This window comes from Dreissena polymorpha, chromosome 2, assembly GCF_020536995.1.
Source record: "Dreissena polymorpha isolate Duluth1 chromosome 2, UMN_Dpol_1.0, whole genome shotgun sequence".
In the NCBI taxonomy this organism is placed as follows: domain Eukaryota; kingdom Metazoa; phylum Mollusca; class Bivalvia; order Myida; family Dreissenidae; genus Dreissena; species Dreissena polymorpha.
This window is the reverse complement of record NC_068356.1, coordinates 47711263-47855441: the sequence shown is the minus strand read 5'-3', so window position 1 is coordinate 47855441 and position 144179 is coordinate 47711263. Positions and strand designations below refer to the sequence as shown.

At 36.5% G+C, this 144179-nt stretch overlaps 4 protein-coding genes and 3 long non-coding RNA genes across 8 annotated transcripts; 3 read left to right on the top strand and 4 right to left on the bottom strand.

Moving 5' to 3' along the window:
* Window positions 1-13878: 13878 nt before the first annotated feature.
* On the bottom strand, window positions 13879-24269 carry LOC127866951 (uncharacterized). Its single transcript, XM_052407820.1, has 5 exons — window positions 24115-24269; window positions 23199-23422; window positions 18714-18879; window positions 18227-18412; window positions 13879-15891 (listed from the first exon to the last, which is right to left on the bottom strand). Exons 1-4 carry the CDS (start codon window positions 24202-24204, stop codon window positions 18275-18277), a joined length of 618 nt encoding a protein of 205 aa, XP_052263780.1. The 5' UTR covers window positions 24205-24269; the 3' UTR covers window positions 13879-15891; window positions 18227-18274.
* Window positions 24270-33603: 9334 nt separating this feature from the next.
* Window positions 33604-38007, top strand: LOC127866957 (uncharacterized). The gene is made up of 4 exons (XR_008043180.1): window positions 33604-33744; window positions 35788-35913; window positions 36982-37117; window positions 37612-38007. It is a non-coding gene; the product is annotated as an uncharacterized LOC127866957 (long non-coding RNA).
* Window positions 38008-65110: 27103 nt separating this feature from the next.
* LOC127866958 (uncharacterized) lies at window positions 65111-65905 on the bottom strand. The gene is made up of 2 exons (XR_008043182.1): window positions 65763-65905; window positions 65111-65556 (listed from the first exon to the last, which is right to left on the bottom strand). It is a non-coding gene; the product is annotated as an uncharacterized LOC127866958 (long non-coding RNA).
* Window positions 65906-78403: 12498 nt separating this feature from the next.
* LOC127866956 (uncharacterized) lies at window positions 78404-81712 on the top strand. The gene is made up of 3 exons (XR_008043179.1): window positions 78404-78532; window positions 80440-80620; window positions 81341-81712. It is a non-coding gene; the product is annotated as an uncharacterized LOC127866956 (long non-coding RNA).
* Window positions 81713-87922: 6210 nt separating this feature from the next.
* On the bottom strand, window positions 87923-103704 carry LOC127869713 (dynein axonemal light chain 1-like). The gene is made up of 9 exons (XM_052412369.1): window positions 103667-103704; window positions 102754-102758; window positions 101755-101831; window positions 100636-100725; window positions 98988-99041; window positions 98587-98704; window positions 91659-91783; window positions 89609-89738; window positions 87923-87948 (listed from the first exon to the last, which is right to left on the bottom strand). Exons 1-9 carry the CDS (start codon window positions 103702-103704, stop codon window positions 87923-87925), a joined length of 663 nt encoding a protein of 220 aa, XP_052268329.1.
* A 5141-nt stretch (window positions 103705-108845) lies between these two features.
* On the bottom strand, window positions 108846-128629 carry LOC127866949 (dynein axonemal light chain 1-like). Of its 2 annotated transcripts, none has more exons than XM_052407817.1 (9): window positions 128504-128629; window positions 128165-128203; window positions 126512-126621; window positions 126199-126254; window positions 124970-125025; window positions 119823-119912; window positions 111296-111349; window positions 110837-110966; window positions 108846-109839 (listed from the first exon to the last, which is right to left on the bottom strand). In XM_052407817.1, the coding sequence occupies exons 1-9, from the start codon at window positions 128558-128560 to the stop codon at window positions 109796-109798; spliced, it is 636 nt and encodes a 211-aa protein (XP_052263777.1). In that variant the 5' UTR covers window positions 128561-128629; the 3' UTR covers window positions 108846-109795. The 2 variants fall into 2 exon arrangements, with proteins under 2 accessions (XP_052263777.1, XP_052263778.1); XM_052407818.1 differs by lacking the exon at window positions 128504-128629 and adding an exon at window positions 128312-128346.
* On the top strand, window positions 128507-141662 carry LOC127866950 (28S ribosomal protein S10, mitochondrial-like). The gene is made up of 6 exons (XM_052407819.1): window positions 128507-128642; window positions 131494-131567; window positions 134298-134355; window positions 135626-135777; window positions 140668-140776; window positions 141549-141662. The coding sequence occupies exons 1-6, from the start codon at window positions 128517-128519 to the stop codon at window positions 141645-141647; spliced, it is 618 nt and encodes a 205-aa protein (XP_052263779.1). The 5' UTR covers window positions 128507-128516; the 3' UTR covers window positions 141648-141662.
* Window positions 141663-144179: the final 2517 nt, after the last annotated feature.

Below are 144179 nucleotides of genomic sequence, written 5' to 3'. Positions count from 1 at the left end.
TCTACTAGCACTAGCCTGTGCCTGGGACAAGGAGCTACATTTTACAATAACGCAACAATGGAAGGACATCAGTGGCTACCTACTTCTTGGTACATTCTATGTGCTGGTGTATTTATCTACTAGCACTAGCATGTGTCTGGGACAATGAGGTACATTCTACAATACAGAAAAAAATGGAAGGATATCAGTGGCTACCTACTTCTTGGTACATTCTATGTGCTGGTGGATTTCTCTACTAGCACTAGTCTGTGCTTGGGACAAGGAGATATATTCTACAATCAAGAAACTATGGAATGACATCAGTAGCTATATACTTTTTGGTACAATCTATGTGCTGGTGTATTCCGCTACTAGCAATAGCATGTGCCTGGGACAAGGAGCTGCATTCTACAATACAGAAACAATGGATGGACATCAGTGGCTACCTACTTCTTGGTACATTCTATTTGCTGTCCAATTTCTCTACTAGCACTAGTCTGTACTTGGGACAAGGAGATATATTCTACAATCCAGAAACTATGGAAGGACATCAGTAGCTATATACTTTTTGGTACAATCTATGTGCTGGTGTATTCCGCTACTAGCAATAGCATGTGCCTGGGACTGCATTCTACAATACAGAAACTATGGAACGACATCAGTAGCTACCTACTTCTTGGTACATTTTATGTGCTGGTGTATTTCTCTACTAGCACTAGCCTGTGCCTGTGAAAAGGAACTATATTCTACAATACAGAAGAAATGGATGGACATCAGTAGCTACCTACTTCTTGGTACATTCTATGTGCGTGTGTATTGCTCTACAAGCACTAGTCTGTACTTGGGACAAGGAGCTATATTCTACAATTCAGAAACTATGGACAGACATCAGTAGCTACATACTATTTGGTACAATCTAAGTGCTAGTGTATTTCTATACTAGCAATAGCCTGTGCCTGGGAGAAGGATCTGCATTCTACAATACAGAAACTGTGGAAGGACATCAGTAGCTACCTGCTTTTCGGTTCATTCTATGTGCTGGTGTATTTCTGTACTAGCACTAGCCTGTGCCTGGGACAATTAGCAACATTCTACAATACAGGAGCAATGGCAGGACATAAGGAGATTCCTACTTCTTGGTACATCATATGTGCTGGTGTTATCCTGTACAAGCAATAGGTAGCCTGTTCCTGGGACAATGACCTACATTCAAAAATACAGAAACTAGCAATTGTCATCAGTACTGGTATTCATGGAAATCGGTATGAATGGAGATAAGGCTACTTGTATCAATGGAGATAAGACTACCGTTATCCATGGAGATACGACTACTCGTATCAATAAATATGTGACTAACGGTATTCATGGAGATAAGACTAGCGGTATCCATGGAAAAAAGACTACTGGTATCCATTGTTATAAGGTTATATTACACTAATTCCGATTCCCATAGTGTCCTATCTTAAAACTGACAACTTTCAACGCATTTTTCTTGCCTTTCCGACGTATCAATTTTTCCGAACCTGGTATCATTTTTAAGATGGATTTGTTCTCTTCCAATAATTGCAATCAAAAACATACCGTCTCGCAACTTCTAAGAAAGTAAATCGCTGTCGACTGTAGAAAAACGTAATTCGGAATTCGTGCCAAATGTCGCGAGTTTAGTCAGATCATTACGTAGGAGTGCTGAGACATCCTCCGGGTAACCACAAAATGCAGTCTCAGCCGCGGAAGGACCTCGTAAACTTTGAAATACACGCACTCACACACTGGAGCAGATGTACCAGGAACACGACAAGTGGAAATCATTTTTCATGCAATCTGTAATCTGCGAACAGAGAATAATCACAATTATTCAACTTAACATTAAGAACGAAGACGTTAAAAATATTCTTTATTAAATGGCTTAAGTGACATTTAAAGCGACTCGTTCACACGTTGCCATAACGACAATGTTCAAAACATAGCATAGATTCGTGCTTACAATATATTGTAAAAAATATGACCTAGACAAATGATTCAAATATCGGTACGTTCATGGTTAGTTATTATGAATCGAAATCGCAAAATTAATAAAGCGTCTGAAACTCTTTTAATCGATAATTTAGAAAAAAAAACGTTTATTGCGTAGATAGCGGTTCAACTTCATACGTATAATCAACAGCTTACGTTGTATAGTGGTAAAGAATTATCTTTTGCATCGAAATGTCCCGGTTTTGAGCCCGTTGAATTACGTTTTTCCTTTGTTAATTTATTTACGTCAAATCCTTCCAAATATTAACTTTGTTAGCAAATTCTTGACATTACATTTTTCAAAAATACGAAAAAAAGTGAGCAGTTGCCAGATTATTATATTTTTGCTGATATACAATTGCGAATTGTTTTAAGTTATAATGAACATACTTATGTTTTTACTCAGTTTACCGATATATATCATTAAAATCGCAACATTTTTTTTCACTTACAACATCGATTTATTTATCAGTGGCTTTTACATCCCTAGACACAGGTAAATGCACTTAGAATATTTAAAATGTAAATGTTCATATAAACAGAACATTTATGTCAACAAAAAGATGCTCAAACTATGACAAGTTTAATAGAATATGTATGTTTACACCCCTTACACTGGTCTTTTGTATTCCTTTTACCATTCGTTAAATTATTTTATGAACTAATTACAAGAAACACATACCCTTTATTGATTTGTAAGTGTAACGTGTAACGAATAAATTGGTTTTAATGAGTCAACATTGCCCCCTCTCACCCCCCCCCCCCCAAAAAAAAGAGAAAAACAGATCTCACAACAAAATAAAACAAGAATGAATATACACACACACACGAAAAAAAAAACCACAAGAATATGCGTTAAATTTAATTATATTTACCCACAATTATACAATTTTTTTTCTACGGGTTTTTTGTTTCGGTAAATTTTTTTTCGGGGGGGGGGGGCTTTTCATTTGTTTTTTTGTTTCCATTTAAATGTCATTAGTCAATCAAAAACTCATTTCATTAATTAAAAAACATGATTAAAATAATATACTATAATATAATTTCATTAACAAATATCAAGTATACAAGATTGAAATAGTGATAAGGATCTTTCTTTAGATACTCCGTTCGAGCATAATGAAAAGTCGTCCCAAACGAAATGTGTTAACACTCCGTCATATCGAACATCAGGCTTTATGCCAGGCTGATATTATAATGCTCAGTTTTCAACAGAACGAAAAAAAGAGAAAGTCGTGTTAATTACAATTATTTCATGAGCATCTTTTAGGTCACAAAGCAAAAATATCAATTTTCAAAAACTCTTAAAACGAACACAACATTTTTTTTAATATGTCAAAATGATTGAAACATTAAGGGTTATGGTTTTCAAGCTTATTTTTCACACCTTCAGAATATGAGTAAATTAGGTCTGAATATGAGTAAATGAGGGCATACAAAATTTCACACCTTCGGGCGTTCTTGTCAGTGTTAACTTTTGTGAAATTGACATATGAAATAGGTATATAATTCGAAGATAAATTACTTAATCCACAGTTGCTACTTGATAAAAAAATAAATATTACGATTAAGACAAAATAATTTGTTACAATTAAATATCGCAAAAGTGTAGTACCATGTTCCAGAGTATATCAACACCAGAACAAGCTTGTGTCTGGGAACACATTCTACAATAGGGCAATATGGAAGGACATCAGTGGCTATCTACTTCTTGGTACATTCTATGTGCTGGTGTATTTCTCTACTAGCACTAGCTTGTGCCTGGGACAAGGAGCTACAATCTACAATATAGAAACAGTGGAAGGACATCAGAAGCTACCTACTTCTTGGTACATTTTATGTGCTGGTGTATTTCTCTACTAGCACTAGCCTGTGCCTGGGACAAGGAGCTACATTTTACAATAACGCAACAATGGAAGGACATCAGTGGCTACCTACTTCTTGGTACATTCTATGTGCTGGTGTATTTATCTACTAGCACTAGCATGTGTCTTGGACAAGGAGGTACATTCTACAATACAGAAAAAAATGGAAGGATATCAGTGGCTATCTACTTCTTGGTACATTATATGTGCTGGTGTATTTCTCTACTAGCACTAGCCTGTGACTGGGTCAAGGAGCTACACTCTACAATATAGAAACAATGGAAGGACATCGATGGCTATCTACTTCTTGGTACATTCTATGTGCTGGTGTATTTTTCTTCTAGCAATAGTCTGTTCCTGAGACAAGGAGCTATATTCTACAATACAAACACAATGGAAGGACATAAGTGGCTACCTACTTCTTGGTACGTTCTCTGTGCTGGTGTATTTTTCTACTAGCACTAGCCTGTGCCTGGGTCAAGGAGCTACACTCTAAAATATATAAACCATGGATGGACATCAGCAGCTACCTACTTCTTGGTACATTCTATGTGCTGGTGTATTTCTCTACTAGCACTAGCCTGTGCCTGGGTCAAGGATCTACAATCTACAATATAGAAACAGTGGAAGGACATCAGTAGCTACCTACTTCTTGGTACATTCTATGTGCTGGTGTATTTCTCTACTAGCACTAGCCTGTGCCGGGGACAAGGAGCTATATTCTACAATACAGCAAGCATTGAAGGATATCAGTGGATACCTACTTCTTGGTACATTCTATGTGCTGGTGTATTTATCTACTAGCACTAGCCTGTGCCTGGGACAATGAGCTACATTATACAATACAGAAACAATGGAAGGACATCAGTGGCTACCTACTTATTGGTACATTCTATGTGCTGGTGTATTTCTCTACTAGCACTAGCCTGTGCCTGGGACAATGACCTACATTAAACAATACAGAAACAATGGATGGACATCTGTGATTACCTACTTCTTGGTACATTCTATGTGCTGGTGTATTTCTCTACTAGCACTAGCCTGTGCCTGGGTCAAGGAGCTACAATATAGAAAAAATGGAAGGACCTCGACGGCTATCTACTTCTTAGTACATTCTATGTGCTTGTGTATTTCTCTACTAGCACTAGCCTGTGACTTGGTCAAGGAGCTACAATCTACAATATAGAAACAATGGAAGGACATCGATGGCTATCTACTTCTTGGTACATTATTTGTGCTGATGTATTTCTCTACTAGCACTAGCCTGTGACTGGGTCAAGGAGATACACTCTACAATATAGAAACAATGTAAGGACATCGATGGATATCTACTTGTTGGTACATTATATGTGCTGGTGTATTTCTTTACTAGCACTAGCCTGTGCCTGGGTCAAGGAGCTACAATCTACAATACAGCAAGTATGTAAGGACATCAATGGCTACCTACTTCTTGGTACATTCTATGTGCTGGTGAATTTATCTATTAGCACTAGCCTGTGCCTGGGTCAAGGAGCTACACTCTACAATATAGAATCAATGGAAGGACATCAATGGCTATTTATTTCTTGGTACATTCTATGTGCTCGTGTATTTCTCTACAAGCACTAGCCTGTGCCTGGGACAATAAGCTATATTCTACAATACAGAAACAATGGAAGGCCATCAGTGGCTATCTACTTCTTGGTACATTCTATGTGCTGGTGTATTTTTCTACTAGCACTAGCCTGTTCCTGGGACAAGGAGCTACATTCTACAATACAGAAACAATGGAAGGACATCAGTGGATACCTACTTCTTGGTACATACTATGTGCTGGTGTATTTCTCTACTAGCACTAGCCTGCGCCTGGGACAAGGAGCTACATTCAACAATACAGAAACAATCAATGGACATCAGTGGCTACCTACTTCTTGGTACATACTATGTGCTGATGTATTTCTGTACTAGCACTAGCCTGTGCCTGGGACAAGGAGCTATAATCTACAATACAGAAACAATGGAAGGACATCAGTGGCTACCTACTTCTTGGTTCATTCTCTGTGCTAGTGTATTTTTCTACTAGCACAAGCCTGTGCCTGGGACAATGAGCTACATTCAACAGTACAGAAAGTATGGATGGACATCAGTGGCTATCTACTTCTTGGTACATTCTATGTGCTGGTGTATTTCTCTACTAGCACTAGCCAGTGCCTGGACAAGGAGCTACATTCAACAATACAATAACAATCAATGGACATCAGTGGCTACCTACTTCTTGGTACATACTATGTGCTGATGTATTTCTGTACTAGCACTAGCCTGTGCCTGGGACAAGGAGCTATATTATACAATATAGAAACAGTGGAAGGACATCAGTAGATGCCTACTTCTTGGTACATTCTAAGTGCTGGTGTATTTCTCTACTAGCACTAGGCTGTGCCTGGGACAAGCAGCTATGTCATACAGTATAGAAACAGTGGAAGAACATCAGTGGCTACCTACTTCTTGGTACATTCTATGCACTGGTGCATTTCTCTACTAGCACTAGCCTGTGCCTGGGACAAGGAGCTACATTCTACAATAAAGAAACTATGGATCGACATAAGTAACTTCCTACTTCTTGGTACATTCTATGTACTGGTGTATTTATCTACTAGCACTAGCCTGTGCCTGGGACAAGGAGCTACATTCTACAAAACAGAAACTATGGATCGACATAAGTAACTACCTACTTCTTGGTACATACTATGTACTGATGTATTTCTCTACTAGCACTAGCCTGTGCCTGGGAGAAGGAGCTATATTATACAATACAGAAACAATCAATGGACATCAGTAGCTACCTACTTCTTGGTACATACTATGTGCTGATGTATTTCTGTACTAGCACTAGCCTCTGCCTGGGACAAGGAGCTATATTATACAATATAGAAACAGTGGAAGGACATCAGTAGATGCCTACTTCTTGGTACATTCTAAGTGCTGGTGTATTTCTCTACTAGCACTAGGCTGTGCCTGGGACAAGCAGCTATGTCATACAGTATAGAAACAGTGGAAGAACATCAGTGGCTACCTACTTCTTGGTACATTCTATGCACTGGTGCATTTCTCTACTAGCACTAGCCTGTGCCTGGGACAAGGAGCTACATTCTACAATAAAGAAACTATGGATCGACATAAGTAACTACCTACTTCTTGGTACATACTATGTACTGATGTATTTCTCTACTAGCACTAGCCTGTGCCTGGGACAAGGAGCTATATTATACAATACAGAAACAATCAATGGACATCAGTAGCTACCTACTTCTTGGTACATTCTATTTGCTGGTGTATTTCTCTACTGGCACTAGTCTATGCCTGGGACAAGCAGCTATATTTTACAATACAGAAACTATGAATAAACATCGGTGACTACCTACTTCTTGGTACATTCTCTGTGCTAGTGTATTTCTCTACTAGCACTAGCCTGTGCCTGGGACAAGGAGCTTCATTACACAATACAGAAACAATCAATGGACATCAGTGGCTACCTACTTCTTGGTACATTCTATGTGCTGGTGTATTTCTCTAATAGCACTAGCCTGTGCCTGGGACAAGGAGCTTTATATTATACAATATAGAAACAGTGGAAGGACATCAGTAGCTACCTACTTCTTTGCACATTCTCTGTGCTGGTGTATTTCTCTACTAGCACTAGCCTGTGCCTTGTACAAGGAGCTACATTCTACAATACAGAAACAATTGAAGGATATCAGTTGCTACCTACTTCTTGGTACATTGTATGTGGTGGTGTATTTCTCTACTAGCACGTGTCGGTGCCTCGGACAAGGAGCTATATTCTACAATACAGAAACAATGGATGGACATCAGTAGCTACCTACTTCTTAGTACATTCTATGTGCTGGTGTATTTCTCTATTAGCACTAGCCTATGCCTGGGACAAGGAGCTACATTCTACAATACAGAAACAATGGAAGGACATCAATGGCTATCTACTTCTTGGTAAATTCTATGTGCTGGTGTATTTCTCTACTAGCACTAGTCTGTGCCTGGGATAAGAAGCTACATTTACAACACAGAAACAATGTATGGACATCAGTGACTACCGTCTTCTTAGTACATTCTATGTGAAGGTGTATTTCTCTACTAGCACTAGCCTGTTCCTGATACAAGAAACTCCCTTCTACAATACAGACACAATGGATTGATAGGAGTTTTTACCTACTTCTTGGTACATACTAAATGCTGGTGTATTTTTATCAGCCCTAGTCTTTGCCTTGGACAGAGGGCTATACTATACAAGAAAGAAAGTTTTGATGGACATCAATGGCTAGCTACTTCTTGGTCAATAATGTGTGCTGGTGTATTTCACTACTACAAGTCTGCTTGGGACAAAGAGCTACATTCTACATTTCAGAAACTATGGATGGAATCACTAGCTTTACAAGCTATAGACCCACAAGTACATTCTTCAAAAAAAGAAACTATTGATCGACATCGGGGGGCTGCCTACTTCTTGGTACATACTACGCTCTGATGTATTTCTATACTAGTTCTAGCCTGCATCATGATGGACAAGGAGCTAAATTGTACAATACGAAAACACTGGATTGACTTTGGTGGCTACCTAATTCTTTGTACATACTATTCCATATGTATTTCTCTACTAGCACTAGCCTGTGCCTGATACAAGGAGCTACATTCTACAGCCCAGAAACTATGAATTGATATCACTCAGAGGTCACCAACTTTTAGGTACATTTAGTGGGTTTGTGTATTACTCTCCAATCACCAGTTAGTTCCAGGGTAGAAATCCTACTTTCTCCAATACAGAAAATATAAATTAAAATCAGTAAGTCACTTTGTCTTGGTATGTGCTCTTCTATCTCTTAACAAGCCGTATCCTACGGTTGATATGGTATCAAACAGTGGCTACCCATTTCTTCAGAATGTACTAGGCGGGGCTTTGCCATTTATATAAATGATCCTTAGCAAATGTTTAACATATGCGACTAAATAACCATTTTTAAATCTTGTTTTTTTTGCCTTTTTTCAAATAACTTTTTTATAGATGTAGATGTCAAATTTTTGCATAATTAATAGAAAGAGTTATGCTGATAAGACTGTTGTGACAAAAAACTATAACACAAATTGCACCCATTTGTTGTAGTTTATTATCAAATAAGGAAACAATGTGTATTATGAAAAAAGTGTTCAAAATGAACACATAAAATATAATGCTTAAGTGCAGAGAGGAAACTCTTTAGATTTTGCTCCCAAAGGTAAACATTTTCATCTTGGGTTATGCAAATATTTTGATTCAACTTTTTTCTTTATATTATATTTATTAATTGTACACACTAGATTAGCCAAAATTGTATAGTTTTGTTATCTAATACTTTTTATGACAATTAAAAAAAAAAATATGCAAATTTGTGAAGAAGTCCAGGTACTGAACATTGACACAGAATGTCCTAAAAATTCCTCAAAATATATTTTAGTTTTGATACCTAGTGGTCAACAGACACATGCCCAGACAAAAACAGTAAAAATATGTAAAATAGTTTGCTATTTATACATCAATTTGTATACATAAATAACGGAACAAATAACACATTCTCAATAACTGAAGGTGAAGATATTTCATTAGCACCAATTAATGAGATAATCAATCACAAACGATATCACTAGTAATCACTTATTATATTAATATAAAAGCAGATCTAAACACATTAATTGATCAACAGTAAATTGTGTCTTTGTTGCATGTGGAGTAAATTGAGTTAAAACAAACAAAGAATATACAAACAATTGGGGCCTACATTAAAATTTAGTTTGTTTCCCCACCTGTGACCCATTAAAAGCACTCTTTTAAAAATGTATAGAGCAAAGAGAAAGTATTTTAATGTATTTGTAATTGGGTATGAGACACAATATCGTCACATTTTGCATATTTGGATGCATAATTTTCAAAATAAACAAAACACAAATCATAATTGAGTCTAAATAAAAAGAAAGTGTAAAAATGACTATGAGGTTATGAACACAGTTATATGAATTTTCCAACAGAGGTAACATTACAAAATAACAAACACATACAAAAAAACAAGCAAATTCCTTTAATTGATATCCCCTGCCAATATGCTTCTGGACACAAAAGTCTTATATTGGACACTCATAAAAGCATTTTTTCAAGATACAAAGGGCCATAACTCCATTATTAACAGATGATGTACAATGCCAGTTGGCGTGCATCATCCTCTTATCCATACATATACTCATACCAAGTTTCAATGAAATCCTCCAAAGCACTTCCAAGATATCGCTCAGGACACACAAAAAGGCATTTTAAAAAATACAAAGGGCCATAACTCCGTTATTAACAAATGGTGTACAATGCCATTTGGCGTGCATCATCCTCTTATCCATATATATACTATTACCAAATTTCAATGAAATGCGCTAAAGATATAGCTCCGGACGGACGAAAAGTCGGAAGGACGGACACTGCCAAAACAATATCCCTCCGCCTATGGCGGGGGATAATAAATGATAATTCCATTGCCTAGCTCATCATTCATCAGCATGGGTCGCAAGAGGGGACACAAACAATATTACAATTTTGGCACTGCTTAAAATATCTTGCTGTAAAGTTATTCATATCAAACATATTATATATTTTATCTATCTAGGACAAATTATATGAATAACTTAAATTTTCTAATTAAATGTAAAACATGATTTTGTGTGAACCACATTTTTTCTTCATAACTATATTTCCTAAGTGCAACAATAATTTACCATAAACTATATAGATCTACACCCCTAACAACAAAATTGATATCACAGACGACATAACTACAGTTCAAACCCATAATTCCACATTACATTCTGTTTTTCATTGTTTTTGGATTGCTTCATGTCCCTTTACACAAATGTTGTTCCTCTCTTGGTGAACCTTTATCACAAGGAGGGACACACAAAATCAACAAGCACTTTACTTTATACTATTCAATACTCATACACATATCTCTGTTTGTTTTACAAATATTATAATTGTTACCAACACGAGCTTTGTCACAGACGTGACGAATACCCCCACATGCCGTATAGACACAGAATATTTTGCATGTTGTCTTCGCAAAAAACACCAGCCACCATGCTCAATGTTTAAAACGCACTAAGTGAGCCTGTGACCTAGTTTTTGACCCGGCATGGCCCATATTTGAACTTGACCTACACATCAACTAGATACAACTTCTGACCAAGTGTGGTGAAGATCGGATGTAAACTACCTGAATTAGAGAGCGGACACCATGCTGAATGTGTAAAACGTACTAAGTGACCCTGTGACCTAGTTTTTGATCTGGCATGGCCCATGTTAAAACCTGGCCTTAAGATCATCTAGATAAAACTTCTGACCAAGTTTGGTGAAGATCGGATGAAAACAACTTGAATTAGAGGACACCATGCTGAATGTTAAAAAACGCACTAAGTGACCCCGTGACCTACTTTTTGACCGGGCATGACCCATATTCGAACTTGACCTAGACATCATCTAGATACAACATCTGACCAAGTTTGGTGAAGATCGGATGAAAACAACTTGAATTAGAGAGCGGACACCATGCTGAATGTGTAAAACGTACTAAGTGACTCCGTGACCTTGTTTTTGATCTTGCATGGCCCATGTTCGAACTTGGCCTTAAGATCATCTTGATAAAACTTCTGACCAAGTTTGGTGAAGATCAGATGGAAACTACTTGAATAAGAGAGCGGACACCATGCCGATTGTTAAAAAACGCACTAAGTGACCCCGTGACCTAGTTTTTGACCCGGCATGACCCATATTTGAACTTGACCTAGACATCATCTAGATACAACATCTGACCAAGTTTGGTGAAGATCGGGTGAAAACAACTTGAATTAGAAAGCGGACACTTAATACGGACCGACAGACAGACAAGCTCACTCCTATATACCCCCCTATACTTCGTTTGTGGGGGTATAAAAAGATGAAAAGCATTATTTGTGAACATAAAATCTGATTTTAAACATAAGTCATATTTACATCTAATTTGCTAAAGAGTACATTTACCAACACAACATAAATGAGTTCTACAAAAAGCATATGTTTAGCAACTCAATATTTATGTCAAGTTTTAAAAAAAGGCCTATATATACCAACAAAACATCAATGAGTTCTGAAACAGACAGCCAACATTTACCAACACAACATAACAGAGTTCTAAAAAGGTAGTCCTAGTGAATAACAATACTACTCTCATATAATTTCACAAAGAAGAATTTAACAAGATCACAACTAGCCCATCTCAATTTTAGACTAAATTACTAACATCATATGTATCTTTGAGCAAGATTTTATTATGGAAACGAATAAACATTTTTATACTTGCAAATGCACAATGTGGAAATAAATAAAAAGCAAGATATTTGTCACATATAACAAACTTTATACAGCCAAATATTCTCCAAACAAACCAGTGGAACAAAGAAGTAAGGTTTCAGAGAAGTAAGGTTTTCTTATTGGACAAGAGAAGTGATGCAACATATACATTATCCTATTCAATAGATTCATACTTCAGAGGCCCAAAATAGCTGTAATTCAAAATAATAACTTTTGGCACACATACTTACTGTGGTAACAAAACTGGTAATAAAACAAAATAAGTACATATTTTCATTACAAACAAACAATTATAACAACTAGCATAAAAACATTTATTGAAATATTGTATTGGTGAAAAATGTCAACACATAATTTCAATCCAGATTTAAACTTAAACAACTTGACACTAAATACTTGACACTAAATATGAAACTTAACACTAAATAATAAAGAAATATCACTGTTTATATACACTTATCACATAATGATCCATAGAAAAATCCAAAATCACAATATAATGGATAAACTGAACCATAAATAGTCCTTTGGCATGGTCCTAGGTAAACACAGATATTATGACAATTAAGGAAGAGGCATTCAGGAATGCGAATATTGCTGCCAATGCACTTATTCATGATGGTGGTTATCTCAAAGTAGCTAATTATAACATTATCAATTTGTTGTTAATTTCATACCCAACAAAAACAAATGAGGTGCAAAAATGGGTCTTAATCAATATGCAGCTAGCGTAGCTCCAAACGAGCCTGCACAAGCGCACAGTCTGGTCAGGAGCCACCCTTTCCTCTAATGAGCCTACTTAACCGTGCTCAACTTCATAGTTTACAGCATAACTCCTGACCTGACTGTGCAGTAGCACAGACTGGTCTGGAGGTATGTTTACCGCATATGGCCCATTTTTGCATGACACAGCTCATAATAACACATTTATCTATCAAAATGGTATCATTTGTTCACAACAAAGTTAACAAATCTAAAGTCATTCTACTACATGTATATAAATAATAAGCAAGTACACATACTTAAAACTTACGTCAAGTATATGAACAGATTTGATTTTTATACTATGCATACTGTTTATAAAACATACAGTATTCAAGACTATACAATTAATCAATCTTACAAAGCAATAGTAAGGCCTAAATTAGAATATTCCTCCAGTTTCTGGGACTCACATACAAAAGCTCAAATAAATCAACTAGAAAAAGTACAAAGACGTGCGGCCAGATTCGTAACAAACAGGTTTAACAACAAAAGCTCAGTAACTAATATGATGGACACCCTAAATGAGCCCCCTCTTGAAACAGGCAGAACAAAATTTTGTCTTATAAAGTTATATAAAATTATTCACCACATAATTGCCATCACTCCTCCAGATAATCTTGTTGTTCCTGCTGACCGCCAATCCAGACTCAGCAGTAACCATTGTTTTAGACACATACAAACTTCAAAAGACTTATAAATTCTCATTCTACCCAAGATCAGTAATACAATGGAATTCACTACCTCCCCTCATACATGAGGCAGCCACAGTAGAAGTTTTCAAAACCCTTACTCCTAATGCCGTCATTGTCCCCCTTATCCACCTGTACACACTTACAATGTAAATAATTTTAAACTAACACCCCACTGAGCACCTTTTGTACAGTTTTCACCCCTTAACCAATAGGTGCTGGCACAAAATCTTCAATTTAGAAGGAGTGCTGTACCAGAAGAAGAATCAAGATGTATCTCACTGAGACCATACATGTCTTGGCTTTCATGTTAGCTAGTATTTTACATAAATGTATGCCCTACTACATACACTCAGTTATTCATACACAAATGAAGAGGTATAGTTCATATTTATAATAATGAGAAAAGAAACAACACAATACAAATTATTACAATTTTTAACATAAGTATAACAAAATAAAACACCAGCACAGTACCAAATACACCGTCCATACATGAAAGTTTGTGTTCACAGAAGGGATTGTATTTTATTTCATTTAGCGTCCCTTAAACAAGAATATCAGTGAAACTGATGGATGCTCCCCGATGATGCGCTTTGTCAATCTATGTGTTGATAACCACCTAAAAAATCTATTATTAGCCTCCGTGACCTTGACCCCAGTGAACTCAAACCTCATAAAAATGTAGAGGTCCATGCAAGGTACCTACATGGCAAATATGAAAGAGATCGGTAAAGAATTGAAGGTGCTATGAGAAACTGTAACAAAAGTGTGACGGAAAAATCTATTATTAGCCTCAGTGACCTTGACCCCAGTGACCACAAACCTCATCAAAAGGTAAAGGTCCATTCAAGGTACCTACATGCCAAATATGAAAGAGATCGGTTAAGTGTTGAAGGTGCTATGAGAAACTGTAACAAAAGTGTGACGGAAAAATCTATTATTAGCCTCTGTGACCTTGACCTTGACCCCAGTGACCTTAAACCTCATCAAAAGGTAGAGGTCCATGCAAGGTACCTACATGCCAAATATGAAAGAGATCGGTAAAGTATTGAAGGTGCAATGAGAAACTGTAACAAAAGTGTGACGGAAATATCTATTATTAGCCTCGGTGACCTTGACCCCAGTGACCTCAAACCTTATCAAAAGGTAGAGGTCCATGCAAGGTTCCTACATGCCAAATATGAAAGAGATCGGTAAAGTATTGAAGGTGCTATGAGAAACTGTAACAAGTGTGACGGAAAAATCTATTATTAGCCTCGGTGACCTTGACCCCAGTGACCTCAAACCTCATCAAAAGGTAGAGGTCCTTAAAAGGTACCTACATGCCAAATATGAAAGAGATCGGTAAAGTATTGAAGGTGCAATGAGAAACTGTTCCAAAAGTGTGACAGAAAATCTATTATTAACCTCGGTGACCTTGACCCCAGTGACCTCAAGCCTCATCAAAAGGTAGAGGTCCATGCAAGGTACCTACATGCCAAATATGAAAGAGATCGGTAAAGTATTGAAGGTGCTATGAGAAACTGTAACAAAAGTGTGACGGAAGGAAGGAAGGAAGTAAGGAAGTAAGGAACTACAAACTGGCAACTATATGCTCCACAAAAATATTTTGGGGAGCATAAAAATGTGGTGGCTTCCTCTGCTGACAATCCTTCTTCAAAGGTGTGTTGAAGGCCAGATTTTTTACTATAAATCTTGTACACAAGGCTGGTATATAAAACCTCCATTCAGTGGTATTCCAGTTATATCGCACATCAACCAAGCTAACCAAAGACCTATCAATATACAATGAATATTGATAGGTCTTTGAGCTAACAAGTTTTACAAACTTAGCACTACTGCTCCAGAGCTATTGCCAAAGGAAATTTTTTACTTAACTTAAATATTCACTATGCCTGTGTGTTTTCTCTCTTGACATTGGTCATATCAAGTCCCAGTGACCACCCTGGCAGCTGACTACTTCCAATTAGTGGAACAATATGGTTCATATTGCAAGAATCAAAACTGAACCTACACCACAAAATGTTGAATTCCTTCGATGGTTCCCTTTTCATATCATTGGCTTTTAGCTTCAAATCCCTGCATGGGTCTGGGTTGCGTCCATCTTCAAAATGTTGCACAATCTCACAACTGATGGCGTTGCTTAATAGGGAAACATGCAGCTGACCTGAAAACACAGACAATCTCAGGCATAAAAGCTGTGTGCACAATGCATTGGGAACTTAATGCATGTAATTTCATATATTAATACATTATGAAATATGAAAGAAAAACAAATTTAATCTTAACCATTTCTTTTCAAACATGAATTTGAATAAAATTTCAAAGACAACACATATTAAAAACTGTGGAATAATAACTAAGTAATAAGATCACTTTTATCTTTAGTACTAAACCTTTTACATAATTTGTTTAAGATAAATGTCTCTTAAGAAAGAGCTCAAAAAGTCTATTGCATTTACGATAAATGTAAAAACAGGTTACATTCCACTAAATAATTGAAAGTAGTTCCTTTTTCTTTTATTTTCTTAAATAAAAGCCATTTAGCAATCTGAGACATGTTTTATGTTTATTTCAAATATCCTGTATGTGTAAATAAAAATTTGATGCCTTTGATTAGAGGATAACTAAAAATATGAACTTTGTGTGAGTGCATGTGTGTGTGTGTGTGTGCATGCGTGCGTGCGTGCGTGTGCATGCATGCTTGTGTTATTTCTGTTGTATGGGGCTTTTGTCAAAATAAGGCTGCCAAAACACTATTTTCTACCTGTGGCCACATCTCAGTGGAGATTTACTTTCTTAGAAATTGCTAGGTGTGTTCTTGTTTTTTGCAGTTATTGGAGGAGGACAGATCCATCTTTAAAATGATACCAGGCTTGAATAATTGATATTTAGGAACAAGAAGAAAAATGCTTTAAAAGTTGGCAGTTTTAAAAAAGGGACTCAATGGGAATTGGAATTAGTGCAATATAACTTACAGAAATATTTTCAAAAAAAATTCATAAATGCCTGGTGAATTATCATGAATAGTGTCTTTTGTTTTGCACACAAAAATAAGTTAATTGTCGCTTTACAATAAAATTCTCGATTTTTGCTTCTTTTAACACAAAAAGGGCATACCTCTGGTGTTTACTTCCAATCAAGCCCAATATTGATCTTCAGTTTTTCAATAATACATGAACTTATGACGTTGAGGCAAGATTGGAAAATAACAAGAGCTGTCAGAGGACAACGTGTTCGACTATTCGAGTGCTTGACAGTATAACGTAAGCCATCATGGAGAGGGGGTGGGGGGGGGTATAATGTGGGTGTGTGATCATTTAATAGATGATCTTTCAAAAAAAAAAATTGGGGGGGGGGGGGTTCTGGGTTGGGGCCAGGGGATGGTTTGGGTGGAGTGCATTGTGGTACTAGTATGTCAGGTAAGTGTTGTTTTGTCAAAGTATGAATCAAATGTGATCATAAATAAATGAGTTATGGCAATGTAAGCAAAATTTATTAGACCTTGAGAGTAAAGGTCATTCAAAGGTCAAGGTAAAATTAAACTTGCCAGGTACAGTACCATCATGATAGTAAGAAAGTATTTGAAGTTTGAAAGCAATAGCTTTGATATTTTAAAAGTATAGTGGATGTAAACACAAAATTAAACAAAATATTCAAAGTTACTAAGACAAAAAAGGGCCATAATTCCGTTAAAAAGCCAACCAGAGTTATGCAACTTGCCCTGTACAGTCCCCTTATGATAGTTATCGAGTTTTCCAAGTCTGAAAGCAATAGCTATGATACTTCAGGAGTAAAATGGACAAAAACACAAAACTTAATCAAATGTTCAATTATCTAAGTATAAAAGGGGCCATAATTCTGTCAAAATGCTTGATACAGTTGTCTGCTCTTGTTTATAGATTGGGATCATGTTGGTAAAGAAGTATAAAAAATATGAAAGCAATATGTCAAAGGACATAGGAAATATTTGGGGTAGTACGCAAACTTTAACATAGATTTATCAATAATATGCCTATCTAAGTATAAAAGGGGCCATAATTCTGTCAAAATGCTTGATACAGTTGTTTGATCTTGGTTATAGATTGGGATCATGTTGGTAAAGAAGTATGCAAAATATAAAAGCAATATGTCAAAGGACATAGGAAATATTTGGGGTAGTACGCAAACTTTAACATTTGCAGGCTAACGCTAATGGGAACGGAAATGCCGACACCAGGGTGAGTAGGATAGCTCCACTATATATATTTCATATATAATAGTCGAGCAAAAAAAGTGCAAAAATGAACAAACAGGTTTTTTTTAATGATTTTTTCCTACAAACAAGGAGTCATAGTTCATTTGTTCATTAAACAAAGTTAGCTCTCTCTGGCTTCAACTGAGACCTAAATAAATAGTCAGACACAAAAGTGCATATTTCAAAACTGACTTTTTTCTCAAGTCTTTTCTTTATTCATAAGACCATGAGTGGGTTGGTTAATAAGGGTCCTGGCTGTGCTTACTGCTGTCTTTGTTTGCCTCACAGGTCTCCATGACAACCTTAAACATCATCACACGCAGCTGGTCCCTCCAGGATGGGCTGGCCTCCCTCTGGTGTTCATCAAGCTCCACTCCATAGCAATTGAACACTTGCTGTAGCCTCGCAGCGATTGCCTCGCCATCACCCCTCTGGCGCGATAGTCCTCAAACTAAAAATAAGATGCCACTTGCAATGAAAACGAATGACCACAGTGTTAGCCATGTCCTTATTGATTCATTGGCCCATTTAAATAAGTCCATGTTCAAAAGTAGGCCAATGTCAAGGTCAAAATGACATCAGGTGATGTGAGGGTACTGCGTTTAGAACTGAAATATCCAAGCTTTTTAATCAGTAGCGCATAAACAAGGATTGAATTTAACAATTTCAGGGAGCATAATAATATAAACTAAACAGAATCTGCATTTAAGACTAGGAATAATTAAGACTAAAATAAGTCCCTGTACATGTACCTCCTGAATGTACAAGCTCATGTTCTCTAAGGTGTATAAGGCACTGCAGAGTCGCAGTTGATGCTGGAGCCTCTCGTCCCCACACAGGTGGATGCTGATGGCCTGATAGAGGCAACAATTGCTGGAACCACTGGTTTGGTACGCCTCATAGCCGACTGGGACACCTCTGGAATACCAGGTTTACACTTAACCACTCACTTGAAAATGATTACACATTTAAAGAAACATTAAGTTACCAAGATGTAACGTTCATAGCCAATGTGAAGTTGAGTTGTAAGTCAAGAAATAAAACCATTAGCATTCATACCGGTACTTATAAGAAATAATCTTGCCTACTTAGGTTTTTACACAGAAAAGAAATCCATCCATTGAAATATAATCTCACATAAAATGCCTTGTTTTCTATGTTATATAACCATTAGAAATATGTTTTTATCTTAAACCTGTGTGATAAAACATTTTTAGCCTTTTTGATGGCAACTTACTGTTTGAATTGACAAATTTCATTACATTATTTTGCTGAAAGGACGTTGAAATGTCAAGTGACGTCACACAATATAAACCATTTTCCAGTTTAATCATACGATTACATTAATATTAATTTCATTTGATACTTAAAAACCATGCGATAAAAATATCCGACACAAGTTGTCATTTCATTTCATGATTTATTTAACTAGTCCAAGAACTTTTGTTAGTAAGCTTACCAAAGGCTTGCTTACTACCAAAATTGCTGAAGAAAATATAGCATGAAAAAACAACTCTTGTCCTGAATAACATAACGCAACACCTAATTAACCATTTAGGGTCATATGAAAAAAAAAAATGTTTGAATCTTGTATACTGCAATGTTATAAATTTGGCTGTAAATAACTATGCTTAGAATACCTACCATTATTTGCAGTAGATGATTTTCCCCAATGTCATAAATAACATTTTATGACTCTAAATATCTGTTATATTATGCAAATGATGATGGGTCAAAAGACTCTATCATGTTAGAGGCTAAATCTGAATGCAGTATCAATCAAATGACAAAGTTATCAGTAACTGTCAACAACATGTTACGGTAATGCAATCATGTGAACTGTGATAAAATAACCAAAATAAAGCCACAGACTTAAGTATGCAATTCAATACAACAAATAGGAACAAATCTTGCACACAGTATGTTGTTACAATATGGTGAACATTAATAGATTTTCTGGAAAGTCATTACAAAATTGTAGGCCATCCACATGCTCTGTATGAGGCACAACATGAACAATGATTTACAAAATAGAGTGGTTCTAAAAGTTGTAACACAGTTACTTCAACCAGAAATAGCTGAACATGCTAATTATAACAAGGGCTGTTTGTAAAACATGCATGCCCCCCAAATGGGCTGTCAGTTGTAGTGGCTTCAGGTCACTGTGACCATGAACTTTGACCTAGAATCCTGACCAATGTCCCCAAATACTTTCCTGATCCTAACCCTAAGCATTCATCCGGAAACCATTTTACTGTTTCAGGTCACTGTGACCTTGACCTTTGACCTAGTGACCTGAAAATCAATAGAGGTCATCGGCCAGTCATGATCAATGTACCTATGAAGTTTCATGATCCTAGGCGTAAGCGTTCTTGAGTTATCATCCGGAAACCATTTTACTGTTTTGAGTCACTGTGACCTTGACCTTTGACCTAGTGACCTGAAAATCTATCAGGGTCATCTGCCAGTCATGATCAATGTACCTATGAAGTTTCATGATCCTACGCGTAAGCATTCTTGAGTTATCATCCGGAAACCATTTTACTATTTTGAGTAACTGTGACCTTGACCTTTGACCTAGTGACCTGAAAATCAATATGGGTCATCTTCCAGTCATGATCAATGTACCTATGAAGTTTCATGATCCTAGGCATAAGCGTTCTTGAGTTATCATCCGGAAATCATTATACTGTTTTGAGTCACAGTGACCTTGACCTTTGACTTGAAAATAAAAAGGGGTCATCTGCCAGTCATGATCAATGTACAGTCATGATCAATGTACCTATGAAGTTTCATGATTCTAGGCGCAAGCGTTCTTGAGTTATCATTCGGAAACCATTATACTGTTTCATTCACTGAGACCTTGACCTTAGACCTAGTGACCTGAAAATCAATAGGGGTCATCTGTCAGTCATGATCAATATACCTATGAAGTTTCAGGATCCTAGGCGTAAGCGTTCTTGAGTTATTATCCAGAAACAATTATACTGTTTCGAGTCACCGTGACCTTGACCTTTGGCCTAGTGACCTGAAAAATCAATTGGGGTCATCTGCCAGTTATGATCAATGTACCTATGAAGTTTCGTGATCCTAGGCTTAAGCGTTCTTGAGTTATCATCCATTTGGTGGACTGACCGACCGCCCGACAGACTGACGGACCGATGTGCAAAACAAAATACCCCCTATTCTTCGAAGGGAGGCATAAATATGCTTATTTAAAAGAATCACAACATACGTAAGATATTGTGCCCTGTTGCAAAAAATTAAAGGTACAAATTTCTCTTGTGGCTACTTATGCAACAATATGTGTGTACGATCATAGGCAGATATTTTTTTCACATTAATTTTTACAAACCAATTTGTTTGATTAATGCCCCATAAGCTATCATTCTTTATGTCGCTAAGCAAGAAACAAGTGTTATATGTCGCACATAATGTGAACAGTTAACACAGCATGTATGTGTCAGCCCTTTAAAACTGTAAAGCAAGCCTCATAGTTGGAGCATACAAAACGCTCTCTTGACATCATAAAAAATGTTGCCAATGCACTATAAAGAAACGTAACAAACAGTCACATGAATATCTACTATCATTATAACAATATAAGGAATAACATATGCACATTACTCCAAGTGCCAACTGTTACCTTGACCTTCAAGCGAGCAAAAGGTTGATATGAAAATAAGCCTATTCACTATACATTTGTTTACTGTATTTTATTAGGAATATGCAAACACTTCTAAGGGTTCAACATAACCTTCAAGAAAGTGAAATGGTTGTTGCACTCTACACATGGTCTTTCTATGAGGATCATTTGTGCCAATCTTTTTTCAAAATCCCATAATGCATCATTTGTGCCAATCTTTTTCAAAATCCCATAATGCATCATTTGTGCCTATCTTTTTAAAAAAATCCCATAATGCATGACAAATGTTACCAGCCAGACATGAACATGCACTTTCACTATATCCACATGCAGAACTAGAGTGCACTATAAGCTTCCACTGTTACCTTGACCTTGACCCAATAATTCATGACAAAGAATTGAACCAGATATGAGAATGTACTTTCACTATATGCCAAATGTAGCGAATATGCCAAACTCTCAATGTCCACTGTGACCTTGACCTTGAAGCAAACAATATGGTCATTTTACGCAACTGTTGTCTTGATAAGAAAATCTTTTGTGCTTATTTATTTGAAAACATATAATGTATAACAATGTTATTAGAAATACAGGAAATGACTCTTAACAAGAGATGTGTTTGTCAGAAACACAATGCCCCCTATTGCGCCACTTTGAAATAAAATTTCAATATATCATTTGGCAGGTTTAGAAATTATCTCCCTTTTAAAGCTTATTACTTCCCTTGGATTGTATTTTTTTACTTTTGACCTTGAAGGATAACCTTGACATTTCACCACTCAAAATGTGCAGCTTCATAAGATACACATGCATGCCAAATATCAAGTTGCTATCTTCGATATTGCAAAAGTTATGGCCAATGTTAAAGTTTTCAGTTCAACTGCTATATGCCACCCTACTTGGGGCATAAAAACAAACATCCATACATATACACAAATCCACACACAATGCATAGGCATATAAACTAGTTAATGACAGTTCATTTGGGTTAAACAACAATCATTAACATAGCTAAATTAATTCTCGAGTCATTTCGGAGCTTAAATCCTTTTAAAACTGTTTAGAAACATTTCAAACACAGTGACCCTATGAAACCCCTAGCCAGGTCTGGATACAAGGTAAATGTGCATAGAGTGAAAATAAAAATCTCAATTTCTTGCACTGACAAAGCAGAAACCACCTTCAGAAAATGTGTCCCTAATAAAAAGTACAAAAACACATATTTTAGGTTTGGAGTTATTTATTATATTGTCACATACAGGAGTATGTTTATCTTTCTGTTCAGTCTTCACTTTTTTCACTTTCAAATAAATCAATATGTATAATCATATGCATCTTCATTCCTTGACCTTTTAGCTAACAATTAAAATAAAAAAATAAAAAATCTACAAAGCCTTCCGCTACAAAAACAATTTTCTCAACCCTTATCTGAGCTGAAAATTTGCAATTCAGATAAAAATATGGCTTATAATTGGGTATGATGGGAGAATTGGGTAAAACACACTTTCATTCTAGGGGCAATAACTCTTTTTTATCATACGTCAGATCATTAGTTCTGAGATTTTGGGTGGACACTTGAATCAACACATACCTGGCTTCCTTAACAGGCACACAAAACCGCAGCAGAGAAGGTGGCTGTGGAAAATTGATCAGATCTTCAAGACAGACTCCCAGATCATTTGCAAAAGATTCAAGACTGCTGTGTATAGCACCATGGTCAACCTTGGCAAGCCAGGACCATGGGGTTTGGCCTGCTTCCTGGAATGCTGTACTCAGAAGCTGGGCCAAACGTGACAAGAGCATCAAGGCTATATCCTGAAACACACAGTACCAATTCTTGAAAATCTTTGAAACATTATTGCATATACATACAATGAATTACTAACAAGTTACAACTGGAGAAAGAAAATTCTGGAAAATGTCTGGAACACGGTGCATTTTATCAATAATTTAAAAACAACATTTCCAGACAATGAGCGTAATCTAAAAACAAGATTTAATGCATGTTTGTTAAGTATCGTCCCAGCCTCTGCAGTCGGGACAGTCTAATCAAGGACGACACTTTCTATTCAATTGAGCCAAAATGAATATATATCTAGAAACACTATGTCCCCCCATATATTTTACCTTTGACCTCGAAGGATCACCTTGACCTTTCACCAATCAAAAAACAAAAAGTGCAGCTCCATGAGATACACATGCATGCCAAATATCAAGTTGCTATCTTCAACATTGCAAAACTGTATATTAAATTAGCTATTTTGACCCATATATTTGACCCTTGACCTTGAAGGATGACCTTGACCTTTCACCACTCAAAATGTGTAGCTTCATGAGATACATATGCATGCCAAATATGAAGTTGCTATCTTCAATATTGAAAAAGTTATGGCAAATGATTAAGTTTGACGCAAACCAACAGACAGGGCAAAAACAATGTGTCCCCCACTAAAGTGGTGGGGGACATAAACATGACATATATTTTCAACAGTTGTCAATGTTCATACCAGCTTGTCAGGGGAATGTGCCGAAATGCCTTCAAATTTCTCGTCAATAGTGTTTGCATTCCCAAGTTCAATATCACATGTGTTGTCCATACTTGCTGCACTCTCAATATCAGAAACATCATCATTTACTTTAAATCTGGCTGATTGAGACTGGGCCTTCAAAGGCTTCATCGCAATTAACCCTAAAATTATACACAGAAAATATATTTTTAATTCCTATCAACTGCATAACTTTATGTACTTAAACTTGTCTAAGATGAGTATATGAACAAGGGCTGTTTGTAAAACATGCATGCCCCCCATATGGGCTCTCCGTTGTAGTGACAGCCATTGTGTGAATATGTTTTTTGTCACTGTGACCTTGACCTTTGACCTAGTGACCTGCAAATCAATGGGGGTCATCTGCCAGTCATGATCAATGTACCTATGAAGTTTCATGATCCTAGCCATAAGCGTTCTTGAGTTATCATCCGGAAACCATTTTACTATTTCGGGTCACCGTGACCTTGACTTTTGACTTAGTGACCTGAAAATCAATAGGGGTCATCAGTGAGGCATGAACAATCTACCTATCAAGTTTCATGATCCTAGGAATAAGCGTTCTTGAGTTATCATTCGGAAACCCTTTTACTATTTCGGGTCACCGTGACCTTGACCTTTGACCTAGTGACCCGAAAATCAATAGGGGTCATCTGCGAGTCATGATCAATGTACATATGAAGTTTCATGATCCTAGGCATAAGAGTTCTTGAGTTATCATCCGGAAACCATTTTACTATTTCAGGTCACCGTGACCTTGACCTTTGACCAAGTGACCTGAAAATCAATAGGGGTCATCTGCCAGCCATTATCAATCTACCTACGAAGTTTCATGATCCTAGTCATAAGCGTTCTTGAGTTATCATCCGGAAACCATTTTACTATTTCGGGTCACTGTGACCTTGACCTTTGACCTAGTGACCTGAAAATCAATAGGGGTCAACTGCGAGTCATGATCAATCTACCTATCAAGTTTCATGATCCTAGGCCTAAGCATTCTTGAGTTATCATCCGGAAACCATTTTACTATTTCGGGTCACCGTGACCTTGACCTTTGACCTAGTGACCTCAAAATCAATAGGGGTCATCTGCGAGTCATGATCAATGTACCTATGAATTTTCATGATCCTAGCCCCAAGCGTTCTTGAGTTATTATCCGGCAACCACCTGGTGGACCGACCGACCGACCGACATACCGACAGACCGACCGACATGTGCAAAGCAATATACCCCCTCTTCTTCGAAGGGGGGCATAATAAAAACAAGAAACATGGAAATGCTATGAAAACTTTTTTTACTTGTGTACCTATTAATTTAATGGAGTCTCAAGTCAATAATCAATAAAACCCTTACCATGATAAAGCCCATTATTTAGGCCGTGAGGACGGCTGTCCTGGAAAAAGAACAAACAAGAGATCCGTTAGTGAAACACCTTTGCCCCTAACTTTGAAGCCACACAGCAGCTATATCTTAATTGAAAATACATGATGAAGTTATACAGTCCATTGATATTTGACAAACTTACTGGCCTTGGACAGTAGATCTGAAAGCGTTTTGAAACAAGTTCCGGAAGTGTTATTTAAAAAAAACTTCCTAAGACCAAGACAAAAAATCAATTGACCGGCACGAAACACAAACTTCATCTATAAGTCATGTAGGATGACTCACACACCATAAATAACCTGAATATCTAAAAGTGTTCCATAACCTCTGGAAACGGTTATTATAGAAAAAAGTCCAAGGTCCATAACTTTGCCAAAAATCTATGGACCAGAAAAATTCATCTGTAGGTCAAGTAGGTAGACTCACATGACAAACATCAGCCAAATATCTGAGCGATTTGAAAAAAAAACAACTCGAAAAACATCATTGATAAAATTTCCATGTTAAATGCCCATAACATTGCCAAAAATCTATGTACTCAAACAATACTGACAGTTCAGCTGTCAGTCATGTAGGTTTACTCACACACCAAAAACCAGCTCAATATCTGTTAGTGTTTTGTAAAAAACCTCCGGAAAACGGTAATTATAGAAAAAAGTCCAACGTCCATAACTTCGCCAAAAATCAATGGACCAGGACAAAACTCACACTTCATCTGTAAGTCATGAAGGTTGATTCTCATACCAAATATCAGCTCAATATCTGAAAGCATTATGTAAAAACCTCCGGAAAACTGTTATAATATCAAAAACATTTAATCCCATGGCCCATAACTTTGCCAAAAAACAATGGACCGGAAACCAATTAACACTCCATCTGAAAGTCATGTAGAAAGACTCACACACCTAAAATCAGCTGAATATCTGAAAGCATTCCATAAAAAACCTCCGGATAATTTTTTTTTCAATGAACACAATAGTTTCAACTTTGTTCTACATTGAGAAATATTTTTATTTAAAATCAATGACAATTGTATTAATGACCAAAGGAATGATTATTCCATCATTTTGCTGTATGCACCATGTTATATTGCATAACAACATACAATTCCATTACATAAAAGGGTACAACATGTTTTGAACATGTGGTATCTTGCCAGTTAACAACTGCAGTTCCAACCTTACAGCTGATTCAGAGAAGATTGACTTACCAATTCAAGAATCAGGTTAAAAATAGGGATGCAACTGTCACCAAAACATTAGCTGGTTAACCTTTTTTGTAACCAGTTAATTAACCTGTTTATTTGAAAAAAAAGCCACATTCTTATAAATGTAAATAATGTAACATTGCATGTACATAAGCTCACTTTAAACACCAAATGAATTTATGACCCCTTATATTGGTAACATAAGCATTGTTGAATGTATGTTAGATCTTGTATTTGTATATAAAAGCATATGCATAAGAAACAAACACATTTAAAAGTTCATTATCATGTTTGTTTGGTGGGGGCGCATACATTTGTGTCGTAACACTTTCAGCAATCTGAAATTAACTACACACAAAGTGTTCACATTGTTGCTTGAGTACTTTAGGGATTAGCTCAAGTTGAATTTCAGTGCGCCCCCCTTAAATTGTTATGCCTTAACCTTTCTTAAATATGTCCCACCTTTTATCCTATTTTCATTTGTCTAGCATGTTCTTTAAAATTTGCACACATCTAAATGTTTTTATTAGATGTGGACAATTTATACTAATATAAGTTTTACTTGACACTAACATATTTTTATTTTTAAAGGCTCTATAAAGGTGACAAATCCAATAATTATGCATATAAACTGGTCAATTTTTTACCGGATTTCAGTTACTCTTGCATAAAAACTGCTGATAACACAGCTTAGGTACAATGTTACCAAGAATTATGGAAGATATACCCGTTTCATAATTGGAAGAAATGTTAACATTTTTGCAACTAACGTGATGTGTAGCCTCAGAGCGGTGACATATGCTAAAAATAGCCGAAAGAAAATTCTATTTCAATTCTATTTTAAACAACTTTTTACCAGCAGAAAGTAACTTATTAGTTCACTACAAACGTTTTAACCATTTAGAAGAGACCTACTTTGTGAGTAATACCGGAAAACGTTAAAAATCATCGATATTTTTTTGGTGACATGAGTCACTTTCACTTTCTCTTTCCTGAGTAAACAGCGATGTAAATTAACGGTTTGATTGTAAACACAATTGACTTGGAGGACACTTTATTTTGAGCTCAAAACAAGTTGTATTGCTTATTTTTTTATTGTAATGTCCAATAGCATATATTTATAGTTTTTTTGATAACCTTTATAAATAAAATATGAAAATAATATTTAAAAATCGGTAAATAATTACGGATCTTCACCTTTATAGAGCCTTTAATAAAGAACATACCTTATGGAAAATATGTTGATTGGACGATTGAATATAAGTTCTTCAGTAGAAACAGCACAAGTAAGACACGTAAACAACACATGCATACACATTTCACCATCCTACAATCTTTGAAATGAAAAATTCACCCTGCTCATTTTAAAGTCCCCACCCCAGAATATTTTTAGTCTGGCTTAATCTCTACATCACACAAAACAAAGTGGTGTCCACACAATACCCCAAAGAGAATGTTGTTTTGTTATTAAATTAGTTTCATTATTCACTGTCTTAATTAAAACTTGTGTCACACAGTTGTGCATGGTGGCCTTGTTTGTGACAAAAATTACAACTTATAATAACAATGTCTGTTAAAAATAATATGCTTAGATGGTCAAGATTTGAAACAAGAAGGCCATGATGGCCCTGTATCGCTCCACTGTTTTTTTATGCGAAAAAAACGTGCAATGCGCATGGGTTGAAATGTACTCAAGCATGTGACTTTCTCTTTCTATCCCTTGTCCCACTGGGCGCTTAAAATTGGAAGGCTGAGCATTTTTATATATGGAAAAAGTTACTACCATGTTAACTAAACAGACTAAAAAGCCTGGGAATTGTTGCACAGGTCCTTTGCTTATAACGTAGGTACATTTATCTCTCCAAAAGATATTGTCGTTCTTTCTATTTCACATATTATAAGATGCTGAAGATCAAATCTACGCATTTGATTTGAAACAGATTCACAAGACCCATATGAATCAAAATGCCTTAACCCTTTACCAAACGACACATTTTGGACATTCCCAATTTGAAAGAGGTTGCAGACGACAATTAAATTGAAATGGAATCTGAAGGAAATGATCAGGTAGGGAAGAAATAATTGTGATAAACGGAGAAATTGCTCATCTTGAGCAATTTCTACTTTTATCACAATTATTTATAAAGTCGTCAGCTACAAATCTGTAAAATCCTGTTAGTGTTTGGTAAAGGGTTAATAATCTCTGGTTCCTTCTTAAGAGCCTTTCACACATTTATAACAAATACAATAGTAGCATCTTTCTTTGTAAAGAATCATCTCAAATTATAACAAGGGCTGTTTGTAATACATGCATGCCCCCCATATGGGCTGTCAGTTGTAGTGGCAGCCATTGTGTGAATACGTTATTTGGCACTGTGACCTTGACCTTTGACCAAGTGACCTAAAAATCAATAGGGGTCATCTGCGAGTCATGATCAGTGTACCTATGAAAGTTCATGATCCTAGGCGTATTAGCTTTCTTCAGTTATCATCCGGAAACCATTTTACTGTGTAAAGTCACCATGACCTTTGACCTAGTGACCTGAACGTCAATAGGTGTCATCTGCGAGTTATGATCAATGTACCTATTTAGTTTTATGATCCTAGGTGTAATCCTTCTTGAGTTATCATCCGGAAACCATTTTTCTAAGTTGAGTCACCGTGACCTTGACTTTTGACCTAGTGACCTGAAAATCAATAGGGGTCATCTGCGAGTCATGCTCAATGTACCTATGAAGTTTCATGATCCTAGGCATAAGCATTCTTGAGTTATCATCCAGAAACCATTTTACTATTTCGGGTCACCGTGACCTTGATCTTTGACTTAGTGACCAAAAAATCAATAGGGGTCATCTGTGAGTCATTATCAATGTACCTATGAAGTTTCATGATCCTAGGCATAAGCGTTCTTGAGTTAACATCCGGAAACCATTTTACAATTTGGGTCACCGTGACCTTGACCTTTGACCTAGTGACCTGAAAATCAATAGGGGTCATCTGCGAGTCATGATCAATCTACCTATCAAGTTTCATGATCAAGCGTTCTTGAGTTATCATCCGGAAACCATTTTACTATTTCTGGTCACCGTGACCTTGACCTTTTACCTAATGACCTGAAAAGCAATAGGGGGTCATCTGCGAGTCATGAACAAATTTGGTAGAGGACTATTAGATATCACTACATACCAAATTTAGTAGCCCTGGGCTCTATAATTATGAACAAGAAGATTTTTTAAGTTTGCACAAAATAGGCCTTATTTAAGCATATGTTCATTTTTGTGACCCCCGGGGCAGGGTCAAATTTGTCCCCAGGGTCATAATTTGAACAAACTAATTAGAGACCTATTAGATGTCACTACGTACCGAATATGGTAGAAATAGGCCCAATAGTTATGGACAAGAAGATTTTTAAAGTTTGCACAAAATGGGCCCAATATAAAGCATATGTTCAATTTTGTGACCCCTGGGGAACGGTCAAATTTGATCCCAGGGGCTTAATTTGAACAAACTTGGTAGAGGACTATAAGATGTCATTACATACCAAATTTGGTAGCCCTATGCCATACAGTTATGGACAAGAAGATTTTCAAAGTTTGCACAAAACAGGCCTTATATAAGCAAATTTTCAATTTTTTGACCCCTGGGGCAGGGTTAAATTTGACCCCAGGGGCATAATTTTAAGAAACTTGGTTGAGAACTATAAGATGTCACTACATACTAAATTTGGTAGCCCTAGGCCCAATGGTTATGGACGAGAAGATTTTTAAAGTTTTCACAAAATAGGCCTTATATAAGCAAATTTTCAACTTTTTGACCCTCCAGGGCAGGGTCAAATTTGACCCAAGGGGCGTAATTTGAAGAAAATTGGTAGAGGACTATAAGATGTCACTACAAACCTAATTTGGTAGCCCTAGGCCCTATGGTTATGGACAAGGAGATTTCTAAAGTTTTCACAAAATAGGCCTTATATAAGCAAATTTTCAATTTTTCGACCCCCCGGGGCAGGGTCAAATTTGACCCCAGGGGCATAATTTGAAGAAACTTGGTAGAAGACTATAAGATGTCACTACATACCAAATTTGGTAGCCCTAGGCCCAATGGTTATGGACAAGAAGATTTTTAAAGTTTTCACAAAATAGGCCTTATATACAAATTTTCAATTTTTTTACCCCCTGGGGCAGGGTCAAATTTGACCCCAGGGGCATTATTTGATGAAGCTTGGTAGAGGACTATAAGATGTCACTACATACCAAATTTGGTAGCCCTAGGCCCAATGGTTATGGACAAGAAGATTTTTAAAGTTTTCACAAAATAGGCCTTGTATAAGCAAATTTTCAATTTTTTGACCCCCGGGGCAGGGTCAAATTTGACCCCAGGGGCATAATTTGAACAAACTTGGTAGAGGACTATAAGATGTCACTACAAACAAAATTTGGTAGCCCTAGGCCCAATGGTTATGGACGAGAAGATTTTTAAAGTTTTCACAAAATAGGCGTTATATAAGCAAATTTTCAATTTTTGACCCCCCCAGGGCAGGGTCAAATTTTACCCCAGGAGCATAATTTGAACAAATTTGGAAGAGGTTCACCCAAGGAACATTCCTGAGAAATTTCATCAGAATTGGACCAGTAGTTAAGGAGAAGAAGATGTTTAAAGAAAAAGTTAACGCACCGACGGACGCACGGACGGACGATGGACACAGGACCATGACAGAAGCCCCGCTGGCCTCTGGCCAGTGGAGCTAAAAAATGAGTTGCTTCTAAGAAAACTAGGCATAATGCATGTGCTTAAAGTGTCGTCCCAGATTAGCCTGTGCAGTCCGCACAGGCTAATCAGGGACGACACTTTCCGCTTTTATTTTGTTTACATGAAGTCCCTTCTTATCAAAAATCCAATTTAGGTGGAAAGTGTTGTCCCTGATTAGCCTGTGCGGACTGCACTTTACACACATGCATTATGCCCAGTTTTCTCAAAACATGACTCAAATATTGATAATATATTTATAATTTATTTTTCAAAACACTTTATTTGGCAAGCTATCAGTAAATCGGTCAACAAAAAATCAAAATCAGCAGACCAAACTTACAATTAATAGATTATTTATTCAGGGTTTAATGTACATGTCTGATGTGCTAGCTTGCAAAAATAAACCTTAGCACTGGCCTTAATGCGTGAATTCATTTGCATATGTTTGTACCCATGGTAATTTGAAGCATTTAAATCTGTTGAAACAATCCTTACTAAGTATACTGTTACGGTCTGTTTAAACAAAACCTGCATAACAAAAACTGAATGCAAATAATGGAAACAATTCTAGCATAGAATTAAAGCTAGTTGAGTTCACAAGAGCCTGAGGTAGGTTAATCAGTTAAAGTGCTGCATCCTTTGTTTCAAAGTATCATTTTTTAATATACAAAGGTATGCAGCATGGTTCCTACAGGAGCTAGGAAAGAATTCAATGAACAACTTATTTTAAAGTTCAATGAACAACTTATTTAAAAGTTTTACCGTTGTGGGGTCTGTTGCTGCAACTGTCATCTCATTAGCCAAAGTTATGTTGGTGGTCCCTTTGTAAGGATAAACAACAGTGTCGATAGTAAAACTGTTGTTACTAATGTTAATTGTTGGACTTCTTCTACAGCAATAAAACACATATTCTTTGACATTGGATAGCCCTGAAGAGCTAGTTTCACTTTTCTATTCTTGATCTGAGAGGAATTGTTTCACTTCAGGACATTGATCCCCATCAAGAGGTTTTCCCCTTCTATTCGTTTTGGAATGTTTGTGCTGTTTATGTGCACACCAACCGAATGGACAACACCATTTTACAAGGGCAACTGCCACTGGAATCAGGATTATATGAATATTACGCAGTTGTTGATTAATAAGCAATAACAAAATGCTTCCTTAAATATAGATATGAACAAATGCTTTCGATAATCTCTTTTTAATCTTTATAAAAAACAACCTGAAGAATTATTTTCGTTAAAATAACCTCTACTATATTTAATATGAACAAAATGTAACAATTACTTGACAAAAGAAATCTGACGCGCATTTAGGCAAATAATTCTATATCGTCACTGTCCTTCTCAAACCTCGTACTAGTCCAAATTTTTGACGCTCTTAAATATTAAGCTACTTTTTATATGGGTAATATTTGGAGTTCCAAAGAATTTATACCATATAAAAAGTATCTCTAAATTCTTTGCGCGTCTTATAAATGAGACTAACCTCGTACCTACAAAATGCCAACTTTTCAGGAGAGAGAAAAAAAACGTCACATTTTTTTTATAACAATGTTTTAGAAAGTGAAATTCTGTAAAAATACCAAACAAATGAAGCTGCAATATATGGTATAACGTCACTATAAGCCGTAGACGCGTAAGTCATACTGATCAGTCATACTGATAGTCGATAGTCAGAAATGGCAGCTACATTATTTCGTCACCACAGTTTTGTCATTTTTATGAGGTACGATAAAAAGTGTGGTGTGCAGCCTTCTAAATTTCTAATATTCTAAATTTCCAGGTATTGTAGTAGTCCAGAATACGGCCATCAGCCAAGGTTATCTCATGGAGCTACACATTTTGAGTGGTGAAAGTTCAAGGTCATCCTTCAAGGTCAAAGGTCGAACAAAATAATCAAAGCGGCGCATTAGGGGACATTGTGTTTCTGACAAACACATCTCTTGTTTTTTGTTAGTGTTTTTGTCCTACCAGTATATGTCACCAATTACAAATTACAGTTTTATTATTTATGATGTATTATGCAGGTTTCATAATACATGTAAATCATTTTAATATATTTTAAACATTTACTCACTTTTGCAGACTTCATAACAATTTATCATTCGAGTTATAGTTTTTTTGTATTTCAGACAAACACAGAATCCAAATGATTGGAAGAAAAAGAAAACTTGTACACCAAGTGCATCTGCTAGCAGGGAGACTGTTGATTCTGAAGGTGCTACAATTCCTGGTGAATTTTGCCAATACACGGTAATAATTGTGTTCATTGTATATCTCATCTCAATAAAATATGAAGTTTTGGTTGTCATGTAAGAATAAGACTGTAATATTTCATGCCCCCAGTAGGGTGGAATATAGCAGTTGAACTGTCAGTCTGTCAGTCTGTGCGTCCGTCCGAAAACTTCAACATTGGCCATAACTTTTTCAATATTGAAAATAGCAATTTGATATTTGGCATGCATGTGTATCTTATGGAGCTGCACATTTTGAGTGGTGAAAGGTCATCGTCATCCTTCAAGGTCAAAGGTAAAAAAAAACAAAATTCAAGGGATGTAACAAGCTTTAAAGGGTTATAATTTCTATACCTGCCAAATGGTAAATAGAAATTTTATTTCAAAGCCGCGCAGTAGGCGTCATTGTGTTTCTGACAAACACATCTCTTGTATAACTCCCAATTATCAAGGCAAAGTAAGATTATAACCTTTTTCTTTTTTTTTTAAACTAAACTATTGTATCGAAGAGAAATGGTGGAGCTTTAATATAACTGGCATACAGATTTTAGCTTACATGGTGAGCTATTGTGACCAGTATTGGTCCGTTGTCTGTCGTCATGTGTCAAATTTTTATGCTTCCGAAGGTGAGAATATAGTGATCGCACTGTCCGTCTGTCCCTTTGTCTGTCTGTCTGTCTGAAATTCCGTCACACTTAAACTTAAAAGTTTTTCGGTTTCGAAAAATTATGAAAAAGGGGGCATATGTTATCCTTTGGTGACAAGCCTTGTTTACTTTAACAACATCTCCTTAACTGCTGGGGTAATCTTAATGCCATGGCAACTGAAAGGAAAAACTTAAACAATCTTTTTCTCTGAAACTGCAAGGCCTAGAGCTCAGATATTTGGCATAAAACATTGTCTGGTGGACCTCTAGCATGATTGTTCAATTTATGCCCACTGGGGTGAAAATTTGCCTCACTCTGTGTTTATAGTGTTTGTATATTTTAGTAAAAACTTCAAAAATCTTCTCCCAAACAATGAAACCGAAAGCATAGAAATTTGGCATGAAACATCCTCTGGTGAACCTATATAAAGAACATTTAAAATTGAGGGCAAATACCGGTATGTTTTCCCTATACAGCTGAAACCTGTTACCTTAAATTTGCTCAAGTCAAATTTCTGGTTTAGTCTAAGTTGTTTCAAATTCCCAACTGTCACTGTTTTTTATTTCATATAAAATATATTCGTATATCTCGAAGTTATAACTCGAATTATCGGATAAGTCAAAGTGAATATAATTCCCTTCCTGTATTATCCCACGTTCAATTGTTTGTTTATCTCGAAGTGTGAACATGTTCTTCGACTCAACCGTGATATTTAAGGTCCCTTTGGAAACAGTAGAGCACATTCACACCTACATGTATTGGCCCTTTGTCTCTCTAAGTTCACCATTCAATTGGTGGGCTTTACGTTCATATTTTTTTTAATGATATAACTAGGAATAGTGTCGTGGTATGGAGCAGTGTAAAGATTCTTCAAAAGACTGAAGTAATTATAAAGAATTGATATATATTGCTTTATTAAACGAGTTTGTGTATAAAAGACTTAGTTAACAATAGTACATATTGTTTATACTGATGATAATGACATATCACGTTTGAATGTTTTACTCAGTATATAAAATTTACAATATAAGAGTTCAGATAAGTAGAAATATGTATATGTCAAAGTCGTTCTGGCATTCCCATTGACTTTGAGTTAACAGGATACAACTGTATGTGTATAGCGAAAACTTAAAACTGCTTTTTATCTGAAAACAAACAACCTTGAGCATAGATATTGGGCATGAAACATAATCTAGAGGACCTTTACCAAGATTGCTTGAATTATATCCCTGATTTCAAAATTTGTCACACCACAGGGGCGAATGTGTCCTTATATCCTATGTACATATTGAAAAGTTTAAAAATCTTATTGTCTGTAACAGCAGGGATTTGAGTTACAGTTTTTGGGTAAAAAACATAAGTCCAGTGAGCAATATAGGGTCATCATGGCTCTTTTGTTGTTATTGTCTTGATAGATTCAGCTCGAGGACGACCTGGCATATCTTCACCTGCTGAAAGCACATAATGCTGTAACACCTTTGGATGAATTCTACCGTGCTTTTGTAATGCAAGATTTCAACTTCACAACAAAGAGCTTAAAGGTGAGTTACCTATCATTGGTTTTACATGTACAGTGGTAACATATGACGCATTATTATTTGTCCACATGTACAGGGATGGAAATTAGTGGTTGCCCATGATCCCTGGGGTAGTAGATTTTTGCCTGGGCAACTCAATTTCAAAAGTTGGTGGTCCGGCCAGGCAACTTTATTTTTTTTTAAGCTTGAAACAATTAAATGCAATAAAATTGAATAAAATGGGTGACTGTGGATCAATAATGGGTAAAATAATATTAATAATTTAGACATAGGAAATGACTCAATTCAGGCTCATAGTAATACATTATGAATTGAAATTGTGTTAAGCCAGCAATGTTATTTAATTATCTATTATTTTATTTAAAGAATCTATTAGATACACATGAGAGGACATACATATTTCTGCGCTCGTTACTCTTTAGCTGGGCAACCAAAATACTGAAGATGGCTTCCCGTGCGGGACACCAATAGTAAAAAGTTTCCATCCCTGATTTATGTAATTTTATTGACATTGAATAGATTTGATTGCTTCATTAGATTATTGATTTATTTCATGAGAAAAAATACATATATTGATCACAGTGTACCCCTGTCTATCTGTGAGTGCATCTGAGCATCCAACGTATTCCGATGTGCATAGCTTGAAAATTACAAGTGACATTGACTTGAAATCTCATATGCTGAACTCATTCAGGGGAAGTGCAAGGAAAAAGAACCATGACTTTACCTTGCACACTCGAGTTATTGCATGAATATGTATGGAGCATGCTTTGAAAATCAGCGGGGCATCTGTTTCCATGTGCTATAGATAGATTTTTAGTTGTTTAATTGCTAGACATCTAATTTTAAAAAAGTTTTTTTAATTAATTTTGTATATTTTCAATCAGGTTAAAAAATGCAAAATGCTTTGGTTTCTTGTTCAAGAAAGATGTTATCACACACGAAAAGTAAGGCAAACTTTAATAGTTTAGTAGTTTAGTCCGACTGCAAAATATACACAACTCGTTACCAGGTGAATGAAACTTATAACAGCCTTTTTGTTAATTATTTATTTTTTTGTTAATTATTTAGGATGAATTTCTCATTATTCGACGTCAAGCGACCAAAGTTCCTGAAGGATACTTGTGGTTGTATGGATGTAGCTGTAATTTGGCACGGCAAACGATGCTTAATTCAGTTTCCTTTTCACTATCAGGACCTGTTGAAGGTATGATTTTGATCATCATTTCACAATGTTTATATTGATTTATGTTGTTTTATGTTTTTAAACTTTGCTTAATCATATTTTTGATCATATACTCCCAGATATGCTTCACGACTATTTTTTTGTCAGCTACAAAATAGGAAAGAAAGTCTGTTTTATGGCATTGACAAATGAAATAAACAAAATGAAGATCAATATGAATTTATCGCCACATTTTTTAAGTTTTTGAGTTTTGAACATTGTTGGACTCAACTGTTACAAACTTTTATTTGAAGAGACGGTTGTTAGTCTCAACTTTGTGAACTACATATTTTTGTAGTAAAATACTCCTTTAACATATTTTACCGTTACGATTGACCACTAATATGTCTTTAAAATTTTAGAATAAATTGTTATTTAAGTACAAATAACCTTTGCATGTCACGAAATTTCAATGCATTTTTTAATATGAGAATATTTTGTACATTATTATAATTTTCCGTGGTTGCAAATTTCAGATTTTGACCATCCTTACAACAAGTGTTACCATATTGAAGCCATGGAAAACATTGCATCTCAGTTTACAGATGTCAACTTGGAAAATGTATTTAATAGACGTAACTTTGGTTTATTACCACTTAAATATGCTTTTCATGCCCCCTTCTTCGAAGAAGAGGGGTTTATTGTTTTTGGTTTGTCATTCTGTCTGTCTGTCTGTCCAAAACTTTAACCTTGTTTAAAGTTTTGTCATAAGTTTTGCAATATTGAACATAGCAACTTAATATTTGGCATGCATGTATATCTCATGGAGCTGCACATTTTAAGTGGTGAAACACCAAGGTCATCCTTCAAGGTCAAAGGTCAAAAAACACATTGCAAGGGAAGTAATAAGCTTTAAAGGGAGATAATGTCTAATCCTGCAAAATGATAAATAGAAATGTTATCTCAAAAAGGCGCATTGAGTTTTGGACAAACACATCTCTTGTTATACATAGTTGGCACAATTCTCTACGCTTTTGTATTGTTATCTGTCGGCTCATTTTGTCATATATCTGTGTTTTGTTTGGCTAGTATTTTACAAACATCTATTATTATTTGCCCTTCACGGGTCTGAGGCCCCACTTCCAACACTTATGAAATATAAATACAAATGTTTGTTAATGTTGCACATTCACAAGTACGTATGTTAAAACCAACGCAATGCAGCAACATAATTTTTGTACCTCCGCACTTTCTGAACATCATTGGTTCCCCTGGTCATACTAGTAGCTCTTCCTGTAATGTATTTACAACATAAAATAAAACAATAATTACTTTAAATGTATAATTCTGATGAACTTCTTTCAAGGATATAGCAATTAGAATACTGCAATAGGGGAAATTTCATGAAAAAAGTATAATATAAAATATCTTTAAGATGTCAGATAAATTATTACAAGAAAATGCACGCACACACGCAGGCATGCAATTTTGTTAATATTTTGCATGTTTTATATGGCAAGAAGGCAGCACATTTTGTGCTCACTTTGCACTGTTGTTATGTCTCAGTGAAGAATTCTACATCAAAGCCTCCGAAAAAGAAATGGGACAGAAATTAGGATTGCATTTTCTTTCCTTTATTAATACCCTTGCAAGTTGATTTCCTGTTAGGATTGTAGTTCCCTTTAAGTAACATTTTTAAACAAGCAAATTCGTAGAATTGATATCCCCCGCAACATATCTTTTGTTTAAGGATGGGTGCAAATCGGACAGATGAACATACTACAAAACAAAGGGCAATAACTCCCGTATTAACAGATGGTGTACAATGCTCCGGACACAAAAGTGCAGGACGGACGGACAGACGGACAGCTGGACGAACAACGCCAAAACAATATCCCTCCGCCTCTGGCGCGGGATAAAAAGCACACATTTAAACTACAGCTATTTGCTACCGCCAAATAATAACATTAACATACCTCTCCACATGCTCTTTTCTGTTATGGCATAATGGTTTTCTCTCCTGTCAATGAATATTGACTGCACACTGTCAATATTCATGGTGCATGCACAGGGTGGGTAAGATACAGTTGTCTTACCGCACTCAACTACATTTAATTGAGATGCTATTGCACCCGCCAGAAACAAGAACACTGATGGACCTAAAAAATGTGTTAAATCTGTTTATTAAATACCTGCTTTATGTTCCCAAAAACTACAAGTTGTATCAATCCGTAAAATACAACTGCACAGAAATAAATCCAGTATTATGCTACTCGCTAGTTTTCCAATTCTGTATTACCATACTTGCCAGACTATTTTTAATGAAGTCACTTTGAACGAAGACAATTATAAAAGCATTCTTGGTAAATTATTGAAGCTTAAACTCATTTTGTTACTTAAATGATTCAAAGTTGTATATAATAAAAGGAATATAAAGCAAGTCAATTTTAACAAGTGATTGTAGCAATTTCGTGGCTTGCGCTATTTCATATCACAGTATAGGCTCCACCTCTAGTGGAATATCACCCTAGAGGCTCCCCTCGTGAGATACGTCATCACATTAGCCACTCGACTGATACAAACACTTAAAACAATTGACTAGTGTAATATTCCGTTTAATGTCAGATTCAAGAGATTTTTTATATAAATTGTAGCAAGAAATCTCATAACAAATGTTACACTTTGTTCACAAGTAAAACTTATGAAACTTATATCAAACCTCTCATTTGTGTAATCAAAATGGATTTGGCCTCATTCAAAAGCACCCCTTCTATTGAATTTTCGTGGCTGGTGTTGTTCAATGCCTTCTTTACATCGTCGACAGTGGTGTTTAGATCCTCGTACTTAAATTATATTCTTAAAACAATGGAAGAAATTCAGCCATAATTAAACATAATTGGCTAATAAAAGTACTATAACATTGAGTCACATTCATTGTTAGAACATGTGAGCAAATCAGATTTTGTTTTCAATCATTGTTCATTTAAATTCAATATAAAGCATTGTTCAAATATGCATGCTTACCGGGTAATTATTATAATGAGTTAACTTGTGTTCTGCATAAGGTGTCAAATTACATGTCATTTTTGTTCAATCACTTACACAGGTTTAACTGTCTGCCAGTAGCCAATTGTATAAAACTATTTATTAGTACATGTAATGTCAAACTATATGTTCACTATATCAATTATAAAATCATAAATAATTAAAAAACAATTTGTACAAAGACTGATTTTGAAATAGTTGCAAACCCCTCACACTTTGTACAGGCTTGGGACTGTCTGACAAAAGTTTAGTTTGTCTATTCAACAGAAAGTTTTAATTTAAAAACTCATAGACAACTTATATTATATTTTATCTTAATGGTACTACATGTTCATTAAAAAAATAAAATTACAAAAAATCACGCACTTGTGAGACATAATGTTTAATGTGACTTAATGCATGATGGAAGACCCGCAGTCGGGCTACATCTGGCAGTTCGTGGACAACTTCCCACAAATCTCTGTGGCCCTTTGCTGGCAGCATATCACGTGGCCCCCTGTAGCATCTACAAGGAGGAAAAGGTCAGAACAAGTTAAAAGGGCAGGTCGACACATGCTTGTTGTCGTGAAGACGCTGAGGTGACCTGTAAATAAACAACGAATACACACACACACAAGTTAAAAGGGAATAATAAAATTAGACTGTGTATAATTTATATAAAAATATTTCAAATGTCGGCAAGTTTAATTAACATGGGCTTTAATCTACATTCAATGTATTTACATCATGTAGAAGAAAAAAATTGAATGCATAAATTAAAGCGACTTTCTTTTTTTTTTTTTTTCAAAAATTAAAGTTGACATTGAAAACAAATACTTCATAGATTGACTACAGGGTTGGCAGTCACTTTGCAGTGGGGCCTCGTCTGCAAGCATCTTCTCCAGCTTTGACATGCTGCCAGCACCGACATTGGTAAAATTGTCATATAGCCAATTTAAAGTGCCAGCGAAGTTCCTCTGAAATGTGTTTAAGTTAAGAGACAAAATAATAATGGCAACAGATTAAAAAAAAACCATTGACAACAAGTAACAAGTCAAAAATTTACATTTTGCAACATCACTTTGTCACTGATGACATAATAACTTTTACAGTTACATGGAAGATGTATTCTTCAAAGAACACTTTTTGAGTGGAGTTTATGAAAGACGATCAAATAAAAATTTATATAAAATATAACAATTCCAATACCTGACTCAAAAAACTTTCCAGATGATCGTCATCCCCTTCATTTTCATTGGCCTTGGATGAAGTGCTACATTCAAAATGCATACAAAATAACCACACAATCTAATCTGCATATCTGTGATTGCTGACTGATAGGATGCTTTATGTTGAGTAGATAAGCAATAAAATATATATGTTTTTACAGTTTTTGAAATAGGTTATGAATTGATAATTCATTAATACCCTATGACATGTCTGTTTCTGTAATAGATCATTTTAACTATCTCAAACAAGAGCTCTACGGACGGAGGCTGATACCTCACAAAACAGGGCCTTAACACCGACCGACTGTCAGACAGACCGACATCCACCAAAACAATATACCTTCTTCAAATCGGGGGGGGGGGGGGGATAGGGTGGGGGCATAAAATATAAATATATCAATGCATAAATTATATTGGACCATTTGTCAAAAAATATGTAATAAACACATAAAATTACCTGTAGGTGTGTTCAACTTTCATTTTTTTACATGGTTGATCCTCTTCCATGGGCTCGAAATCATCCTCTTGCGTTTCCATATCAACTTGTCCGACATACCCCATTGCCTGTTTCAGCAACTATAAAACAGCAGTTCAGTATTGTTTTGCACATTCAGGACAGAATTAGTTAGCTGTGAAATTTTCATGAAGTGCTTTTAAGAATGAAAACCAATGGATTATTTTAACGTAACCTCATGGATGGCAATTATACCGAGGTTAGATTACTACTTAAAATTAATATTACATGTAGGAAGCAGTACATCCACAATTATATACAAATGATCATATTTTTGTCGACACTTGAATTAATTGACATAATGACCCCTGTTAATCAACAAATATTAATGTCCAACAAAAATAAATGGTGTAAGAGTATTAAGAAGCAATAAAAATGTCAGTTCTATAAGAGAGCTTTAAAATCTTCCTTGATACATTCCAGGAACATTCTAATTTTTTTGCATTAAAAAAAAAACATAAGAACTTAAATTTTATAAAGTAAGTCCCATACATCGTATGAAAAAAATCAACATAGTTCATCTGTTTTACTTAGTAAAAGAAAACACCCTTCAGGGCAATAGAACACAGGGTTCACACACATGAAACATAAAGCGTTATGGTGATAATGTAGTAAGCTTAAGTGAAAAAGGGAGAAATAAAAAGCATAGCTATAGTGAATGACAACATCAGTGAATAGTATAATTTATAGCATTTTAAACTTTACACTTGTAAAAGGCAAAAAACATAAGACATATTCAGTAGCAAAAGAATAGACACATTAAACAAAAACTAATTACATAGCATTAGATAGTAAAGCTATAGTCACCAGGGTGTCAATGCTAAGCTAGGTTCATAGTGGGTATAAATACTGGTTAACAACCAAAAGCCACCACACATAACTTACGTACCACCGTCATCATTATTAACTAAATAGTACATAAACAGCACATAAAAAGAACCACTCAGAAGAAAAAATATAATAACCAACAACAGTATGGTGCTGGTAACAATGAAACTTTCTTACAATCACATTCATAGCAAAGCCTTAGAGCAAAACTTAATAAGTCTTAATATGTTTGACTATGGCAAAGGTTATAATAAACATCAACTACCTTTTATCATGTGAAAACGGTTTCGTGTTGCCAAAACAGTTACAATTGGAAAACACTGGCACAAATACCATACACAGTATGTAGTGCATAAAAATGTTCAATTTAGTTATTGAATAGGCTTACATGAGCGAACATTTTAAATTTAAAGAGAATGATGCAGGTTTTAATCACCTTGTGGCCAACTATTTTTAAGATTTTTTCTGCGCATATCTTTTCAAATTCAATATATTCAGCAGATAATTTGAATAATTTCTTACAGTCATATAAGTATAAAAATGATACATTTATGATTATCAATTAACCTTTAAATAAAGAAATTATCAATATCAGTTACAATACCTCTTCTGGACTTGTGTTGGAAATATAATTTATTGGAGTTACACCCCTTGCGATTTTCTGAAAGAATAGCAATTTAAACATAGGTCATGAATAATTTCTAGCTACTTATTTTATTTATGGATGGAAACATTGTACCATATATAGACATTTAACCTATTATTGTGACCTTTACCTTGGAGGTAGCAACACATTGTCTTACGATGGGGAACATTTATAGCAGGTTTAATGAAATTCACTAAATAAATAACAAAGTTATGCTCCGGATACAAAGGCTGCACACTGTCGTGTGATTGGCGAACATTAAATTGTGTACCAATTGATATAAAACTCTCACCATAAGAGACAAAGATATACTCTTGAGTTGAAACACTGTACCATATATAGACATTTGACCTTAAATTGTGAATTCTACTTTAGAGGTAGGGACCTGTTTTTTCAGTGCAACATATCGTCAAGTGATGGAAATCATTTTTGCCAAGTTAAATTAAATTTGCCTAAAAAATAAAGAGTAATGATGTAAAAAAAAAATTATTGTTCCATATATTGAAATTTAACATATAATTTTGACTTGACCTTGGAGGAAGTGACCTTGTTTTTAGTACACCCATCGTCTAATGATGGGAATTTCTTGTAGAAAGTTAAATTTTTATTTTTTAATTAATTACAAATTAATGCTCCAGATACAAACGGGAGGGATAGACGGACAGTCACGACTTCCATATCCCCCTTTGCTCTATTGGGCAGGGGATAACTACAATAAGCAAAGCAGTTGTATAATACACATTTACTTTTCCTTGCAGTTTCATGACATTCCATGGAATAATAACTAAGGACAAATTTGGTAAATATTAAAGTGGGTATATACGATTTTTTATATGTGTTTAATTGTAATATATTGATAAAATATGTTACAATAACACAAAATAGGCAAGAAAAATTATACATTAAAGCCGAATTTCATAAAATGCAGCAAAGACAAATTAGCGCCCCGAGCCGATAGTGACGTACATATTTTCCTACAATAACCGAAGCATTCGTCTTTGTATTAAGATCGGATGTCTTTGTATTAGGATCTGAGATAGTGTTCGTGTGTCCTAGGAATAGATATTGTTGCAGGAATTCAAATAAAACGTTAAACTAAGTTTAGATTCAAATCGTACATGTATGGTATACATGCTGGCAAATTCGGCTGTACAGCCGTTTTCAATTTCAGAATTAAATATCTGGCTTATTTCGCATTTTTCGACACATTTTATTCTTAACTTTTATTTTAATTTATATGGAATCATATATATAATAAGTTTTTTACACAGTTTATATAAATTCATAAATATTTGACAAAATCGTATATACCCGCTTTAAGCAATTAGGGGGGCAGTTATCGAGTCATCGCAGCAAGAAGTACAAATTATTTAATTTTACTCAATGAAGGGTCATCAGCTCTTTACGGACATCCCTAAATTCCAATCAATTAAGGGGGCTTTAATCTGGAATTACCATTACTATCAAAACAGAATTTATAGGTGCACCACTGCAATATGATGATACATATTTGTTTTTAATAACATTACATTCCATACAGTAGTTACTGAGAAAAAGCTTTCGCTCCAATATCCTAGTACGGACAAAAAAACAGCCTGATTTGCAATTGATAATTTTGGAACAATTTTTACCAAAATACAAAATCTCCTATCTTTAAAATATTTACAAAGTTGTTTAACAAAAAGTAGTTGTTATTATGGATTCAGTAAAGAAAAGTACAGATACCTGGAGGCAATCCGCACTAAATGCCTTTAGTACGGTTCGTATGTCTGTACCGCTCAGCAACCTTCCTTTCCCATCATCTAAAGTATTAACTTTTGAATAGTTGTTGTGACAGTGATAAAATAGTATAAATATTTCATAATTAAAACTGCAGTTACAGTTTTTTTAACATAACAGGGGCACTAAACAACAATGAAATATCATATTTAACAAGTAAAGTGGATATGCGACCATGCACTGCATTTTATTCAAATTAGCTGAAAATAAAGAAGATAAACTACTAGTATTATATTTTTAATGAAAAAAGTACCCCTTTTGGCTGAATGGGAGCAGAAGGGAATTCCTTCAGGCCAATATTCCGGCTTCCGCTGGGGGTCATATGACCCACGTTCTCCTCTTCCTTAAACACCATAAAGATAACATGTCCAATAACAACAGCTAAAGGCTCATGCTTGAAGTGTTAAATAACAAAATGTCACTTTGAATCAACGAAGTCATCAAATCAAATGGTTAAGTCAGTTGCCAAATGTTCCATTTCATTGTATGAAAGCTTCATCTTTATAACACAATTAAATACCTACATAAAGTTTCCCTTATAACATAAAACATAGACATTCAACTGAGTTCTTTTAGATTTGACAATTATTTAAATACAAAAAAGAAGAAGAGATGTGTTTGTCAGAAACACAATGCCCCTTAATGCGCCACTTTGATTTTTTTATCTATCTTGGACCTTGAAGGATGACCTTGACCTTTCACAACTCAAAATGTGCAGCTCTGTGAGATGCACATACATAAAAACTTGCCAAGTATTAAGATGCTGTCATCAATAATGCAAAAATTATGAAAAAACTAAAACATAGGTTAAAGTTTTGGGACAGAAAGACAGACACACAGGCCAAAAAAAATATACCTCCTTTTTAAAGGGGACATAAAAAAAACAATTTTTAATGAAATTGAAAAACCAAAAGATTTTTATGAGAAACACTAAATAAAATGTTCTACAGCTTGCCTTTTGTACACAATATTTGTGCATATGCCATCCGACACTTCAAGGCATTGATTGTGTCCCACTCGATTCCAGACACATCTATGCATTTCAGATCAACAACATCTGAAACTTTAAAAATAACTCAGACTAATTTTAAAATCAATAATCAATCTTACATTGTATATCATTAATTTTTAAACATTCAAGGCAATAGCTTTAAAGTTAATGATCGAATGATCAAGCCAATATTGTTAGATACTAGAATGTGTGATAGTTGTTTCATTTTACAGAACTTCAAGCAGATGTTTGCTCAGTAATGTATTTATCATAGTGGAAAACTGCACAGTAAATTACTAAATATATGTATCATGGAATGATGAGGATAAGCAGGAACAACTTATCCCATTTAAACAGACTGACGAACGGACCGCCCGACAAAGGGACTTCTATAGGTGCCTCTGCTAATGAAGTGATGATATAATAAAAAACTACACATATTAAGAGTTGTGTTGAACATAGATAGGTTTATCTTGCTTGGCCTAAACATCTGAAGTGCTAGCTAATGTTTGCACTTTCGGTATCTAAACTTCAAAAGATAATCATCTCTCTATTCAACAATTTCCTAGAAATGCCTATATTTAGATGATAATTTGCACTGTCAAAGTTTTATTATTGATTTATAATGAAAGTTGTCAAATTTATGATAAAAGTGATGAATAAATTAAAAACACAGCTGCAACAAAAAAATTACTTAAACAATCAATTTCAAAAGTCAAACCAGGATTGGATGTGGTCTGGACTGCTGGTTTGACCACTTGTAATAAACCGCCTCCTGCTGAACTTTTAAGTTCATCCAAAAGTTTGGGAGACCCTGTAACAAAAAATATAGATTAACAAGAGATGTGTTTGTCAGTAACACAATACCTCTAATGTGCCGCTTTGATTTTTATTTATTTTTTACCTTTGACCTTGAAGGATGACCTTAACCTGTCACCACTCAAAATGTGCAGCTCCATGAGATACACTTGCATGCCAAATATGAAGTTGCTATCTTCATTATTCCAAAAGTTATGACAAAACTTTAATATTGGTTAAAGTTTTGGACAGACAAACAAAATGACAGACTGACAGACGGACAGGCCAAAAACAATATACCCCTTTTTTTAAAGGGGGCATACAGATACAGATACAAAATGGTAATTAATAAGTAACTAATATTATTTAAAAAATTCCAACATTACATGGTCATAACACAAAAGAATATTCACCAGAAACTTCGATCAGTCCAGCAGCACTGACAGAAATGAATGCCATCAAAGGGGCACCTGGGGCCCTACACAAGCGCTCAACCTGGAATAAACATTCCAGTTTTTTAATAAAAATCTTAAAAAGCTGTGTGTCAATCATTCATACAGCAATGTCTTTGACCTCTAAACAAGAATCAATATGTCTAAACACTTTAAGGACACACACATTTCATATGATAATTTGACATAAATGAAACATCCAGGCCTTTCACTGTGATTGTAATTAAAATCATTGAAGACATTGTAAAATTAAAAATCTACATACAAATACAAAATTTCCGGGAACGACATGACATGTACATCTATAAAGAACACAAAACAATTGTGATTTATAAACCACTCACCTTCCGCATGAGCCGACCAACTTTTTTTTTCATGTTGCGCCCAATTTTGACATTAGGATTCACTGGATTTACCTGATATAGTAGGAAGTTAACAATTAATTTTCATGGAAGAGTCATATCAATTATAATTAAACAATATTTCATCTATAAACATAAATGATTTTTCATAAATTTTTCACATACATTTTGATAGAATTTCTTTCTTAAATTCATAATTGAGTTACATATCATACCTTTATCTTAATATGTCATTAAAATAAATAAAACAATAACATTACAAGTATGAACATTCTGTACTCTTTGACAATATTAAATATAATGAAATTTCTATATAAAGTGATAAGTTCATACATATTTCCTTATTTCAGGAGTCTAAAGAAGTCTATTAATATTGCTCCAAACAATGACTGTTTTCAAGTTATATCATCAAACTAATATAAAGTATTAATTTTTGTATTAATATTAATAATACCCTAGTCTTCCCATAAAGCCTAGTCCGTCGCATTTTCCGCACTGGTGTTGAAATCACTTATAAAAAAACAAACATATAAAGACAAACATTCTAAATATGTACAGAAATATCTATAACTTCATAAATGCAAGTTAACCAACACATGTCTATAAATATTATTAACAAACAAAAAATTTGTCTTAAGGATAAAACACACTCCCAATGGTGTTATTTGATATAGGGACCTGGAATTTAAGCGTGGAACTTATTCTTATTGTGCTTAACATTTCTAGCTAATTGTGGTTATCTCCGTCCGTCCGTCTGTCTGTACGCTCGTCCTGGCCACTAACTCCTCCTACACTTTTAGCACTAGAACCTTGAAACTTACACACATGGTAGCTATGAGCATATGTGCGACCCTTCACTATTTGGAATTTTGAACTGACCCCTGGGTCAAAAGTTGTGGGGGTTGGGGTGGGGCCAGGTCAGAGATTTTCACTCCTTTTTTTTGGCTATTTTAATTTAACTTCTTCAATTTTACGCGGATTCAATTCTAATTGATACTGAACCACTCTTATGACAATACGGTCCATCTCAACCATGCATGGCCCCATTACCAACCCTGGGGCGCCCCGCCCACATAGGCCACACCCACCCAAAATTGACTTTTACTATAATTTCTTCATTTCAACAAGGATTTACTTAAAATTGATACTGAACTTCTCTTATGACAATACAGTCAATCTCAACTATGCATTGCCCCATTACCAACCCTAGGGCTCCACGCCCGCATAGACCACACCCACCCAAAATTGCATTTTACTTATAATTACTTATAATTTCTTCATTTTAACACCAATTGACTTCAAATTTATACTGAACTTCTCTTATGATAATACGGTCAATCTGAACTATGCATGGCCCCATTAATAACCCTGGGGGGCCCTGCCCACATAGGTCACACCCACCCAAAATTGCCTTTTACTATAACTTCTTCATTTCTATACCAATTCACGTCTAATTGATACTGAACTTCTCTTATGACAATACGGTCAATCTCAACTATGCATGGCCCCATTACAAACCCTGGGGCACACCTATTTAAATCAAGATGTGTTTGTGAAACACAATGTCCCCCTATATGATGTTTGACCTTGAAGGATGACCTTGACCTTGACCCTTCACCACTCAAAATGTGCAGCTCCATGAGATACACATGCATTTCAAATATAAAATTGCTAGCTTAAATATTGCAGAAGTGACATTACATGAGCAATTTTGACCCATATATTTGACCTTGAAGGATGACCTTGACCTTTCACCACTCAAAATGTGCAGCTCCATGAGATACACATGCATGCCAAATATCAAGTTGCTATCTTCAATATTGCAAAAGTACTCATAAAATGAGCGATTTTGGTCACATATATTTGACATCTGACCTTGAAGGATGACCTTGACCTTGACCTTTCACCACTCAAAATGTGCAGCTCCATGAGATACACATGCATGCCAAATATCAAGTTGCTATCTTGAATATTGAAATACTGCAAAAGTGTACATTAAATGACCGATTTTGACCCATATATTTGACCTTTGACCTTGAAGGATGACCTTGACCTTTCACCACTCAAAATGTGCAGCTCCATGAGATACACATGCATGCCAAATATCAAGTTGCTATCTTCAATATTGCAAAAGTTATTGCAAATGTTAAAGTTGGTGCAAACCAACCAACCAACCAACCAACCAACCAACCAACCAACAGACCAACAGACAGGGCAAAAACAATATGTCCCCCACTACTATAGTGGGGGACATAAAAATGGCGTGCAGATACGCGTCAGCCTCTACCGTGCCATTTCTAGTTTAAAATACATTCAGAAGTTTATTTATTGTCGACCAATTGATGATGATGATGATTATTAATACTAACTGTAAAAAAATGAACAGGTAAAAAATGTCATTGTCCCAGTATTTTAAAGTTTTGGTAAATATTAGTAGGTAATATTATGTAGTTGTTCACATTGCTAATTTAAAGTGCGATAGTACAATGGCGACAATGAGATAGTCATATTGTACTGTCGCCATCGTATTGTCGCACTGTTGTCATTGTATTTTCGCACTGTTGTCATCGTTTTCTTGCACTCTAGTCATCGTATTCTCGCACTCTTGTCATCGCACTCTCGCATTGTCCCAATCGTACTATCGCACTATCGCCATCGTATTTTCGCACTGTCATCATCGTACTGTTGCCATCGTATTGTCGCCATCGTATTGTTGCACTGTCGCCATCGTACTATCCAGTTCTGGCATTCTAGTCATCGTATTCTCGCCCTTTCGTGCATAAAAAATGAAGTTTAAATATGTTTAGCATGTGTACCCGTGGTATCGGCCCTCTTAATGAATACATCTTAATATTTTAAGTGAAAATATTTAAATACACACCTGTTTTATGTGTCAATCTAAAGTTAAACATGTGTTCTAGGGCATAACAACAAAAAACTGCATTTAAATCAGCAATGTTTTGACAAAATACTGGCTAGACTTAACTCCCTGTAGAAATATGTATCATGGAAACCGAATCTCATCATATCGGCCCTTCTGATCAGTTGTTAAGGTTTGTTTCTATGCTCATGTTCTTGTTCTATAAATAGTTTCCTTATGTAAAAACGAACTCTTGCTCATATTGTTCTGTGACTATTAATACAATTATTTCACAAATAAGCGGATTATAAACTATTTTATAAACCTACTAATAAATCATAAACAAACTACAAAATTATGTCTTAAATAATTTGAAAATTACATCATCACCCAGGATGAAAACATGACATACTTCGAACCCAAACCTGAAATCAAATTAAATGATCGTCTTAATAGTCATTAATATACAGCAAATGAAATATAACTTTTAAAAATTGAAAAACATTGAACGTCCTGCACTTCTTGAGGGTTTTTCCGAATGTACCTATTAAAGTCCCGATGCAATGAGGAGGTCCGATATTATGAGAATAAAGGATAATAAAAACTGGTTATGAAGTAAGAGAATGGCCAATGGCTAACAAATAAATTGAAAAAATGTTTCTGAATTGTAAGTGCATATGTTACAAAATCACGTAAACTCACAATGCTGCATTATTTGCTACGTTTATTTTAACAAAAGCTATGTTTGTCAGAAGCACAATGCCATCTACTGTCAGAGCCTTTTCTTACCTTTATCCTTGAAGGATGACATTCACCTTGACTTTTCACCACTCAAAAAGTGCAGCTCCATGAGATATCCCAGTGTGACCCAAGTTCAACGTTGTAACGGTTACATGAAGCAATATTTAGCAAATAACAAATGAAATAATAAATGTTTAATGGCACAAAATAATAATTTTAAACTCGGCTGTATTACTTTGAAATGATTCCAAGACAAAAATCATCCATTTAATCAATACAAATAGAACATCGTCGAATTTAGGTGTCGTTGAATTTGGGTTACGGTAGGATACACATGCATGCAAAATATGAAGTTGCTATCTTCAATATTCAAAAATTTATGGCCAAACTAAAAGCAAGGTTAAAGCTTCGAGACAGAAACATACAATATTTGACCTTGAAAAGGATGACCTTTACCTTGACTTTTCAACACTCACAATATGCAGCTCCATGAGATACAGATGCATGCCAAATATGAATTTGCTATTTTTAATATTGCAAAGTTATCAAACTTTAGACTTAAACCAAGGTTAAAGTTTAGGGACAAAAAGACAGCAGACAAAATGACAGCAGACAACATGACAGACAGAATGACTGACAGGCAAAAAACAATTAACCTCCTCTTCTTCGAAGAAAGGCGCATAAAAACACCAATGATATAACGCAATATGGAGACGTACAAAAAGTTTTGATTTACCGCGATTTTTTGCCATAGTTGTTGTTGCTGTTGCCATGGTGGAACAAGTTTACAAGAACACCGTTTATAAAGCGTCTAAGCATTGATATGAAGATCTATCACAATAACTGATCCCTCGCGATAAACCACGTGACATAAGGAGATATAGAATACTTTTATTTACGATCTATGCACCGGGATAATCACCGTCCCTAATGCGCATGTGCAAAAGGTTGAAATGCACTGAATTGTTGATGGCTACATCGAACTAAATTTGTATTAATATAATCTGAATTGAAAATACTGATTTAAAATAAATATTTATTCATCTCAACCTGCGTTATATTGTTTTTTGTATGCATGATTACATTTAACAACGATTGTTTATCTTTGTTAATTGTTTTAACAATTTCAATATCTCGTTACATTTGATTACCAATCGTGATACATCGGCTATCTCGGATTCCTCCGTAAGATAGGCCTCGTGGCTAACGGTCGCCATATTGCCTTGTATTACTACTTTACTACCCAAAAGGTTGTCAGTCTATTGTTATGAGGCTGTATACATGCGCGTTGAACTAGCGCCAAACTTTTTACCGAAACTTTGATATTAAGAGCACTATTAACGTTCATTTGTGTTGCATTTTGACCTATTATCCAAGTGGTTTACTTTTCCATTATTATTTAATCACCCTATCATCCAATTTTTAAGATGAAAGTACGGTGTTTACAAAACCAACCAAACCGAAAGTGAAACTCGATGCATTACGTTTCGCGATGTAAACATTAAATATTTGTTCAGTTTGAGGATGCGAATCGATAATAGACGTTGGAATATGTATGCAATACAGACTATCATTGCCGATTGTAGTACTGGCTAAAAAATACCTTTAATGACAGGTCATGTATAGAACGTTAATCAAATAGTGACCATAAATCACTACAAATGTCTGGGTTGTTCATTAACCCATTTATGCCCAGTGGACTCTCCCATCCTTCTAAATTGGATCAATTTATTTCCAAAAGTAGGGCTGTCTGGTATATTTATTTCTATATTTAGAATATTTCTTACAGAAATTTCTTTAAGCAAACAGCGCAGACCCAGATGAGACGCCGCATTATGCGGCGTCTCATCTGGGTCTACGCTGTTTGCAATGTCCTTTTTTCAGGACACTAGGCATGAATGGGTTAATATAATTAATGCACGTTTCTGATCTAATTGCCTGTATCTAGTTGTAATTACCATGATATTGATAAAATTTAAAAGTTTTTTTTCATAAATTAACATTATATGTTTTATTTTATCATTTATGGAATATATAATTGTATCATTATCATCATTAAATATTCTGAAAATGATCTAAATTATCTTGATTACTTTAAAGTAGAATTTTTAAATTTTACTCATTATTTTTAATGAATTTGCACATTTGCTTGATTCAAAATAAAATGTATTAATAAGGGCTTCAGTTGTTAGTTTTAACCCATTTTTAGTTTGATTAAATTTAAAGTACTAACTACGTACATGTATGTGAAATGCTCTTGAGTTCTTTTCCTGGGCCTAGAACCAGTACTTGGGTGTCTCTTGGAGATTTCTTAAGAATGCTCCCACACTGGGGGTCAAACCAGTTTCTTCAAAAGTTTAACATGATTGCTTGGTTAATTTAGAAACAAGATCAATGCATCATAACATAAAATGAAAAAATGTGTAATAGTAAAAATGGCAGCAAAAAGCACTAGATTATCTGCCTTAAATCTGAGACGATATGTTGATGTATTGGAATTTCTCATAAATAATGTGCTCCATAGTTGTATAATTGTATAGTCGCATGCATGAGTGGTGTCAATGTCACAATACCAATTAAAGCCTATAATTTACTAAAACAATTTGAAGTTTGATGTGAGTTTTTTTTCAAGATCTGTTATATATAATTATATATACATGTATGTATATATATTGTTGAAAAGTTAACATGCAATAAGTTTACTGTAATTAAGTGACAAATAGTTTTACTGATTTGGTTGGATGCATATATGCAGATATATCATGGTTTGTGCAGAGGACAGTAGCAAAAACAAGAGCTGTCTCCGTAGGATGACATACGCCCCCGATAAACGCTTTAATAGAAGTTATGAGCATTTTTTCAAAACCTAAAAGCCGACCCTAAGTTCAAGGTCAAAGGGGTACAAATTTGTGTGTGTATGGGAAGGCCTTGTCCATATACACATGCATACCAAATATAAATGTTACATCTGAAGCGACATAGAAGTTATGAGCATTTTTTCGAAACCTAAATGCAAAGTGTGACGGATAGACAGACGGACAGTGCGATCACTATATGCCCTCCTTTGGGGGCATAAAAATGTGTTTCACATTGTTTTGGTAAATTAGTAATGTAGTTAAAAGAACAGAATCATCAATTATAAAGTTATTGATTTGTAGTGCCGGGCACCAGTCGTCTATGTGCAACCTCCATTGAACTACGCGTAGATGTTAGTGGATGTTGGCCGAGCTCCACGAGAAGCGGGTCCGGGATTCTCGTGGATGGGAGAGTGCAGCCAAACAGCCCTTCCTAGACCAGACGCTCACGAGTGAGGACGTGTTGAACTGTTGTGCACATTAAAGAAGCCGGGAAACGTATCGCATCGTAAGTCACCCTTTAGTATTTTCCCTGATTAGTCTACCAGTACGGTCCACGAACACCAAAGCTAACCGGAATAAAACACAACATTGGCGTTGTCGGCAGGATTCAGTGTCTCATGTGTTTTTGTTTCCAGGTTTTGTCTTTTTGGTAAACCACGTGGTGGACCACATGTTGTAGTTTAACAATTTTGTTATTGGTTTGAACCAGCCACGCAACGTAGGAATACTCTGACGCCATACTCCATTTGAAATTTTATTTGAATTTCCCGGCCACGTGTTAACTCGTCCGTGTCGGCCATCTTTGTTGTTGTCACCACGATTGAGGGCTTAAGTTCACGTGGAAGATAGGCACATGATAGGAATTTTATTTTATTATTTTTTTGTTTTGAAAAACGTTTTCATTGTCCTTACCATTGTAGCACAACTTTTCATTTAAGAATTTTTTGATTAAGTAACTTAAAGTCCGTTTTTATTGGTTTTGTTTAAATTTTCTTTATTTACCCTTTAAAGTTCTAAATTAATAATGGATATGGGAAGTTGATATACCCCACCATTTTCACTGGTAGCCCCCAGGAAAGTTCGTGTGAATTTTGACACTCCCACTACATTATGCAATATTCTGGGGGTGGGCAGACAACTGGCACAGGCCATTGTTGTGATACGGGAAAACACGGGAAATTTGGTACCAAATACCTTGGGTACAATTATAGGGCGGCCGCTGACCTTGGGTGACATGACCGAGTTAGATTTTAGCACTAACCCCGCATTATTTAGAGAAACCCTGTGGTATGGGGACGGTGCGGAAAATGCAAGTAGTCCCATGTACCCACACGGAAGGCGAGCAAATATGCCTGTGTTGGAGGATCCGGTAAGTCGCGAGAAAGCCCAACTCATGGCCCAAATTACAGCTCTTGAGGCTGACTTAAATGCTAGTTATGAACGTTTTAAGTCACAAACAACTTCAGTGCTCCAGCTAGGCCTAAATCGAAGGGCGCCGCGCCCTGCCCTCCCGAACCTCCGCCCTGCCCCCCCGAACCTCCGCCCTGCCCCCCTTCCCCCCCGCCCCAAAAAAAAAAAAATTTTTTTTTTTTTTTTTTTTTTTTTTACATATGATTATTCATAAATCTCTTATTACATTGTAATTACTTTAATCCTCATTGTAGACATTATATTTGAATGGTTTAATGATAATGGGAATAATACAATTATTTATAACATATAAATTAACATGCAATAGTAAGCATTCCAGAAACACCTGCGCGCTCGTACGTGCCCTTTTTACAAAATACTGCGCGTCGAAAGTGCCCTTTTGACAAAATACTGCGCGTCGAAAGTGCCCTTTTGACAAAAAAAGCCCCCCTGCCCTTTTCAAATCCTAGCTGGAGCACTGAACTTCATCCCGCTCATTAAACTATGGGCAAGATCCCCAAGAGGCAAAAAACTTGCCCCGGCCAGAGTCCTATGTGACATTGTCCCAGACCCCAAGGATATCTAGGGAATTTAATCTGCCCCCGGGACGACCAGATAGGGAACCTGTGCTAAAGTGGCACAGTCCAGTGACGACGCTCAAGACAGAGACCCGTTCCCCAATAACTCGTCCCCGCCTGCACTTGGGCGTGTTAAGTGACGACAATGAGGCCTTTTTGCATCAACTGTCACTTTTAAACGCTGCACGAGCTCTCCCAAGTCCTCCGGTGACAAGTACTCCAGCCACAATTTATCCCCCTGTGGTGTCTGGCCTAGTTACGAACAACCCTCCAGCTACAAACAACACACCAGCTCCAAACAACCGCCCAACTATAAGTAATCCTCCAGCTCCAAATATCCCTACTGTCCCAGCAGTAATGACAATCCCAAGTAACCCTCCAGCCCCAAATATTCTTACTGTCCCAGCAGTAATACCTGTAACGAATAACGTCCCTACTTCCGTCCCACTTCCGCCTACCATACCACATACTACTTCCGTCTCACTTCCACCTATCACACCAAACCTCCTTACCCCTTTAAAGAGGGATGTACTCACCAAGCTTCCCAAAGCTTTGCAATTTGACGGCCGCAGCAACTGGCCAGTCTTTCGGGGTAAGTTTGAAGGGTACGCCAAGTTGAACAGATGGTCAGACGAGGAAAGCGCAGAGTGCCTAGCCTGGTGTTTAATAGGAAAGGCATCAGATTTTTACGCGGTGTTAACCGAAGGAAATACTCAAGTACAGTACGCTAATCTTATGCAGCGGTTGGAGGAGCGTTTTGGGGCAAAGGAGCTCTCCGCCACGGCTCAGGGTCGTTTTCAGGTTGCCCACCAGGCATCAGGTGAGTCCCTGGAAGATTGGTCAGACCGTGTTCTGACGCTGGCAACTAAAGCCTTTAGGGACTTGCCTTCAAAATATGCTACCGAACAGGCGGTGGCAAAGTTTTGCCAAGGCCTGAGCGATAAGGAGGCAGGCAAACATGTGAGCCTACAAGTACCCACCTCAATGGGAGACGCCATGAACAAAATTAAAATGCATAATTATGTCCTCGCAGCATGTGCTTCTGTTCCCAGGGATGGTGCTAAGGTAAGGCCAGAAGACTCAAAGCGGGTGCACGCCGTAAATATAGAGCCAAACCCAGTTGCAGTGGATGGGTCTACTGTTGGTAGGTTGGTTCAGGCGGTAGAAGCGCCTAGAGGGCGCTATTGGGCATTTGTCCGGGGCCGGGGGAAATTCGGGCGTTGATCCCAGATCCCAACAACTGGGTCAGCCGCCCCGTAATAGAGGTTTGAATAATTCTCCCTATCAAGGGAACGCCCCTAATCGGGGATTTTATGGCCAAAACCAGGGTAGGTACGCCGAGGGTAGGGGTGCCGGCGGTCCACCTAGATACCCGAACCAGTACAACCCCTACAATAATCGCAATGCAATCCCAGTGGGTGCGCAGCGCGGAGGGTATAGTGGTGCTAACAGAGGTAGGTACCCTTACCAGCCTGTAGCGAACAGGAGGGGTCGCCCTGGCTATGCGCCTCCACCAGGACCCGGAAGACGCGGAGGTGGAAGGCAAGATGTGGTATGTTATAGATGTAGGGGTTTAGGTCATTTTCAGCGGGAATGCCCACAGCCCGCCCCTGCCCCTCAACAACCTTTAAACTAGAAAAGGTCGGGCTTCGCGGCCCATGTCCGACCTTGACGTTCGTGGCCAAAAAGGGGAGGGCGCCGCCTGTGGAGGTAATAACAACTGAACAGTCAGGTCAACCGGAAGTGGTTCATGTTAACCAACTCGGATCGGTTTCACAGTTTTGCATGAAGGTTCAGGTAGGCGACATAGTGGTAAACGCGGTGGTTGATTCAGCTGCCGAGGTCAGCATTAATTCGGATAAAATATATAAATCCATGAAACATCCCCCTCCTAAGCTACGTGACGTCAAACTGTTGACTGCAGGCAGGAAATTGTCCATGCATGGTTCTATTGTATGCCCAGTAAAGCTACAAATTGGCAACTGTTGGTATACGGAAAATTTGTATGTTGCCCCAATAGATACAGATATGCTCCTCGGTTTTGATATCCTGGTTAATCGTGGGAAAGCTATTCTTAACATGGCAGAAGCCATTCTAATTTTTGATGGACAGGTTCTGAGCCTAGACATAGGGTCAACAGACGGACATAGGCAGATCGCGGAAGTGCGAGTGGGGAAGAGGCGTGTAGTACCCCCAAATTCAGTTATGAAGGTTAAATGCCAGATGCCTAAATCTGAGACAGATTATGTGGTTGAATCTTTTGGTAACTCGAAGCTACTTGTCCCTAGGGTGGTACTGTCTGCGGGTTCTGATCCCGTATTGTGCCTAGTCAACCCTACGGACCGCTTTCAACTGGTCAAAAAGAATTCTCTTATTGCAAGGGCGTATCCAGTTGCAGAGTACCTATCCAAGGATTCTTTTGCCCCAAATTCAATGGGATGCCGGGTACAAGCTTGCTCTCGTGTGGATCCGGTGATGACGAAAGCATTACCGGAGCACATCCGGGAATTATACGAACGTTCCGGAGAGCATCTAAATGAGTTAGAGCGGAAGCAGTTAGCGGACCTGCTGACCGAGTATCAAGATGTGTTCGCCAGGGATGAGTTTGACCTGGGTAATTTCACAGCTATCTCACACACTATTGATACCGGAAGCGCCCTACCGGTCACAGAGCGTATGCGGCGGACACCCGCCATGTTTGTACAGGAGGAGGAGTCTCATCTCGATAAGATGTTGAGGGCCGGTGTGATTGAGGAATCGACATCGGAGTGGTCCTCAGCCCCAGTGTTGATCCGGAAGCGAGATGGTAGCGTCAGGTGGTGTATTGACTACCGGAAGTTAAATGACGTCACTGTTAAGGATGTATTTCCCTTACCCCTGATCGATGACTGTCTAGACACTCTAGCAGGCAGTGTCTGGTTTTCTAAGCTCGATGCAAACTCGGCTTATTGGCAGGTGAACATTGCGGAGGAGGACCGGAAGAAGACTGCGTTTGTAACGAAGTACGGCCTCTTCCAACATGTAAAAATGGGATTCGGACTCTGCAATGCCCCCGCGACCTATTCCCGGGTAATGAACCTGGTTCTTAGGGGTCTCAATTGGGAGACCATGTTGGCTTTCCTGGATGACGTCATGGTTTTGGGTAGCTCATTTGCTGATCATCTGACAAATCTGCGGGAAGCTTTTTCCAGATTTCGTTTGCATGGTTTGAAGTTAAAGGCCAAAAAGTGTGTTCTTTTTCAGCGACAGGTTGAGTTTCTGGGTCGCAGAGTGAGCAGCAATGAGATTGCCATGACAGACACCGACATTCAGGTTGTTTTAGATTGGCCGATACCTAGGTGTGCCAAGGAGGTTGAGAGGTTCACCGGTTTAGCAAATTATCACCGAGTTTTTATCAAAAATTACTCTGATATAGCGGCGCCATTGTATCAGGTCACGGGCAAGAGTCTCTTCCGGTGGGAATATGAGCAACAAAAAGCGTTCGATGCATTGAAAAGGGCATTGACGTCTCCACCCGTACTAGGGCTCACAAATCAGAATGATGAGTTTATCCTGGATACCGACGCGTCGGATGTTGCCATAGGAGCAGAACTCATCCAGCTTCAAGATGGGGAGGAACGGGTGATAGCGTACGGTAGCTACGCCCTGACCAAAGAACAGAGGCGTTATTGCACTACCCGGAAGGAGCTACTGGCGGTAGTACGGTTTACGCGTCAATTTAGACACTATTTGTTAGGTAGACCTTTCACAATCAGGACTGACCACTCGAGTTTAACGTGGCTGTTGCGCTTTAAGCAACCACAGGGACAGCTGGCTAGATGGATGGAGGAATTATCACAGTTTAATATGGTGCTGCAACACAGGGTTGGCCGAAAGCATGCGAATGCGGATGCTCTTTCCCGTATTCCCGAGGGCTCATGCGATATTCGGTCTGGAGATTTGCCTTGTGGAGGGTGCAAGCACTGCCAGCGTGCGGATCTGTGGGATGCATTCACTGAGGACGTTGATGATGCCGTTCCATTGGTGCTGCCAACAGTGCAATCAGTCGTCCGTGACATTGGGGTGTTCACCGACGAGAGCACTGAAGGAGACAATGGTGAGACTGGCAGCGTCAGTGAGGTTATAGGAGCAGCAACAGGAGACAAGAGTGGCAAGTCGGATCCTGAATTGCAGGAGGAAGACCTCATTTTGAAAAATTTGTTTCAGAATTCATGTCAGGTTGATGTGTTGACAGTTGGTGGCGATTTTTGGGTATGTGCCTGTGTTCCAGAACCGGAACCGGAGGTTCAAGCCGGGCCAGCCGTGTCGGAACCCAGCAGTTGGGGTTTCACATGTGTGGATTTGCTAGAGGCGCAAAGTCAGGATCCGGATTTAAGCTTTGCTCTGCAGTGGCTGAGCAAGGGGATCGAGCCCGGGGAAGCGGAATTGTTTGCAGCCAGTCCAGGTGCTAAGTTTCATTGGTTAAACAAAAGTCAATTGTTATTAATTGATGATGTTTTATATGAAAACAATCCTGTGACTGGAGATAAGCTGTTGGTAATGCCAAAGTCCCTGAGGGAGGATGCAATCCGGTTGAATCATGATATTCCCTCCGCGGGCCATCAGGGCATCAAGAGAACCAAGGAGAAGGTCAAGGAGAAATTCACCTGGTACGGTATGAGCAAAGAGGTGGCCGGATATGTGTCCGTGTGCGAGGCCTGTAACCGGAATAAAAAATCCGATCGGAAGGGAAAAGGTCCCATGACAGAGTATCAGGCTGGAGCTCCCATGGAGAGGGTCCATTTGGATTTTTTAGGTCCATTACCAAAAACACGCGATGGCAATGAGTATATACTCATGATGGTGGACCAGTTCACTAAATGGGTCGAATGTGTACCCCTCCCAACGCAGACGGCCGAGGACACAGCTCGAGCCGCTGTAAATCATTTTTTCTCCAGATTTGGTTTTCCCCTTCAGGTTTTTTCTGATCAGGGACGAAATTTTGAATCCAAGCTCTTCGCAGAGTTATGCAAGGTGCTGGAGATTCATAAGGCTCGTACCACGCCGTACCGTCCTACAGCTAATGGCCAAGTAGAGCGTTACAACCGAACGCTAATGGACGCTGTCCGGTGTTATATTGGCAAACACCAGAACCGGTGGGACCAAAACCTACAGCAAATAGCAGGAGCACTACGTGCTTCTGTCAACCGTAGCACAGGTTTCACGGCAAACAGACTAATGTTGGGTCGGGAAGTAAATACTCCGGCCAATTTAATGTTTCCTTTAAATGGGAAACCTATGGAAGAAGAAAATTATGCTCACCAATTGGTGAATGATCTCCAAACCGCACATGAGTGCGCAAGGAGCAAACTAAGGGCCACCACAAAGCGCATGAAGCGCAATTACGATTTGCGTTTGTTAGAACGTAATTTCGAAGTTGGGGATGCAGTATACCTCCTTGACACCGCCACTATAAAAGGTAAGTGCAAAAAACTATGCCCTCCTTGGAAAGGACCCGGACTGGTGGTAAGAAAACTATCACACCTTCTCTTTCAAATCAAACTAAAGAATGCAGTCCTTGTCATGAACCATGATCGTCTCAAACCATGTAGGGATAGAACCTTGCCAGCCTGGCTAACAAAAGAAAGGGACCAGCCCGAATCTGACCTTGACGAAACGACAGATGGGCAATTATACTGTCTATGTAGGAAACCTTGGCAAGGCCGATTCATGATCCAGTGTGATCATTGCGATGAATGGTACCATGGATCATGTGTGAATGTTACGGCCACTGATGCTTTGGACATTCAAAAGTATCGTTGTCCGAAATGTTAATTTTAATGGTAGAAAACAACAAAACAAACAACCTGTTAACACTGATAATCCTGTGCAATGTGCGCAGGCTGATCAATGTTTACAGGCGTTTTATCATTTGTCTTGCAATGGTCATTTCAGGATCAATGGTGCTCAATGCATGTCTAATTGTATTAAACTGTGAACACTAATTAAACCGTGAACACTAATTAGCCTGTACAGTGTGCGCAGGCTGATCTTTGATAGTGTTTCCAGAATTTGTTTAAAAGAGAGTCTCTGTTATAAGTCGGGGATAAAAGTAAATATATACGCATTAAGCCCTATTCTCCAAAAATCTATTTTTAAAGATTTTAGAATTGGAAAAAACAAACAACACTACAACGACTTGACTTGTGTTTTAATTCTACCCTCATTGTTTTAGGATGGATTCAGATCTAATAACGGTCGAGGAAGTGGAGTCTTCCTTTGATGAGGATTGCTGTTAGAGCCAGAAGGTGAGGGTTCTACACCCAGTAAAAGCTGGGCTGAGCAGATGGATGAGAGGGATAGGGTGTGGACCGCGGCAGCCCAGCGTATCATAGCTGAGCGGTCCGGTAAAGTGCCCACTGCATGCTCACCAGATGTTAAGGTATTAGATGCCAATAACAACATAAGTGCCTCCCCGGTCGCTGGCCATAGTAATGCTGACCATAACCAAGCCGCTCCGTATTCGAACTGTCGCGGTTATGGTAGGCCTTGGTATGGTAGGCGGCCGCGTGGGAGAAGAAGTTTCGATCCCCGCCGTTGGGAAAGATCCCAATCGTTCTTTAATAATAAGGGGAAATATGCACAACCTGTCCCAAAATTTGAAGGGGACAAAAGGGGAAAATACAATTTTGTACAACCTCTCCCACTTCTAGACCCACGAATAATGCCTGTCCGGAGCAATGAAGGGTTTAAGAAGAGGCCTCAGGCCCAGCGGGAAAGATATGGGGGGGGAATGATGGGATTTCTTCCATTAAAAGGCCTAGGGTAGATTCGTGTTGTCCGGTCCGGGGTTGCGGAGAGACCTTTGACTTGAGACACGTTCTTAAATCTCACGTCCCGCAGGTCATGGACCTCAGGGTCCCACTAAGTGAGTCCCTTACACGTAGAAGATTAGCATTTTTGATGGCGCTGGGGGTCAGGGTTGTCCGGGATGGAACGTCTGTAGGGGATTTGGCGTTGTTTGCATATAAGATGGGCTATGTACCCAAGGGGGGTGGGGAAAAACCCTCCCAGGTTGGGGCTGCAGAAGCTATTGCGAGATTAACAGGGGAAGAGGCAAATACCTTCTTTAGTTTATTAGACTGGAGCGTATTGGGCCGACTATGGGCCCTTCTTACTTGTGATGAGCAAAAGTTTTTTCAGGAGACTTATTGCCTGACAGCTGAGGAACAGGAGTCCAGGTGGCAGGTGGCTGTTGACAGCCATTGCCACTTGGATAGATGGTCTATCAAAGTGGGGGTGAGCCTGGATGGCAATATATTGACTCATCTTAAGGACCACTCCCCTTTGGTAGAAATAGAGGTAAACGTGAAGGCTATGGTTACCAATTTTTGTGACCCCCCCACCTACCCTGATGTTTCCCTACTGAAAACACTATCCTCCATGCGGTGTTTTCCCACCATTGGTTTACACCCTAAGGGGGCCTCCAGGTATTCAGACACCGACATAAATCAGTTCGCCAAATTACTTGGCAGGCCCGAGGTAGTGGGGTTTGGGGAGGTGGGTTTGGATCACTCTGTGCCCTATACAGAATGGTTGGGGCAGTCCATTCTACTAAGGCGTGTCCTGGGCTTTCTGGAAGAACGGCATGTTTTGATCCTTCACTGTAGGGGGTCAAAGGGAGATCAGGATGGCAGGGAAGTTAATATGCGCCTCCTATCAATACTTCATGGATTAATTAGTCCCAATCAGCGAATCCACCTGCATTGTTTCCGTGGAGACCTGGAAATGTTCCGGGCCTTCACGGATTCATTCCCAAATACTTATGTTGGGTATACCCACAAAACTAGTGATTTGTCACCAGCAGCGCTACTAGCATTGCGCACAATACCCACAGAGCGATTGCTTGTGGAAACAGATGCTCCTTATTTTGTCAGCCCTACCATTGGTCCTTTTTCTTCACCGAATGTGGTGGGGCTGGCAGCCAGGAATGTGGGAAGGATAAGGGGCGAAAGCACAAGGGATGTGCTCACAGCCACTGTGTCAAACTTTGAAGATTTGTACCGCCTTAAGTTATAAAGTGCGATGTGTATTGCTAGCAACATTTATGTAATGATATTACATCATAATTGCTATTTAAGTAAAAGCAAAATAGAGCACAAAATATGTGCAGACAGTGTTTATAAAATTGTTATTGCGTTTGCGTAAAAATATTACGTTATTGCTTTATCTTTGTTGTTTTAGATGATGGTTCCACCTCTGGTCGCACCTGATTTCTTTTTTCTTCTTTTTTTTTTTGTTTGACTTGTTTTCTAATTTTGGGAGGTCCCCGCTGTTGAGCTACGCCATTTTTTTTATGTAATCCCAAAATTGCTGAAATATCCATTATATAAATTCAAAAACAAATGTTAATGAATAAAACGAATTCATCTTAATAATGTAATATAAAGACTCATACAATTAAAAAATAATGCACAAAGCATGTGCTATCAGACATTGTCTAATTTCCAGAATCCGTACCGCCTAAAGATTTGTCAGTGAGGGTGGGAGTATTGTTATTGCAGAATTTGCACATTTTTAGCAATTGTAAACATTCATATTATCGTAATGTATACACATATATCTAATTCCTCTGGGAAGTAACCACTTTCGCCAAATCATACAAATGTTAAGATTCATACAAAAATTAAGACTCGTACAAATATAGAGACTCGTATAATTTAGAAATATACATATAACACAACACATTAATAGTATATCAAACAGTAAATGGATGAAAACAAAAGTCCATAAATAAATAATAATTTATTAATGTATGTATACCTGTTATTTACCCAAGTTATTAAGTCATTTTTCGGGGCAGGAAAAGTAAATATGCGCCTCATATCAGTACTACATGGATTAATTATCTTTTCTTTCTTTCTGGGAGAACTGCATGTTTTGATCCTTCACTGTACGGGGTCAAAGGGAGATCAGGATGGCAGGGAAGTTAATATGCGCCTCCTATCAGTACTACATGGATTAATTATCTTTTCTTTAATAATAAGGGGAAATATGTACCGCCTGTCCCAAAATTTGTCCCTGACCCGTAGTAGATTAGCATTTTTGATGGCTCTGGGAGTCCGGCTATCGTCCCTCCCAGATTGGAGCTGCGGAAGCTATTGCAAAATTCACGGGGAAAGATGCAAATCCCCCTGTTGTGTCTGGTCAGGCCAAAGATAACCCCTTAGTTACTAATAACCCTCCGGCAATCAGTATTCCTCCTGTCCCAGCAGTGATGACCATCACAAGTAAATAGAAATTCTTCCGTCGCCTTCGACATCGGCCACTTGAACGTATTCCTTTTTGTTATAAATGATGTGCTTTGTAAACAGCTGACTGTACAGATTTACACACTGGTCACAGAATAACCCACACTGTAGAACTCTGTCTCTGTTAAAGAATCATTGCTGAGAGTAATGTATTGTAGAAATAATGTAAACAATAATGTTAATTCTGTATATAAAAAAATGTTAGTGACCCCAGTTAAAATAAAAATAATAAATAAAACATTAATATATATTAAGTATTCATCATTAAATATTTAGATAATAAAGGTCAGGTTATAATATAATACATAGAACTATTCCTCTAGTTACAGAAGGACTACAGCCTTTGGTTTTTCCTTTCTGGGAGAAGCTATTGACCTAGAGTTTGCCCTCTAGTTTCAGAACAAAACAGCTTCTTTGTTTATATTTATTACAGATGCTATGGCTTTATTTCACTGAGACTAAAATCTTCCTGTTTCGCAGGTCGACGTCCAGAGCACAGAAACAGTCTCTACCTCTGTTCTAAACTCTGCTATATAACCGACTGAGTTATTTCCGCGTCTTGAGTTTGAGCGGTATTCCAGATTGAACAAATGGTCGGACGAAGAGAACGCAGAACAGCCTCTGTTTTTCCTTGTGTAGGATCTCCACTAACCTTCTGCCATCTGAGTAAACAACTACAAACTGCAACTTTTTCCAGCAAAACAAATAGGTTTTTCCTTCAGTGCAACGGGCGCATTAATGAGTTTAACTCTTGCTGCAAAATCATTCTCCGCGTACTTTAGGTAATATTCATTTATTGTATGGAGGTAGCATATGTGGAGTTCTTATTAGGTATTTGGGCATAATATATGATATAAAATATATCTCCCAGGAAACAATCATCAATCATTTATTAATGAATTCATTTAATGAACTTTGTCTTCATTCGTCCATTAAAATTTTCAACATTACTCTAGAACTTATTTTCATATCAACTATGCTTTTACTATAACTACAACTATAGTAACTACTACTATAGCAAAACTTTTACTACTACTACTACTACTGTTGCTGCTGCTGCTGCTTTTGGTGTTGCAGCTGGAGTGTACCCTTACTATGGAAACCGTTTTGGTGCGGTGTGATGTTGAGTTATTAGATACCAATAACAACATTACAGAGCAAAAGTCAGTTGACTTATTTACGCAAAGGGGGCCTCCAGGTATACAGACACCGACATAAATGCCTTTCGTCCGATCTCTCTTTCTGCGCGACGTCTGCAGTATACCACACTTAAAATTAATTCATCTCCATTAAATGTCAATAACCCCCTTTTTATAATCATAGAATAATAACCCACAATTGGTTATGCCTTGGTGCAAATAGGCTTGCTTACAAAATGCAAAGACATAATAAACAAAAACAGTTTCAGTGAATGGCTAATTTGCACAACTATGAAACTATACGCTTTAACCATAAAGCCATAATTAAATGAAATCAATGGTCACTGTGACTGCCTTTAATTTGATTATGCATATAAGCCTACAAATTGTGTAAATACAAATCTGCAAAAACAAAATCATTTTCCAAACAAGGTCCTGTAACTCCTGCCCTTTACAGGCTCACAGTTACAGACACACATATACAATACAATACCATATAAAATATACAGGCTCACAATTCCTCACACAATACTCACATTGGGACATAGACATACCCCATTAACTCAATATGCCTCTAAACTAGATTGTATTAATATAAAAATCAATTCAGGTGCCTTATCAAAGCTTTCCCCTAAGTCAGGTATGGCTTTCGTCCGACCTCTCTTTTGGCGCAACGCCTGCCATAGACCACAACTATACCATTGGCCTGTAATATAATTATTAAAACACTACACAAAAACAAATGTTTAATATCCAGCGACAGGTCATCCTGTATATACCCACAATCCAAACAAACCGGCCCGTACCAACAAAAATAGCACACCATCAACTCAAGTGCCCCAACACGCCCCCAAACCCGAGTGTATCAATACAAAAATCAACCCAGGTGCCTTACCAAAGCTTTTCGACCCAATATTCTAAAAAACAAGGTCAGGTTTCTCCTGTCCTTTTCTTGTCTACACAATGAATGGACATGAGCACCCACCTTACAATCCATTTTTTGCTGGTTTACATTGAACTAGCAGAGTCTTGGATGTCGCCAACCTGGTGAGGTCGAGACTGCCAGGACAGGTATTCACTATCACATCAACCCTTTGTTGTAGGTTGCAAATGTCAACTTTTTTACCACCAAGACTGCAATACTGCCAAATTCTGTGGAGTCTGGGAAGACTGCAATACTGTCAAGTTCACTTTCCCTTCTTTGGTATCGCTGTTTGCAGACATTTATAAATGCGTTGCCTTTTACTCTAAATCCAGACTGCTGTTTTTCAAGGCCATTTCCAAACTTTGTCTTCGTAAACGCTTCTAGAACTTTATCTTCCCGGTTTTTTCGTCCTGGCTGTTCAGGCTTTTCCCTGTTCCCTGGCCCCGAGAAACGAGTAAACTATTTTCAATTGAAATATTACTCGAATTTCCTGGCCGGCGAATTAATTGTATACCAGATAAGCAAATTTTTACGGCTTACGGGACATTTTAATTAATTATTGCAAAACACACAAAACAAAATGCGTCAATCAATTTAATTCAGTACAACAATTACATATTGTTGGGTCATTAATAAGCAATAAACAAATATAATAATTATAATCCATTGAGTTATGTCTGTTTCAATAGCTGAACAATTTGGGTCACAAACCACTTCATCTTCATTAAACTATATGGAGTTAAACCCCATTTTCTTGGCACATTGTTTACATTTTTTATCAGCGACGCAGATATTGTAAACATTCAGGTCATCAGGTCATCTGGTGCACTTTAATCCGCACCACTGATCACGCGACCTCGAAAACAGACAATATATATTCACGTCTAGACGGCTCGTAGCGTATAGGACGCCTAGAATAGACTACATAACCTACTATTAGAAGACAATTAAAATTTAATTGCCCAGCAATAATACCATGTGGCCGTTTGTTTGTTATACAAGCAATGAAACTGTTACAAACTGCACCGGACAATCACGTTTTATAACAAATTTTGCGGCGAATGAGAACTTAACTGTAAGAAATATTTCATACGATATCTGTTTTTATACATGTCTAAAAATAGACTGCTCTACCTGAGCAGACGATTAGAATAGGCCACTGAATATTGAAAATGTATTTAAACAACAAACAAGACAAATACTCTGATGTTTCTTTACTGAAAACTCTATCCTATTCGCGGTGTTGATAATGTACATGTATTACGGGGTACGCGGAGTATAAAAGTAAATAGTTATTTTAAAACATTTTGAGAAAATTAAATTAATTGTTTTGAATAGGTATATGTCCTATTGTTTTATTTTTAACTCGGGTTTTTATCACAATATTGTCGGAATTACAAAATTGAAATTAATCAGTAGTGCTCTGCGAAAAGGGGTTTTAATGCATGAGCGTAAGGCATCGTCCCAGATTAGCTGGTGCCGTCCACATTAAACTTCCTGTAATTTTCCATTATATGACAGAGGTTTAAGGTGCTTTTGCACATTCACGGATGTGTTTATTTCCCGTGAAGTGGGTCTTTTTCCACTAAAAGGCCTAGGAAAGATTCCTGCTGTGGCAGATGAGTTTTTTTTTCGGTACAGCGCTTCCTTCTTTTTGAGATGTTCCCGTACATTCACGGATGTTTTTGTATTTTCTTATTAAATCCAGTCTTTTCCTGGTGGTCGTATGTGACAGTGCTTAGCGACCACTGTTACAACGAACCACTGGATGTAGTAACTATTGTTGTGGTCCGCGAACATTCGCCATTGTTTTGGTACGGGAAAATACGGGAAATTTGTACACAAATACTTGGGTGTTTCCTGCAATATACCCATCTTGGCATCTCCGTCATCTTTTATTCTTCCATGTTAAGATTCGTGAATCGATCTTACTTAAATCACTTCGTCATTTCTGTATCATGTCATTTATTTTAGTAACTTCTGTAAATGAATAAATTTACCAACAATATGCTTAAGCAATGTCCTAGAATTTTGTCGCATGAGTTTGTTTCTTATAGGTGACAGTGCTTGACGACCACTGTCACACTCCATACTTAAAAAAAAAAAAAGTAATAAAAAAATAATAAAACAGGGCCGGAAGTGGTATTTCCCGGAGTTTTTCTTTTAAACAATATTTTTCCTGTCTTTTTAAATTTTTATGTTACCGTGCTTGACGGCAACTGTCTGGTAGCTTCACTTTGATTTTTTTTGAATGACCGGAGATGTTACCCGGTGCATGTACACTTTAATTTTGGTTTCATTTGTGTAAAGTACATTATTTCTGAGTGTGATCTCCACATTCTAATACATAAGTGACTGTACTTGTTGGACGAAAGCCAACAAGAATGTTTTTTCTTGAAAAATTAATGTCGGCTATCGTTAATTTTTTATTTTTAATTATCTAATGTGATGGAATTTTAAATATGCAAGAAACATATTGGTCACTAACCGCTAGAATGCAGCGGTCTGTATGTACCCCGCTGGGCAAGGGCACTCCTGTGCCTGCGGGAAGGGGGAAATCATGGTCCCATTTAAGTCTCTGTCTCTGTGTATACCCCGCTGGGCAAGGGCACTCCTGTGCCTGCGGGAAGGGGGAAATCATGGTCCCATTTGAGTCTCTGTCTCTTCTGCCTTGGGTGCGACCGTACGATTACCATGGGGCGGCGGCCCAAGAGGAGAAAAGTGGGAAGAGTGTAGTGCCGGGCACCAGTCGTCTATGTGCAACCTCCATTGAACTACGCGTAGATGTTAGTGGATGTTGGCCGAGCTCCACGAGAAGCGGGTCCGCCCTTCCTAGACCAGACGCTCACGAGTGAGGACGTGTTGAACTGTTGTGCACATTAAAGAAGCCTGGAAACGTATCGCATCGTAAGTCACCCTTTAGTATTTTTCCTGATTAGTCTACCAGTACGGTCCACGAACACCAAAGCTAACCGGAATAAAACACAACAGATTATAAAGTGTTGCTGGCATATTTGATGCATTCATCTAGCTATAAAAAGGTCCCTGTTTTATCCCCACTGGCACCGAGTGAGGGTTCTCAAAATCTTTAAACAATATGAATAACTACATATAGGGTCGAGAGCCTTGTTGATATGGGGGCTAAACACCTGAAATCAAAGCGACCCAGGTTAAAGGCCGAGGCCAAATTAATAAACCAGAGGCCGCATGAGCCTGCTATACTCTGAACAAGTATTGTTTCTTCTCAGAAAACTGGCTTAAGTGTCTTACTAAGCTTTAGACTTTGAGTTTCAGTGCAATCAATCTAAAATAAATTGGTCAAATTAAATAATAATTTGTAAAAAATAAACATTCTGCACAAATTCAATTATTTACTTTACCTGTGTGCATGAATCATTTCAGTCTTGATGGTTAGTGAACTATGTCAAAAGCACCATATCTATGAAACACTTGTTTTTTGAATAGTGCAATGTTCCACAGAAATGCTGCTGATGATTATTCTACACGATGATGAATTATTAGATATATTTCTAAATTCCATTTCCACCAACAATTCGGTTATTCCACTACCAGTTCACATGCTTCATACACAGTTGAAAATAACACTATTTCACTCAACAACCGTGACACATGTACTCAATTTTTCAACTTTTCGCAATTAAAATTGTCTTCTACTGTTATTGTTGTTGTTGTACGTTTGAAAGTAGTTCGAAAGATGGCGACCATTAACCCAGAGATTGATTTATGAAATAAATCATCTGCTGATCCAGAGTGATTTGATTACGTTTTTCGACTGGTTCGCGATATTCCCGAAGCTCATCTTACAACATGCAGACGTGCACAAGATATTGGATTTTTATTAATAGCGCAGATTGTGTAATACGTCATGATCAGTGCTTTGTGTTTATTTCGCGGCTTTATTTAGATTTACAGATGTAATAAAGTCTTAAAAGCGTCAAGAAATGTTCGGAGGAGAAATGTAGGTATTATTGCGTTACATAAGTAATGAACCGCTATGAGTCTGATTTAAACGATTCTGTTTTCAGTTATTGATACTTACTCCTTACTCATCTGTATCTTTTAAATATTCACAACGGCGTACACGGTTAAAAATATGATTAGAGTTGTATAGAACTAATTGAACCCCAACAATCAGTGTCGAGTCAACATATTCATGGTGCTTATTTGCTATTAATATCATCAAATACTTGACGAAATTATAGTTTACTTCGATAATACAATCTTCATATGTTCTTATACGGGTTTCATAGCATTGGAGAACTAATTAGCCCCATTAAATCTGCCTAAAAGGACCCCTATGAATCTGTGCACAATTAATATTTACATGCGCTGATATGGTATTATTTGCATTTTAGAGCTGATAGAACCCGATCAATCTGCGTCGATTGAACACATTTAGTGTGCTTATACGCTATTAACTGCATTTATCAGCTTCTGAACTTCTATTTATCAGCGTCTATACAATCATCCCGTGTAATTATACGGGTTATATATTAATGGGAAAATAATAAGCCCCTATCAATATGCGTCCAGACAACGTTCACGTCCTGTTTATATGGTAACATTTGTGATTTAAAGTGATGGGCCCTTATAAATCTGCGCTCAGTTTGCATTCACATGCGTTTATACGGTCTTAAGTACGATATAGAGCGAATCATCATCATCATCATCATCATCATCATCATCATCATTCCCTTGACTGGTCTGATCGTTGGTGGATGAGGAGGGAATGATGAGGCAGAGACCTTCCGTCAGTAAGGTCTGTTTTTGGCTGCTGGGAGTAGTTTATCCATGGGAAGGGACGTCAACTCTTTCACACTGGCGATCCAGCGTTTATTCTGACGGCTCTGACGGCGACCTCACTATAACGTGCCCTGGAGCACAGTCTTTCACAAAGAGTCTTGCCTGGTGACGTGTTCAAACCAAGCCAGCTTTCGTCGTGTGATGGTCTCCAGAAGGATTTCTTTAGGGCCAACAAGTGCTGATGTCATGTTCCGGAAGTACTCGTTGGTCTTGTGCTCTATGTCGAAGATGCGGAGCAGTCTTCCGTAGACACTTGTGTTCAAAGGCCTGTATCCTGCGTTCTTAGTTGAGTGAAGTGTGCAGGTCTCGCAGCCGTAAGGTAGTATTGAGACTACGAGGGACTTGTAGAGACTGTGGTTCGTTGGGAAGAAGAGGGAGCTGCCTATATTCAAAGGCAATGCCATTCGGACCTCAGCGGTACTGGTACCATCCTTTGACAAGGATGCTCCCTAGTACTTGAAGCTGATCACTTTTTCCAGCCTCTCGCTGTTCATGGTAAAGTCTGCAGTGGTGTTGTTCTTTCATCTTGATCTTCGACTTCTCCTTGCTGACTCTGTGGATGAGGTCTTTTAGGCCACAGCTGGATCAACCCATGAGGGCATTGTAATCAGCGAATCTGAAGTTGAAGATCGGTCTACCACCGATGGAGATGGAGGTGTGTTGGTCTTTGAGGCTCTCCTGCATTTTCTTCTCCAGGAACAGGTTAGCCAAAACAGGGGAAAGCAGAAATCCCTTACGGATAACCACTGATGTCCTGAAGTAGTCACCCATCTGTTCATTGAGAAGAACTGCGCTGTTGATGTTTCTGCAGCGTTCTTGGATGACTTGCACATGCCCTTCGTCAATATTGCATCCTCTCGGAACCTGACATAGTCCATCATACCACAAGCGATGGAATTCTTTCTTCAAGTCGGTGAAATTATAGAAGATCTCACGTTAGTTTTCTAGGGTTACTACATGATGACTGTAGTCGAAGATTGCTCAACTGTGCCGCGTATAGCTCTTAATCCGGTTTGCTTTTCCGCCAGCAGGCCCTCTTAAGTCGGCTGAGGATGATGCGTAGCATGAATTTTATGGAATGGCTGATGAACCTGATGGCGCGTTTGTTATTGAGGTTGTCCCTATTCGGTCGGTGGATAACCAGAGACTGGGCTCACTCCTTGGACCACTTGTTCTCCTCCCAGATCTTTTTGCATAGTGCCGTCATTGCTGCAGTCGTTGCCTCTTCTCAATGCTTAATCAGCTCGAAAGGGACCGGAGATGTTCCTGCCTGCATACTGCGTAGTGCCTCCTCCAACTCTGCCTTTGATATGGACAAATTATCGTCGTCGGCTTCTGATATGGGATCGTTATGAAGGAAACATGAGTCTGGTTGAAGCGGGTAGTTGTAGAGGTCGCTACAGTATTCGGTCACCCTGTTCTAGACTGCGTAACTTTCCGCCATGAGGTTCCCGTCAGCGACTGCTTTAACACTGGCCTCGGGCTGATACATTGCTCCTTAATCCACTCTTCTTGGCCTCTTTCGTATTCTCCCTCACCTCACTGTTAGCTCTATGGTATGCCGTCCTTGAGTTCAGGTTGGTGTGCTTCTTATGCATCAGCTTTCTGTTTTGTCGCATAGGTACAAGATCCTGGTTCTAACCCATGTCTTCTTCTTCCTTCCTTGTTTGCCAGGAGCAAGAATTAATTGATGTTGTTGGTGATGGTGTCGATGTTATTGTCAATGATGTTCAGGGCTGCAAACGTGCAACCTGTCTGTGCTTGAAATGTCTCTGCTATGTAAATACCTTTCAGTTTCTGTATCCAATTTAATGCGAATGTCTTTGGTGATGCGTTTGTTCTTTAGGTTCAACTTGATAGCGTTGAGCACTAAATCATGGTCACTGCCGATGTCTTCGCCAGGAAACGTTCTAGTATTCGCATTGTTGATGCTAGACGACTTCAACCATTGCGGCCAGAACACGTTCACATCGTTCTTATACGGTTATATTTGGGTTTAATACGTGATGGGTTCTTATTAATCTAAGACCACTTAAAATTCACATGCGCGCATAGGGTCTTAACCCTTTGCATGCTGGAAAATTTATCGTCTGCTAAAATGTCGTCTGCTGAATTTCAAAAAGAAGCATTTTCTTTGATTTTTTTCACAGAATACAATCAGATAGCAAACAATTTGGATCCTGATGAGACGCCACATAACGTGGCGTCTCATCTGGATCCAAACTGTTTGCAAATGCCTTTAAAATTCGGCTCCAGCGCTGAAAGGGTTAATATATGGAGAGAAACATGTAGTTATATTTTAATGTGCATATTTTTGTTGTAAAACAATATGAATCCCAGGTGACGCAGTCAAGCAATGTGTTGTCCAATGTCCATTTCTGCAATGGTCATGTCTAGTTAGTGGACTGGCATTTGTAAATCGGTTTTCCGGGACTTTCGTCTGGGCTTGAGGGCCAGTTGTCTGCCGTTTAACCTAATTGACAATTATTTGCAACGAGATATAGTTGTCTGGCAACGAGTTAGTTCTGGCACAGAACATCAGGAGGCCGTTTTATCAACATATCTAAGCGTGATCTTACGTAAGATTCGTAGAATTTTGTCGTACGCTTATCGTAAGTACTGCGAACCGTTTCATCAAAAAAATCGCAGCTAAGATGACGTAAGATTTGTGCTTAAAGCTACGACCTGGTAAGACCACTCTTAGCGTTTGTAAACATGGCGGCCGCACGAGCTTTAGACGTTGGTAAACCAAGAGAGTTGTGAATGTTTCGAGAAGGAAAGGATTTTGCGATCTCCGTGATGGTGAAATATTGATACTATTGGACGTATTTATGTTTGATAACGTTAAATATATTCTCTATATCATTCTCTGCATTAAACCAATTTACCGAAACCTCCACGGCATTTACATATAAATCAATTTACCGAACTTGTCATTTACCGAAACCTCCAGCACCCAAACGTTCAAGGGAAATGAAATTTGTGATGTTGGGATAATTAATTCGTTAAATAGGTAAGTATTTAGTCCTATTTGTTCAATATGTATCAAAACAAATGTTTTATGGTTTCTTTTTAAGTAAAACAGTTCATTTGTCATTATATCTTGAATTTTAAAGGATGAATTATAATTCGGATATTGCAATATTTCGGACGTTGCTATACAAGTTAGTTATAGACGCAATTTACTGATATACCTTTTTTGCATAAAGTTTTGAAGTTTTCGTCTATCTAATAATGCACTGTATGATGTCTGCAATATCTGCCCCACCGATTATAAGTAGTAAACTTTGCAAAACCCAAAATTACCAATGTTCTGTCAAAAATAGATTTATGAATTTTACAGTCAAATATACATATGAACAGCTGAGCAACATCTACCTCACACTGCACGGTTAGATACAGGGTAGCCAAGTTATTGTGATCGAGTTGCGCCCTTGCCCAATGTTATTTTAATGACACTGAATCACACTGTACAATATCAGTCAGAGTCAGTAGTGGCTTAACGGTTTCCAGTCAACTCGTACCTAAGTCAACTCGTACCCTAGTCAACTCGTACCCGATTTGGTCAACTCGTACTTTAGTCATTTTTCAGATTGGTCAACTCGTACCTTTTTAATTTTTGTTCTTTATGGAAACAAATGGCGATGGGTGTTTGCGTGCATTTGATGTTTTTTATGTTTATTGCAGGTACGAGTTGACCAAATAAAGTTATATTTTGGCATAGACTAACATAAATTGTATGTTTTTTTTACCAGGGTACGATATGACTAATTAAAGTAATTACCTAAGTATATGTATATTATTCTTATTAATATGTCCAATATACAAAGATTATATTATCTAAGAAATATATAGAAATAATTTATCTTTCAAAATATATATTTATTAACAACTATCATTATCGATGTTAAAAGAAAAAATCTTACGGTATGAATCAGTAAAATATTTGTTAACTTCTTCCATTGCATGATTTTTATAAATATTACCAAATTGCAAAATAATTATCATCCATGTCGTTACACTTGTGTATAAGTTAATAAATTTTGTTGTTGTTGTTGTTGATATATATGCCTTGAATTATGGTTCGTCTGAAAATTGAGTCCATGATTTAATCAATTAATCAACACCTAAAATACTTATTAACACCAACGTGACACGGGTCGTTAATATCGTAATTTACCTAATCTTCACCTTTGTTAAATATTGATTAACACATTACTTGACACGGGTCGTTAATATCTAAATCGATTTAATCTGTACCTTAATGTTTTTATTATAATTGAACATTTTCTTTGAGGCAAATTTCTACAAAAATTAAAATATACTGCTCTGTTTCATTTACATAATTTATGTTTATTTACTTAATCATACGCTAATAATCATATTAAAAATCATATTAAAGATAATTTCTAAAAAAATTAATAATAACAGTTCTGTTTTATAAACATGATTTATGCATGCATCAATATTTAGTATAATCTTTAGGATAATAGTTTCAACTTAATAATCATATTCTACATAACTAATTTCAATATGATTTAGTAATTGTTCTCAATGTCAACTATATTAGGTTAATACGACACTCAATCAATCAATTAACACAGACCGTTATCTCTTTAATCTCTTAATTAATCGACATTGATCAATAAAGGCTAGTTGCTACAGTGTACTTCACACAGCGCAATACACGCGAGAATTATTGGAAGTTGATCAGTTTAGTAAATTGAATATTGATGATGTTTTTATTGAGATTTAATTATGTTTATATGAATTTTAAATTTATTTGCCTATGCAGGGATCGACAAGATTACAATAAATTAGATAATCCGACAGACGGTGGTTATATATTGCTGAATGAAAGAACCATAAACAACGCAAGAAAGTACACTCAAAATCTCATAATCTTAATGATTATAATACACATATTAATGTACAAATAATTTATAAATTTAATATATACAGCTTATATATAAAATAATAAATGATGCACTTTATATTGTGTACATTATAATTTAGACTTTACATACTCACCAGTTCCAAATAGTTTATTATAAATGATTATAGCTAGTAATAATGATAAAATAATAAAAACTGAATAGTTATATTTTATTGAGATGTTTTTATTATATACAATTGACAAATTAAATTAAACTAACCAGTTCCACAAAGCCGATGCTGCCAACGTTCACAAACGTCGCGGACCCGATACCGTATATACGTATGTACTGACGCTATATATTATAAAGATGTAATACCATCAGTTATAACAAAAAAGGTTTGTATTTCTCAGTTTAAGCTTCTATAGATGTCCGTTTCTCGAATGAAACTTATTAAAAAAATATAAAGGGATTATCACCAGATTTACAGTGTCTGTGTTGCCATCTATCACATTCATCGCACATAATGGCCTTACACTCATCGGAAACAATATGTCCACAAACAACACAAACACAGTCCCTATCTCCCTCATCCATGATGAAGCAGATTAATTAAACAAAACACTTTTAAATTATAATCCACGATAAACAATAAATTAAAATAAGTCCAAGACACGAAACACAGAGTCCGTATTTAGTTTCAAGATATTAATGATTAATGATTAAAGCTAATCTGCGCGTGTCATTTTAGATACACGACAAACAAATTGTTTAACAAATCGCCGACGGTCCTGTTGTCATAAAGGTGTTATTAGTCAACATTTTATCAAACAAAACGCCGACAAACACGTCCTTTATAATTATACACGTGTGAAAAAATAATGAACTTGTCTACTTTTGAAAAAAAAATCCATTTTTTTATAACCTTTATCTATATTCATATAAAAAAAATATACAAAAACATATTTCACGTCTTTGATATATATAAATAATTTTTTGGAGGGTACGTGTTGACCAATACGGGTACGAGTTGACTAGTGGGGGTACGAGTTGACCAAAAATCGGGTACGAGTTGACCAAATCGGGTACGAGTTGACCGAAGGTACGAGTTGACTTAGGTACGAGTTGACTAGCTCCCGGCTTAACTAATAGTGTAACATCATAAAACATTTGAATAAAATAGATGCCCCAATCATTCAACAAATTTAATTGAATTGCATTTTCACATATTAAAGTGTACTTTATTTGCATGTTCATTGACATTGTGTCAAAATGCCTGGGTCAACACACATGACGCCTCTGTCTTTGACAGCTTTGGTTTGAACTTTGAAGGTATGACAATAAATAATGTGCATTTATGGATATACCATTTGAGGGACTATGGCTAGTATTGTGAAAAAGTGAAATACTACTGTAATGATCATGGAAATATTTTAGTTTTTACATCAATACATTGCACATTACTTAAATATAATGTGTTAAATGCACATACATAATTTAACATTTTTATTTCTTTTAACAAACAGAGAAGATTAAATTATATTAGTTTATATCTGTACAATTAAGTGTATCTACACATAAAAGATGCAAATCAATGTTGAATTTATAATTGAAATTAATTTAAGATTGTGTTAAGCTTATTAGCATCCTATAGCTACCTTAATAAACCATTTAACTGATGATTGTTCCAACTTATCCTAGCATTTTAGCTCATCTATTTTTTGAAAAAAAATTATGAGCTATTGTCATCACCTTGGCGTCGGCGTTGGCGTCCGGTTAAGTTTTGCGTTTAGGTCCACTTTTCTCAGAAAGTATCAATGCTATTGCATTCAAACTTGGTACACTTACTTACTATCATGAGGGGACTGGGCAGGCAAAGTAAGATAACTCTGGCGTGCATTTTGACAGAATTATGTGCCCTTTTTATACTTAGAATATTGAAAATTTTGGTTAAGTTTTGTGTTTAGGTCCATTTTGTTCCTTAAGTATCAAAGCTATTGTTTTCATACTTGCAACACTTACTAACTATCATAAGGGGACTTCGCAGGCAAAGTAATGTAACTCTGACTGGCATTTTGACAGAATTATGTGCCCTTTTTATACTTAGAAAATTGAAAATTTTGTTAAGTTTTGTGTTTAGGTCCACTTTATTCCTACAGTATCAAAGCTACTGCTTTCATACTTGCAACACTTATTAACTATCATAAGGGGACTGTGCAGGCAAAGTTATGTAACTCTGACTGGCATTTGGACGGAATTATGGGCCCTTTGTACTTAAAAAATTGAAAATTTTGTTAAGTTTTGTGTTTTGGTCCACTTTACCCCTAAACTATCATAGATATTGCTTTCATACTTGGAAAACTCGCAAACTATCATAAGGGTACAGTAAAAGGACAAGTTGCATAACTCTGGTTGTCATTTTTACGGAATTATGGCCCTTTTTTGACTTAGTAACTTTGAATATATGGTTAAATTTTATGTTTCGATCCACTTTACTTCTAAAGTATCAAGGCTATTGCTTTCAAATTTCAAATACTTTCATGCTATCATGAGGTTACTGTACCTGGCAAGTTGAATTTTACCTTGACCTTTGAATGACCTTGACTCTCAAGGTCAAATTATTAAATTGTGTTAAAAATGCCATAACTTCTTTATTTATGATTAAATTTGATTGATACTTCGACAAAACTACTCTTACCTGACATACCACAATAGACTCCACCCAAACCATCCCCCGTTCCCTCACCCCCCCCCCCCCCCCCCTCCCGTGAATCCCCTACCCCCTATTTTTTTTTTAAGATCATCTCACAAATGACCACCACACCCTCACACTATACGATACCCCCCTCCCGAATCCCCCCCCCTATTTTTTTTTAAAGATCATGTCACAAATGACCACCACACCCTCACACTATACTATACCCCCCCCCCCGAATTTTATTTTTAAACGGTTAAAAAACACAAATATTTATTTTTATTATTTTATGTTTGAAATACCGTCCAACCATCGCACCCAAGAATACCCCCCCCCCCACCCCCGAATTAAAAAAAAAGTTCATTTTTTTTCGCATTTTTGGAAGATAATGTAATAAATGTCCACGCCCCCACACTATACACCCCTCTTCACTCCACCCCTCTCTCCTTTGCGATTGAAAATGAGAGTCCCTTCACCTTTAAAAAGAAAATAGATGAGCGGTCTGCACCCGCAAGGCGGTGCTCTTGTTTGAATTTTTCATTAGACCTTTCCTGGAAGAAAACCACCTGGGATACCTACTTGGCGACTCCGGCTATTCGTAAAACAATATGTATAAACGCCCTTGCTTAGGCCGACAACAGATGCAGTGGTGAGGTACAACCATGCCCAGTCAAGTTGTTGGATTGTGGTTGAGAGGGCTTTTGGACTGCTGATAGTAGATTAAGGTATTTACATTTACAACATCTATGTTTATTTTGGTCATATTATAACAGTTGAAAACATTCACTTATTTTAATCAACATATGGCACCATTTACCATATATTAACCCTCAAAATATATGGATTGACAAGTGCAATGCTTAATATCTTTCTCTTTAGAGCAACATTATAATCATCACATCTACATCACAATCATAACAATTTAGTGAATGTAAAAAGAGGGAAGCCTTAAGCATTGCGCCGGAATGTCCACTCTAATCTGTCCGTATATCTGTGGATGGGTCTTGCATAAATGAATGACCTAAAAAAAAGAATTGTAGCTGTAAATGTAATGTGTAATTATTTTTTTTTTAAGTTTTAATCATATATACGTATGTTGTTTGTTCTGAAGACTCTTGTCTCTTTTAATGACTGATGGACTTGTTTGTGTATCTCTACATGAAATGGGGGCATCAGTGAGGAGACACATCTAGTAAAAAAGCACAATTGAAGCAGATTTTAAAGTTGCTTTTATATATGCATGTGCATATGTTGATAAAAATGGATGCCGTAGATTATTGCAAATTTTGTTATATTTATTTATTTATTTACCCATATTAGTCTTAAATTCAATTAATAACTGAAGATATCAATTAAATAAAATGCATAATAAACATCATTGATAATAAATTTGATATTGTAATTTAATCTCAAAGGTAATATTTTTTGTTTTTCTCTATCAACAGGTGTCTACATAAAACTGGAGGATGTTTATTCATGAGACTCGATGAGTGCTGTCAAGCAGTGGATGCATGAATGCGCCTACACAACTTATGCATAGATCAGCAGGTACCACTGCCTGAACAACTTATTGAGGCATAGGACGTGGATTATGTTGTGCACGGTGCCCCACAATAGGATAAACTGCAGCACTTATAGACATGATTAACTTATTTATGTAGGTGTTGTGTCATGCTCACTTATGCATGAAGTGCTATAGGTCAACCATTGTGGTCTGTCTATGCCCAGCTTCATGCATTATCCACATTTGATGCTATGTTGATGAAAGTTGGTCATGTTTTTGTTAATAATATCTAGGCTATCCTCAAGTGTGGTCAAAATCTTTGTAAGAGTGTTAATATTGACAAGTTCTATGTCATTATTTTGTGTTGATTTTTAGCTCGACTTTGATATATGAAATAAATATAGTGGAGCTATCCTACTCCCCCGGCGTCTGCATTAGCGTTGGAATGTTAAAGTTTGCGTACCACCTCAAATATTTCCTATGTCCCTTGACATATTGCTTTTATATTTGGCTTACTTCTTAACCAACATGACCCCAACCTATAATAAAGAGCAAACAACTGTATCAAGCATTTTGTAAGAATTATGGCCCTTTTTTCACTTAGAATATGCATCTTATTGATAAATCTATGCTAAGGTTGCGTACCACCTCAAATATTCTCAATGTCCCTTGACATATTGCTTTCATATTTTGCATACTTCTTTACCAACATGACCCCAATCTATAAACAAGAGCAGACAACTGTAACAAGCATTTTGTAAGAATTATGGCCCTCTTTCCATTTAGAATATGCATATTATTGATAAATCTATGTTAAAGTTTGCGTACCACCTCAAATATTTTCAATGTACCTTGTCATATTGCTTTTATATTTTGCATACTTCTTTACCAACATGACCCAATCTGTTAACAAGAGCATACAACTGTATCAAGCATTTTGTAAGAATTATGTTCCCTTTTTATACTAAGATTTTTTTGTTGTTGAAGTTTTGTGTTTAGGTTCACTTTTTTCCTAAAGTCTTTATTCCTAAAGTATCAAAGCTATTGCTTTTATACTTGCAACAATTACTAACTAGCATAAGGGAACTGTGCAAGCAAAGTTATTTGACTCTGTCTGGCATTTTGACAGATTTATGGTCCCTTTTATACTTCGATAATTTAACATTTGGTTAAGTTTTGTGTTTGGTAATATGTAATTGTAAGCTTGAGGAAGAAAAATAAGCAAATTACTTAAATGATCAGTTTCTGAAAGACCAAAAGAGTGCAACGATCCTATAAAAAAAAACTTACGATATGCCCATGTCCCTGTTATACGGATACATCATATAAAGTTGCATCAAAATAGGATTATGAATTGCATATATCTAGTGCCCTTACAAGCAATATCGGAGAAAATGTCCAGTCAGTACTCAAAGGCAATAATTTACTTAACAAGAGGGCCAAGATGGCCCTAGTTCGCTCACCTGAGAGGAGTCATTCAATCTTTACCAAACACAATACTTTCGTAAAGAATGACACTAGAATTGCCAACTAGGTTTTCTCGTTATTAAAGACAACACATAGTCTATTGAATTGAAACCTTAAGTTAACAGAGAATTATTCATATGGGGGGCATGCATGTTTTACAAACAGCCCTTGTTTCCTTTTATTTTATGAATTCTTTACGAAAGTATTGTGTTTATAGAACAACACCTCCAGTTGCACAAATATATTTTTAATTTACATCGTGGATTGCCTAAAAACTTACTGATTTAAATGATTGGAAAATCACAAGTCATAACAAATTTTATACTGAATCATTTTATTTAATATCACAGAAAAATACAGGTGGCAAGTAGAATTGAAGAATTTACACTGATATGCATTTTTTAGCTCACCTGAGCACAACGTGCTCATGGTAAGCTATAGTGATCGCCTTTTGTCCGTCGTGCTTCCGTCGTCAACATTTGCCATGTGAACACTATAGAGGCAACATTTATTTTCCGATCTTCATGAAACTTGGTCAGAACATTTGCTCCAATGATACCTCGACCGAGTTCGAAACTGGGTCATGCTGGGTCAAAAACTAGGTCACTATGTAAAAAAAAAAGAAAAACCTTGTGAACACTGTAGAAGTCACATTTGATGCCCAATTTTCATGTAAATTTTGCCAAAATGTTTGTCTTAATGATATGTTGGTTGAGTTCAAAAATTGTAACAGTCCGTTTAAAAACATGGCCACCAGGGGGCGGGGCAGTATTCCTTATATGGCTATATAGAAACCTTGTGAACACTCTAGAAGTCACAATTTTTGCCCAATCATCATGAAACTTGGTGAAAACATTGGTTTTATTGGTATCTCGGATGAGTTCGAAAATGGTCCAGATCGGTGAAAAAACATGGCCGTCAGGGGGCTGGGCAGTTTTCTATATATATTTATAGTGAAAACATTTGAACACTCTAGAAGTCACATTTTTGGTCCAATCTTCATGAAATTTGGTCAGAGCATTTGTTTCCTGGATACGACGGTTGAGTTTGAAAATGGTTCAGAGCGGAGAAAAAACATGGCTGCCAGGGGGGGGGGGGGGTCTTTTTCCTTATATTTATATAGTAAAAAAGCTTGTGAACACTCGAGAAGTTACATTTATTGCCTAATCATCATGAAATTTGGTCAAAACATTGGTTATGTGGATACCTCGGACGAGTTTGAAAATAGTCATGAACATTTGAAAAACATGGCCATAATAACAGAGGATTATAATGTTGATGATTGGTTGAGGATGAGTGCAACAAACGTATTTTTGCAATCTGAAAACCCTTTATTAAATAATCTCAAAATTTTAAGTATTAATATTGATTTCACAGAAAATTACTTAGGGGAGAAACAACTGTATTTAACAGTTTAGAGTCAGGCCCCAAATTCCTGTGGCGGCCACTTTTCACACATTTTGTTGCATGTAATTTAATGACTGCAGACCAATGAAATAACCATTAGCCACAGCAGGTACCTCATTATCTCTGACAGTTGCTTGATGCCTAACCCCTTGTTTTAAAGCCCTTTGCAGTGAACAGCATGGAACAGCAATTGCTATACAGTGGTATCAATATAGAGATAAACTCATAAATACATCTGTCTGGCATTTATTTTCGTATAAAAATCAGCATGCTGACTGCATAAAAAGAACAGATTACAACATTGAAGCAAGCTCTTGAAATAGCAAAATTATGTACTTATATATTTCCAAGAAAGGTTTATACAATATATATAAATTTAATGGGCGTGATATTTCATATTTCTTAGCTTTAAGTACAGTGATGCCTGATTGAACTTACTCAACATTGCTATTATTTAACTTATAACTATCACAAAGTCCCAGTGTATATTATGAATATCAAGAAGAAAAAGTAAAGATATGTACGTAAAAATATCCTTTACAGCTTAGGCAACAACTGTTGTCAAAATTCAATTATATTGATCAATAAACAATAGATTGAAATATTCTCCAACCTTACTGTTGAACATTTTTTGACAAAAAAAATATCGTGTCTACATGTACACATATCATATAACAGATATACTTTGTTCAAGAATTAAAGAGATAGAGAAAATGTACTTAAAACCAACTATTTGAGATACTTATGATATTAAATGCAGCTTGTATTTGAGAATAAATTTCACAATTAAAATGCATTTTAGTTTTGCATTGGTTGTAAATAAAGAGTAGAAGTGTAGAGGAATTGTTTACAAACAACACTTACAAATGTCAATAATTAACAAAAATTAACTCTTAAATGAAGTATGAAATTTCATTTTAAATCATAAATACAGATTGATGTACAAAAGTCATGTAGGCCTACATGGATGATATGTGCAATACAGTATTATGTGAAAGTCAGAAATACCAGTATTCTAATTTATTTTATATACAGACGTACGTCATGTATGATATGTGAAATGCAGTATTACTTGAAAATCAGAGTATCATTGTTCTAAATAACTTTGAATGGAAAAACAGTAAAAACGTATTTAATAATAGAGCACACTAAGTCTGTACTACCGCCTGTCTGCTCAGCACTCGTCCTCTTTTGAAGATTTTACACTAAATAATCGAACTATAAAGCGCAAGTTAAGTATGTACGCCCGTCTGTATGAAGTACTTTTATTATTTTGAACTCCACCTTCCCAGAATAGTTTAGTTCCTTTGGGTCTCAGGTGAGCGCTTTAGGGCCTATGGCCCTCTTGTTTAATTTTCACCACTCAAAACGTGCAATAGTGTGCCAAAAGTGTGCAAATAGGTTATTTAAAACATTATTATATTTAAGGTTATTCTTAAGGTGTGCAAAAAGGTTATGAAACGCATTATTTATTTATGGTTAATCCTAATCGTAAAATTTAAGTGGATACTGGTTTTCAAAGATCATTCTGCGTATATGTGCTCTCGGAATGAAAACAAGTTTGCACATACAATTAAGTGTTTTTTAATGCAAAGAAAATCGAGCTGATGGTGATTAATAATCTTTCATACTGATCTGACACAACTTCGGAGGTTTGTATTTACAAGTGCTGAATATTTAACTTTCTATGTGAAAATATGGCCGTGACGGTAGCCAAGTGGGTTTGTGTAAAAGGTGGGAAGTTTCATGTAAATCAAATTAATATTGAAGCATTTAAGGAAACATATATCTAAGATGGTTTTTAGTCTGCCATTTTGTAATCAAAGGGGAAATAATAGATTATTCACTTGTATTATGTCCCCGGTAGGGTGGCATATAGCAGTTGAACTGTCCGTCAGTATGTCAGTCTGTCCGTCCGTCCGAAAAAAAAACACTAACGTTGGCCATAACATTTGCAATATTGAAGATAGCAACTTGATATTTGGCACGCATGTGTATCTCATCAAGCTGCACATTTTGAGTGGTGGAAGTTCAAGGTCAAGGTCATCCTTTAAGGTCAAAGGTATTTTTATGTCGCCCACTTTAGTAGTGGGGGACATATTGTTTTTGCCCTGTCTGTCGGTCTGTTGGTTGGTTGGTTGGTTTGCGCCAACTTTAAAATTTGCAATAACTTTTGCAATATTGAAGATAGGAACTTGATATTTGGCATGTATATGTATCTCATGGAGCTGCACATTTTGAGTGGTGAAAGGTCAAGGTCATCCTTTAAGGTCAATGGTCAAATATATGGGTCAAAATTGCTCATTTAATGTACACTTTTGCAGTATTTTAATATTCAAGATAGCAACTTGATATTTGGCATGCATGTGTATCTCATGGAGCTGCACAATTTGAGTGGTGAAAGGTCAAGGTCAGATGTCAAATATATGTGGCCAAAATCGCTCATTTTATGAGTACTTTTGCAATATTGAAGATACCAACTTGATATTTGGCATGCATGTGTATCTCATGGAGCTGCACATTATGAGTGGTGAAAGGTCAAGGTCATCCTTCAAGGTCAGAGTTCAAATATATGTGGCCCAAATCGCAAATTTTATGAATACTTTTGCAATATTGAAGATAGCAACTTGATATTTAGCATGCATGTGTATCTCATGGAGCTGCACATTTTTAGTTGTGAAAGGTCAAGGTTATCCTTCAAGGTCAAATATATGGGTCAAAATTGCTCATGTAATGTCAGTTATGCAATATTGAAGCTAGCAATTTTATATTTGAAATGCATGTGTATCTCATGGAGCTGCACATTTTGAGTGGTGAAGGGTCAAGGTCATCCTACAAGGTCAAACGTCATATAGGGGGACATTGTGTTTCACAAACACAGCTGGTTTTATATAAAAATTTCAAAGCGGCGCAGTAGGGGGCATTGTGTTTCTGACGAACACATCTCTTGTTCCTTATGAATAAAAATAGAAGTTTTAAAGATGGAAAAATAGGCTCTTTAGTTTTATTCCTTATGAATAACAAGAGCACCGCATAACGGGTGCCAACGCTCGGCTGTGGGTGCAGTTTTGAATAAATGAATGTTTTTTAGATTTTTTTTAGAGGTCAAAGTGACCTTGACCTTTGACCTCAAAATGGGTGTGGCGTGTAGAACTCAGTGATGTGCATCTACTTTTATGAAGTTTCAAAGTTGTAGCTGGAAGCATTTTAATTTTAGAGCCAATGTAAAGGTTAAAGCACGACGCGGACGTCAGACGGAGAGCTGGGTATGACAATACCTCGGGTTTTCTCGGAAAACAGCTGAGCTAAAATAGTGAGAAGTTTACTTGATAAACAGAATAAATTGAAGAAAAAGTAATACAAAGAGAATAATGGATCAATCAACCAACTAAGTGACTCTATTATACTCCTTCAAACTGTAATAATGAAAATAGATCTGCATAATGTTTGATCATAATAGTCAATGGTTGCAGATTGTTAATGTATAAGTACAAATGTCTAATAATGGGCAGACAATATGATGAGAAAAAGCTTAACATAAAAGTGTCCATTGAATTTGGTATGTGGTAACTTGACAACAACGAGCCTACGAGCTTCAAATCATTAACAGAGCGCACAGACAGATGTATCATTCTTAAGCCTCCTCCTCTTAATCCTGGCGAATCACAGTGAAACCTTGAAACACATAGACAATATGGGTCCCCAGTAGGCATTAAAATCAATCATACATATGCTTGCAGCAATTATTTTTTATGTTGTGAAATCTAAGACATCCATACAATTTTTAATTATACACCCACTAAACGAAGTTTAGGGGGGTATATAGGAGGGAGCTTGTCTGTAGGTCGGTCTTTCAGTCCGTGTCCGCCATCTACTTCAAGTAGTTTTAATCCGATCTTCACCAAACTTGGTCAGAAGTTGTATCTACATGATGTCTAGGCCATGTTCGAACATGGACCTTGCCGGATCAAAAACTAGGTTTCTGGGTCATTTAGTGCATTTTAAACATTCAGCATGATGTCCGCTCTCTAATTTCAGTAGTTTTCATCAGAGCTTAACCAAACTTGGTCAGAAGTTGTATCTAGATGATGTCTAGGCCAAGTTCGAACATGGGTCATGGCAGGTCAAAAACTACGTAACTGGGGTCACTTAGTACGTTTTAGACGTTCAGCATGGTGTCTGCTCTGTGATTTAAGTAGTTTTCATCCGATCTTCACCACACTTGGTCAGAAGTTGTATCTAGATGATTTGTAGGTAAAGTTCAAACATGGTCCCATGCAGGGTCAAAAACCAGGTTACGGGGTCACTTAGTGCGTTTTAAACATTGAGCATGGTGTCCCCTGTTTTTTGTGAAGACAACGTGCAAAATATTCTGTGTCTATGCGGCATGTGGGGGTATTCGTCACGTCTGTGACAAAGCTCTAGTTTCCATTGGATAAAAACCCTTTTAGCAAGTCAAAGATAGCCTTAACTTTATATTCATAGAGCAATAAAGAAAGCATTGCTTCACAGTTCAGGCTGTATGCAAATTGTGAATTTTCATGAGTTTTTATATTTATTTTTGTTATAATTAACAAGGGCTGTTTGTAAAACATGCATACCCCCCATATGGGCTGTCAGTTGTAGTGGCAGCCATTGTGTGAATACGTTTTTTGTCACTGTGACCTTGCCCTTTTACCTAGTGACCTGAAAATTAATAGCGGGTCATTTGTCAGTCATGATCAATGTACTTATGAAGTTTCATGATCCTATGCGTAAGCATTCTTGAGTTATCATCCTGAAACCATTTTACTGTTTCGAGTCACTTTGACCTTGGGACAAAGCTTCTGACCAAGTTTCATGAAGATGGGACTAGAAATCTGGCCTCTAGAGTGTTTACGAGCAAATGTTAACGGACGGACGGACTAACGACGGACAAAGACCGGTCACAAAAGCTCACCTGATCAATCAGGTGAGCTAAAAAGTTATGACCATTAAAGTTTTCGGACGGACGGACAGACTGGCATACTGACGGACAGTTCAACTGCTATATGCCACCCTACCGGGGGCATACAAATGTTTGTATATTAAGATCTTCTGACACAGAAAAACATGTATCTGCCTAAAATTTGTTCAAGATCTAAGCCAGTATTAATAAAGAATTATCATATGCTTTTTATGAAGTTGAAAATTTCTTCAATAAGTGTTAGTAATACTAAGCTTTAGAACAAGAAAATCTAATGCTTATCAGTTGTGCATTTTGTAGAACATTCAGACATGTCAAATTCAACCATAAGTGAAAATTTCTTCAAGCCACAGCTAAGTCTGTGACAGTATTCTGAGGTTTCAGACGTACCATCTAGGCGCTTTAGCTTGGGCAGCTTCTTGGTGATGGTCTCTGTGTACACCTCCTGGCCAATCTCCATCAGGGAGTCTGCCAGCGGGTTGCCAACAAACCCCAGCTCCTTCATGTTGGGAAGATCAACCTGTACAGTGGCAAGCGTTATAGGTCACTTAAATGTAGTGTGACATTACAGCAGCAATTAAGAATGTGTCTCGTCAACAAAATAGATAATTATATAGCAAATTGGACACGTGTTGTACATGAGAGCTAAGGCACAAGTGAGACTGACAACCTCTGTCTTCATGCAGAACATTTCCTTCGCATAATGCATATGTAATATTAAATTTGGATAGTTAAATTCTTACTTTGCAACTCCTTCAAGCATTATACATCTTTAAGAAATGATCATTGTCCATAAAACTGACCAGTTCACTCTGATTTACAGGACCTGTAGCAATAAAAATTGCAGAAAACATTAAACATATACACAGGTTATGCAATAGAAAACTACTGCAATACTTTTGAGACATAATAAAGTTTACAGGTTATTTACATACGTGTAAATGGCATATACATGTACATGTAAAAGGTATGCACCAGGTTAATAAGTTTACTGGATAACCTCCTGAAAGATCAGTTTACTGGTTATATTCTTTTGTATAGGTTTACCTGAGATATTCATAAAATGAATCATGAAATTCACAACAGTTGGTCAACATACTGCCAATGAACATGGTGTTCTGACTGACACAACATTTCATGCTGATTACAAGAATTTATGTGCCAATCAAGAAGGTAATAAACTTAAATGCAGCAATTAAATAGAACCTTTGTTCTTATGTTCATAGATGAGCTTTCATAATTGTTGATGTAATTTTGACGAGCAACAATCAATGAATGTGATGTTTTGTTTACCAATTGCTGATTGATTGCTTCCCAATTGATATGATGAAAATGCGACATTATGTGAAGGTTATTAATTGGCCTATACAAAGATTAATTAATCATAGAGCATTTTCATTTGTTTAGTCCAACATCTTTTATCAAAATAAATCTGAACAAATTTAAATAAACAGATGATAATCTACTAGACTTTTAATGCTATTAGACAAAGCTTGTATATCATATAAATTTACTATTCTTTTAAATTAAAAATGTATATAAAATATAACAGGATTGAAAGTATACTGTTATATTTGTATGTTTTCCTTTAAATGGTTTATTTAGCAGTGAATGCAATAGGCCAACAAGTGAATGTTAAATGAACCAGTTGCACTCTTCATAAAAAGGTTACAGCTATCCAGTGTATGTTGTGTAAATAGTTGGAATTGCCTTAGTATGGAAAAATCTGTGGTAAAAAAAGGTTTAGGCAACTGATCAAGAGGCAGCATAAAAAGCCTGCCATGATAAAGAAAGTATTCTATTTATTTGTTTTAACCAGGTTTTGTTTCATGTTTTAATTGTAATTTTATTTCCTTTTTTCATGTATTTAACCCATTTAAGCCTAGTGGACTCTCTCATCCTTCTAAATTGGATCAATTTATTTCCAAAATTAGGGATGTCTAGTATATTTATTTCTATTTTTGGAATATTTCTTACAGATATATTTACAGCAAATCATGCAGCGTCTCATCTGGGTCTACGCTGTTTGCCAAGGCCTTTTTTCTAGACGCTAGGCATAAATGGGTTAAATACGGTTGCTTTATTTGGCACATAATTTCAAGGGAAGAGCAAGGAATTGATGAACACGTATCAGGTTACTAGTAAGTTATGCATGCACTGAAAAGGTTCACACGCTTTGACTTGCCCAAATATGGAAATGTCCAGATATACAGTCATGAATTTATAATTTAATTGTTTTATTAATGTGATCTAATAACAGCAATAATGCTAACATGTTTAATTCCAAAGAGGCAATAGGAGAGTGTTGCAAAAACACAGCAAGGTGAATCACTCCTCCATATCACTCAACATATTTCTCTAAAATTAACATTAAAACCAATTTGATTATTTTCTTATCTTTCTGTATAAAAAATGGTTGTTAATAACGACACTAACAGACCTTGAGTTTCTTGAGGACATTGATGCCCTTCAGCTTCTCTATGTTGTTGTACGAGATCCACAGCTCTTCTAGGGTGTCCCCAACAGCTTCCTTATCAAACACCAAACACAGATTAAAGTACGTAGCTGATGCACTTAAGGAGATTAATAAACATAGCAAAAGATATAAGCATTAGATGATTAAGTCTTACTGCCATGGTTGCACGAGAATATGTTATAAACAAATCAATGTGTATTCATGCCAGCCAGTCAGAGGAGAAAACTATAAAGGATGATCATGATGTACTATCTTCACACATTGCTGCATTTGCAGAAACACGTTTATGTTCCAAAGATGCCAATGAAATGTACTCCATTGCAGGATTCAGTGTGATAAGGAATGATCAAAATGAAACAAATGCAAATAGAAGACCTCCACATGGTTTGATTGTGTATATTAAACAAGATCTCAGAATTCTTAACAACATTACTTTTAGTGATGAAAACCTTGAAATTCTGTACCTTCATGTAAAAATTGGTTGTGATAAAAAACAAATTGTATTCATTTACAAAGCGCCGTCGTTGTCATTCACACATTTTAAAGACAAATTTCAATTCCATCTTAGTCAATGTTTAATTCAATCTATAGCTACAATATTTATTGGAGATTTTAACATTAATGCTCAAACAGACAACATGCTCTGTCATATGATGATGGACACCTATGCATGTAAACAGTGAATCAGTTCTGCCACAACAGACTTTGGATCAACTCTAGATTTGATATTCACTCAACTTGAAGGTTAATCAGGTGTAATAGAAAATTATTGGTCAGACCATAAATTAATATATTTTGCTGAACAAATTAAATAATCATTTGAAGAATTATAAATACTTTTTTGTTCTATAATGTGCCATATTTCAAGACTATAGTTGCGCATACATAGTTACCTGTTGTGGGTGATTTTTTTATCAGTGCACACTAGGAGATAAAATGTTGGTATCAAAGAAATTTTATACATGCTGAAATTAATAGTTCAGAGCCAGTGTTCCATGTTTTAAAATTAATTGGCACCAACTTGGAGTTAAACACTGATTACTGATCCATATATCTATATACTTGGATATACACTCTAGAAGTCACATTTTTGGCCCAATTTTCATGAAATTTTGTCAGAACTTTTGTTTCCTAGATAAGTGAGTTAAGTTTGAAAATGGTTCCGGTCTGTTGAAAATCATGGTTGCCAGGGGGACGTGGCAGTTTTCCTTATATTTATATAGTAAAACGGCTTGCAAACAATCATGAATTAAGGTCATGTAACATGTGAGACAACTCTTCTAAATATTGCATTTAAGTTTACAGTAGTTACTCCCCTTTGATTATTAAGGTTTTCATAATAATACAGTGTAGTTGTGTTTCATTTATGTGTTAATTGTTATTCGAGGTTGTATGTTTTTATGTCCCCTTTCGAAGAAAAGGGGGCATACAGTGATCTGACCGTCCGTCCGTCCGCCTGTCTGTCCGTCTTTCCGTCACACTTTGCATTTCGGTTTCCAAAAATGCTCATAACTTCTATGTCCCTTGAGATATAACCTTCATATTTAGTATGCATGTGTATATAGACAAGGCCTTGCCTTACGTACACATTTTTTAGCCCTGTGACCTTGACCTTGAACTTTGGGTCCGCGTTTAGGTTTCGAAATCTGCGTTAAGGTTTCGAAAAATGCTCATAACTTCTATGTCCCTTGAGATATAACCTCATATTTGGTATGCATGTGTATATGGACAAGACCTTTCCATACGCACACAATTTTGACCCCTGTGACCTTTACCTTGAAGTTAGGGTCCGCGTTTAGGTTTCGAAATCTGCGTATAGGTTTCGAAAAATGCTCATAACTTCTATGTCCCTTGAGATATAACCTTTCATATTTGGTATGCATGTTTATATAACAAGGCCTTTCCATACGCACACAAATTTTGACCCCTGTGACCTTGACCTTGAACTTAGGGTCCGCGTTTATGTTTCGAAATCTGCGTTTAGGGTTCGAAAAATGCTATAACTTCTATCAAAGTGTTTATAGGGGGCATATGTCATCCTATGGTGACAGCTCTTGTTTTTAGCTTGTGTGACTGGTCTTTGTCCGTCGTCCGTCTGTCCGTCCACATGATCTTCATGAAACTTGGTCAGAAGATTCGTCCCAATGATATCCCGATCGAGTTTGAAACTGGATCATGCTGGGTCAAAAACTAGGTCACTAGGTTAAAAAAAGAAAAAGCTTGTAAACACGGTAGAAGTCACATTTAATGCCCAATCTTTATGTAACTTTGTCTATATGTCTGTCTTAATGATATGGTGGTTGAGTTCAAAAGTGGTTCCGGTCCATTGAAAAACATGGCCGCCAGTGGGCGGGGCAGTTTTCATTATATGGCTATAGAGGAACCTTGTAAACACTCTAGATGTCACAATTTGTGCCCAATCATCATGCAAGTTATTTAAAACATTGGTTTTATTGATATGTCGGACGAGTTCGAAAATGGTCAAGATCGGTGAAAAAACATGGACGCCAGTGGGCGGGGCATTTTTCTCTATATGTATATTGTGAACACATGTGAACACTCTAGAAGTCACATTTTTTGCCCAATTTTCATGAAATTTGGTCAGAACATTTGTTTCCTTGATACGAGAGTTGAGTTGGAAAATGGTTCCGGTCAGTTGAATAACATGGCTGCCGGGGGGCAGTTTTCTTATATTTATATAGTTAAAAAAAAGCTTGTGAACACTCTAGAAGTAACATGTTTTGCCCAATCATCATGAAACTTGGTGAATAGATTTGTTTTATATAAATCTAAGATGAGTTTGCAAATGGTCCTGATGGGTCAATAAACATGGCTTCCAATGGGATGGGGCAGTTTTCCTTATGTGACTATATAGAGAGAAACCTTGTGATCGAACACTATAGATGTCACATTTTTTGCCTTATCATCGTGAAACTTAGTCAATACATTGGTTTTATTGATTTCTTGGACAAGTTGGAAAATGGCTCAGATTGAAACACACTTTTCAGCTTACCTGATTGCTCAGGTGAGGTTTGAGGATTGGTCTTTGTCCGCTGACCGTCCGTCCACATTTGGTTTGTAGACACTTTATCATTCACATTTCTCATGCATTCTTTATCAAAGTTGCTGAAAGATCTCAGTCAAGTTTGATGATGAACAAAATCACATAATTAATGCCAAAATTATTGCCCTTAGATTGTCCAAATTTTCATTATATTATACAAAATAGTTGTAAGCAAAGTTTGATGTTTGGTAAGGGGGGTCAACTCAAAATATAGGTCACCATTTCTAATCTTACAAAAACAAAAACACTCCCTACGCCAGAGTTTTGGTTCAATAATGATGAAACTTGGCCAGGATGTTTGTCTGGTCAATATCTAGGTCATGTTTGACATTAGGTAAAGATTGAAAGAACCGACTCCTCTCAGGTGAGCGAACTAGGGTCATCTTGGCCCTCTTGTTAATTTTTGACCTTTGACCTTGAATGATGACCTTGACCTTTAACCACTCAAAATGTTCAGCTCCAGAAGATACACATGTATGCCAAATATCAAGTTGATATCTTCAACATTTAAAAAGTTATAGCCAATGTTAAAGTTTTCGGATGGAATATTTGACATTTGACCTTGCAGAATGACCTTGACCTTTCACCACTCAAAATGTTCAGCTCCAGGAGATACACATGCATGCCAAATATCAAGTTGCTATCTTCAATAGTGAAAAAGTTATGGCCAATTTTAAAGTTTTCGGACGGACGGACAGACGCCATATGATATATTAGACATTTGACTTGAAGGATGACCTTCACCTTTCACCACTCAAAATGTGCAGTTCCATGAGATGCACATGCATGCCAAATATCAAGGTATTATGTTAAATATTGAACAAGAGGGCCAAGATGGCCCTAGTTCGCTCATCTTAGAGGAGTCGGTTCATTTAATCTTTACCAAATGTCAAACTTGACCTAGATATTGTCCAGACAAACAACCTGGTCAAGTTTCATCATTATTTCATCTGCGAGTCATGATCAATGTACCTATGAAGTTTCATGATATTAGGCGTAAACATTCTTGAGTTATCATCCGGAAACCATTTTTCTAAGTTGAGTCACCGTGACCTTGACAGCCATTGTGTGAATACGTTTTTTGGCACTGTGACCTTGACCTTTTACCTAGTGACCTTTTTTTTTTTGTATTCATTTGCTTCTTAATATTAAATCACGTAAACTTGTTTTATTAGTAATACAGCCCGATTAATATTTTTATTTAGTACTGCCCTTGGAATTTGTTCACGTCATTATGCCATTATGGATTTTTGTGACGTCATACGACCGACTTTCCCAGTTGTAATCTACATGCATAGGTCATTGGGTTTATAACGTTCCATTTTATTTATATTTTCTCTCTGATAGGCGTTTCTTGTTTGATTTAATTATTTTTAATTTGTTTAGCAGTCACATAAACAACCAAGCTATGTAATATGGAATTTTTACACCCATTATTGCTGCTTCTTCCTGTATTTGCGCGATGATTATCTGAGATATTAACTCTATGATTCTACATTCTCAAATCTTTTCTATAAAGAAGGAATGTAGTTGACAATTGTTAATAGTTTTATTTGATCGTTCGTCAAAAAGTTGTAATTCTGTTACTCTTGTATCTTCAATGCAATTGAGTAATTAAATAGTAATTAAATTGAATGCGTTTTAATTCCCTTTTATTATTGTTTAATTTGAGTTACAATGCTATGACGTTAAATTTTATTTACACTTGAATGTATTATGAATATTGCTGGGCCAAGTGTGAGGTTGAGCGCTCTATAACCAGGTTTAAACCCCCAATGCTTTGCATTGACCGTTCCAAGGCGGTGACCCCAGCTTTATTCATATTTTGTGTTTATGTTGGTTTGTATTGTGCTGTATTGTGCTGTTTTGTACTGTTTGGGCAATCGGTCACTTGCCTTAAATAAAGGACCAACTAATTGTTTTTAATGAAAATTCAATACTGCTCCAGCAGCTGGAGTTTCACTTCTTTATACTGATAGTCAATAGGGGTCATCTGCGAGTCATGATCATTAAACCTATGAAGTTTCATGAACCTAGGCATAAGCGTTCTTGAGTTATCTTCCAGAAACCATTTTACTATTTGAGCTCACCTTGACCTTCGACCTAGTGACCTGAAAATCAATAGGGGTCATCTGCGAATTATGATCGTTGTACCTATGACGTTTCATGATCCTAGGCATAAGCGTTCTTGAGTTATCATCCATAAACTATTTTACTATTTCAGGTCACCATGACCTTGACCTTTGACCTAGTGACCTGAAAATCAATAGGGGTCATCTGCAAGTCATGATCAATGTATCAATGAAGTTTCATGATCCTAGGCATAAGTGTTCTTGAGTTATCATCCAGAAACCATTTTACTTTTTCGGGTCATCGTAACCTTTACCTTTGACCTAGTGACCTGAAAATCAATAGGGGTCATCTGCGAGTCATGATCAATGTACCTATGAAGTTTCATGATCCTTCGCATAAGCGCTCTTGAGTTATCATCCGGAAACCATCTGGTGGACGGACGGACCGACATGAGCAAAACAATAAACCCCCTATTCTTCGAAAGGGGGGGGCATAATGAGAAAACTGCCTCCCCCCTCCCAGCAGCCATGTTATTCAACTGACCGGAACCATTTTTGAACTCAACTCTCGTATCAAGGAAACAAATGTTTTGAGCAAATTTCATGAAAATTGGGCCAAAAATGTGACTTCTACTGTGTTCACATGTTTTCACTATATTCATATAGAAAAAAATGCCCCGCCCACTGGCGGCCATGTTTTTTCACCGATCCCGACCATTTTCGAACTCGTCCGAGATATCAATAACACCAATGTTTTGACCAACTTTCATGATGATTGGGCAAAAATTGTGACTTTTAGAGTGTTTACAAGGTTTCTCTATAGCCAAAAAGGGAAAACTGCCACTATATACTTATAGAGAAAAATGCCCCGCCCACTGGCGGCCATGTTTTTTCACCGATCTCGACCATTTTCGAACTCGTCTGAGACATCAATTGAACCAATGTTTTGACCAACTTTCATGATGATTGGGCAAAAATTATGACTTCTAGAGTGTTGACAAAGTTTCTCTAAAGCCAAATAAGGAAAACTGCCCCGCCCACTGGCGGCCATGTTTTTCAACGGATCGGATTTGAACTCAACCAAGATATCATTAAGACAAACATTTTGACAAAGTTACATGAAGATTGGGAATGAAATGTGATTTCTACAGTGTTTACAAGGTTTTTATTTTTTCGACCTAGTGACCTAGTTTTTGACCCGGCACAACCCAGTTTCGAACTCGGCCGAGATTTCATTGGGACAAAGCTTCTGACCAAGTTTCATGAAGATGGGACGAGAAATGTGGCATCTAGAGTGTTTACGAGCAAAGGTTAACGGACGGACGGACATACGACGGACAAAACCGGTCACAAAAGGTCACCTGAGCAATCAGGTGAGCTAAAAAATTATGACCATTAAAGTTTTCGGACGGACGGACAGACTGGCATACTGACGGACAGTTCAACTGCTATATGCCACCCTACCGGGGGCATAAAATGTTTGTATATTAAGATATTCTGACACCGAAAAACATGTATCTGCCTAAAACTTGTTCAAGATCTAAGCCAGTATTAATAAAGAATTATCATATGCTTTTTATGAAGTTGAAAATTTCTTTAATAAATGTTAGTAATACTAAGCTTTGGAACAAGAAAATCTAATGCTTATCATTTGTGCATTTTGTAGAACAATCAGACATGTCAAATTCAACCATAAATGAAAATTTCTTTAAGCCACAGCTAAGTCTGTGACAGTATTCTGAGGTTTCAGACGTACCATCTAGGCGCTTTAGCTTGGGCAGCTTCTTGGTGATGGTCTCTGTGTACACCTCCTGGCCACTCTCCGCCAGCGGGTTGCCAACAAACCCCAGCTCCTTCATGTTGGGAAGATCAACCTGTACAGTGGCAAGCGTTATAGGTCACTTAAATGTAGTGTGACATTACAGCAGCAATTAAGAATGTGTCTCGTCAACAAAATAGATAATTAAATAGCAAATTGGACACGTGTTGTACAAGAGAGCTAAGACACAAGTGAGACTGACAACCTCTGTCTTCATGCAGAACATTTCCTTCGCATAATGCATATGTAATATTAAATTTGGATAGTTAAATTCTTAATTTGCAACTCCTTTAAGCATTATATATCTTTAAGAAATGATCATTGTCCATAAAACTCACCAGTTTGGAGAACTCAGACATGTCTTTCACATTGGTCACTCTGATGTATAGGACCTGTAGCAATAAAAATTGCAGGTTATGCAATAGAAAACTACTGCAATACTTTTGAGACATAATAAAGTTAACATGTTATTTACATACGTGTAAATGGCATATTTATGTAACTGTAAAAGGTATGCACCAGGTTAATAAGTTAACTGGATAACCTCCTGAAAGATCAGTTTACTGATATTCTTTGGTATAGGTTTACCTGAGATATTCATAAACGAATCACGAAATTCATAACAGTTGCTCAACATACTGCCAATGAACATGGTGTTCTGCCTGGCACAACATTTCATGCTGATTACAGAATTTTATGTGCCAATCAAGAAGGTAATAAACTTAAATGCAGAAATTAAATAGAACCTTTGTTCTTATGTTCATAGATGAGTTTTCATAAGTTTTTATGTAACTTTGACGAGCAACAATCAATGAAGGGTCTGTGGTGTTTTGTTTACCAATTACTGATTGATTGCTTCCCAATCGATATAATGAAAATGCGACATTATGTGAAGGTTATTAATAGGCCTATACAAAGATTAATTAATCATAGAGCATTTTCATTTGTTTAGTGCAACATCTTTTATCAAAAAGAATCTGAACAAATTTAAATAAGCAGATGATACTCTACTAGACTTTTAATGATATTAAACAAAGCTTGTATATCATATAAATTTACTATTCTTTTGAATTGAAAATGTATATAAAATATAACAGGATTGAAAGTATACTGTTATATTTGTATGTTTTCCTTTAAATGGCTTATTTAGCAGTGAATGCAATAGGCCAACAAGTGAATGTTAAATGAACCAGTTGCACTCTTCATAAAAAGGTTACAGCTATCCAGTGTATGTTGTGTAAATAGTTGGAATTGCCTAAGTATGGAAAAATCTGTGGTAAAAAAGGTTCAGGCAACTGATCAAGAGGCAGCATAAAAAGCCTGCCATGATAAAGAAAGTATTCTATTTATTTGTTTAAACCAGGTTTTGTTTCATGTTAATTGTAATTTTATTTCCTTTTTTCATGTATTAAACCCATTTAGGCCTAGTGGACTCTCCCATCCTTCTAAATCGGATCAATTTATTTCCAAAATTAGGGATGTCTAGTATATTTATTTCTATTTTTGGAATATTTCTTACAGATATTCCTTTAAGCAAATCATGCAGCGTCTCATCTGGGTCTACGCTGTTTGCCAAGGCCTTTTTTCTATACGCTAGGTATAAATGGGTTAAATACGGTTGCTTTATTTGGCAAATAATTTCAAGGGAAGAGCAAGGAATTGATGAACACGTATCAGGTTACTAGTTAGTTAGGCATGCACTGAAAAGGTTCACACGCCTTGACTTACCCAAATATGGAAATTTCCAGATATACAGTCATGAATTTATAATTTAATTGTTTTATTAATCTGATCTTATTACAGCAATAATGCTGACATGTTTAATTCCAAAGAGGCAATAGGAGAGTGTTGCAAAAACACAGCAAGGTGAATCACTCCTCCATATCACTCAAAATATTTATCTAAAATAAACATTAAAACCAATTTGATTATTTTCTTATCTGACTGTATAAAAAATGGGAGTTAATAACGACACTAAGAACAGACCTTGAGTTTCTTGAGGACATTGATGCCCTTCAGCTTCTCTATGTTGTTGTAAGAGATCCACATCTCTTCTAGGGTGTCCCCAACAGCTTCCTGATCAAACACCAAACACAGATTTACCTACCTGATGCACTTTAGGAGATTAATAAAGATAGCAAAAGATATAAGCATTAGATGATTATGTCTTACTGTCATGGTTGCACGAGAATCTGTTATAAACAAATCAATGTGTATTCATGCCAGCCAGTCAGAGGAGAAAACTATAAAGGTTGATCATGATGTCCTATCTTCACGCATTGCTGCATTTGCAGAAACACGTTTATGTTCCAAAGATGCCGTTGTTAACTACTCGATTGCAGAATTCAGTGTGATAAGGAATGATCAAAATGAAATAAATCCAAATAGAAGAACTCCACATGGTTTGATTGTGTAAATTCAACAAGATCTCAGAATTCTTAACAACATTACTTTCAATGATGAAAACCATGACATTCTGTACCTTCATGTAAAAATTGGTTGTGATGAAAAACAAAATGTCTTCATTTACAAAGCGCCGTCTTTGTTTTTTCACAAATTTTAAAGAAAAATTTCAATTCCATCTTAGTCAATGTTTAATTCAATCTATAGCTACAATATTTATTGGAGATTTTAACATTAATGCTCAAACAGACAACATGCTCTGTCATATGATGATGGACACCTATGCATGTAAACAGTGAATCAGTTCTGCCACAACAGACTTTGGATCAACTCTAGATTTGATATTCACTCAACTTGAAGGTTTATCAGGTGTAATAGAAAATTATTGGTCAGACCATAAATTAATATATTTTGCTGAAAAAAAAAAATAATTTGAAGAATTATAAATACTTTTTTGTTCTATCACGTGCCATATTTCAAGACTACAGTTGCGCATACATAGTTACTTGTTGTGGGTGTTTTTTTTATCAGTGCACACTAGGAGATAAAATGTTGATATCAAAGAAATTTTATACATGCTGAAATTAATAGTTCAGAGCCAGTGTTCCATGTCTTAAAGTTAATTGGCACCAACTTGGAGTTAAACACTGATTACTGATCCATATATCTATATACTTGGAGTTCAAACCATACTTGCATAACAACACCGTTAAGACTGGAGTTGTTACTGTATATTAAACCGACTGGAGTTGCTTTCCAGTTTTGATCATTTACTGGATCTGAAAAAAGTTTTCACTGGCACTAACTTGGAGTTGAACACTGATTACTGATCCATATATCTATATACTTGGAGTTGAAACCATAATGGCATACCCACACTGTTGACACTGGAGTTGTTATATTAAATTGAATGGAGTTGCTTTCGAAATTTTGATAATTTTCTGGATCTGACAAGGAGTTTACACTGGCACTAACTTGGAGTTAAACACTGATTACTGATCCATATATCTATATACTTGGAGTTGATCTATATACTTGGAGTTGATCTATATACTCGGAGTTGATCTATATACTTGGAGTTGATCTATATACTTGGAGTTGATCTATATACCTATCCTTGCCGTATTTCAAGACTGCAGCTGCGTGTACATAATTACATGTTGTGGGTGTGTTTTTATCAGTGGAGATTAGGAGATAAAATGTTAGTATCAAAGAAATTTTATACATGCTAATTTTGGTAGTTAAGAGCCAGTAATCAATGTCATAATATTAATTGGCACCAACTTGGAGTTAAACACTGATTACTAATCCATATATCTATATACTTGGAGTTGAAACCATAATGGCATAACTACACTGATAAGACTGGAGTTGTTATATTTAACTGACTAGAGTTGCTTTCAAATTTTGATCATTTACTGGATCTGACAAGGAGTTTTCACTGGCACTTACTTGGAGTTGAGTACTGATTACTGATCCAAATATATATACACTTGAAACCATATTGGCATACTCACACTGTTTTGATCATTTACTGGATATGACATGGAGTTTACATTGGCAACTTGGTGTTGAACACTGATAACTTATCGATATATCTATATACTTGGAGTTGAAACCATAATAGCATACCCACACTGTTGAGACTGGAGTTGTTTCATTTAACTGACTGGAGATGCTTTCGAAATTTTGATCATTTACTGGATCTGACAAGGAGTTTACACCAAGGAGTTTACACCAAGGAGTTTACACTTGGAGTTGCTTTCAAAATTTTGATCATTTAGTGGATCTTACAAGGAGTTGACACTGGGTTAAAAAAAACGTTCTTTTCAGCAAAGAAGTGTTGCCACGAGAGAGATGATGAGGCAGAAAAGAATATCAGAGAAGGGTGTTGGTGACAGAGTTCTTGAGAACTCTTGTGAACCTATTGGTGAGGGTCTGAAAAGCCCCACAGTTTCATCTGACGAAAGGTCGCTATATTCAGATGTGCGTATGATTAACCCTATTGTGACATCTGAGCCAAGTTTATCAGGTGTAGTAGAAAATTACTGGTCAGACCATAAATTAATATATTTTTCTGCAAAAAAAATAAATAATCATTTATAAAAATATAAATACGTGTTTGTTCTATCATGTGCCATATTTCTCAACTATAGTTGCGCATACATGGGTACCTGCTGTGGGTGTTTTTTTATCAGTGGAAACTAGGAGATAAAATGTTGGTATCAAAGAAATTGTATTTATGCTGAAATTAATAGTTAAGAGCCGGTGTTCCATATCTTAATATTTGTTGTAACCAACTTAGAGTTGAACACTGATTACTGAACCAAATGTCTATATACTTGGAGTTGAAACCATAATGGCATACCCACACTGTTGAGACTGGAGTTGTTATATTCAACTGACTTGGAGTTGCATTCGAAATGTTTATCTGTTACTGGATCTAAGGAGTTTACACTGGCACTAACTTGGAGTTTAACACTGATTACTGATCCATATATCTGTAAACCTGGAGTTGAAACCATAATGGCATTCCCACACTGTTGAGACTGGAGTTGTTATATTTAACTGACTGGAGTTGCTTTCAAACTTTTAATCATTCACCGAAACTGACTTGGAGTTGAACACTGGAGTTGAACACTGGAGATTCATATATCTATATACTTGGAGAACTGCAAGCATTATGGTTACCATGATTACCATCAACAAATGCACAGAAAGAATCAGCTTTCAATTTGATTTGATCTCCCCACTCATTCCATCCCGCGAAACCCTTAATTTGCATAAGCAATGTAATCATGCTATTATACAGCATTGCAGTTTACCTATATATTTTTTCAAAAGGTCAGATAGCTTAATTGGTAGAGCAACCCAGGCCGATATCAGTAGATGGCTCATGGGTGGTTTCGGGTTCGAATCCCGATCTGACCTTCGTATGTAAACTTGTGGTTGCATGGCTGGCAACTGATAGTGTGACAATCTGTTTGAGGCAGGATTTTGAGCTAACAGTTTAGTTCATCAGGTCACATGAAGCAATTTAATATGGCCCGGTTGTTGTTTTATTGCTGATTTACATAATAATTAAAAGTTCATTTCCTTATTTTTGATACCAGTCTTTACGAAGTCCACGATCTTCTGCTAGGAAGCACCTTTAATAATTTAATTCAAAAATTATCTTTATTAAAGTTTTTTGTTAGTTTCTTTTAATAAACATTGATTGACCTCGCTTTGAGGCTTTGCCTTATTTCACATTATGGCTATAGTAAAACCTTGTTAACACTTTAAAGGCCACATTTATTTTCCGATCTTCATGAAACGTGGTCAGAAGATTTGTCCCTATGATATCTTGGATGACATTGAAAATTGTTTCAGTTGCTTAAAATACATGGCCACCAGGGGGCATTGGGCTGCTCAGAACAGGTCAGTTTCTTTCCTCTCAGGTAAGCGACTTTGGGCCTTTCCACTGGGGGCTGACGAGGTCAAAGCGTAGTCCGTTTCGCTACGACGTCGGGTATATGTTTTACTACGAAAACATGGTGTAAATACACTACTTTCATAGGCGAGTTTCATATTTTCTGGTGTTTATGGATTAGAGAACGGAACATCCAGTAATGGTAGGTACTTATTTTCAATAACAAACTAATAACAAATGCGCGTAGTTGCAACCTTTAAGTTTATTTTGAGCTAAAATCGAATTATTTTGATTTGAAGCAATGCATAAGATGGTTATTCTGTTAAAATAGCCAATTACGGTAACTTAAATTAAATAAAACTACATTTTACTTTGATTCAGTGTACATTACACATTTTAAAGTACAAAACAGGTTACGAACATATATTTTAATTATTCAAATGCTTTGTTTCGAAGGAAATTACAAGTCGCTTTATGTAAAGGTTTCGCACAGAGTATGTATTGGTTGCGCAACGAAGTACAAATATGATGCATAGGTTGCTCAACGAAGTTTCTGTATCCATTTCAGGACATATCACATGCAGTTTGCAGTTACTGCAGACTGCCATTTCCCAGTGCAAAAGATGCCGTGCTTCACTGTGCGCATGAACATCCAAACGAAAAGGTTGAACCCGGTGAAAGCCTGCAGAGTCCCGGCAGAGCCCCGGTAAACCGTCACTACGCCGGCACTCACCGGGGTTATACCGGCATCAGACCCCGGCAGAGCTGCGGCAACGCCCCGGTTTAACCGGGGACAACCGGTTCATCCCGGAGATATTAAACATTTTAATACTTTCCCGGTGGAGCCCCGGTCGTCCACGGTTCATCCCGGTGGAGCATCGGTTCATCCCGGTAGATGCCTGATCACGCACTGGGGCTCCGCCGGCATCATAGTGAGACTGGGCCTTAACCACATTGTAACACGAGGTAAATTTACCGGCCGTCTCATGTACGCAGTTAACAATAACATGTGACAGAAACCCACTGCCACACCTTTACAACAATATATTGATTATGCAATTGCGGATTTGTGCCATTGGGGCCCTACTTTCCACACCTTACGGCTGTTACAGGTGTGGATTTTACAGGTACAATCATGTATACGAACATGAAATTCACCTCAAAATTAGTTGACGATAACCGATTTTCAAGAAAATCGCTTTGATATATACAATGTAAAAATCAAAATCCGTATGAGATAAATAATGATCGAAGTTGGGACATGGGATTTACTTTGACATAAGCAGAGTTTCGAGATAAGCGAGTTGGGGATAACGAGAACCGAATGTTATTTGATAAAGAGTACCGTATGCTGAAAACCTATCGTCGGTCTCTATCAAAATAAACGTATAAGGGATTGTCACGAGGAGAAGATGAGTCATTTTTATTGAGACCGACGACATTAGGTACTCGACTCTCAACTGTCATATTATATATGGATTTTCGATTTTAATCGTTTCCTTTGGCCTAGTCGTGAATGTAATTATATCATAATAATGTGCATTACAATGTCGACTGTGCGCTTCGGATCATGTTGTGCCGTTGTTACTACCTCTGTCTCAAAGGAAATATCCAGCCACTCCATGACTCTATTAAAAAAATTTTTTTTCTTTATTTTGCCTTTGAGAGATAACCAATACGTCTTCTGTGAGAAACGCATGCACGCTAAAGCGTTGTCGTAGCGAGGCATATACGTATACTGTCAGAGACATGATCATGCCTTATAATAATATTTAGCCTTTATTTATGATAACTGGGTCACCCTACACATTTCTAAACACACCAGTGGCTTAACAATACATAGATCAATATGGAAATTGTAAAATTGTGTCAATTATACACAGTTGTAAACCTTAATTGCATTTTTTAAAGTGAAACTTGACTTCGGTTTGATAAATCAGCGGTATATTTCATGTTTAACCGCATAAACCAGACACATCTTGGATTATAATTCGATGTAACAGACCTATGAAATGACATTGTGCTTAAATTCAGAGTTTTGTTATTACAAAATCATAATCTTACATGTTTTAAACACAATGTTCGACTAATCCGTTCTCGATGTCATGTGTATTTAAACAATGTTTTCGTAGTAAAACATATACTCGACGTCGTAGCGAAACGGACTACGCTTTGACCTCGTCAGCCCCCAGTGCTTTCAGGCCCTCTTGTTTCATGAAACTTGCATGATGGAAAGATGGCAATATGGACATTATGCACGTCATTTAAGTTTGTAGGAACAAACGTCAAAAATTGTGGTTTCTATGTCAACCAAAAATTATTATTTTTAATCTGAAAAAAGAATTTCTGACAATGGTGGAGCCGGTAGGGGACCATATTGCTTGACAATAGCCTTGTTTATTAAAAACCACCAATCTATCCTTAATTGGTATGGTATGGATGTTTCTACAAGCTGGGTCTGTTGAACCATTCCCAGCTTTGTGACTGGCATATCTCGTCATCAAAACAATTTTGTTCAATCAGTTGTAAATTTGTAGACATCTATTACAGTTTGTGAACCTGAAACTAATGTTAGCAAGTACTTTTACAGTTGCTGATTTGCCTGTCAGTAAAATTTGAAATCTTGTTATTGGTTGTGCAGCATGACAACAGTGCAAGCTAGTGGCTAAATGCAGCGTCCTTACACAATAATGGGTCGATTCGGAAGGTACGGTCTAATGATTTTTAAGTAAATAATTGCCTTTCATTACTCAATGCACATTTTCTTCGATATTGCTCGTTAGGGCACCAGATATATGCACATTATAATCCAATTTTGATGCAACGTTATATGATGTATCCGTATAACAGGGACATAGGCATATCGTCAGGTTTTGGTCTTTCAGAATCTGATCATTTAAGTAATTTGCTTATTTTTTCTTCCTCAAGCTTACAATTACATATATATAGAGATTGTCAAAGTGCATTTTCTGGGAATCCCCTTTTATGGTATCCTTGTTGTGTTATAGTTATTTAGGTAACAGGCACCACCCCCGTTATCTATGTCACTTTTTTCCCCACCTTGGCCAGTGATTGTGCAAGTTACTGGTAATTACCATATTATCTTCTCTAAATATATTCATAAATGTTAGAACATACATCTATTGAATTGAAACCTTAACAGAGAATTATTATCCCCACGCTTTTTGAAAAGCGTGGGGATATTGTTGTTATCTCCGCCGTCCGTTTGTCCGTCCGTCTGTCTGTCCGTCCTGGCCACTATCTCCTACACTATAAGCACTAGAACCTTGAAACATACACACATGGTAGCTATGAGCATATGTGAGACCCTGCACTATTTGGAATTTGATCTGACCCCTGGGTCAAAAGTAATGGGGGTTGGGGCGGGGCCGGGTCAGAGATTTTCACTCATTTTTTTATGTTATTTTACATTAACTTCTTCATTTCTGCACCGATTTAATTCAAATTGATACTGAACCTTTCTTATGACAATACGGTCAATCTCAACTATGCATGGCCCCATTACCAACCCTGGGGCGCCCCGCCCACATAGACCACACCCAACCAAAATTGCCTTTTACTATAATTTCTTCATTTCTACACCGATTCACTTCAAATTGATACTGAAATTCTCTTATGACAATACGGTCAATCTCAACTATGCATGACAATACGGTCAATCTCAACTATGCATGGCCCCATTACCAACCCTGAGGTGCCCCACCCACATAGGCCACACCCACCCAAAATTGCCTTTTACTATAACTTCTTCATTTCTACACCGATTCACTTCTAATTGATACTGAACTTCTCTTATGACAATACGCTCAATCTCAACTATGCATGGCCCCATTACCAACCCTGGGGCGCCCCGCCCAAATAGGCCAAACCCACCCCAAATTGCCTTTTACTATAATTTCTTCATTTCTACACGATTCACTTCTTATTGATACTGAACTATTCTTATGACAATACGGTCAATCTCAACTATGCATACCAACCCTGGGGCGCCCCGCCCACATAGGCCACACCCGTCCAAAATTGCCTTTAACTTAACTTCTTCATTTCTACACAGATTCACTTCTAATTGATACTGAACTTCTCTTATGACAATACGGTCAATCTCAACTATGCATTGCCCCATTACCAACCCTGGGGCGCCCCTGGGTCAAACATGCGGCGTGGGTATAAAACGAGAAAACCTAGTTAGCAATTCTAGTGTCATTCTTTACGAAAGTATTGTAACACACAACACCTCCAGCCACACAAATTTTTAATTTACATGATGGATTGCCTAAAAATTAACCGATTTAAATGATTCGAAAATCACAAGTAATAACAAATTTTATACTGAATCATTTTATTTAATATCACAGAAAAATACAGGTGGCAAGTAGAATTGAAGTATTTACATTGATATGCATTTTTTTTAATTTTCCCCACTCAAAACATGCAATAGTGTGCCAAAAGTTGTGAAATAGGTTATTTAAAACATTTTTATATTTAAGGTTATTCTCAATTAAGGTGTGCAAAAAGGTTATGAAACGCATTACATGTACGTATTCATGGTAAATGCTCAAGTCGTAAAATTTAAGTGAATACTGGTTTTCAAAGATCATTCTGCATATATTTGCTCTGGGAATGAAAACAAGTTTGCACATAAAATTAAGTGTTTTTCAATGCAAAAAAATCAAGCCGATGGTGATCAATAAGCTTTCATACTGATCCGACACAACTTCAGAGGTTTGTACTTACAAGTGCTGAATATTTAACTTTCTATGTGATAATATTGCCATGACAGTAGCCAGGTGGGTTTGTGTAAAAAGGTTGGAAGTTTCATGTAAATATTGAAGCAGTTCAAGGACAAATATATCCAAGATGGTTGTCAGTCTGCCATTTTGTAAAGGGGAAAAAATTGGGTCTTCACTTTTATTCCTTATGAATACAAATAGTGAGAAGTTTTAAAGGGGGAAAAATAGGCTCTTCATTTTAATTCCTTATGAATAAAAAAATAAAAATAGAAGTTAAATTGATTATCGTAATAAATTGAAGGAAAAGTTATGCAAAGTGACCAACTAATCAATCAACCAACTTAATGACTCCAGTATACTCCTTCAAACTGTAATAATGAAAATAGATCTGCATAATGTTGATTATTAAAGTTGATGGTTGCAGATTGTGAATGTATAAGTACAAGAAATGTCCAATGATGAGCACATAACTTGATAAGAAAAAGCTCCACATCAAATTGTCCATTTGATTTGGTATGCAGTAACTGGACAACTACGAGCTTCAAATCATTAACAGAGCTCACAAACAAATGTATCATTCTTAAGCCTCCTCCTCCTCTTCATCCTGTCGAATCACAGTGAAACCTGGAAACACATAGAAACACATAGACAATATGGGTCCCCAGTTGGCATTTAGATCAATCATATACTCACATATATGTATATGCTCACAGTAAGTTTGTTCATGGAGTGAACTCTAAAACATCAAGCCAATGTGTAATTTCCATAGGACAAAAACCTTTTTTAGCAAGTTATAGATGGCCTTAACTTTATTAATCATAAAGCATACAAGAAAGCATGGCTTCACAGCGCAGACTGTATTCAAACTGTAAATTTTCATGAGATTTATATTATTTTTTGTATATATTTAATAATAACAAATGTAATGCAGCTTCAAGAACCAACAAACAAGTTACATATACTTATTTGGAGAGCTAGACATTGCAAAGTTGCATCTGATGACCGATATATAAAGTAAACAAGAGCACCGCATAACAGATGCCACGCTCGGCTACTAGTGCAGTTTTGAATAAATGAAAGCTTGTCAGATTTTTTTTTAAAGGTCACAGTGACCTTGACCTTTGACCTATTGACCCCAAAATGGGTATGGTGTGTAGAACTCATCAAGGTGCATCTACATATGAAGTTTCAAAGTTGTATGTTGAAGCAATTTGATTTTAGAGCCAATGTTCAAAACCTTAACAAAATGTTAAGGTTTAAGCACGACGCGGACGGCGGACGACGAGCTGGCTATGACAATACCTTGGGTTTTCTCCGAAAACGCAGAGCTAAAAATGTTTGTATATTAAGATCTTCTGACACCGAAAAACATGTATCTGTCTAAAATTTGTTCAAGATCTAAGCCAGTATTAATAAAGAATTATCATATGCTTTTTATGAATTTGAAAATTTCTTCAATAAGCGTTACTAAGTAAGTAGTACTAAGCTTTGGAACAAGAAAATCTAATACTTTACATTTGTGCATTTGCAGAACATTCAGACATGTCAAATTCAACCATAAATGAAAAATTCTTCAAGCCACAGCTAAGTCTGTGACAGTATTCTGAGGTTTCAGATGTACCATCGAGCCGCTTTAGCTTGGGCAGCTTCTTGGTGATGGTCTCTGTGTACACCTCCTGGCCACTCTCCATCAGGGAATCTGCCAGCGGGTTGCCAACAAACCCCAGCTCCTTCATGTTTGGAAGATCAACCTGTACAGTGGCAAGAGTTATAGGTTACTTAAATGTAGTGTGAAAATACAGCTACAATTTTGAACGTTTTTTTAAAGACAAAGAAAAATTATTAAGACTTGCTATAAGCCTATCTGTAATGTTTACATTTATGTGTCTCATCAGAATAAAAGATAACCATATCGCAAATTTGACACGTGTTGTAGAAGAGTGTTCAGACAAAAGTGAAGTCTGACAACCTCTGTCTCCATGCATAACATTTGCATCAGAAAGAATAGTTAACTTCTTAATTTGAAAGTCCTTCAAGCATAATACATCTTTAACAAATTATCTTATTCCGTAAAACTGACCAGTTTGGAGAACTCAGACATGTCTTTCACATTGTTCACTCTGATGTACAGGACCTGTAGCAATTAAAAAATGTAGAAAACGTTTAAAATGTGCACAGGTTATACAATAGTAAACGACTGCAATACTTATTAGACATAATAAAGTTAACAGGTAATTTGCATACATGTTAATAGCATAATTATACATGTACATGTAAAAGGTATGCAAAGTAGGTATGCAACAGGTTAATAAAGTTACTGGATAACCTCCTGAAAGATCAGTTTACTAGTTACATTCTTTTGTATAGGTTTACCTGCGATTATCATGAAATGAATCATGAAATTCATAACAGTTGCTCAACATACTGCCAATGAACACGGTTTTCTGCCTGGCACAACAGTCCATGCTGATTACAGGAATTTATGTGCCAATCAAGAAGGTAATAAACTTAAATACAGCAATTAAATAGAACCTCTGTTCTAATGTACATAGATGAGTTTTCATAATTGTTGATGTAATTTTGACGAGCAACAATCAATAAATTGTCTTTTTGTGATGTTTTGTTTACCAATTTACTGATTGATTGCTTCCCAATTGATATGATGTAAATGCGACATTATGTGAAGGTAATTAATTTGCCTATACAAAGATTAATTAATCATAGAGCATTTTCATTTGTTTAGTTCAACAAATTTTATCAAGTGGTAATGTATATAAAATATAACAGTATTGCAAGTAAACTGTTATATTTGTATGTTTTCCTTTAACTGATTTATTTAGCAGTGAATGAAATAGGCTAACCAGTGAATGTTAAATGAACCAGTTGCACCCTTCATAACAAAAGGGCCAATATGGTCCTAGTTCGCTCACCCTTTTTTACATGGCCTTGTACATTGAAAATTCAGTACTCTAGAGCATATTAGATTGGTTCTCTTCTGTTTACATTTGCAGTGTGAACATATGATTAATTCTGATTGAGTACTGTCCATTTGCATGTTTTTTTTGCATGCAAACATCTGCAAGTAATGCTAATTCTACATGTGTTTACAAGGTTTTTGTAAGATTTGGACCTTGTGACCAAGATTTTGACCCCACATGACCCAATGTCAAACTTTGCCTAGATATCATCAAGAAAAACATCCTCGTCAAGTATCATCATTATTGGACAAACTATGGCCTCTAGTCTGTTTACAAGGTTTTTGTAAGATTAGACCCAATGCACTAGATTTTGTCCCCACATTACCAAACGTCAAACTTGACCTAGATATTGTCCAAACATCCTGGTCAAGTTTCATCATTATTGAACCAAAACTCTGATGCCGTAAAAGACTGTTTGCAGACGACTCAGACACTTGGTTAAAGGGGTCTAACATGTTACGCCTGCAGAAGAGGGCTCAAGCAGGTTTAGACTCCATATGGAAATGGTCTATTGAATGGGGATTTAAAATTTCTCCAACCAAAACAGTAGGAGTATTATATGGCGACCAAATTCAGCACTCTTTGGACTTAAATTTAGGCAGCACCAAAATTATTTTTGAAAAAGTGGTGAAAATTCTAGGTATGTACCTAGATAAACAGTTAACCTTTACTCATCCACTTCAAATATTTGGCAGAAAGGTGCGAAAGGGACCTAAACTTAATGAGAATGTTAAGAGGCAAAGGTTTTGGATCAGATAAAAATAGCCTCTTAACTCTCTATAAGTCCCTTATACGTCCAAAGCTAGTTTATGGAGCCCAGATCTATGCATGTGCAAAGCCAAACGCCCTAAAAATGGTTGATGCCATTCAACATAATGCCTTTTGGATAGCTCTGAGAGCCCTAAACTGTACACCGGGTGCACTGCTTGAAGAGGAGGCGGGTATGCTACCCCTTGACTTGCGAAGAAAACAACAGTCCCTTAACTTTTGGGCCAGGGCTGAGTCTCGGCATGGCTCAAACCCTGCAAACAAACTTGTCGGGACTGGCACCTTCAGCAAGGGGAAAATACCTAAGCGTAAGCATGTCGCCCTACCATTTGGTGCGAGTATTAGGACCCTTGTTGAAGATGCCGGCCTCGACAAGGTACCTGTAGCAGACCTGAAGCCCTCCAAGACCCCCCCCTGGACGCTTGGACCCATTGATGTTTACCTATCACTCTCTAATAAAATAACGAAAACTGACTTGCCACAACTCATCAAGTCAGAATATCTCTCACTCATAGATAATAAGTATGCTGAGCATCTAAGAATCTATACAGACGGCTCCAAATGCCCTAACTCTGGTTTGGTAGCCAACTCTTTTGTAATTCCTTCAAAACATATTACCAAAACGCACAGGCTCAGCAACAATCTCTCTCTTTTCTCAGCAGAACTTTTGGCAATTAAATACTCTTTGTGCTGGATATTGGTCAATAAACCTACTAAAACTGCTATTTTATCAGATTCAATGTCATCTCTTGAGTCTATAAAAAACAGAAATAGCAGATCTAGGCCTGATATTTTAACTAGCATTTTGGAACTTCATCAACAGTGCTTAGATAAATCTTTAAATGTCACATTAGTATGGTGTCCAGCACATGCAACATCAGTGGGAATGAACAGGCTGACACGGGGGCTAAGGAGGGCCTCTTGAGGGGGGCCGTAGATGCTGAGGAACCCCTGGCGCCTACTGAGATCTACTCTCTGGCAAAGAAATTTGTCGTTGGTCAGTGGAATCTCCGGACTCACAATTTGGCTTCCCGTCAACATACTTTTATCAGACCCGTGTAAACCCTCAGGCCGCCTGACAGGTACTCAGCAAGCATTGTGCTTGACAGAGCCATGACGCGCCTGAGGATGGGAACCACCCTATTACCCAGTGGCGCGGGAAAGTATGTCCTAGGTGTAGACCCTGCATTTCCTAGGTGCCAGGAACCCCTCACTGCGCCCCACATGCTGCTGCACTGCTAAAACCATAAGGCGCAGAGGGACCACCTCAAAGCTGCATTAAACTCCATTGGACTAGTTTTAAACCTTTCCAACGTGCTAGACCCCAAGGGAGCAGCTAGGGGCCCGGTCTTCTCTGCCCTCACCAAATACCTTCTAGACTGTCAGATAACTGACAAGATCTAGGTAATTGGGGGAGGGAAAGCAGCCAACACCCAGCCAATTATTCAGTCATGTGACTGATTTGTTTTAAACGGTGTTATTTTTACACAAATCTAACGTAGTCATAGTAATTGTGTTGGAGTTGTGTCATTTCGACACAACTTTGTTTTAGTTTTTACGGGATTTATAATAATTGTTCAACCTTGCCCTTTCTAAATCAGGCCAATGGTATTAATCTGGTATTCCTTATTTTAAAACATTTTTTATAAGAGTATGACGTTATAGTCCACCATTAACATTCTTCAGTTTCTTAATGTGCACGGTGCAGGGCCTTATACCTTGCAAAACCCTTATTTAGCCCTATCCAGGGTAATACCAATTCTTTGGTATTATTGTAAATTTTCTTAGTATTGCTATTTTTCCATAATAGCAAATTGTGTACCTTGTATTTCCTTAATTCTTGTTAAAATTGCTATATTATAGAGCAAATTTCCTATTTTTGTGTCAAATTGCTATTTTGTATAGCAAATTTCCTATTTTTTGTGTTAAATTGCTATTCTATATGGCAGATAAGGTACTTTTGTACTATTCTCTCTCTTGTTATATCCCTTATTTGGTCTTTTTACCAATTTTATATCACACTGTTTTAATTTTCCTTCAATTTTTTTTAATACTTTTTTAGCTCACCTGAGCACAACGTGCTTCTGTGAGCGCCTTTTGTCCGTCGTGCGTTGTGCGGTGTCAACATTTAACTTGTTAACTCTCTAAGGCCACATTTATAGTCCAATATTCATGAAATTTGATCAGAAGATTGGTCTCAATGATATCTTGGATGAGTTCGAAAATGGTTACGTTTGCTTGAAAAACATGGCTGTCAAGGGGCGGGGCATTTTTCCTTATATGGCTATATATGGATATAGTAAAATCTTGTTTACACTCTAGAGGCCACATTAATTGTCCGATCCTCATGAAACTTGGTCAGAAGATTCATTCCAATGATATTTTGGACGAGTTCGAAAATGATGTCGGTTGTTTGAAAAACATGGCCGCCAGGGGGCAGGGCATTTTTCCTAATATGGCTATAGTAAAACCTTGTTAACACTCTAGAGGCCACATTTATTTTCCGATCTTCATGAAACTTGCTCAGATGATTTGTCCCAATGATATCTTGGATGAGTTCAAAAATGGTAACCTTGGTTTGAAAAACATGGCTGCCAAGGGGCGGGGCATTTTTCCTTATATGGCTATAAATGGCTATAGTCAAATCTTGTTAACTTTCTAGTTTGCTCAATCTTCATGAAATTTGGTCAGAACATTGGTTTCCTGTGTAGTAAAGTTTGGTTTTATTATGTCAATATCATATGACATTAACTGTATTATGAAATTTTTCATAACACAGAATTTTCATAGTTAACACAACTGTTTTAGTCATTAACACTTATGATAAGCCTTTCAACTAAGAGATAACTGAAAAAAACAACATGTACATGATTTTGCAGTATTTATGCAGTATTTATCTCCCTTGTTTAACCTGGTTCAGTAATCTATTTTTAGTTCTGCTCTGGAATTTGGGAAGATATTGATCATTGATAAATGCACTGTTCTGAGGGAAAATTGACTACTTTGCCATTGATCTCTTCTGAACTGTATAAAATAAGCTGTTTTGGCTGATTTAAACACCTCTTGATGCTTTCTTGAAAAGTTAACAGCTCTTGAAAAAGGTTGGAATTTTGAAATAATTAAACTCTAAATTATTTTTAACACCAGCATAAAGACATTTTGGCATTATATTCTAAATTATTCTTATTATTAAGATTATTTCTATTTGGCATTTTCTAAATTAGAAAGACTATATTCTATTTCAATAACTTTAGTAATTTTTTCTTATTTTTACATTTGATTCACTGAAGTTTCCTAATCTCCATAAATATTGTTCTTTAGATTAAATTAGACCTATTTTGTAAACTAGATTTTTGAAGCACTTTCTAGACTAACAGTAACTTATATTTATATCAGTTTTTATGACAGATTTTGAACTTCTTTTTACATTCATTAAGGTATTTGCTGTATGTTGTTCATTTTTGTAACGATACTTAGATTCTTTAGACTTGGCTTGTACCTGTTCTTAATTTTCTGTCATTGTTCTTCATTTTCCGAGTTCTTGTTATTTCGAATTAGTTATTTTTGCTTAAGCTGCCTTGGTTTTAACTTATAAATAAATTCTTTGGGTGTACATGTATTTAGGCGTCCCTGACTGAATGCCTTTAGTTAATTGAATTACAACTAGTCAGTATAGTCATCCTGACCGGAAAAAAGAGTTCGTTAAATAAATATTTCCGCATTACATAAGTGCTCACAAAGTTACATAACTTGTAACCGTCCTGTGACCGGTTCATTTGTGTAAGCAAAGGAGACCGCACTACCACACCTGGATAGGACAGTTAAGTTCGGTAATGGTTTGGATCGGTAAAAAAAACATGGCCGCCAGGGGGGGTTGTCTTTTTCCTTGTATTTATATAGTAAAAAAGCTTGTGAACACTTTAGAAGTCACATGTTTTGCCTAATCATCATGAAATTTTGTCAAAACATTAGTTATGTGGATGTCTCGGACGAGTTTGAAAATGGTCATGATCAGTGAAAAAACATGTCCGCCAGGGAGTGGGGCAGTTTTCTTTATATGTATATAGTGACAACATGTGAACAGTCTAGAAGACACATTTTTTCCCAATCTTCATGAAATTTGGACATATCTTGGAAGAGTTAAAAAATGGTTCAGATCTGTTAAAAAAACATGGATGCCAAGGGGCCATTTGTTGTTCATTCTTCATAATACTTGGTCAAAACATTTGTTCCACTGATATCTTGGGCTGCAAAGAACAGGTCATTTCTTTTTATCAAAGGTGATCGACTTTGGGCCTTTTAGGCCCTCTTGTTTTTTCATCTACCGTGCACTCCCTCTGGTCCATGGGAAACAACTGTCATAGACTCCACCTCCACAATTACCTCCCTTAGACCAACCTATTGGTAATGCCCCTGCTGGTTTATTCCCCACTTATACCAGCCTACACTTCAAAATCTCTCCTTCTTTTAACCCTCCAGGGTGGCAACTTGTATTTTATATAAATAAATGCATATAGTACTGTACATAATGTAAATAATCTACTTTTATGAATAAATTTATCTGTTCTGTCTATTTTTAACTGTAAAGTTCATTGTTTTACTTATAATTTTTATGTGGCCCTATGAAGGTGACCGTTTGGTGACACGAACGTCATTACCCTTATTTTATAAGGGTTATTACTAATATCCCTTTTAAATATTGTCTTAGAGCCACTCTGGGGCGTTGTCTCTTCTTCATAGCCCAATTCTCATGAGGTTCCAAACAGACAGGGTCTTATGTTGGAGCATTACGGCTATATTCCCTGTCTGCAAGTGTCCAGCATTGAACCATGCATACTAATGTTTATAAATAAAATACATAATACAATTAAAATTAAATTACAGTACCAAATACCATTATGTGCTATATTTCTACCTAAATGCATTTAAACATGCAAATCCCCTTTCACAGAGGAGAGCTATAAACTCAGACTCTACCCCTCCAAATAATTAATGAACATAAATTTCATCTCTCCCCATTGCATCTGTCTCCTTGTATATAACATAACCCAAACATGAGATTTACATCTATCTCTTGACTTTAGTATGCACCTAAAACATATAGTGGCAATGCTGGACCACTTTGTGATCTGGAAAATCCCAATAATATTAATAGTTTTATTTACCTTAAATATATTAAACAACAGTGTAGTTTGTTTATCTCAAACATTTCACACATTTGTGTAATTCTTTTCTTTTCAAATAACATGTAAATTAAAGTATTTCTATTTGATATTAACACTAATATGCAGATCACAAAGTTAAAAGACTCCAATAAACTCATTGCAGCATATGCTTAACAATGAGTCTAGTAATGATGATGCCACATATAATAATATGTGTTTTCACCATCACTACTGATATAAATTGGGCTATTTTCTTCCTTCCTCTTTCTTTTTAACATTATTAACATCAATAGAATAGTAGTAGTAGGAACAATAATATAGCATACTCATAGTACTTCAACAGTATAAAATAATCATTCTAAATGGGACAAATTTTCTGACCTAGTTTTATAAAGATCGGACAAGAAATGTGCCCTCTAGAGTCTTTACAAGGTTTCACTTTAGCCAAATAAGGAAAACTGCAACGCCCACTGGTGGCCATAATTTTCGACAAACTGGAACCACTTTTGAACTCAACCAACATATTTAGACAACCATTTTGACAAAGTTACATAAAGATTGGGCATGAAATGTGACTTCTACAGTGTTTACAAGTTTTTTCTTTTTTTTGACCTAGTGACCTAGTTTTTGACCCAGCATGACCCAGTTTTTAACTCAATCAAGGTATCATTGGGACAAATTTTCTGACCACGTTTCATGAAGATCGGACAAGAAATGTGGCCTCTAGTGTTTTTAAGGTTTCTCTATAGCCAAAAATGGAAAACTGCAACACCCACTGGCGGCCATGTTTTTCAACGGACCGGAACCACTTTTGAACCCAACCAACATATCATTAAGACAAACATTTTGACAAAGTAACTTGAAGATTGGGCATGAAATGTGACTTCTACAGTGTTTACAGGGTTTTTCTTTTGTTTGACCTAGTGACCTAGTTTTTGACTCGGCATGACCGAGTATCGAACTCGACCGAGGTATCATTGGGACAAAGCTTCTGACCAAGTTTCATGAAGATCGGACAAGAATTGTGGCCTCTAGTGTTTATGAACAAATGTGGAAGGACGGACAGATGACGGACAAAGACTGATCACAAAAGCTCACCTGAGCAATCAGATGAGCTAAAAAGGCTACAGCTATCCAGTGTATGATGTGTACATAGTTTGGAAAAATCTGTAGACTCACTGATGAGTCAGAAAAGGTTCAGGCAACTGATCAAGAGGCATCATAAAAAGCCTGCCATGATAAAGCAAGTATACTATTTATTTGTTTAAACCAGGTTTTGTTTCATGTTTCAATTGTAATTTGATTTCCTTTTTTCATGTATTTAAATACGGTTGCTTTATTTGGCACATAATTTCAAGGGAAAAGCAAGGAACTGATGTACACGTAACAGGTTACCAGTAAGTTGTGCATGCACTGAAAAGGTTCACACGCCTTGACTTGCACAAACATATGGAAATTTCCAGATATATACAGTCATGTATTTATAATTTAATTGTTTTATTAATCTGATCTAATTACAGGTTAAATTTTTTATTCAAAAGAGCCTATAGTAGAGTGTTGCAAAAACACAGCAAGGTGAATCACTCCTCCATATCACACAAAATATTTCTCTAAAATTAACAAAAAAAACAATTTGATTATTTCCTTATCTGTCTGTATCAAAAACGGGTGTTAATAACGACACTAATGAACAGACCTTGAGTTTCTTGAGGACATTGATGCCCTTCAGCTTCTCTATGTTGTTGTACGAGATCCACAGCTCTTCTAGGGTGTCCCCAACAGCTTCCTGATCAAAGACCAAACACAGATTTAAGTACGTAGCTGATGCGCTTTAAGATAGCAAAAGATATAAGCATTAGATGATTATGGCTTACTGCCATGGTTGCAAGAGAATTTGTTATAAACCAATCAATGTGTATTCATGCCAGCTAGTTAGAGGAGAAAACTTTTTGTCAGTTGGGAGAACAATGGCCCTGCCCCACAGTTTATGATTGCATCAAAAGGGCAACTGATACACAAGGGTTTCAAGTAAAAATGCAATGTGCAACAAGTAATAAGCCTTGGGAACATTTGGCGTTTTACATGCAGTAATACGTGCTCTAATTTTGTAAATATATGTAACAGCAAATAAATAATTAATGAGAGTTTGTAAGAGGATATCAATTATGCTCAATAGATATTTAAACAAGGGCTGTTTGTAAAACATGCATGCCCCCCATATGGGCTCTCCGTTGTAGTGACAGCCACTGTGTGAATATGTTTTTGTCACTGTATGTCAATGACCTGTGAAATGTATCCAATTAATAGTGCAAAAACCAATTAGGACCTATACTAATCAATTATATCCATTATATGATTGAGTCTTTGATTTTTTGGATTCCATTCACACATTTTGACTTATTTGACAATATGTGAAACGTGCACACAATTTGTAATGTTTTATTTATTAATGGTAATGAAACATGTTATTTATAGCAGTTAACTCCCCTAGTCAATGACCACCATAGATAGCAATGCAATCTGATTAAAAATAGCCAAGGCTAGTGTTGTGTATTGGGCAAATGTTTTCACGATTTCGACATTGTTAAATCACGCGTAACGAGACTGCCGAGATAACTCGAGATCAAGGGTTCGGGGGGGTTCTGACAGTATTCGCTCTACAGTAGACACCTTACTTATCCGATATTTTGACTTTATAAATAGAATAAAAGCGATAAATTGCCGATTTATTACTAATCAAAACAATCATTATTTTTATTATAACGTTCAACGACCATCTGCTCATTAATAGTTCAGTATCATTGTAATTAACGGCTCCGTAATTAACTACCGGTACTGACAAAAATAACAAGATCATACCTTACTCATGTTACTGTACTGTGTGCTGAAATGTCAGAAATTAAAACAACCCCAGACTATTATAATTTTTGAGTGCAAGTTAATTTAAACCCACCCACTAATTAAAAATAAACATTTTTATTATATTAGCTCATTTTTCTAAATTTTCAGAAATAAAAACCTATTGGTATTTGCACATTTCAGTAAACATAAGACTACTTTATTGTTAAATTTGTAAATTGTATAATAATCTATGTATTTTTATTACTTCTGTTGCAAGCCCAACTTGTTGTGCTTTTAAAATACATAAAAATCTATTGTTGACAACAATAATATTATTTAAGATCATAATTAAGCAAAAGTAAATCCCCAATTCCAAGCTTACCCCGGCCAGTTAAACCGGTAGAGTGCTGATCTCTGACTCACTCATGGGTTGGTAAGTTTAAGCCTCAACTCGGGTTCATCTCTAAGAAATAATTACACCTTAGGCTACCCTGTCTGTAACCAAAATTGCAGTTGAGGGTAACCGGCATACATGTATCAAATACATGGTAACTATGTGCTTATGTCAACATTTCCTGAAGATCCAACCACTGAGCAGGATTACTAAGTTAAACCCATTTTATTAATGAAAAAAACTAAATATACTATCAGGTGTATTCAAAAAGACAAACCAACTGGTACCTACTAGTACTATCATAAGGAACATCATCCATTAACCATCTATACTTCTAGGTCTTTTGGCTCTGCTACACCAACAGGAATAAGCGTTTGGTTAATGTTTTCTGTGTTAATCATATGGATTACAATTTATAATATTTCATCCCAACAACAAAATCTTTACAATGGTAGTTTTCATGTTACAGTCCGGTTTTACTTCTATTAGGTTAAAAACTAAATAGTGAATCAGTTTTTGAGATGAGCTTGTACCAAACACACACACAAGCTCCTGCACATACACACACTTTAATGAGCAAATATTTTAACTGTCACAGTTATTACTTGTTGGAATGTCTCAGACTAACCAGCATATACAAGCAGTCTTCACTTTAGCATTTTTGAACAACTAACGGCAGCCTGAATCTTTATGCTTTAATAGAACAGATTAAAATACCCACTAGCCCGACTATATGAATCTGGAAACTTTAATAGCCCAAATTTAATACATATCACTAGCCCCGGGCTGTCGGGCTAGGGGTTAGCGTCAAGACTGTAAAAGCAATAACAATTCTTCAAACATTGATACTTGTCTTCTTTTGAACAAATCTGCCATGACTGGTAGTTAATTGGGATAGCTTAACACACAACCAATTAAGGATGACTGTGATGCAGGTGAAAGTTTCACCCATATAGATATTAAGCCAATGGACATTTGACCAGGGACACTTATTTTAATTCAAAGTAAATGTTTTCTTAGCAGTGTTAATAGTCATGTCAACACATCACATGTTATGTTAAATGATTACATGACAACATTGAATGTGTAGCAACTTAAACCACCATCCATTTTATTATATTTCTGAATGTGTAGGATATTTTTCAATGTAAGGGTATGAAGTAGAAACACATGTGAAGTATCTTTATTTTATTTTTTCAAAGAACATAGTTATGTAACTGTGGTGATGTATAATATTTATTGCAAGAGTTAATAAAATTCCAGGTGTAGAAATCTTGAGCTTCATGCAGCATTAGATACTCAGTACAGTATCCCAGTTTCTGTTGACACTGTGAAGTGTGATATTCCTGAAAAAAAGTTTCTAGAAGTTATAACAATAAACCATTCAATAACATTTAAATACAGCAAAGTTATCTGTTTTAAAATAATTGTTCTTTTTAAAGACAAGTATTTTACTTAATGCCATCAAACTTCTAATTTTCCCAAACTTAACAAATAAGATATTTTTCCATACCCCACCCGCTTTAGCATGTTTCGTTTTTACCTATTTTAAACACAATAAAATCGAAATAAAGCATAAACATGAACGACAATTATATCAAAGATACTAAGCTAATAAAAAATTACAAAAAATATCATACCATATAAGTTATATCTGCAAATTATTGGGAAATTATAATTGCTTCAACATAGAACTGTATGCAGACGCACTGCAGTAGATTATCGAGTACCCCCCCGACCTCACTAAATCCACTCAGAGTTGTGTCCCTTAAAATAATGTCGAAAAGGTCAATACAAGTGCAACTTGACCACATGACCAGTATCATGTGTTTACCACACACAGAAGTCAGTTATGTAATAGACCATTAATTCCACTCCCAACTTTGGCCACTTGCCAAGATACTGACCAGTATCAGATGGGGTTGTGAAACTGTGTAAACAGTAAACACCAGTCCATGTAATACTGGCCTACCACTTGTACAAGTTGATTTGGAGTTAATACAGTAATGCATGTACAAATGAGACACTAAGCTCAAAAGTTAATTATATGTGCCTCTGAAAACTAACCAGAGGAGTGGGTTGAAATTTACAATCTTTGCTTGGCATTTGAGGAAATCTGAACTCTCAGGGTTTGGATAGAACATCCCCAAATTAACTTTTCTTTACACTGTTGTTATTTTTGTTCAATACACAAATATTAACCTAACTGTACAAATCCTGTACAGTAAAGGAAACTAAATCTAAGTTGATATTTTAATATGCTTGATCCTAGTTATGTATTAACATTGTTTTATACATACAAACTGTGTTGCTGTTTTTCAATTAACAAGCAGATTAAAAATTAATTATATTTTTATGTATAATTTGAATTGACAAAATTAAATGCAAGTTGCGTAGCAAGAATTACATGTTTGATTTATTGTCAGTGAATCGTGACATTTTCTCAATGTTTCAGACCACCAGTTTGTCAAAGCTATCAACCGCTTGGATGGTCAAGCTAAATAGAATTGACCCAGCAAATCACAACTGTCCTGTTGCCATATAATATTACATATCATATTACATTGGTTTTTTAAATGTTGAATTCTCACGTCATTTCCATAAACATAGTATTTACTGGCACAGAAACAAAGGCTTATACATCATTATGAATGAACATGTGTCAAAAATTCAATTTGTAAGTCTCTTTACTGGACAGTGTGAAAACAGAATAAACAAGTGACCTGAAAATCAATAGGGGTCATCTGCGAGTCACGATCAATGTACCTATGAAGTGTCATGATCCTAGGCAAAAGCGTTCTTGAGTTATCATCCGAAAATCATTTTACTATTTCGGGTCACCGTGACCTTGACCTTTGACCTTGTGACCTCAAAATCAATAGGGGTCATCTGCGAGTCATGATCAATCTACCTATGAAGTTTCCTGATCCTAGGCATATGCGTTCTTGAGTTATCATCCGAAAACCATTTTACTATTTCGGGTCACCGTGACCTTGACCTTTGACCTAGTGACCTCAAAATCAATAGGGGTCATCTGCGAGTCTTGATCAATCTACCCATGAAGTTTCATGATCCTAGGCGTATGCATTCTTGAGTTATCATCCGGAAACCATTTTACTATTTCGGGTCACCGTGACCTTGACCTTTGACCTAGTGACCTCAAAATCAATAGGGGTCATCTGCAAGTCATGATCAATCTACCCATGAAGTTTCATGATCCTAGGCGTATGCATTCTTGAGTTATCATCCGGAAACCATTTTACTATTTCGGGTCACCGTGACCTTGACCTTTGACCTAGTGACCTCAAAATCAATAGGGGTCATCAACGAGGCATGATCAATCTACCCATGAAGTTTCATGATCCTAGGCGTATGCGTTCTTGAGTTATCATCCGACAACCACCTGGTGGACGGACCGACATACTGACCGACCGACCTACCGACCGACATGAGCAAAGCAATATACCCCCTCTTCTTCGAAGGGGGGCATAATTAGCATGAACCAAACAAGTCTTTGAATTAATTGTTAAATTGCTTTTACAAGTGAATATGGCCTATATATGAACACAAATTGTAGCAAGTTCTATGAAATAAAAGTTAACACCTACTAGACCGGTCAGCGACTTGATGTTATTCCTTGCAAGAGACAGTACCTTGAGATTTTCTGTAAATGAGAAAGAAACAGTTACAACCACACAATTCAATTAACTATCTTACTGTAATGATCATTAAAAAGTAATAGATGTATATAATATAACTTGTTGTAGATCTTAATGTTTATTTTGTTGATTGATTGCTTTTCTAGTCTAATTGCGCATTTCATCAGTTTTGGTACATGGTATTCAGCTTTACAAAACATATATCACTGTAAACCACTCTCAACCACAACAAGACATACACAAAAAGTACAGCAATTAGGTTTTGAAGCAAACCTCAAACACTATATATAAGAAATAATATTTTTCTATCATGGTTTGTTGTTGAAGGAGTATAGATTCGTAGGAATTAAATCATGAGTGCGAAGCACGAGAAATTTGATAACATGCACCTATACTCCTTACTGTGGGTCATTCGAAAACAAACCATCATAAAAAATTATTATTTCGATTCTAACACGATTCTGATTGATTTGGTCCAAGCTTTTGGACGTGAACTATATTTTTCAATATTCCGCCCTTCTTAGTACACAGTTCACTATTAATTGATGTCATTGAATTGTACAAACATATGCCATTGTTTTCATTCATAAATATTTTGCAAATGACATCACTTTCATTGAGAACAAAAATCGTTGGAACTAAATGACGTCAAGTTTATTGATGCTACTGAAAAGCTGACATGCTATAAATGTTTTCTTAATTACGTTGACTAACAAATAACATTCTTTGTAGGCATGGTATTGCCACTTATCACCAAATATACAATTTGTTTAATTAAATTTATATACATGCTATATTTATAAAATTTCTTTTAGAGCCGGTTTTAGCACGTGCATTTTACTGCAATATTTTCTTTATTTATTCGGAACTACTTTCGAAACATTAAGCTCCGCCAATAATTATTACAGAATAACCCACACTTGATTTCCTTCTTTGTCTATAGAAAACAAGTCGCGTGTAGTGTTCGAATTATTATTACAAAACACAGTTATTTTCAAAGAATAAGTATTTTAAAGCAGTTTCATAAATTAATCATCTGCTGTCTATGTTATTTCCCAAACCAGTAAAATGACAAAGCTATCAATCCATCACAAACACAGTTATTAAAATAAATAATGAAAAGCTTGGCAAGTTATTACATTTATAAAGCACTATTGCAAACCCACATTATAACTTACTCAAACCATTCAGGTTTGCTATCTTTTCAATGATATTTGTGGACAGAGATAAATGTCTGTGAAGTAATTGAAAGAAAAAAATCAATAGCAAACACACAAATAATATTATTTACACAGATACATTATAAATACATGTTTATATAACAAAGTACAACTGATATAGGCATAATTATAATTTATTATGCATTTCAAGTTGTTAAACATAGCAATTAGTGTACTGCTTGATTTTTATATAAGATCAGTTTATGGTAAACATAAATATTGTGACTGTTCAGAATGTTTATCATATGTCATTAATTTAATTACAACTTACTCGCAGTTTACCAGTGTAGACAGGGATGCATCCATTTTTTCAATGGGTGGTATCAGACCTAACAGCATGACCTTCTTTGATTCATTTGCTTTACATTTATCATGCTCCTCCTAAGGTAAACAAGCAAATATGATTAGATGAGACTGGAATAATTTGTATCTGGGAAAAACGGGCTTAATGCATAAGTGTGAAGTGTTATCACAGTTTCGCCTGTGTAGTCTGCAAAGGCTAATCAGGGATAACACTTTTCCTCTGCACTGGATATTTGCTAAGAAGCGACTTACTTTAAACAAAAATACCATATACGTGGAAAGTTTCATCCCTAAATAGCCTGAGGAGACTGCATATGCTAATCTGGGATGACACTTTATGCACATGTATTAAGACCCCATTTACCCAGAGCACAGCTTTATTTAATTATTCATTCAAATATCTGTTGTTTACTGGGCTGTCAAAATCCCTTCTTAATCAGGTCTGCCCACATCTGTGACATCCCATAATTACCATGATGAGCAATTAGCAGCCACCAAAAGTTTAATAAATGTAGAACCAGTAAGCTGTGAAAGTAGACTTACTGTATGTTCTTCACACATATGCTTGAGAAGTACCATAAAACATATCATTCAGGGTTAAACTAGTATGGACAGACAAACAGAATAACAAACAGACCATACGTTATATACCTCCCAACATCAATAGATGCAGAGGGCATAAAACAGATAAAGGGGCATTAGTCTGCAAATACTTGTCACAACCAAAAAAATCTATTTAACACTCATTTAAACATAAAGGTTATTCAACTGTGAAAGTTATAGCAAGATACAGATTTAAGAATTTGAAAAGAATCTTCAGGAGACTGAAAATTATTTAGTAGAAAGGCACTGGCGGACAAATGGTCATACTCTGCCAAAACCTATCACAGCTAAAATTCCATATTGTTTACAATCATCTATACCTTCAGTTTATTACACTAGGAAAATTTTAGCAAAATCTACCTAGGAGTTGAAAACACTTAACTTTGGGACTATATATTCTATAGTGAAATAACAGACAAAGGGCAATCAATTTGCTACATAACAACTTGTTGCAGTCAAAATTTCATTCTTTTAATATATACAATCATGTACACTATAAGTTCAATCAAATGTGAAAGTTTGAGCAAATTCATTCCTTAAAGAGGGGTTCAAAGCTTCTGAGGACTTTATACTCTAGAGTGGATAAACAGACAAAGGGCTATAATTCTGCCAAAACCCGTCACTGTAAAAATTACTTTCTTAACAATCAACAACATGTTAAAGTCATTAAACTATGAAAGTTTGAGCATAATTCACCCAATAGTTCAAAACACAAGCTTTCTTACAAACTAAAGGCATGTGCAATGCTTAATGCTTCCCACTCCATGGAAGCATCAAAAGAATTGATGCACAACTGAAATGCTTATTGCTTCCCATTATGATTTTGTGGGGCATACAATGCCTATTGCCAATTAAGGTCACTATGAAATGACAGTTCATTATCAAAAATGATGGACGGAAGGATGATTTCTTTTTTGTCCTAATAAAAAAGTTTGTGACTTGTAAAGCTGCCGAATATTATATTGGAACGAAATGCATTGATAACAAAACCAGAGTCGATTGGTAAAATACAACTCACAAACTTCGTAATCGCTTCCTTGATCGTCGTTGCCTTGGCCTAAAATGAAAATGTGAAGCAAAGTGTTAATACACGTATTATTTGATTCAATAATATAGAGAGTTTACGAGATTAAACATGAACAACTGATTGATTCGTTTCACTCACCATCTTTGTAGTAAATTGTTGTAGCAACTGCGTTACTGCAGCGCAGGAATGATAAATTATTCAATAAAATATTTTTGAATCAAATTATTTTTTATAAAATAACCATTTAAATAAATTATAAAAAGAACATGATGTAATACCTAGCTGAATTTAAATAATTATGCATGTAATGTTATAACTTAAAATATTTACCTCAAACTTTAAAATGGCAGCCTCCTGTGGAAGGATATTTAGAGTTCTGAATAACATTTCAATTTCTCAAACGTCATTTAACTTATCTGGACGCATACGATCTTCTTATTCAAAGCGCTGCACACTTCAACAAATTAATGTAATTTATATACACTCATACACTGTTTAATTTCGTTTACTTGTAAACCTTTAACCTGTGCTTATTTTCGGATAGCATAATCGGATAAGGTTTCAGTAAACGATAGTCAATATTGATAAAGACTTTGTAGCGATGTTGATTTAGTGATTAACATGCTCAATCCTAAAGCAAAGTCAAAGCAATGTATGATGTGTATGTTAACATTTGAGATATTTGTATTAAATTGTATACACATTACGGTTAGGCTTATCATGTAACTGATCTATCTATTTAAACTACAACACCCTCTCTCCAATATTTTAATAATTTTAGAAATTGAATATACAGATAAAAGGGATAAAAACAATATTTTTAGTTTAAACATGGTGGGATAAGGTGATCACCCCCTGTTTGAATTGACCCAGGGTAGGGACTAGTTCTGGCTTCCATAATTTTAAATGTCGCTTTTTATGATTTTTGACTGGCGCGACTTTATAGTTATGGACTAACCCCAATAGGAAAGTCAACCAGAAATTCCTGAAAAGTTGGCAAGTAACAAAGACCGGTCCAAAACAGCTTTTAAATGCATGTTTTTGGCTCAAATCAACCACTATATTGAAAAGATTGACATTTTTCACATTTAACTGATATATTCTTTCACAAAATACTATTAAACATTTAAAATTTATCTATTCTGCTCTTACATATCGAGAAAAACAGCGATGTGACAGACTTTCTTGAAATGCGAATCTCCCGAGATTTCACAGTCATATGACGTTATTTCTATTTTTAGTAACATACCATGTGCTCAAGTGTTTTCAAATTCAGAATGACATTTCCAGGTATTTTAGATTATTCTGGCTTGTTTTGTAAACAAATAGTAGTGTAAATACAAACTCAAAGTAAATATTATTTAAAACTACCTGATTCACACTGAAATAAGTTTTATAATTCACCAGACGTAAGTTGTTAATAAAAAATAATAGATTTCAGAAAACGAAAGTAATGTTTACAATTTCAGCAAAAAATGTCAAGGTCGATCCGAAAGTAGCCAAATGAAAACTCGTCACGTGACAAAGCGACAATGGCGTCAAAATTGTGAATTTCAGACTGATGGGTGTTATTTTCATCTATTGTAAGATGCATTTGAAACATTTGAACCCAAAAATATTCCCCGATGCAGTAATTTATATTCATTCACCAATACATGTAGAAATGTATCCAAGAAAATGAGCTTTCTTTGATTTATAGCGTGACATAAATATTTTACGACTCTGGTTGACTTTCGATACGGGGTTCGCTTCAGCGTACAGGTATGTCAATACTATATAAACTGTGCGCTGAAGTTTCTTTAGCTAGGTAGGGACCTGCACATGCTCATATGGTAGTGAGTTCCAAATAATAATAGTAGCTGGAAAAAAGGAATATTTATAGTAATTACAAGGGGTTAGGATTTGTCTGTATGAGAAAGGGTTTAAGTGTCTGGAATATCTGAGAGAAGGTTGAATGTAGTGGGGTAAGGGAACTGCAACCAGCCTATGTACCAGTGATAATTTTAGAAATCAAAAGTATGAGGTTTTCAATCTATGGGTCTCAGAGAAAAAGTATGTGTCCCGTCTTTGAGCAGAAGAAAAACATAGTGGATCAGAGTATTTCAACATTTTAATGACATAACATGGCTAACAGGTGCAATTAAACAGGAAACTTTAAAAGGCAACTGAACACTTTTATGACTAGATTATTTTTAAGACTTAAACAGGCCATTGTACATCACATTCACGCGTGTGTAGTGCAACAAACAATAACCCCACTTGACCATTATAATAGATGAGCATATTAACTAAAACTGCAATTTACCGACAGACATATCTCAACGACTGTAGCCATTAAGATGCAGTGTAATTTAAAACAAAGCACTACGACTATATGCTCCAGTAATTTTCACTGTTTGACTCACAAAAAGACACATGTTTGATCTCACTTGGGTGTTGTTTAAAATAATAAATTTTAGTGGTGTAAGAAGTAAAGTGTACTAGGTGTCCCTTTAATCCTATAGAATGCAATTTATTGCAGAGTTCCAAATCAACAACATGCCTTATAATGGGTTTCTTATCTGTTTATCATAATGAAAGTTTCAATTGCTTGCCCTAAATTCAATTAGCCCTTCCGAACATTAGACAGGCAAGGAGGACAAGAATTACCAAGCTGTAAAAATGTATGGATACAATATCTGAGTACTGGTTGATTTTTCGCTTAAAAGGGAGGAATAAATAATTTACACTGACAACTGTCGTTATTCTACAGAATTTGTTTTGGCTCTCTTACTTGGTCAGTTTTTATCAGGGCATAACCAAACATTCTAAATATGTTTATGAGCATTGAATGGAGGTACAGTTAACTAAATCCCACTTGCTTTGCATCATTCTGAAGCAAATATTGCCTGGAAACTAGTTTATAATAAATCTGTAATGTGTACTTAAATGTCCTGAGCATATATTGAAAAAATAAAAAGGCATCAACTTGAAACTTCTTAAGTAGGTAGATCTTATTGAGGTATGTGCAAGGCATGCAAACAAGAACTCTTACACCACAATTGTTATTGTCATTGCCATTTGTGATTATTTTACATAATTTTTTTTTTAAGTATATTTACACAATCACTAACCACCAAACACTCTTTTCTGTCTAGAGATATCATTCTTGTATGATTTCTAAAATATAATCTTAAATGCTTATTCATTATTAGTTTGTTTTTAAAATTCCTCTGCTATAATTAAAAATAAACTTATTCCTAAATATAAATAAATATCTTACATCAAATATTTGTGAAGAATTCATTTTTTTATTAAATAATACTGCTCTTATGTTGCAGAGAACATCTCCCAGCTTGCTTGTGGAAGGCCAGCGCAGATGTATGACTACACTTCAGGCTGATGACAAAAACATGTAAATGCACAATCTAATAACTATTAATTCCATAAATAATTAATTAATATCTATGTTTATGACCCACTTCAAAAAGGCCAGCATTAAGAGGTCGCACTGTGCGTCTGTGCATCCCACTGACATCCAATAATTCTTCCCTTTATGGAAACTTCGCTACATAATGTTGGATTTGAAATACAAAACATTTTTTTGACATGTGTTTCTATTTAAGACAAAAATGGAAAGTTTTTGATTGACATATCTTGTTTAACATAATGTTGAACATTTTAATGACTGGTAATTATAATTGTTGTGTAGAATACAGATACTACTGCACAAACCACTGACTCATCAGCTGGGAACTGCCTGTCATCAAGTGTTTCTATCCTTTAATCCCAGAACACTCTCCGGGCAGTGGATCTGTAGTGTTGGCCAAACACCATGGGTCAGTGGTTTAGCGTCCAGCTCTTCTCCTCTGTCATCATCCACAGCCAGTTGGATGCTTTTCTGCAGCTTGTCCAAGTCTGCCTACAGCCCTCTTCCTGTCACCTCCCTTGATCCCAATGTTGCTGAGCATTCTCCATACTGATTGGGCTGGGAATCCTCTGCACCCTATTTCAACGGGAAACAGCCAGGCACTCCAACCACAACTTTTACACTGTTCTTGTAGCTCAGTGTACTTTACCATTTTCCGCTCATAGACCTCATCACACCTAGTCTCCAAGGGTACAGTGAGTTCTATCATCACCAGTTTCTTGTCCTTGGGAGACCATATAACTATGTCTGGTCTCTGTGTGTTATGGACTATGTCTGGGAATACCAGCTGTTTTCCTAGGTCGACCTTCATCTCCCAACGCTCTGATTCATCAAGGATAGATGTTGCTGCGGTTCTTGCCTTCTTGGCAGTTTGTCCTTCCTTGATGAATTTGATCGTTGGTACTGCCTTCTTGTTAGAAGGTCTTGTCTTCCTTCTCTCCCATTCTAGTATGTCTGCTAGCTCCTTGAGGACCGTGTCGTGCCTCCATCTGTAGCGGCCGTGTGTTAGCGCTGTCTGGCAAGAAGAGAGGGTGTGCTGCATGGTTCCTGGTTTGTCGCACAGCTGACACTTTGGGTCTTCCACTAACCCCCATCTGTGTAGATTGACTCGAGATGGCAGCAGATCATGTACGGATCTCAGTAGGAATTTGAGTCGTAGTGTTCGTAGTGTCAAATGTCTACCCATGTCAGGTGTCTTTCTGTGGACTGCCATTGTGTCCATGCGCACTGTCCTCCCATCCCGACTGCTCTGGCGCGCCTGTCTTCCTCTTCTGAAAGCCTGATCTCATGGTGGACCATATGGCTTCTTTCTTTCTTACCTGCATTGCTCCAGCGTTGTGGTTTTGTACTGCCCAGGCCTTGTCTTCCTATAGCTGTGGTGCCTACGATGTCTTTGTATCGTAGCCTGCTTTCTGCCTGGGCGACTTCCTGGCTTGCTGACCACTTTCACCCTGTGCGTGTCTCGATGCCTGCCTTCCATATCATGTCATCTGATGACTCTTTGAGGGTTACCACCAGTCTTCCTTTGGCAACCTTGAACTCTTCAACTAGTGAGGTCATTGGGAGTTGAAGTTGGTTGGTTCTGCCATATAGTCCAATGCTAGTGAAACTAGGAGGGACACCAAGCCATATCCGGAGATGCCGGTTGATCACTCTCTCGAATCCTTCTACAGTGGTTGTAGCTATCTCGTACAGCATAAGGAGCCACATAAGCCTAGGTTGTAACCCATGTTGGTAGAGCCATGCCTTAAACTTGCCTGGAAGTCCTGTCTGGTCTATAAGCTTCAGGCCATCTTAGAGCTGGTTTTTGACTCTAGTGATGTTGTTAGTGTCCTTCAGGCTGGCGTCGTACCACTTGCCGAGGCACTTGACTGGACTGTCAATAATGGATGGAATTTCTTCCTCTTGCACCTGTAGAGTGAATCTTTTGGTGAAATTTCCCTTCTTGATGATCAGGCTCCTTGACTTCTTGGGTTTGAACTTCATTCGTGCCAAATGTGACCGTGTCCTGTAGTGGTACGAATAGTACCACTGAGATGGTGCAGCAAGTTACTGTTAGTACCTAGTACTTAGTTAGTACTTAGTTAGTACTTAGTTAGGGCTGTTAGTACCTAGCAGGCCTGTACATGTGTGGTGGTAGTGATGGTCAGGTCATCCATGAACCCCCTGCTGGATGGGAGGTGTATACCTGACGCTGCTCTGGTCCTCTGGTTTCCCTCTTCGCGGCATTAATGATCAAGTTCATGCCCATCATGAATAGTACCACTGAGATGGTGCAGCAAGTTACTATCCCCTTCGCTAACCTCTGCCGTGGCGTTGTCTGGTCATCGATTGAGAATCGAAGCTTTATGCCATCAAAGTAGCCATTTATGATCCCCTGTATATGCTCTGGGATATGATAGTGCTTCATTGCTTCTTCAATAAGCTTGTGTGGTTTGGAGCCATAGGCGTTGGCAAGGTCTAACCAGACGACTGTGAGGTCATTGTCGTTCACCTTTGCTTCACAGATGATCTGACTGATGGCACTGGAGTGTTCAATGCAGCCAGAGAAGCCCGGACCCCCCCCCCCTTTCTGTACTGATGTGTCAATGTACTGATTGGTTGTGATTCTTTATGAGCTTTTGAAAATTAGATTTTGATTATGGTTGCATGTTTTGGGGAAATCTATTTACAGTTTAAAATGTAATTAGAAAACCTGTTGTTGTTTTTTTACAGACCACATGAACATCCTCAGAAAGACATACAAGGTGGGGATCAGGAAGTCTTAAAACTGGTAAAATGCTAATTTCATTTAGTACATAGTTTTGAAACATTGTTGTTAGCGTTTTAAATATTTTAAGGGCTTAGTGTCTTTTCCAGGAACATCTTAAATGATGGTATATGGACGAATAGAAATTCAAAGGTAAACTTGATGGTTAACCATAGTGCCATGAGGGCATAAAATGTAAAGCCTAATGAAATACAATTTTTAAATATGAACAGTAAACACCCAAAATGTTCGCTATGCATAGGAAGTGTATTGTGTGTAAGATGCCTATCTTTTGCACAGAGTCAATGTCAAAATTAGAGGTCAATGTGTGACAATTCTTGTCAAGGTCACCACCAGTGTAACAAAAGGTCAAGTTGACAAATACTAAAAATAGAAAATTGAATTCCTTTCAAGAACTTTAGTTTGGTTTAGGTATTTTTCTGAAAAAAATGTTTGTGAATGTAGATTATAATCCGTTCTTGCATGGTTCTGCTACTAAATTGAAATGTTACTGCTAAATAACTTGAGTTTGCTTTGCTGTGTTTGTTTTGAAGCAATCTTATATGCAGACAAAGCCAAGGTCAAGGTCACTGTTACTTAAATAAGACAACAGATTTTACTCATATCATAGAGTTAAGATGGAGGTTTCAGATTGAATTTTGTGTTAAGGTAGCTTAAAAACAGACATTGCTGAGAATTGCATAGTTATTGAAATTAAAACAATAGGTTTAACAATTAATGTCTAATTTTGTTTCATTACAATTTTTTTATTGTATATCCTTAATTTTCAGGCGTGGTTTTGAATATACCTTACCATGTAAATATAACAGATATTGGCCATCAAATATGTCTTCATATCTTATCTGTTACATGATCAGGTGACTGACAGAAAATGTACATAGCACTATCAAAGCGGAAGAATAGTTGAAGGAGCTGTCTTTGGAACAGCTTTTATTGATAATGGCTTGTCTTTAAGCTCAGTTGGTATAGCATTTATCCGACAGTTGAGGGGGTGGCTAGTTTGAATCTCAGTCACATTATATAAGGTAGAGTGTGTCATGAAATTATTTGAATGACCATTCTCCCAATACACGAGAATCAAGTGGGGCAATAGTCAGTAAATGATATAAAAACACCAAGTATGTGTTATCGGCTTAGATTGGCAACGCTCTTGCCTTTGAAGAGTGCGACTTGTTCAACTTACTGCCATTATATCACTGAAATACAGTTTGAAAAGACGGTGAAAAATCCAAACACGTAGACATTTACTGACCTTGTTTCTTGAATAATTTAGGAGATAGACACAACAGAAGATGAAGATATCCCTGATGTCCTGTACAGTCATCTCTGTATCGAGGTGAAGGGCCATGACATCGCAGTACTCGACAGCTATGAAAAGTTTGTTCAGTTGGCATCCAAGTGTCTTGGGCTCACAGGATACTCAGTGTATGTAAATGCAATAGGTATCAGGGTGGCATAAAATATTGTCTATGTGTCCAATCTTTATCTAGAGCAGGGGCTAAGTTTTGTCAATAAAACGTTGGCATAATTACTTTTTTTTTAACAGCAATTTGAAAATTTATCTTTTGATTGCTGAACAAGTAAAATATTCACTGATTTTGCCAGGAATTTGATGTCATTTTTTGATAACTTCTATCAAAGTTAACCATGTTGACTGTCCAGCATGATTGTTTTTCCCCCAAAGGAGGACATATAGTGATCGGACTGTCCGTCCGTCTGTCCTTCCGTCACACTTTGTGTTTAGGTTTCTCAAAATGCTCATAACTTCTATGTCCCTTGAGATATAACCTTCATATTTGGTATGCAGGTGTATATGGACAAGGTCCTTCCATACGCACACAAATTTTGACCCTTGTGACCTTGACGTTGAATTAGGGTCCGCGTTTAGGTTTCAAAATCTGTGTTTAGGTTTCGAAAAATGCTCATAACTCCTATGTCCCTTGATATATACATGTAACCTTCATATTTGGTATGCATGTGTATATGGACAAGGCCTTTCCATACACACAAAAATTTTGACCCCTGTGACATTGACCTTGAACTTAGGGTCCGCGTTTAGGTTTCGAAATCTGCGTTTAGGTTTCGAAAAATGCTCATAACTTCTATCAAAGCATGTATAGGGGGCATATGTCATCCTATGGTGACGGCTTTTGTTGCTTTAAGCTCACCTGAGCACAACGTGCTCATGGTGAGCTTTTGTGATCACTTTTTTTCCGTCGTGCGTCGTCAACATTTTGCCTTGTGAACACTCTAGAGGCCACATTTATTGTCTGATCTTCATGAAATTGGTCAGAACATTTGTCCCATTGATACCTCGACTGAGTTCGAAACTGGGTCTAAAACTAGGTCACTAGGTAAAAAAAAAGAAAAACCTTATGAACACTGTAGAAGTCACATTTGATGCCCACTCTTCATTTAACTTTGTCAAAATGTTTGTCTAAATGATATGTTGGTCGAGTTCAAAAATGGTTCCGGTCCGTTGAAAAACATGGCCGCCAGGGGGCATAGCAGTATTCCTTATATGGCAATAGAGAAACCTTGTGAACACTCTAGAAGTCACAATTTTTGCCCAATCATCATAAAACTTGGTCAAAACATTGATTTTATTGATATCTCGGATGAGTTGGAAAATGGTCCAGATCGGTGAAAAAACATGGCCGCCAGGGGGCGGGGCAGTTTTCCTTATACAATCATTGTATTGCATCCGTATGTTACGACACTTGTGTGCAGTCAGTATACAATAAATAATTGTTTCAATAATGAAGGAACTGATACAGCGTAACGGTAACGATACAGCGTGTTTACATGATATTTTATTAAGAGAAAATGTCAATGCCAAATAATTCGCGAGATACCCCGGTACTTTAGTTGAAATTCACAACGAAACTTTTAATGGAAATTAAATGATCTCAATGTTGTACCCGCTACGAAATTTTAATTTACAAATAAATACACCCACGCCAATTTTCGCGCGCTTTTTATCAGGACAAAGAAATTCATTTCTTAAATGTAGAATTTTTTGTAACCTAAAATAGCTGTACATAACGCGTGTAAACCGTGGCAGGTTATTTACGCATGTTGCAACACAACGGTCCTGATTGGGAGCTTATTTCATCATATCTTTAAATAGAACCATATGCCGAAATTCATTTGACACTTTAGAAAATTTCAAACGTTTGTGTTTATGACTCTTATCGTCTATATTACCCACCCATAATTTGGTTTTAAAAATATAAATCGGGCATATATGCCTATGGGATTATTGATTAACAGTCGATTAATCCAATTATTAATTGACAATGCAAACTAATTAGCAGGTGTTAACCGCGTTCACAAAGTTGTCATTAATATTCATTTTCGGTTTCGTTACCGTTTTGAAGAATCCGCTATTGTTTTGATTTATTTAATGTTTGGCGTCCTTGGATATTTAACGACATCAAAAACGTTGTCGCCATTACTCATTGTTGTGGTTAACAAAGAATATCAAACTGCGAAATGATGTTGCATCATGTGCGCCAACTATCCAACCGGCTCTCATTATATTATTAGCCGACGACAAATGTTGATTCTGATTGGATGATTAAAATACACTGTTACTGTTTAAGACATTACCGCAAGTGATCGGTGACTGATTAGATAATTGATTGCACTTTGTTATCGGATTATAAGCAATACACAGTGTACAAACACATGGTCAGCGTGTTTGTTCTACGTATGTCTGTCAATAAACCGGGCTACCGCTCTTATAGATTTATAGTAGCCCGGCGGGCGTCAGCTGGAAAATTTCAGTAGCCCGATGAAAAATTTCGGTAGCCCCCGGGCTCCGGGCAATGGATTTGTCGGACACTGTACAATGCATGGCTTTAGTAAAACCTTGTTAACACTCTAGAGGCCACATTTATTGTCCAATCTTCATGAAATTTGGTCAGAAGATTGGTCTCAATGATATCTTGGATGAGTTCGAAAATGGTTACGTTTGCTTGAAAAACATGGCTGCCAAGGGGCGGGGCATTTTTCCTTATATGGCTATATATTTGTCTATAGTAAAACCTTGTGAACACTCTAGAGGCCACATTTATTGTCTAGTCTTCATGAAATTTGGTCAGAAGATTGGTCTCAATGATATCTTGAATGAGTTCGAAAATGGTTACGTTTGCTTGAAAAAAATGTCTGCCAAGGGTCGGGGCATTTTTCCTTATATGGCTATATATGGTTATAGTAAAGTCTTGTTAACACTATAGGCCACATTTATTGTCAGATCTTCATGAAACTTGGTCAGAATATTCATCCCAATAATATTGTGGACGAGTTTGAAAATTATGCCGATTGGTTGAAAAACATGGCCACCAGGGGCAACAATGTGTAGATTCTTTAAATAAAATATCACCATTTATTCATAACGTCTTCATTTATTTTTTTTTAAATTTAATTCAGTTGCCCAATCTTCATGAAATTTGGTCAGAACATTTGTTTCCTGTGTAGTAAAGTTTGGTTTTATTATGTAATTATTATGTACCATTAAGTGTTTTATTTAATTTTTCATAACAGAATTTTCATAATCAACAACTGTTTTAGTCATTATTACTTATGGTAAGCCTATCAACTAAGAGATAGCTGAAAGAAAGACAACATGTACACAATTTTGCAGTATCTATCTCCCTTGTTTAAACTGCTGAGTCATATTCCCCAATCTATTTTTAGTTCTGCTCTAGAATTTGTTAGACCCCAGATATTGATCATTGCAGTGTGTAACTATTTACCACTCAGCTTACTAACCCTCTCACTGTGCTGTGTGCCAGATGTTAATATCAGTGGTCAGTAATAAAAGCTGGTTGAACTGTTTGATATATTTTATTTCACAGTGGGAGTATTTAATGCATGTTTTTAACAATTAACAACAAATATGTAATTTAAAAGGGAACTTCATATCAAAACAAGATTCCATAATGATTCACTCTATATAATCATATTTAAGATATGTTAACAAATATCAAATGGATACTCTATGAAATCAATTTCAATTATAAGTCTCTGGAGATAAAAACGGAATCAGAATAACCTTCAAAATCAAGATTTACCTTTCTTATTTGCCAAGTTCATTTATCAAGATTAATCATTTTCAGGCTTTATGTATTTACACGATGTCAGAAAATTGAAAATAAAACGGTAATACACAATATTAATGAAATGAAATATAAAATTGATAATTTTTCATATTTCTAAATTGTTTAGTATAAAACAGCCTTCTGTTGAATAATATGTTTATAAAATGATTCAAGTAAACGGCAATACCTTTACTTAATTGAATTACAACCAGTCAGCAGTGTCATCCTGACCGGAAATAAGCGATTGTGGAATAAATATTTCGGCATTACATAAATGCTCACAAAGTTACATAACTCGTAACCATCCCGTGACCAGTTCACTTGCATAAGTAAACGAGACCGCACTAGCACACCTGGATACGACAGTTGAGTTCGAAAATTGTTTGGATCTATAAAAAAAAAACATGGCCGCCAGGGGGGGGGGGGGTCTTTTTCCTTAAAATTTTGTCAAAACATCAGTTATGTGTATGTCTCGGACGAGTTTGAAAATGGTCGTGATAAGTCGAAAAACATGGGCACCAGGCAGTGAAGCAGTTTTCTTTATATGTATATAGTGAAAACATGTGAACAGTCTAGAAGACATTATCTTCATGAAATTTGGACATATCTTGGAAGAGTTCAAAAATGGTTCAGCTCTGTTAAAAAAAACATGGCTGCCAGGGGGCCATTCGTTGTTCATTCTTCATGAAACTTGGTTAGAACATTTGTTTCATTGATATCTTGGGCTGCAAAGAACATGTCATTTCTTTTTATCTCAGGTGAGCGACCTTTGGGCCTCTCAGGCCCTCTTGTTTAGAAATGTTGGTTTGTACACTTTTTTGTCTGCGTTGCAAGTTGGACTGTTTGCACATGATCTTCAGAAACCTGTCTGAAAATAAATACCTTGACTAAATTGACGATCAGCCAAATAATGGCAGGCCTTGATCTTCATTTTGCTTTTTTAGCTGGTCTTACTCCTTTTTTTCCAAAGATACAACACAAGTTTGCCTTTTAAGCAGTTTCTACCCTTATATCCAACATATTTTGTGAGATATCCAACAAACAGGGTAAAAATAAAGAATTTGTTTAACAAAGACTTGAGGCAGCATCTCATTTTGGAAAAAAGCTAATCTTTTTTTTACTTAAATTAATTTTTGAATGCCCATTAATTAAATTACATAATAGGTCTCATATGAGTCTTTACCACTTACTAACATTATTTGTCTTGCAGTAAAAGACCAAAGTATGATGTTTTAAGAAGGTCCCCTTCTGAGGTCTGTACACATTTTCAAAAACACTACGTTCAGTATGAACAGAGGACGTATTACAGAGTATTTAATGTAAGTATGCATGGTTAATACAATATTCTTTTAAACAACTTAAAGCAAGATTATACGATTTTTTATTTGTGTTAAATTGTAATATATTGATAAAATATGTTACAATAACACAAATAGGCAAGAAAAAGTATACATTGAAGATGAATTTCATAAAATGCAGCAAAAAAAATTTGCGCCCCGAGCCGATTGTGAAAGAAGATATTTTTGTACATCCGAAGCATTCGTCTTTTTTGTTAGTGTTCGTGTGTCATATAAATAGATATCGTTCAGGAATTTAAAATGAACGGCTAAACTAAATTAAGATTCACATCGTACATGCATGATTTACATGCTGGCGAATTCGACTGTACAGACGATTTCAGAATTAAAATCTGGCTTATTTTGCATTTTTAGACACATGTTCTTCTTAACTTTTATTTCATTTATATTGAAAAATATGTTTAATAAGTCTTTTTTACACATTTTATATAAATTAATAAATATTTGACAAAATCGTATAATCTCGCTTTAAATTCATTATTGTAATACCGGTATTTAATGTTAAGTTATTGTTTATTAATTGTGACATAATTAACAGCAGTATGTCAAATGATCTATTTTTATGACATTAATATGTACATGTAATAGTTTATTTATCATGTGTTATAACAATGTGGTGGTGGCAAGATGGATATGTATTCCTCCAATTTTCAACTTTGCTAAATACAGGTATATATTTTTAATTACGACTTGTTTCAAGTCCCATGTTAATATTTTGTACATTTTGTTGCAGTTCACCAGGACCACAGGTAGCACAGCTGACACTTTCTTGGAATATATTCAGAGAAATCTCCCTGAAGGAGTGGCCATGAAGGTTACAAAAGTGAGTTGACTGCCTAAAAGACCCTTCTGCATCATGTCAACAATATTTATATAAGGCTGCAATCTAATACAATCTTTGCACTTGAAAATCACTTATTCAGCGGTTTAAGTATTTTAAAAACAGAAAAACGAATTTACCAAAGCTTACGTAGATTTAAATTTGAATTAAGATAAATCCATTAACAAATGCTATACTTTTGGCAAATCCTGTAAATGTTTATTTAATATCCAACAGAGTGTATATCCAATATTATTGAAGATTTTATTTAAAAATCACAAAAATACTTATTTATTTGATCAAAGCCATTGCGTAGCTGTAACTTACCATACAGCAGGAAACACCCGACTTGAATATAGAGCAACAAAATAACTGCATGCATGCTTTCACCCAATGTCATGCAACTCCATGATAAAAGGTTTTGTTGCTTTGCTCTGTGATAATGGTATGACGACTGATCTTCAATGCTTCAAAGATGCCAGTTATCCTTGTCCTACTGCATGAGCCATTAAGATATTAATATATACAGCCTTCACAAAACATTACTGGACAAGGCTTCAGTTGCTTAACACAAGTGCCCATCGTAAGCTAAGTTTAATGAATAACAGTTAACCATGGCCTCAAAATGGCCATAAGAAAAGAGGGGTCTCGGAGAAAGAACAATTTCTTAATTCAACAGCCAGAAATATCAAAGACTCTTGGAAAATTGCCAATGATTGGCATTGCTATTAATTTTATGTCCCCTGTGGAGTTGAAGTCATTAAGCATCAAACATGTTCGGTCCGTACGTCAATCAACGAAAATTTCGTAAAGTATTTCGTAAAATACAGTTAACACCTTAACAATCAGTGTTCCTGAAAGCAATGGCCAAAATTTCAACGCTAGATGTGGTATGATTACATAGATTTTTGTAGATACAAAAATGCTCGTTTTTATTTATTTGTGGCCACAATTAATTCCCGCGAATATATCTATTCATACGACACACGAACACCATTTTAGTGTTCATGTGTCGTATGAATAGATATGCAAAACAATAATAATCAAAGCGCTGAAGGCACTGAAGATGTTCGCTATTGCATAATTTAACGCGCAATTCATTTTTCAAAATCAATCGCAAGTTTGAAATGAACACACGCCATTCAACTTTAAAAAGTGTGTGTCATAGCGCACGGGTCGAGTTGTGTGTGCACTTTTTATCATCCTTATTATTTCATAGAAATAACTAAGACAAAATAAAACAGCATGCTTTTTTGAAGTTCTGAAAGCAAAGAAAGTATGATGAAAATGGTAATGAGAACTTAATATAAAGAAAATTTGCAGTCACCATCATATTAAAGGAATATTTTTTCTAATATCAAATGACTATCTCACCAAGAATATAAATTCATAATGAAAGTTCCGTGTACAAAACTTTTGATTTTTGACACCATATACAAATTCAAAATATACAATAATCTTCGTATCTTGTATATGGAGGAATAAAAGTATATAAACATTGCTGTTTATGCTTTACTTGTTACCCGAGCAGTTCACACGGTGTCAACAACGCTAACATAAACATAGGTATAGAGCACTAATGCGCTTTTAGGCGAAGCTGTTTCAGTTTTCATCTTAGTGACTTTAACATAACGCCAACAGACACGCATGAATATTTTCGAATATTTAATAAGCTGATTCGAGATACAACCTCTGAATTTTTGCTACATCACTGCGTATGTGCTCAATTCAAAGGATGTAGCACTGTTCAGTGTAAGGAATTCCGGACTACTCTCTGTATGCTCAAACGACACAAATTGTGGCCCTGTTACAATTACGCGTTACAATCCATCTCGCAGAATTTCAATTTCGCCTCCAAGATGAGAAAACAATCATTAGCGAAATAGTATAGTGTCACGATAAGAGAAAATCGTTTAATTATCATACCACAATGTTTGCCGTACTTGGTCAGCACGTCTGGAAATCATTCCTTAATGCGTCGATAGGCTGCCATTATTAACAAGTTTGCTATTTCAATTCAATTTTGTATCAAAAAGCATTGTTATTAAATGTGGGATTTTCAATTCGCAATGAGATTTGTAATGACCCTCGTCATGCGAAAATGGGTCTTATTCCATATGCGCCCATCATATAAATAGCCCACTCAGCTATCCCTCCTTCTGGTAAGGAGAAACATAACATATTGAGTGATTTTAAAGCGAACAGCGTCGCCTATGGCCTGACTGCGCAAGAGAACATGTGGGGTTTAACAAACGCTTGCCGAAACGCATAAGACCCATTTTCGCATGACGGCGCTATTGACGTGTGATTTAAATGTGACGAAAGAAAACTGCGTTTAAATCAAATATAAACATACGATATATTTCGATAATGAAGAAAGATACTCATAACAAGGCATATGAGGACACATATGAAGTGCTCTCCCGTAGTATATTTTTTATTTACTCACACTAATGTGTGGTTTGACAATGCTAACCACATTTCATGCGGTGGGTGAATATGCAGCTTACAAGTGAAAAACACAACACAATAGTTTAACTTTTG

Excerpts from the sequence above, each read along its gene's own strand:
- LOC127866951 (XM_052407820.1), bottom strand. The coding sequence starts at position 24,204 with ATGGACAACACATGTGATATTGAACTTGGGAATGCAAACACTATTGAC. Across the intron at positions 23,423-24,114 it reads CACATTCCCCTGACAAGCTG|GATATAGCCTTGATGCTCTT; the intron begins GTATGAACATTG and ends TGTGTGTTTCAG. Across the intron at positions 18,413-18,713 it reads TGAGCTTGTACATTCAGGAG|TTTGAGGACTATCGCGCCAG; the intron begins GTACATGTACAG and ends TCTTATTTTTAG.
- LOC127869713 (XM_052412369.1), bottom strand. The coding sequence starts at position 103,704 with ATGAATCTCCAGTGTTCAACTCCAGTGTTCAACTCCAA. Across the intron at positions 98,705-98,987 it reads TGTCTGAGTTCTCCAAACTG|GTTGATCTTCCCAACATGAA; the intron begins GTGAGTTTTATG and ends GCCACTGTACAG. Across the intron at positions 87,949-89,608 it reads CAAGCTAAAGCGCCTAGATG|GTTTCACTGTGATTCGCCAG; the intron begins GTACGTCTGAAA and ends ATGTGTTTCAAG.
- LOC127866950 (XM_052407819.1), top strand. The coding sequence starts at position 128,517 with ATGGCAGCCTCCTGTGGAAGGATATTTAGAGTTCTGAATAACATTTCA. Across the intron at positions 128,643-131,493 it reads GCACACTTCAACAAATTAAT|AGAACATCTCCCAGCTTGCT; the intron begins GTAATTTATATA and ends CTTATGTTGCAG. Across the intron at positions 131,568-134,297 it reads CAGGCTGATGACAAAAACAT|ACCACATGAACATCCTCAGA; the intron begins GTAAATGCACAA and ends GTTTTTTTACAG.
- LOC127866949 (XM_052407817.1), bottom strand. The coding sequence starts at position 128,560 with ATGTTATTCAGAACTCTAAATATCCTTCCACAGGAGGCTGCCATTTTA. Across the intron at positions 126,622-128,164 it reads AGGAAGCGATTACGAAGTTT|GAGGAGCATGATAAATGTAA; the intron begins GTGAGTTGTATT and ends TGTTTACCTTAG. Across the intron at positions 111,350-119,822 it reads ATGTCCTCAAGAAACTCAAG|GTCCTGTACATCAGAGTGAA; the intron begins GTCTGTTCATTA and ends TAATTGCTACAG.